Genomic DNA, 142394 nt, shown 5'->3' on the forward strand with positions numbered 1-142394 from the left:
TTAAATCAGATTTGCAAAGATTTATTTGGTTTTGTGTTTTAACTGCAAGGAGGAAGAAACATTTCAAAACGCTACAAATTATGTAACTATAAAGAAATGATGTGGAACGGGCTGTTATCACAGCAAATGAGTGCACTGTTCCAAATAAGCCCAAGGCAGGGAAATGAAAAACTTAAAGAGCATAGGGCGAGACATTTTTAAAAGAAAGATGAAGGGCCCAGGTGGAGATGGAAAGTGTTCTTGGAAAGAAATTCGCTGCTTGTGTTGACCCTCTAGCCCAGAGCAGACCAGCCTCCATTTCATGTATATAAATGGCTGTGTGTGTGTGTGTGTGTGTGTGTGTGTCTGTACACTGTATACTGTGGAGGCAAGACAACCCAAATACCCCTCAGGGTTTGTGTTCTGTTAAGATACAGCCTGTTGTGCCTTAAAATGGCTTCTACTGTACTGCCGTAAAATGGCTTCTACTGTTCAGCTGTGGAGTTGCCATGGTAACGGCTTCACGGTAGTCCACATGGGGGCTCCCTCTGGTAAGGGGGAAAATCCAACATTAGTAATTACATTTGGTCGGGACATTTCACCCCTATAAATAAATACCTGGGAAACACCGAGTTATCAACTAGTTTTTAATAAAAAGGTTTAAGATTGAGCAAAGGGCTGATAGGCCTTAAAGCAGTAGGATTGTATGAGCCTGTACATCTGGGAGATGGAGACTCTCAGTTATCCAGGTCATGGTTGTCCAAAGGTGCTTTTTTTCAAGAGGCAATTGGACTTTCTTTGTTATTCCTTGAAGATGTTTCTCTTCTCATCTAAGATGCTTCTTCGGTTCTGACTGAATGATGGAGAATGCAAGGATTTGTATTGCTTGAAGGCAGCTGGTCTTTAGCATTCTTCCCGGGAGCTGTTGAGGCCACTTGGAAGTTAATCTGTGCCCTCAGGGTCATCCAAAGAGTGTAAATGGGTGTGGAACCTTCTTGGAACTGGGACTTAAATCTGGGACCCCCAGCAGGGGGTCAACCTATTTTCCATGAAATACCTCTGGACTCTCTCAATTGAAAAGATGTGGAGACTCTAGAAAGAGTGCAGAGAAGAGCAACAAAGATGATTAGGGGACTGGAGACTAAAACATATGAAGAACAGTTGCAGGAACTGGGTATGTCTAGTTTAATGAAAAGAAGGACTAGGGGGGGTGACATGATAGCAGTCTTCCAATATCTCAGGGGTTGCCACAAAGAAGAGGGAGTCAAACTATTCTCCAAGGCACCTGAGGGTAGAACAAGAAGCAATGGGTGGAAACTAATCAAGGAGAGAAGCAACTTAGAACTGAGGAGAAATTTCCTGACAGTGAGGACAATTAATCAGTGGAACAGAAGTTGCCTCCAGAAGTTGTGAATGCCCCAACACTGGAAGTCTTTAAGAAGATGTTGGATAGCCATTTGTCTGGAACGGTATAGGGTTTCCTGCCTAGGCAGGGGGTTGGACTAGAAGACCTCCAAGGTCCCTTCCAACTCTACTATTGTATTGTATTTATTGTGTTGTAATTAGATGCAATAATATGCAGAAATCACATGAGGAATTGTATTAATATTTGATATTGGATTGTTTCCCCTCCCTCTCTTTCACTGAGCTAGTGACTCCTGGCCCAAGATTGTGTCCCTGGCAGATACCGCATTGTAGTGCTCGAAAAACTATAGTGCTAAAGGCGAAGAGTGTCTGCGTGTGAATTTTAGAGCAGGGAGTAAATCAATCAAATATTCCCAAGGAGACCCCTCCGTTTGTTGTTAGCGCATCTCCGTTTTCAATACACGAGAAACATTGGCCAGTGTATATAATGTAGACGTCCTACCAGATCGGAGTTTATTATTATCATGTAAAACAATCTATACTATGGATCCGCGGTGCTGGCTGGAAATTGGGGCGGATGGAGCATCAATTCATTGGGGATTCCTGGATTCTTTTTACCTTCTGCATTGATGCTAAGCAGCTGCAGCTGCTAAAACCAGAGAGCCAACCAGTTTCTGAGCTCGTTGAAAAATATAATAATAATAATAATAAAAACATTTTGTAATCCAGGTTCAGTGAGGGAAGAAGCATTTGCCAATTTGGCTGACTAAACTTTCCCAGGGCCTACATGGACAAGAGACTGGAGGAGGAGGAGGAGGAGGAGGAGGAGGAGGAGGAGGAGGAGGAGGAGGAGGAGGAGGAGGAGGAGGAGGAGGAGGAGGAGGAGGAGGAGGAGGAGGAGGAGGAGGAGGAGACAAAGCGACTCAGCAAGGCAGTTCTTGAAAGCGATGGATGAAATGAGAGAGGAGTTTTCACCCTCCTCTGGAAAACAATACAGTGATTAGTGCTCAACAGTTGCCATTTTTAATTTTCCAATCTGCTGTAATTCAGGGCAGAGATATATCACGCGGATTGTGAAAAATGTTAAGGGGAAATTGCCTGATTCCAGCCGGAGACGGAATCCGCTGGGTGGGGGGGGCAGTGTGGGTGTCATTTTATTTTATTTATTATTTCAATTTCGAGGCCACCCAACTCACAGTGACGTTTAGTGGTTTGCAGTAAACATTAAAAAAGAAAACAATATAGATCAAAGATAACCGAAGGGGCTCAGGCAACAGGTCTTTAGCAATTTGCAGGAAATCAAATTGGGAGCAATATCAAAGATCCCAGGGGTGGGTGGAGGAGACCATTCCACGGGGCAGCACCAAATCCCTGGGACAGCCTGCTTCCTAGTCCTGAAAGTTGTCCTTGCTTAACTGATGGGACCTGGAATGTGTCCAGTCTAGTGACCTCCCCGGACAGGCAGAAACCTATAGAGCAGTGTTTCTCAACCTTGGCAACTTGAAGATGTCCGGACTTCAACTCCCAGAATTCCCCAGCCAGCGGGGAATTCTGGGAGTTGAAGTCCGGACATCTTCAAGTTGCCAAGGTTGAGAAACACTGCTCTATAGAGCTTAAGGATCTAAGTAGGCAGCAAAGGTAGGCAAATGCTGGAAAAACCATAATCCAATTGATCATTAATCAATTATCATTGACTAATGATTATGATCCCATTGACCATTGACCAACGATGACACAATTGCTCATTGACCAACGTTGATACAATTGATCATGGACTAATGATTATGATCCAATTGATCAGACAAAGGATCGTGATCCAATTGATCACTGACAAATTATCATTGACTGATGGTCATGATCCAGTTGATCATTGACTAATCACCATGATCCAATGATCATTGACTGATGATCACTGATCAATGAACAGGATCCAGTTGATCATTGACTAATGATCATTAACTAATGATCATGATCCAATCGATCATTGGCCAACGGTCATGATCCAATTGATCATAGTCCAATGATCATTGACCAATGATCATGATCTAATTGATCATTGACTGATCATCACAATCCAGTTGATGATCCAGATCCATGATCCAATAGGCAAATGCTGGGGGGGAAATATCATACAGTTCACATATGCTGCAAGTTATGTACTTGTACCAAAAGTTGGGATTGAAGTATGCTGTGGTGATGTTTGTACGATGACATCAACACACATGTTACTGATTCAACATCAACCAATTTGCTGCGGAAGACACTCGATACACCAACTGTCCTGGATTAACCACTAAGCAAAATAAATATGTTTTTAGGGCACTAAGGAAGGGAGACACACTTGAGTTTTCTCCCCCAGCTCTCGGGTCCTTCACTTTTTCAAGGCCCTTAACTTTTTCACTGCCACATTCAACTTCATTGGTTTTGTGTTGTCATTGTCTTCTTCAACCATGCTCAATTTTAATCTCCATTGTTTTAAAAAGGTTTTCTTTGACATGGTGAGTGACTAAAATTTAAAAGTTTGTTTTGAAGGTGTCGGATATCCCATTTCTTTCAAGTGAGAGTTTTGCTTCCCTTCCCAAAGAGGAAGAAACAGAGGGGAAAGTGTTCTTGGCAAGGGCTTTAACAAAAGGGGCTGGGGGGGGGGAATTCCTGGTTCTGAAAAAGGAGGGGATAACGAGGCTTCCAAGTTTCACTGTTCCTCCAGATAAACAAGTTTGAGGCAGGAGGAGAAAAATCACCCAGCTGGTATTGGATATTGCTTTGTTCGTTGATGGTGCCCTACTTTGGCCTGCAGTTTAAATATAGTTTTCACGGTTTGAAAAGGGGGGGGGGGACCCTAAAAGGCTATTATTCCAGCCAGCTGCGAATCTCTGAACTTTACTGCTTTTTTTGTAAAGTAAACACACACACATCCCCTCTGCAGATTTTGGGGCAGCTGACTATCCAGCAGGTAATGCGATCCTAGCAAAGTGACAATTAGGTAGATGCTGCTGCGCTTATGTCCCTAGACTTTTCGCCGCCTTCAATCCCACCTAAGCATAGCACATAAAATTATCTGCTACAACGTCCTTCCTGTCAATGAATACTTCAGCTTCAACCACAACAACACACAAGCACACAATAGATACAAATTTATGGTAAACCTACTCCAAACTCCATTGCAGAAAATACCACTTCAGCAACAGAGTGGTCAATGCCTGGAATGCTCTACCCGACACTGTGGTTTCTTCCCCAAACCCCCAAAACTTTAACCTTAGCCTGTCTACTGCTGACCTCAACCCATTCCTAAGAGGTCTTTAAGGGGCATGCATAATAGCGTGCCTAACATCCCTGTCCTAATATTCCCTTGAATGCGTATTTATTTCATGTACTCAAAAATCATGTCTATACTTATATCTATCATCTAATTCATGCTTGACGATATAAAATAAAATAAAAACAATACAGTAATAAAATAAAATAAAAACAATACAATAAAAACAATACAATAAAAACAATACAATAATAAAATTAAATGAAAACAATACAATAAAATAATATAATAAAATAAAAAACAATAAAATAAAATAAAATAAAATAAAATGGTGATCCAGGAATGCGGTTGGCCGGTGTAGGGGGAGATTCAGGATCCAGACGGCTTGACTTGTCCCGTTGTTCCTGGCGCCACGAAGGATGCGTTAAGCGGGTCGTGCGAACCCCCCCCCCCCCGCCATCGGCATCCGACGCCTGCCTTTATAGGCTTGCAATCGGATATTTCAAGTCCCCAGGCTTATTTTTTTTTCCTACGCTGGAAAACCCTCCTTCTTGGGAGTTGGGGGGGGGGGGGAGGACAACTTTCCCCCCGGCAAGTTGGTGAGAAAAAGAGAAAGTGAGAAGCCGGAAGCGAGCGGGCTCTTTCGACTCCCAGCCTTCCCCCCCCTCCCCTTCCCGCCTCCTCGTAAGCCTGTTGGGCAAAGTAGCTCCAAACAAGCCTGACTCTGGGGCGGGGGGGGGGGGACGCGGGCGGAGTGGCAAGGGGAGGGGGAGAGAGGGGGGAGTACAGTCCCCGGGCAGGACTGGGCGCACGACTGCAAGAGGCGAGCGGAGCGGAGCCAGGCTGGGCGCAAAAAAAAAAGCCAAGCGGAGGAGCCGAGAGCAGGACTGCGCGCCAGGGAAAGGACGGCGCAAGACGGTTCCCGTCTGGCTGCCAAGCGGGATCGGGATCGGGATCAGGCGGGCTGCGATTGCGGCGCTGTCGCCTTCCTCCCTTCCCCTCCCTCGTTTTCTTACCTCCTCCCCAATTTGGGGAGGGGGCATCGCTGTTCCGACCATTTTGCTCCAGCGGAGAGGGGAAGCGAGCAACCCAAAGCGCCCGGGCGTTTGGCGAGCCGCGGTCGGCCCGGAGGCGCCTCTGTGCCGGGGCTTGGGGGGCGGGTGGGGGGGGGGGGAGAAGAAAGCCCGGGCCTCGGAACAACGGCCGAGACTGTGGAGAGCGGGGCAGAAGGTAACTGCGGAGGGGAGGGGGTCGTTGGGGGGAAAGAGGGGGTCTGGGGTCCCCGTTGGGGGAAAGAGGGGGAGTCCGCTCCCCACGCGCGCTCCGTTCCAACTTCCTTTGGCACCGCGGAAAGCTGGCGGGAGGGTTTTGCTCCGCTTTGCAGCCGATCTTCTCCCTCTCTCTCGCTCTTCTGGGACGGGGTGGGTGGATCGTCGGATGCTTTCCAGTCCTGCGACCCCCGCCTCTTTTCCTCCACCACGGGATGGGCTGAGAAACCGCAGGGGAAGGGGTTTCCAAAGACCCGCAGCTCAGAGACTCCAGACCATGCTCTTAAAAATTGCCTTGGAGGCATAGATGCGCCACAAGTGTGGAGCAAAAGCTCCCCTTTCCAGCCGTTTCCCCGGGGAGCCCTTTAAAAAGGATGGCCAGAAGGAACTTCTCCCCTCTCCAGGGGTATCTGGGGCACGATGTGGGGGTAAGGAAGCCACCAGCAGACCTTTAATTTTGAAAGACAGAGCAGGAGAGGCCACCATGTGCCTGGGGAGCATCGGTGTGACTTCGACTTTGCATGCACACCTCTTTGTAATTTGCTGCCTGTGATGTCAGCTCAGAAGTCTACCCCCCCACTCCTCCCAAATGGGTCTTCTGCAAAGGTTGGCATTGGGGTCCCAGCCAGTTGCAGCCCACCTTAACTGAGGTGTCTTGTTTTTTTTTTTTTTTCCAGATGAGCCGAGAACAAGCTGGGAAGGTACAGTGGCACTTCTTCGTCTTTTCTTTGGGGAGGGGAAACCCAGGGGCAAAGAAAACGATGGGTGAGGAAGAACATCAGACAACAAGGAATTAATGTGTTGGACGACTCCCTTGCTTGATGGTAAGTTGTGTTTTTAAAGGCTCCAGAGAACATGCATTGGGGTGGGTGGATAGGATTGCTGGCATTGTGTGCTGTTTGTGTGCTGTTTGTGTGGGAGTCTGGACAGCCACTTGTCTGGAACGGTATAGGGTCTCCTGCTTGAGCCGAGGGTTGGACTAGAAGACCTCCAAGTTCCCTCCCAACGCTGTTGTTCTGTTCTTTTTAACTTCCCAGTGGCATCTAAGCAAAGCTTTTAACTTGTGCTTGAACAAATGGCCTGTGTTTTCCTAGAAGTGAGTGTGCCTCCCGCAACCACCATAAATTGAGACTCCTGAAAATATAGTAGTGGGAAGCAAGCCAAGCTGGGCATTGGGGGCTTAGTACAAACCCTGGTGTGCTTTGATTTAAGATGAGATTCTGTTACACTCAGAAAAGAAATGAAATGCACTTAATTTGGGGTAAACCTTACAGGAGGTTGCAAAACAAAAAGATGAAAGAGAAAGGGAATTGGGAATGGTAAGTGGGTAAATTAAACCACATCTTTTGCATTTTTGCATGCTTTTTGGCCCATCGGCTCAGACGGTTAAGAGAGCGGAAGACAAAACATAGAGTTGCCCTATCTTCCTTCTGTAAAATGTCTTGCGCTGTTCTCTGGAGTTTTCAGGACGAGGGAGTGAAACTCCTAAATCTGTCAAAATCTGCTGCTTTCCTCTTCTGACGGAGAATTGGAGCAGTGGTAAATGATGGATTTAAATTCATAAATCCAGATGTTTTGGCTCCAGGGCAGTTTCTGTTGTTTTAAAGGACTTTTATGAGTCTGGTGGGAGCTCAGAAGTGCTTCTAACCGTTGATGGTTTTAGAGGAGTAGGAGGAAGAGGAGTTTGTGTCTCGGGCAAGGATATTAAAGGAGAAAGCGACGTGAGTAGAAGGCGTTTGGCCAGCAGCCAGTCCTGGTTGATCAAAGGGAAATCAGTGTGGGGAGAGAGGCTTTACAATCTCGAAGAGAGAATAGATGTGCTGGGTGAAGGTTCAAGAGTGTCTTGAGTAGTAACCGAGTAAAATTAGCTACACATGTGATCCTCCCTCCTCCCCCTTCTGTATTTTTAGAAGAGTTTTTGTGAATAAGAATAAAACAGAATAAATCGGGGTCTGCTTTTGCCCAACTTGGCTATGGATCAAAATATGCATGTTTCATGTGAACTCAATCAATATGGCTTCTAAAATTAACACCCCACCATCTGGGCTAATAGACTGCCTTGCTTCAAAAGGTAGTTTACTCAACAAACCATGGGCTTCTGTAACCATGGCCTACTGTGGATCCAGTATTATCAGTACCGGATAAAACGCCGGGAATCCTTACAACAGTTCATTTAGTGGACAGTTCAAAGTTACACCAGCACTGAAAAAAGTGACCGATGACCCTTTTTCACACTTATGACCACTGCAGTATCCCTATGGTCACACAATCAAAATTCAGGTGCTTGGCAAGTGACTCATATTTATGACCGTTGAGTTGTCCCAGGGCCATCTGATCTCCTTTTGCGACCTTCTGACGAGCAAAGTCAGTGGGGAAGCCAGAGTCACTTAACAAACATTTTACGAACTTAACAGCTGCAGTGATTCACTTAACAACTGTGGCAAGAAAGGTTGTAAAATGGGGCATAGCTCCCTTAATGTTTGACTCACTTAGCAGCAGACATTTTGGGCTCAACTGTGGTCGTAAGTCGAGGACTACCTATACTGCAGTAGATGAACTTAGATGATATATGAAACAATTCATTTGTATCCATGAAGAGCTAAGATAGAGGAATGGCTTATCGGTGTTCCTCAGCCCCACATATATATATATATATATGGGTTGGTTGGTGGAATGTGTAGTTCAGCCCATCAGAATTGTGTAAAAGTAGAGAATGTGTGAAGATTTTTTTAAATAATTGAACTGTGGGTAAGGAGACAGTAAACTCAACCCCCTTCCTCACCGGATCTTTACACTGGCTGTTGCCTTCCATCCTAACCTTGCCTACAGCAAGGAGGTTGCTGTCACAGAAGGATGATCTTTAACTCCCTTTTAGGACTGTGGTCTTGATACTATTATAAGCACTGCACCACCCCACTTGTCTATGGCACTGCGTTAAACTGTAGGACCGATCTCCATTATTTGGCTTTAATTGAAATTGTGTATGTGTGTGTGTCTGTGTCTCTGTGTTGCATTTTTGCTGATAAACAAATGAAGGGAGACTAGTATAGATCTATTTCAAGCTATTTAGCTCTCATCAGCTAGCCATACCCTGACTGGGATTCAAACTTGGGCTCTTTTTACATGTTAGGCAGTTGTATTAACCTTTAAGCCACAAGCTCTCCTCCCTTATCAGCTGAGCCAGGGGAATGATTAAGTGTTTTGTCAAAGCACCTGGTATGCCCAAATATGGGAAAGAGCATACTGCTTCCCTTAAGCCTTGTGGCTTAAAGGTTAATATAACTGGCTAACATATAAAAAGAGCCCCAGTTCGAATCCCAGTAAGGGTATGGCTAGCTGATGAAAGCTAAATAGCTTGAAATAGATCTATACTAGTCTCCATTCATTTATTTATCAGCAAAAATGCATATATATATAATCAATTGCCTAATTGCTTTGTAGAGTAAGCATCACTGAGCATATCCTTCAGATTTCAATCTGAAATTGTAGAGTAAGCATCACTGGGGAACATATCCTTCAGATTTCAATCAGCCCTGTTGATGTTTATTTATAAGCAAGAGCCAGTAATGTACAGAGTTGCTTCTTGCTGAACCAGAGGGATGGAGCTCTGGTTTCATGGGCATAATATCGCCCTGGTTTGTTATCTAGCATCCTTTAAATTAACCCCCAAAACTGATTAAGGCTGCTGGGTGTTAATTCTAATTGCTTGGATTAGGATTTTCTCCAAAGGAAGTATCCTGTCGGTGAGCCTAGCAATCTTATGGGGTTTATGCTAGAATAAATGTGCCTAGAACTGTCTCTTCCTCCACAAAAAGGAGAATGTACATTAATCTTGAGTTACACAAATACAGTGCAAATGTTATATAAACTTGGCTCATCGGTAAATTTTGAAGCTAATCAAATGGTTTAGAGTCCAGCTGTAGCAACTTTCTAAAAAATAAGACACCTCTTGACTTTACTAGAGCTTCTTCAGATTTGATTGCTTGATTGACTATGTGCCATCAAGTCATTGTCAACTCTATAGGTTTTCTCTCTATGGCGATCTGTCTTTAACCTGGTCTTCCAGAGATGCACTCATTGCTACTGCAACTTGAGTCTTTTCTACCTGGATTTTGATCATCTTCTTCTCTTTCCTTCCATCTTTCCAAGCATTAAAACCTTCTCCAGACTCTTTGCATAACGTGTTCAAAGTAGGAAAATTTAAGTCTGGTCATTTGTGCCTTGAGTGAGAACTCTCATATGTTTGATGATCCGTTGCTTCTTTTCTTGGGTGTCTAAGACTTCTCACAAGTCTTCTCCAACTCAAAAGATCAAGCGTGGTAACACTCTTCCCCTCTTGCTTCTTCAAAGTCCAACTTTCACTTCCATAGAGTGTCCTAGGCAGAGGTGGTTTCCAAACGGTTCGGACCAGTTCAGGCGAACCGGTAGCGGAAATTTTGAGTAGTTCGGAGAACCGGCAAATACCATCTCTGGTTGGCCCTGCCCTCCTGCCCCCATCCTTTATTCCTGAGTTTTTTAGCTCAGTTGATTCACGTGTCAGAGTGGATGGCCACGCCTCAGCTGAGCTAAAAAACAACTCAGCTCACCAGCGCTGACACCGAGGACGGTCTTCGAGTGCTGCGCGAAGCATGCTCTCATAGAACCGGTAGGGAAAGAGTTCAAATCCCACCACTGGTCCTAGGGAAGAATGCCATAGCTTGCACGATTCTGATCTTTGCCTGTATAAACCCATGCCAGCTTTTGATACCTTTTCCAAAGCCTTATGACTCTTCTATAAAATCTTAGTCTGGGGTGTATTTCTTAATTGTTCCTCCTTTACTGTTGATTGTTAACTTTAAAAGGCAGAAGATATTTACCACTTTAATATAATTGTCAATTCCAAGGGTAGTTGTTGTGCATATCATTAATCAAGTTTTCTTTATATTTAGGTTTTTTCCCATTTTTTTTCGGTATCCTTGACTTTTATTACTAGAGCTGGCTGGTCTTTGCAATTAGCTAAGTATAAAATTGCTCATTGTAGTACAGCTTTTATTCACCCAGATTAATATGTTGTTTATTGATTTGTTCATGATATTTTAATAATGTTTTTAATAAGGAGTCAATCCAGCAATTTTCAGTATGCTTATGCATTAATATTTTGATCCAATAGGTGAACTATTTTTATTTCTGTTTCTTTTTCCAGACTTGGAAGAATCTGTTAAACAAACCAAATATAGTTTCTCTTCTCCCAGACATGTTAATGTAAAAATAGCTGATGATGGATCAACCTTTCTTTTCCCATAAATTTATCCCGACAGGTTCTTTGAGATCTAGTTGCTCTGTGTATAATTGAACATAGGAAAATTTGCTTTTAAGCATCACTTCCCTCCAAGCCACAGAACAGTGTTTTGAGAGGCCTCTCATTTTGATGTTTGCACTGTAATAAAAGTGTGGAAGAGGAGTGCAGAAAACTGTTACAAAATCACCAGAGAAGCTATCTAGAAATGAGACTATGAGTCTAGCCCAGTCTTCCCCAGATGTTGTTGAGCTCCCATAATTTCTAAGGGACTTAGCCAGAAGTCATATTAGGAGGACAGTAAAAGTTGGGAAAAGTTATATAAGTAGCAGGAAGATTTTGTGGTGGTGTTGTGTAGCTTCCCACTTGTGGGACTTTGGGAAGGGTTTTATCTGCCAGATAACAATCACCAAATTAATATCATTAGGATATGAATATATGAGTATCAATAGGATGTTGGGCCCATTGTTGCCTCACGATAACAATTCAACACATGCTTCCAATATAAGACCTTTCAAAATTGTCTGTCACAGATTTATGCTTTTAAGACGCTCCAAAGAGGTGCTTAGTCATTTCGTGTGTAATTTACCCATTAGCTGATCAAAGAAGTCTTGAGTATTATGAAATGCCTCCTTCTGTTTGAAGATGCATTGTGAGAGGACAGTGTTTTGAGTTTTGTTTCTCCAGCCTTGGTAGAAACCGGATCGCTCTGAATTGAAAGCAAGGGGGGTGCGTTGGTAGCCAATCTGTTTTATGACCACCTGCTTAGGGGAGACTGTGGTTTCATTATCCGGTGGAAAAGCAGAGTTTAATTAGTCATGTGTAAGTCTGGGGAAATGAAAGCAGCTCAGTAATTAGCAATCGGCCGCTATTGTTGGGGGGGTGTACCATGTCTTTCATGGAAAAGAGGTTGGGAGAGTAGATATTTTTGCTCCATGTTAATTGCATATGCTTTGATAAATTTTTACTGTGGCCTGAAGCCAGACAGACAAAGAAACAAACAAACAAACATACAGAGAAGGGCAAAAAAAGACAAAAAAAAAACCACCAAGCCAGGTTTGTAAGATTAGACCTTGATCTTTAGGAAGTAACTTCTGTCGCATTTTTGAACCTAAGTAGCAAATGTTAGAGGCATTTATTAATGACCTGGAAGTTTTTTGTAGGCTAATAGGACAGCCACGTAGTAACCATCTGACTGCCCTGGAATTGTTGCTAGAAAAGGGGAAAAAATTAAATGTTGATGTCAACCCAGATAAAAACTGCAGTGTAATAGCTTGTGTGCAATAATTTTATTTCTTCCATGCCGTAAGGAAAGAGGCAGCAAGTTGGAATATTAAGTTGTATTAAAGTATCTTCTTGTGATAACAGAGGGAAGGGCTTTGAAATGGGTGCTTGTAAACATCCATGCAGCGCCTCAATGGCTAAGATGCTGAGCTTGTCGATCAGAAAGGTTGGGAGTTCGGCAGTTCAAATCCCTAGCGCCCCGTGAGTTTCCGTTACTTGTCCCAGCTTTTGCCAATCTAGCAGTTCAAAAGCAAGAAGAAAAATAGGAACCAATTTGGTGGGAAGATAACAGTGTTCCGTGCGCCATCGGCATTTAGTCATGCCAGCCACATGACCACGGAGACGTCTTCGGATAGCGCTGGCTCTTCGGCTTTGAAACGGAGATGAGCACCGCCCCCTAGAGTCAGGAACGACTAGCACATATGTGCGAGAGGAACCTTTAACTTTAAACATCCAGCAATATTTAAGGTAAACAGTTGTGTAAAGGTAAGATGCCACCAGTCCAGTAAAATTGGAGTCCTGCAACAACAACAAAAAGAAAAGAAAGAAAATTGAGCAGAGTTGAATTTCAATTCTGGATCCAGGAGAGATGTCATATGTAATGAGTAAGAAATTGATTAGCTTCCATTTCCTTTCCCAATTGAAGCAGTTTTAGAAACTTTTTAGAAACACTCATTTTTACAAGCAACTTTCTATTAGATACGCATTTCCATGTAGGTGTTTGGGGCACAGCAGATGGCAATCCATGCAGGATGTTGGATCTACACTTAATAGCATGGCTGTACAAACTTGTGTTAGATATGGGGATACAAGTATGTAATGGCAGCATTTGCCTGATTACACTGTTGTCCCTGCATTGTTTTGGAATCAATAATCAGTGCATCTTATATATAGGCAAAGGGACACAGTGGCTCAGTGACTAAGACACTGAGCTTGTTGATCAGAAAGGTTGGCAGTTCAGCGGTTCGAATCCCTAGTGCCACTTAACGGAGTGAGTTCCCGTTACTTGTCCCAGCTTCTGCCAACTAGCAATCCGAAAGCACGTAAAAATGCAAGTAGAAAAATAGAAAACCACCTTTGGTGGGAAGGTAACAGCATTCCGTGCACCTTTGGCGTTTAGTCATTCCGGCCGCATGACCACAGAGATGTCTTCAGACAGTGCTGGCTCTTTGGTTTTGAAACAGAGATGAGCACTGTCTAGAGTCGGGAACGACTAGCACATATGTGCGAGGGGAACCTTTGCCTTTACTTTTATATAGGCCATATGTGAATGGGAACTGTATCACCAGTGTTCAAAAAGGTGAACTCTGAAAGAAAAGTTGTCCGGTCTGCATTCAGGCTTGGGAATAAATTGTTTCAGTTGTTTCAAAATGTGATGGATGGATGGAAAAGGAAGGAAGGAAGGAAGGAGAAAGTGAAGGAAGGCAGAAAGAAGGGGATAGGAAGGAAGGAGAAAGAGAGAAGGAAGGCAGAAAGAAGGGGAAAGGAAGGAAGGAGAAAGAGAGAAGGAAGGCAGAAAGAAGGGGATAGGAAGGAAGGAGAAAGAGAGAAGGAAGGCAGAAAGAAGGGGAAAGGAAGGAAGGAGAAAGAGAAAAGGAAGGCAGAAAGAAGGAGAAAGGAAGGAAGGAAGGAAGGAAGGAAGGAGAAAGAGAGAAGGAAGGCAGAAAGAAGGGGAAAGGAAGGAAGGAGAAAGAGAGAAGGAAGGCAGAAAGAAGGAGAAAGGAAGGAAGGAAGGAGAAAGAGAGAAGGAAGGCAGAAAGAAGGGGAAAGGAAGGAAGGAAGGAAGGAAGGAAGGAGAAAGAGAGAAGGAAGGCAGAAAGAAGGGGGAGAGAAGGAAGGAAGGAAATACACAAATCCCATTGAGATCAGAGTGCCTTTTTAAAGGTATCTTTTAATAAGGATCTTTCCCTCTCAGCTTCAATCTTCAAAATACAGCGCTGGAATCAGGGGTGCTAGGCCTAATGGTTGTTCCCCTCTTCAGATCAGCTGAGATATTTGCTGGTTTAGGAAGATGGGAACCTGACATTGTAATTCCTCTAGTCTTCAGCTTGGATTTGCAACGGGGTCCTTTTTGGCATTCAGAAGTCTAGCAACAGAATTAGACACCAGGAGTCCTCTTGAGGGTTTGCCAAGGGGGAGTGGAGATCTCTCAATCTGAGGTCCTCTTGGTCCCCAAAAGCCAAATCGGTGTGTAATATGTACCATCCCTGAAGTTGGCATAGAATGATTCCCCCCTACGGCTTCCAATGAAAGGGAAGTCTATTTTTAAAAACCACATGCACACATATGTTTAGGGAGGCACACACAAAGTCACACACGAACATTTCTCTTCCTTGGCTTCTGCTCTGCGAGCAGGAATCTGGCAAGGCTCCAGAAAATTTCACAGAGTTATTACATTTGCAGGCTCCAGAAGCCTGAGTCCAGGAGATACCATAGCTAGGTATGTCTTCAGCGGACTCAGAAAGAGGTCAAACGCAGATGAAGATGGACCACAGCCGATCACATTTTCACCAAGAGGAAGAACAGAGGGAGGTGAGGCTGGATGGAGGAAAACTAAGCCTTGATTCAACTGGGTCCTCCTTGTGTAGGTCAACCTTCCTCAAGTTGATTGCTTCCAGATGAGTTCGTTACAGTGTATTAGGAAATGTGCTGGGTATTGTAAGGAATGGCAGTTGCAAAACATCTGGATCATCCTGCCTTGAGAAAGGCAGTCCTGGGAAAGCCGAAACTGAGACGCAGGAGGACTTGGCAGCTTTGCACGAGCAAAAAAGAAAGGTTAAGAATTGGCTTGGTGATCGGGCTTGGGTTTTCTTCTTTGGTTTGTGATTCAAGCTGTGAGTTCTCCAGCTGCTTGCTTTTCATATGACTGTACAGCTCTATAGCCAGGATTGCCAAGTGTTTAGCTGATGTTGTAAAGACCAGGGCATTCTACCAGTTTTTGGAGATGCATTTCTGTACAGATAGTCCTCGACACTTGCGACTTTTCGCTTAGCAACTGCTTGAAGTCATCACAGACCCCCATCCAAAAGAAAAGGTACCTACAACTTGGATAGTTTGTGATAATTGCCCTTCTGGTCACGTGATCGCATTTTGGACATTCGACAACTGGCTCACATTTATGGTTGTTTGCACATCCCATAGTGATAGGACTGCAATTTGCTTTTTTTTTTTTTTTGGCTGGAAATCAGCGTTCATTTTGGGTTTCTAGCAAAAAAAAGATGCACATTGCGGACAACGCATTTACTTAGCAATTATGGAGATCATTTAATAACTACTGCAAAAATTGTTGTAAAATCAGGTGGGTGATGACCCACTTAATGACTGGTATGACTTAACTACTATAAGCTTACTCCTGTAATCATTAGTCATAAGTTGAGGGCTAACTTTATGTACAAGTTCTCAGAATGACGTTACTTAAAAATCTTGCAGAAGGTGTCAAAGGTGGAAAGCCAAGGGAGCTGAGCCCAAGACAGTCTCCCTTTCTTCTCCTACCCCATTCTTCCAATCTGTCTCTGCCTCAGAGCTGAGTATAGTTGTGTGATGACTTGTGGCTGGAATCCAATTCCATAAGAAAATAGTGTCACCAACAATGATACAGAGAGAGCGCAGAAATGCCAGAGAGCAAGGGCTGTCTCTGAATACGCTGCCAGTGTTCCTATTCTAGAGTTGTTACTGTTAAAGAAGATGCATTTTTAGTTGTTATGAACTACTAAGTACATGCCATCATGATGACCGTCTCTTTGGATCAGTGTTTCTGAACCTTTAAGTTGTGTGAACTTCAACTCCAAGAATTCCCCAGCCAACTTGCAGAAATTTGTTCTGCAGCTTCGGGGGGGGGGGGAGGAGAAGTAGTAGTAATAGTAGTAGTAGTAGTAGTAGTAGAAGAAGAAGAAGAAGAAGAAGAAGAAGAAGAAGAAGAAGAAGAAGAAGAAGAAGAAGAAGAAGAAGAAGAAGAAGAAGAAGAAGAAGAGGAAGAAGAAGAAGAAGAAGAAGAGAGGGAGGGGGGAGGGAGGGAGGCAGGGAAGGAAAGAAGGAAGGAAGATAGGAAGATAGGAAGGAAGGAAAACGACACTGGGTCTATTAGATACAACTGCATGTTTTCTTTTATGATTGGGATTGAGAGGCCTACTTTGCAGAATAACAGAGCTATTCAGGGCTCGGGATTTAAAACACATGTAGAATCTGTTGGGGACACCTTCAACTCTTCAAATGAACATTTCAGCAGCTGCTATAGGAAAATTGCCTTAAGGCCCAAACAGTGGCATCTGTAAAAGGCAAAAGGAGATTAGAAAGAGTTCTGTATTATGTGATGTCATCACTCCTTCTTGTGTATGGTGACATCACACACAGGCCCAGGAGAGATGGAAGTTATATCAAGCTGGCAAAGATCTCTTAGAAGCAAACCATCCCGTGGACATCCGTGGAGAAAGGCATGGCAGATGGTGAAAGGTGTGTGATGAAGGTTGATATGCAAATAGCATTAGCACTTAGACATATACTGCTTCACAGTGCTTTACAGTGCCCTCTAAGCAGTTTACAGAGTCAACCTATTGCCCCCATCAATCTGGGTCCACATGTTACCCACCTTGAAAGGATGGAAGCCTGAGTCAACTTTGAGCTGGTCCGAATCGAACTACTGGCAGTCAGCAGAATTAGCTTGCAATACTGCCTTCCAACCACTGCGCCACCATGGCTCACATCCATGAATCAGATGTCAGGATGCAAGTCGATAATGGCAACCTTTGTGTCATGATGACAGACACGTGGTCTTCATTGTAACATCACTATTTGTCATTAATGTCATCATCCGTTGTTCTTTCGGGGTTGCATTTAAAAGTATAGTATTAAAGCCGAGGTGGCGCAGTGGTTAGAGTGCAGTACTTGCAGGCTACTTCTGCTGGCTGCCGGCTGCCTGAAATTTGGCAGTTCAAATCTCAGCAGGCTCAAGGTTGACTTAGCCTTCCATCCTTCCAAGGTGGGTAAAATGAGGACCCAGATTGTTGGGAACAATATACTGACTCTGTAAACCGCTTAGAGAGGGCTGTAAAAGCACTATGAAGCGGTATATAAGTCTAAGTGCTATTTGCTAGTGCTGTAGAGGGCAGCAGTTAAGCTCTATGTATCATGTCTAGAAGGTATTGGAAATATGCGTATTTTTTCTCCAGTAGTGCTAGGTTTGTAGTGTAACCAGCATTTACAATCCAGTGCAAAAGATGTAACTTTCTGGGCCAATTTGATTCAATTTGTGGTCATGAGACCACAACTGAAATGAATTGGGCCAATACTGATCACTTGCGCTGGAATTATTAAAATGCTTGTTACGCTATAATCTTATGATCAATATTGGCCCCATCTTCCTGGAAATCCCTTGTGCATTTTAAGATGACTCAGACTTTTTAATTCTAAATAAGCTTTCTGTTAAAAGAGGATGGACTGGTTTTTAAACTGTTAAAAGTTCTATAAACAGATTCTTGATGTGATTCATCAAGATTTTGGAATGGATTACAAATGCTTTGCAGTTTGGACTTTGTTTATTTAAGTAGTGCAATGGATGATAGACAGTTGATATCAGTCCATGGATGAAAAGCATATGTAACTGGAATGGGGCAATTTTTATCCTCCCCCGCCCCATACACACACATCAGTGGGGTGGAGGCTTCAGATTTTCTGGGGAAATGCCAGGGATAGACATCTTGCCAAAAAAACAACCCTTCCCTTCTCCTGGCAGAGGGAAAAGCAATATTATACACTGGCTTCATTTAAAAAAAAACCATGATATTGATTATAAGCTTTCTGGAGAAAACTTGGACAATACAACAGCCTTAAATAAAAACCCTTAAGATGTAAAAAAAGAGAAACTCTTTTCATAATTGGATTGCTGCTTTTAATTCTTGCTCAGGGATTTGGAAATCCAGCCTCAAAGCAGGTTAGCCTCCTTACTCAAGTCCTCACTCCTGCTTAAAGGGCAGGAGCGTGTCTCAAGCCAGGAGTGATTCTTGCATCTGAGTTGGATTGTAATTTTATTTCTTTAGCCTCCTGTTAAGGCTGCAGAATTTTGAAATGTTTCACTTGTCGGATGTACCTGTGTTCACAAAAAGATTTTTAGCCATGCTAATTAGAAACATTCACATTCTGCATTCACATAACAGTTGAAGTATGGTTAGTTTGAAACATACTCCGTGTTCTTTTATTTACCCTCTAGCTGATAATCCAGCAATGCCCAGGTATTTATTTATCTCAACCAGAGGTGGGTTTCTGCCGGTTTGCCCCGGATTGGGCAAACCAGTAGTGATGGTGGCGGGAGGCTCCACCCACCTGCCTGGATGCTTTTGCGCATGTGAACCCATAGTAAAATAAATTGAAACCCACCCAATCCTCCTTCCATGAACGTCGCCGCAATTTCTAATGTTGAATTTTCCCCATTACCAGAGGGAGCCCCTTGTGGAGTACTGTGAAGCCGTTACCATGGCAACTCCACAGCGCTGTACAGTAGAAGCCATTTTAAGGCAGTACGGTAGAAGCCATTTTAAGGCACAACAGGCTGCATCTTAACAGAACACACACTTGTGGAAAGAAAGGGGGCAAAATTCACTTTACGACCATCTCCCTTAGCGACAGAAATGTTGGGCTCTGTGGTGGTGATAAGTCGAGGACTACCTGTATTGCAAACAGAGAATGGGTGAAACCTAGCCATCTCATTAAAGGCGTTGAGTGGTCACTACTTAACAGAAGGACCACAATGGAGATGTAAAGGAGGGCCATGGAGCCTGTGGAAAGCCACATCAGTGGGTAAATGTAGCAGTGAGATTTTCTCAGGACAGTAAAATAAGGCATTGAAGAGAGTAAAAAAAGATGACCTTGATGAAGATATGGAGGAACCGTTCCCTAGACAGGACAAGAAGCCATGGGTGGAAACTAAGGAAGGAGAGAAGCAAGCAAAAACTAAGGAGAAATTTCCTGGAAGTTAGAACAATTAATCAGTGGAACAACTTCCCTCCAGAAGTTGTGGTTGTTCCAATACTGGAAGTTTTTAAGAAGAGATCATACAACCATTTGTCTAAAATGGTATAGGGTTTCCTGTCTGAGCAAGGGGTTGGACTAGAAGACCTCTAAGGTCCCTTGCATTGGCATCCTTCAGTCTCAAAAGATTACGGTATCGTGCTCTGGGAAGAGGTCAAAGCTGGAGTGTCCTCTCCAGAGCACAAGGCCTGGGTAGATAAATATGGAAGACAGTTACCCAAGCAGCAGATCCCCTCTCTCCACGTCGCTGAAATAGCCCAATGGAACGGCAGAGCCGATACAATTGGTTCCAGCTGCGTCACAGGAGTTACACGAATGCGGTTGTACACAGCGATGAACTGCTTCCGGGACGCCAGGTTTTGTCTCGAGGTTGACTCCTGAAGCCTTTTCCAGTAGTGGGCCTAGCCACAAGGCAATGGAGGTTTGTAACCAGAGTTTCCCTTCTCCTAGAAGAAGATGGTCCTGCCACTTTATCTGCCGTTGGGGCGTAGAGCCCTCTTCCGCCTTCAAAACCGTTGACCGTCTTCTCCTGTATCCCTGGAAAGGGGCCCTTACGAGGTGCTACCAGCCGGGCCAGCTGGACCAAGGTTTTTTAAGGAGGTGTTACTCCTCCATCACTCACCCTTTGTCCTGGCTTGTGACAGGCAGAGCCTGGCTTCCCAAAACGTTGGGCCCAGGATGGCGGGTTTTAAGGGTCCCTCACAACTCTGCTATTCTGTTAAAAGCAGGAGCAGCAGGCTCACATTCAAAAGTAGCTCAGAAAGTTGCCTCTCTGATTTGCTGCAATATCATCAGAAAGTAAAGCACAATACAAGATTGCAAGATTCTGTTTACCAGTAGTCCTTGAATTCTGACTGGTCACTTAGCAACCGTTCAAAGTTACGTCAGACCCTCCCACTTACAACCTGGTTCTGAGGTTCCAATGGACCACTTCTCCCACCGCTTGCGGTCACTCATTTTGGATACTCAACAGCTGACCTACATTTACAGCTGTTTGCACTGTCCTTTGACTACGATTTAGGACATTTTTGCTGAAAACTGGTCTTTACTTTCAGTTTTCAGCAAAAACGCCCCATAGGGAGCAATGGATTTGCTGATTGACCAGATTCGCTTAACGGACATGGTGATTGGCATAGCACCCACCACAAAAACAAAGATCACACATTTGGATCCATTCCATAATGACAACTTTATGACCTTCACAACTTACAGTTGTGCTGTGCAGACTCCGTAGGACTACCTCTGTTGTAGCCAATCTCAATAAAAGTAGATTTAGTCTCCCAGAAAGTTCTTTCCCTAGTCTGAACTATCTGGTGAGGCTGATAGCTGATCTAGGCTTCCCAAGAGCATGAAGCAGACTCCTCATCCTGATAAAACCTCTTTTATTTAGGATAAAGGGAATTCCTCTCCATCAAAGTCCCGGCCAACAGTCTTTCAAGAGATTTCACAACCACAGCCCTATATCAGGCTTGGAGAGCTGCCGAACGATATCTTCCAAATGCCATGCTGTAGCAGCAATTACTTGGCAAGAGGTCAAGAATAAATCTTCACCCTAATGAATTGAACTAATAGTCTCCGGCCATTCACCGTCTACCTGTGCCTTTATTCCTGAGTTGGCCCTTGTTCCTTGGCTGTTCCCTTCTCCTGGCAGCTCTGTGCATGCACACATCGGGAACAGGCTCCAGGTGTTCTTCTGCTCCACTGATGTCCGACTCCAAAGGCAGCTGATAACTGTCAGACGGCCCTGGCCCCATCTCTGCCTGCAATGCAGAGCCTTCCCCAGACTCCAGGACTGGCCCATGTTACTCCCCAACCTCCTCACTGTCTGAATCTGCTGTCAGATTCGCTGGCTGCTGTGGGCCACAACAAGGGGCAGTTTGGAAGTGGTGAAGGTCCACCTGTCCTGTAACTCATGAATTCCTTTTCAACGGGTTCCAAAAAAGGCAATTTAGGAGAGCATATACATGATATATTTTTAAATTGTTACATATGTCTCCTGCCTTTGTATTTAGACTAGTTTTCTCATTTTCTTTCTGTGTATGATCTACTGCTTCGGCAAATGTCTTTTTTAATGGGGCTTATAAATATCCAGTTCAACTTAGGAAACCTCCAAAATCGCAGCAGACAGGGCATTTCTCTGCAAAATGTGAAATAATACATGGAATTGACAGCTTCATCCTGGGTGTACTTTGAAGCGAATTGAATAGGACTTAGCTCCTTCGTGTTCTTAGGATTATTGCTTAAAGTAGATAAGATATATGGGTTAAGAATCGTCTTAATAGCAGAAGCAACATTGAGTTTCAAGATAAGGAGGACGGTTTACCCGATTCTTGGAGGCAGCTCGGTTTGCTGCTAGATTTTATTGGGGTGGAAATGTGCAATGTGAGTCCCTGCATTGCTGAATGTTTGGAGTGGAATATTACCATGAAAATGAAACTATATTATATAAATGGGGGAAAAATGCAATTCAATGTGCCCGATATGACCTTTAAACCTAGCTGGCTTAGCTCCAACACTATCTTCTCCCACCAGTTTTGACTTAACTTGACATGAAAGTCCCTGGAGAAACTTTTCATAGTCCTCTGCTACCCACCCCCTCAGTGCATTAAAAGGGAGGGAGACATTAGGCTGCTGTTTTTTAGTTGCAGTGCAAATTTCTAGAATGTCATCCTTCAAGTTTTGATCAACTCCCACTTATTAATAAATTCTAAAAACAGAAGGGAGTTGGAATTTTGATAATTGCCATTCACTTCCTTTATTGCTTCTCACTGGGGATTAATTTTGTAGTTCCTCACCCCTGGTATTTCATTATATATATATATAAAAGAATATATTAAAACACAAGAATATATATATTCTTTTTCAAGTTTGACCTTTATTTTATTAATGTAATGCTGTACTGAGGGACGCAGTGGCTCAGTGGCTAAGATGTTGAGCTTGTTGTTCAGAAGGTTGGCAGTTCGGCGGTTCGAATCCCTTGTGCCGTGTAATGGAGTGAGCTCCCATTACTTGTCCCAGCTTCAACCAACCTAGCAGTTCGAAAGCATGTAAAAATGCAAGTAGAAAAATAGGGACCACCTTTGGTGGGAAGGTAACAGCGTTCCTTGCGCCTTTGGCATTTAGTCATGCTGGCCACATGACCATGGAGACGTCTTTGGACAGCGCTGGCTCTTTGGCTTTGAAATTGAGATGAGCACCGCCCCCTAGAGTTGGGAACGGCTAGCATAGATGTGCGAATTCCCCTATCATTGAGTCCCCTCCTAGCACGGCGTGCTTTTTCCTCTACCTGTCCTAACTGAAAGCCCTATCAATTGTGGAGCTGGACGGCGACAGGGAGCCGCAGCAGAGGGATGAAAGAGCCACATGTGGCTCCGGAGCCAGAGGTTGCTCACCCCTGTAATACAGCAAAGACAAATAAGGGTGAGTTAGGGATTTGTGCTGAAATGGACAATCGGGATGCTGGTTAATTTATAGACAGATGCTGGTGGCTTGTACCTGCTGAGGGAGAGGAGCAATCCTTCCCAGACCTTGCAGACAGAAAGTTAGCCTGGCAGGGGAAAAAAGTTAGATCCAAATTATTTTCCCATTAGGCTGGTTCTTCATGGACTTGGCTTCCTCTGTATTTTCACAGCAAAATGTGTCACTCCCGCTACAGATACAGATGGCATCACGGAGCATTTAGTCATTTTAAAGTCGACTCCTAAGCCTGAGTATTAATGCTGAACAGAAAAGCAGAGGCTGCGCTGAGCAAGCAGTTAAGAAAAAAAAAAGATCTTGTAAGCAAAGAATCTAGTAACCGAGAACAATCTCCACTATATAATACAGATATATATGAAGCGGGCCCTTGTGAGTCACAAGCTGGGAAAGCAGTGTTGTTTGGCTGTTCCTCCCCCCCCCCCATGTTTAAATCTTAAAACACAAGAATAATGCAGCAATGCAGAAGGAGGAATTTTCCAGACAGACTAGCCAAAAAAAAAAGAAAAGAGGATGTTCTGGTGAGCCCAAAAAGTTATTGCCGAAAACTTCTACCAATAAAGTTTCCTGTTGCAGGAGGCAAATGATGTGACATGGAATATGGATCTGGAAGTTAGTTTAGCCCCCCACATTGGTTAGCCTAGTTTCCTTTGGGGGCAGGATGAATAACAGAGTTGGAAAGGACCTTGGAGGTCTTCTAGTCCAACCCCCTGCTCAAGCAGGAGATCCTATACCCGTGATGGTGAACTTGTGGCACGCGGAGTCACGTTTGCTGGCACGCCAGCGGTCAGCTCCGGCGTGCATGCATATGTTGGCCAGCTGATTTTCAGCCTTCTGGAGGACCGGGGGAGGCTGTTCCCACCCTCCTCAGGCTTCAGGAAAGCCTCTGGAACCTGGGGAGGCAAAAAAAAACCAGGCCCAACGGGCCAACTGGAAATTCGTTCCCGAACTTCTGGTTGGCTTGTTGGGACCATTTTTCACCCTCTCCAGGCTTCAGGAGAGCCTCCAGGGGCTGGGGTGAGGTGATGCGTGCATGCATGGGGTGGTCGCGCCCCATACCCAGGTGGGCGGGAAGGATTGAATTGGTGTGGACACGCGTGGACACACAAGGACACACGAGAGCGTGCGTGCACACAATTTTGGCACGCCATAAGAAAAAGGTTCACCATCACTGCCGATGCCATTTCAAACCAATGGCTGTCCAATCTCTTCTTAAAAACTTCCAGTGGTGAAGCACCTCCCACCTCTGGGGAAGCAAGCCATTCCACTTGTTCTCATTGGACAAGGGATTTCTCCTTACTTCTAAGTTGCTTCTCTCCTTGATTTGTTTCCATCCATTTGTTTCTTGTCCTGCCCTCAGGGGCTTTGGAGAATAGGTTGACCCTTGTTTTTGGGGGCAACCCCTTAGAGAAGAGACTCTTTGAGTACCTGCAGGGCTATTTTTTGATATGTTTGTGGTGGTGGGAGGAATTGGCTAAATGTGCTGAATGAATTTCACCAATGAAAACCCTGAGAATATCATTCTAACCTAGTATTTCTCAATCTCATCCATTTGAGGATTTGTGGACTTCAACTCCCAGAATGTTAGCATACCGCCAGCCATGTTAGCATACCGCTGGAGAGCTTCCTGTAGTCCTTTAGAAGTTGGGAAGCTGAATCATGTCCCCCAATGAATTCCACCATTGCTCACACTTCATTGACACAATGGGCTAAAACTCCCAGGAGGGGACCTCTGGGAGTTCAACTCTACACATGTTCAAATGGCCAAGGTTGAGAAGCACTGCTCTAACCAATGAGAGGCATGTTATATATTGCTACCTCGCTTTAGTGTGGCACCTGGTGATCGGTAGGCTTCCTAGGTGTGTAAATCTGTTCTATACAAAATTGAATTCCAGCAGCTTATGTGAAATATGAATCTAGTCTCTTAGACTGGGGTTTTCTTCATGCATCAGTAGAAGGGCTCAGATGGCTTTCCGTGCCCCCACCCAAAATCTCTCCAGTCACAACTACAGAATGTCAGTGCCAACATTTTCCATCCTTTTGCAGTGAGAAAGTCAGTAGTTTCCCAGGAGTGCTTAATCTAAAAATAGTCCTAATAACAGAGTTTTTAAAAATTCACGTTCCCTTTCCAGTTGAAAAAGGAAAAATCCCAGCTGGGTGCCCATGCAAGATATGGCTTTACCCACTCTACCCTGTTGCCCCTGCCCACTGCAGTTCTCAGCTGACCAGAAAGGACCCAAGTACAGCTATTGTCCAGTTGGATTCAACTGTAAAAGTTGTTTCAGAGAGTGATTACGGGTAGTCCTTGACTTATAACCATTCGTTTGGTGACCAATCAAAGTTAAAACAGGCATGAAGGCTCAGCAAGAATCAGCAATTTTAACCCTCAAAGAAGCAACGTAGAACTAAGGGGAAATTTCCTAACTGTGAGAGCAATAAACCAGTGGAACAGCTTGCCTCCAGAAATTGTGGGTGCTACGTCCCTGGAGGCTTTGAAAAAGAGACAGGACATCCATTTATCTGAAAAGATATAAGGTCTCCTGCTTGATCAGGGGATTGGACTAGAAGATCTCCAAGGTCCCTTCCAACTCTGATGTTCTTATGTTCTTCTAAGTTGCTCTAAGATGAGAAAAGAAGTAGGAAAATCTTAGTTTAATAAAGCATCCTAGCACCCTGTCTAACTTTAGAGCACCATCCATCCAGGAAATCTGAAATAGAGTCCACTTAGTCCAGACATTGTACCAGGCAGCAGGAGGGTTTGACTATGTGTGGCCTTGCATATTGTCTGATTCCATCCAGTTGTGTCTTATGCAACAAATCACAAAACATGACTTGGTTGAACGTCCGAACCAGGCTTATCTGACAATACTTTAAGGCAAAGGTAAGGGTTCCCCTCGCACATATGTGCTAGTCATTCCCGACTCTAGGGGCCGGTGCTCATCTCTGTTTCAAAGCCGAAAAGACAGCGCTGTCCAAAGACGTTTCTGTGGTCATGTGGCCGGCATGACTAAATGCCCCAAAGGCGCACGGAACACTGTTATCTTTCCACCAAAGGTAGTCCCTATTTTTCTACTTGCATTTTTACATGCTTTTGAACTGCTAGGTTGCCAGAAGCTGGGACAAGTAACAGGAGCTCACTCTGTTATGCGGCGCTAGGGATTTGAACCGCCAAACTGCCAACCTTTCAATCGACAAGCTCAGCATCTTAGCCACTGAGCCACTGCGTCCCTTTAATACAATACTTTAAGGAAGAGGAAAAGAAAAGCTAGCTTTCTTCTGGCACTAAGCATGACCTTCTTTTGCAGAGCGTTTAACATTTGGAATAACATTTTGCCAGCTTAAGGAGCTTGCCAAGAAGAAGAGCGATTTTGTGATTTGAGTGGGATGTGTGGCTGCGGAGAGGCTGGTCAGTCCTTAATGCAGGATGTGCGAGCCGAGCAAGAAAGTAGGTCTGTTTGAAGTCTTAGACTAGAGTTATAAAACTGGCAGCGTCGGCGGCAGTCAGGAAACGGTTTCCAGAGATTGCTAGAAGCTGGTTAATCCAGTTCCTGATTTGGAACATTTCATGCGAACAACATGGGTCTGTCCCATTAATAGCTCGCCTAATTAGCACCAGTTATAAGAACACGGGCTTTAGGGAATTTGCACGTTTATTGCAGCAAGCCTTTGACCTATCTGTTTTCCGCAGCGAGTGGGTTGGAAACATGACGTTGTGTCAGGCACTGAGTTTAAATCTGGTGCATCTGGTAGAAGGATGCAGGCAATGCCTGGTCCGTTCATCAATTCATCATGTCCCATTTTGCAAAAAATTAAAGCTGCGTCTGTTTTCCATGCCCGTCTCTGAAATACATTTGTGTTCCCGGAGAAATTAATGGCATACAGTAAAAAAAAATATATTTTTTAAAGCCACTAGCCATGCTGACTGGGGGGTGGGGGGGATTAAAAATAAAAATGAATAAATCCTGTCCTGCTTTTTCTTTTTTTAAAGAAGGAACCCTAAAGCTTCTGCGGGTTTTTAGTCAGGCGATTGCAGTAAAAGAAATGGGAAGAAACAAGAAAAGCTCAATGTTACACCAGAAATATCAGCCAGAGTGGGTGGGGTACGGAGGTCTCTGTTTCAGCTTTCACGATGTTGATTATAGACAGAACACAGACTTTAGGTAGTCCTTATGTACAACCATTCGTGTCGTGACAGTTCAAAGCTACAACGGCACTGAAAAAGGTGACGTGTGATTGGTGTTCAACTTATGACTGTTGTACCATCCCCATGGTCACGTGATCGAAATTCAGGCACTTGGCAACTGGCAGGTATTTATGAGAGTTGTGCTGTCCTGGGAAGATGGGATCACCATTTATGATGATGATCCTCACAAAAGGAGCCGAGGTGGCGCAGTGGTTAGAGTGCAGTACTGCAGGCTACTTCAGCTGGCTGCTAGCTGCAGTTCGGCAGTTCGAGTCTCATCAGCTCAAGGTTGACTCAGCCTTCCATCCTTCCGAGGTGGGTAAAATGAGGACCCAGATTGTTGGGAGCAAGTGGCTGACTCTGTAAACCATTTAGAGAGGGCTGTAAAGAACTATGAAGCGGTATATAAGTCTAAGTGCTATTCCTGCCTGCCTGCCTGCCTGCCTGCCTGCCTGCCTGCCTGCCTGCCTGCCTGCCTGCCTGCCTGCCTGCCTTCCTTCCTTCCTTCCTTCCTTCCTTCCTTCCTTCCTTCCTTCCTTCCTTCCTTCCTCCCTCCCTCCCTTCCTTCCTTCCTTCCCAGTCGTTAGAATGCAGTATTGCAAGCTAACTTTGCCCACTGCCAGCAGTTCGATCCTGACCAGCTCAAGGTTGACTCACCATTCCATCCTTCCGAGGTGGGTAAAATGAGGGCCCAGATTGTTGGAGACAAGAGGCTGACTCTGTAAACCGCTTAGAGGGGGCCGTAAGAGCACCATAAAGCGGTATATAAGTCTAAGTGCTATTGCTATTTGTAACCTCCCCAGCCCACTTTCGACAAGCAAAGTGAACCGGGAAGCCAGATTCGGTTAATGATCCCATGATTCACATAACAACTGCAGTGATTCGCTTAACAGCCGCAGCAAAAAAAAGTTCATAAAATGAGGCACAACTCAGCTAACAGTGGCCCTGCTCAGCAACATACATTTTGAGCTCAATTGTTGTCATATGTCACCTATAATGTTAAGCTTCCCTTCTGGATATAGAGCTCCTATATCAGGGGGCTCAAACTCGATTTCATTGAGGGCCGCATCAGGGTTGTGTTTGACCTCAGGGGACTGGGGGCGTGGCTGGGATGGGCGTGGCTGGGATGGGCGTGACTGGGATGGGCGTGGCTGGGATGGGTGTGGCCAGGGGGCATGGCCAGCTTGATGTCACTCATCAAAGTTGTCTTCAGCCGTGACAGCCTCCTGCACCCTTCTGCAAGAGAAAACTGAACTCGTTTTAAGAGGCTCCCGATTAACGAGCAGCTGTGCCCTTGTGACAGAGCTGAGGTTGAGACAGCGGAGCACGTCCTTCTATTTTGCCCCATGTATAGTGCGGACAGATCTAAGTTAATGTCTCTTCTTGAAATCGTCCCTTTTAGACCTGATGGCTGTGATTTGTTTGTGCATTGCCTTGGAGATGGCTCCTCATACATCACCTGCCAGGTTTCCAGGTTTTTCTTGAGAGCTGTAACCATTAGAGGAGAGTGCTGTAACATCCCTTAGTTGGGCTTTTGGTGACTGGCTGCTATGATGCTATGACCAATTCTCCTGTGTCTCTTTTGTAGTGGTTGTGTTTTGGTCTGTGATCGCAAATAAAGTATTATTATTAACTGAACCCGGGAAGGCTACATGCAGCCCACCATGGCTCTGTTTTAGGCCACAATGGCCTTTCACGTTCCATTTTTGCTGGCAGAGGGCTGCAGGAGGCCATCACAGCTGAAAACGGAGCCTGAAAGGGCCACATGTGGTCTCCCAAGCTCCATTTTCACTGGCAGAGGCACTGCGAGCCGGTCCTTCGCTGTTTCCATTGGGGCCCCGTGGGCCAGATCTAAGCACCACATGGAGTGGATCCAGGCTGAGGGCCTTGAGTTTGACACCCTGTCCTATATAGTATGGAAGCTTCTTGGGATAATGGCTCCAAAGTTTCCCTAATGCTCCAGCTCTTGACTGCAGTGCAAGTTTTGTCAGTTGTTACTACAAAAATTGGAGGCTGCCACTAACTGAGTGGCATTAAGAAAGAAGTTGACAAAGTCATGGCTGATAAATCTGTACAGGTGTCTGACCCAGCAGGGTGTTGTCATTATGAGACTAGCAACATCTGGACGAGTTCCTTTTCTGAATTGTAATAGCTTGAACAGACATGAATTCCTGATACTTCCAAGCCAACTGGAATTCTCAATAGTGCTTGCACGCATCCTGTTCAAACATAGATAGATGATAGATTGATTGATTGACTCATGGTATATGTATACGAATCAGTATAGACATAGAATCAGTGGAGGGATTCAAAATTTCCGCTACCGGTTCTCTAGAACGGGTCAGGACCTGCTGAATACGACCTCCGCTTATTAGTTAAGATCGTAGAGAAACATAGCCAAAGTTCCATTATCTGAACTTTAACCAAAATCTACAAGTGTATCTTATTACATACAGAAAACCCCCTGAGGGATTCTTAACTATTAAAATCACAGGCGAGCAGAGTTCAGTGTATTTTGGGATGTCACTAATGTTTCAATTTCTGTAGCGTTTGTCATTCTGAATTGTCACTAATCTGACTCTTTGTGAATTAAAAATGCCACGGGGTAACACAGAAACAGTTTATAGGGATGGACAGAATTCACCGTTGAATCATAAGTTGACCTTGGAAGCCAAGCACCATAAGTAACTTTTTATTTAGAAAGGTCAAATATCTCCTGCCAAAATATGGACTTCATTAGTCCATTTCAGTAATAGTGTCAAAGAATCCCGGAACTTTTTAAAAAAAAAAACAGACACAGAGACTTATATGGGCTTATGTAACCTTTCTCGAGAATTCTAATAATAACATTATGATTCTGAACTCTGCATAGAGCTGCTTTCTCTGGCTCTGAGTTTGCTCTGCTTTTTTTAGTTGTCTTTAATTCCAGAGAAATGAATATTAGCAATAGTTGTCACGTTAAATCGGCCTCAAAGTCTGAACCACTTAAAAAAATACATCTATGTGATTTCCTGAATTGTTTTCTCTTAAAATCTGTCTCTCCACCTTGGGTCTTCATGAGTCTGCTGGAATTTCAGTGTCCAGATTTCCCAGGGAATTACAATCCCACTGCATGGGAAGGACATCCGGCGAGATACTAATTCTTCTAGAATCCCCAAATGGTTTTGCTGCGTTCCTTTTAAAATTAGGATCTGCATAAGCTTCGTTATCATACTTAGCAACCCTACCAAGCAAGTTATGCCAATCTTAATCCAGGTAGTGCTTGCTTTTAGGGGGGACTGAATAGGTCACCCAGATCTCCCTTGATGAAAATTCATTGGATTTCCAGGTGAGGTCTAAAATGTGTACCATGATGACCTACTTCTCAGAGGCATTAGATTGGAAACTGTGTTGAGTTCTTTAGATTAAAGGGTCAAAACCTGAATGCTGGACTTGCAGACATTCTTAAAAAGGTGGAACCTGAAGACCTCTGTTACATTTGCAAATGTGATCAGGTGGGGTCCAGGTGAGGTCTTCTCTTTGGGTAGACCTTCAGTTTCTCCATTCTGACCGAGGCTTCCCAAGAGCGTGAAGCAAACTCCTTGTCCTGACAAAAACCCCTTTTATTAATTTACTGTAAATTCTGCTCAGTCACATCCAGCAAAGTCTTTCAAGGGAGGATTTACAGTCACAGATCTTATCTGGCTTGGAGAGCTGACAGGCTGATATCTGCAAAACTTGGCAGGGAGTCTCAGAGAGTCACAAACCAATTAAGTGAGCTAATTGTCTCCTGCAACCTCCACTCCTCTTTCACTCCTCTTTTATTTCCTCTGGGAGGGGCCGTTCATCATCCACCAGTGGCCTTACTCCCAGGTTGACCCCTGTCCTTTAGCTGTTCCCTTCGTCTGGCAACTCTGCATATGCGCACACTGGGAACAGGCTCCAGCTGTTCCTCTACTTCACTGCTGTCTAACTCTGAAGGAAGCTGATAACTGTCAGACGGCCCTGGCCTGATCTCTGCCTCTGACACAGAGCCCTCATCAGAGCCTTCCCCAGACTCCAGGAGTGGCCCATGTTCCTCCCCAACCTCCTCACTCTCCGAATATGCTGCCAGCTCTTCTGGCTGCTGGCAGACCATAACATTCTCTATGGCTGGCCTTCGTTATCTCTAAACCGGCCCACTGAATCTGTCCTAATTTTTAAAAAGTTGGGTGTGATGTACAAGGCAGGAGCTCAAGGTGAGTTGCAGTCTGCTATATTGCTAGAAACACGAGCCTCCAAGTAAGCCTTAAGTAAGATGTGTTACATTTTGGTAAGGCATCATTTGATGTTTCTAGTTCTCTTTTCATGAGCCAAACACCTAAAGCTGCTCAAGTGGTTATTTAGGAACAGCGACTGACTAAATCATTTTCATAGTATGAAACTCTTAAACTGACATCTTAGTACTTTGAGTGTTGGGATTTTTTTTTCAGCTGAGCATTTGAATTCTTGAAAAGTTCAAGAAAGACAGCTCATTCCAGAAATTCTTCTGCATGGTGTTGATGCCTGCATTAGGAGATCCGGGGAAATTGTAGTAGACAAGAGAAACAATCAAGAGGCTGGACCATGGCTGATAAACAAAAATAAGGGCCATCTTATTGTATTGCCATAATGGCTGAAATGCGGTGGCTCAGTGGCTAAGACACTGATCTTGTTGATCAGAAAGGTCGGCAGTTCAGCGGTTCGAATCCCTAGCGCCACGTAACGGAATGAGCTCCCGTTACTTGTCCCAGCTTCTGCCAACCTAGCAGTTCAAAAGCATGTAAAAATTCAAATAGAAAAATAGGAACCACCTTTGGTGGGAAGGTAACAGCGTTCCATGCACCTTCTGCATTTAGTCATGCCGACCACATGACACAGAGACATCTTCAGACAGCTCTGGCTCCTCAGCTTAGAAATGGAGATGAGCGCCGTCCCCTAGAATCGGGAACGACTAGCACATATGTGCGAGGGGAACCTTTACCTTTACTAAGGGCTGAGAAGGTATAGATTGTTTGCACAAATCTCATTCAATAAGAGGCAGCACTGGGTAACAGTTTGCAATGCCATCGAAATGTTTTGCAGAAATGATAACAATTTTTCATTCTGCTGGCAAGACATGTAGCCAATTAACACACTACATGTAGTTCTCAACGTATGACCACAACGGAGCTCAACATTTCTGTTGCTAAGCAAAGACATCTGTGAGGTGAGTTTTGCCCCGTTTTGTGACCTTTCTTGCCACAGTCATTAAGTGAACCACTGCAGATGTCAAGTCACTATTCCTCATTGACTTTATCAATACCGGTAGCAATAGCCCTTAGACTTATATACCGCTTCACAATGCTTTTACAGCCCTCTCCAAGCGGTTAACAGAGTCAGGATATTGCCTGTCTATGAAATATCTGATATATGTGTGATAAATAGATCTATAGTCACATCTGTATTTATTCGTCTTCTCTTTAGGGATTACATAATGTTGGTGGATTCATGTTTCTGAACTTTTAAAAATCCCTTTCTCTTTCTTCCTATAATTTATCCTGATGTCAGAATTTGACAGTTTGGGACAGGGACACATTTGTCATTCTAAAGCTTGTTCACTTAATGTCTTTTTCCAGAGACAGATAATTCCTTAAAACGATTAAATGAAAACAAAGAACGTATCTTGGGTTTACTTGCATGCTCAGTACGTTGCTGTATTAGCTTTAAATCATGTTTCTAGCAATGTGGCAGACTGCAACTCCCCTTCAGCTCCTTCCTTGTATCACCAGACCCACTTTTTAAAAATTTAGGACAGATATAAAGGGCTGAGATAATGGAAAACGGCCAGACTGGCCCATTGCTTTGGCCTCCAAAGGCCGCAAGGATCAGGGATGATGTGGAAGACCACAAAGACAACACACACAATAGTAAATGGGCCTTCAAGGACATGTTTTCACACTCCTAAAAAGTCTGTATGGGTCTTACTATTAGAGTACATTCATTACCAAATCTGGAAAGCAATTTCCCCCCTAGGCTAGCTGAGCTGGCCAAGAAGGTTTAGGTTCAGTGGTGGGATTCAAATAATTTAACAACCGGTTCTCTGCCCTAATCATTTCTTCCAACAACCAGTTCACCAAACTGCTCAGAAAGTTCACAACTGATTCTCCCGAAGTGGTGCAAACTGGCTGAATCCCACCACTGGTTAGGTTTGGATCAGGATTTGAAACTGGAGTCTCAATCTAGCTTTCTTTCATTCACAAAAGGTTTGGTTGTTGATTAGATCTTAGCTACCCCTTTTCTCTGGTTCGAATCTTTTTGTGACTAAGTTACTGTGTTACGTAAAGAACATGTGCCTCTTAGTATCTTATCAACATACCTGAAGTTCTACATTGTACAAGAAGAGATTCACTCTGTGTATAAACCTATCTGAGTCCGTAGTAGAGCTTAGAGGTGGACCTGTCGGTTGGGAAGGAAAGCTTAGGAGGTTTTTATAAGCCCTTCTTGGTGAATCACAGCCTTCTAATTATATTCATGCCATCCGGTATGGATTAAGGTCTCCTGCCTTATTTCGTCAAGGGATTGGACTAGAAGCCCTTGGATCTATTTGTCAGGGGTGTAAAACTCGATTTCATTGAGGGCTGCATCAGGGTTGTGTTTAATCTCAGGGGCTAGTGCGGGTGTGGCCAGTATGGGTGTGGCCACTTTGATGTCACTCGTGTCACGGGCGCCTGTGGTGGCCCGAGCCCTCTGCTAGCAAAAACAGGCTCCTGTGCTCCGTTTTTGGCTGCGACAGCTTCCTGCAACCCTCTGCCAGTGAAAACGGAGCTCGGGAGGGACGCAGAGCTCCATTATCGCTGGCAGAGGCACTGCGGGCTGGTTCTTTGGTGTTTCCAGGGCAGCCCCACTGGCCAGAACTAAGCACCCTGTGGGCTGGATCTGGCCCCTAGACCTTGAGACTCCTGGTCTATGTTGTATGTTCTGTTCTATCTCCTGGTTGATTAACCCTTTTCCTTCTCTCTCTCTCTCTCTCTCTCTCTCTCTCTCTCACTATTCTTAAGATGACTTGTAGACAGCCCAAGAGGAACTGACCATACAACGGAAGTTGCCTAAGCCATGAAGACCCACGACACCCCAGAGAAGAAAACATCAGGCTCCTCCGCTCCTTCTCGATGGCACAGGAGCAGGTTTCGGCGCAAGCCCTCCCCACAGATGGTGGTGAAGGGACAGCTTCGGATGCGCTCTCCCTCGGGAGTCTTTGTGATGGTGGGGATCTCAGTGGTCTTGGTGGGAATGACCATTGCCGTGATCGGATACTGGCCTCACCGTACAAAGTCCGGCAGTGGCAGGCCAGGGAGCTCCAATGTCACCGGAGACATTAGGAAGGACATTAAGGTTTCTCCCCAAGCTCGCCCCTTTCTCCACAGTGAGAAATTGAAGCTCATTGGGCCGGTTGTCATGGGCGTGGGCCTCTTTATCTTCATCTGCGCTAATACGATGCTGTACGAGAACAGAGACATGGAGACTCGCTTGTTGATGCAGCAGGAGCTCTATTCCATGGGCCTGGATTTCCCACAGGACCCGGGACCAGCCAGCGATTACTTTCAAAGGAGAAGGACCACCTCATCCACCATCAGGGCCAATGCTGAATGTGTAGAAGGCTACTACGAGGTGGACCTTTCTTCCAGCGGCTTCCAGTCTTGCGCCAGCCCTGTGAAGAAATGGGTCAACAGCTGCAATTCCAGCAGGCTCCAAACCACTACCCAGTTCTTTCATCACAAGAGCATCTCACCTTCGCTCTCTCTCTTGAGCATCCATTCGGACTCCGGCAACGCCGTGCCGGAGAATGGAGCCTTCTCCTTCACTCGCGGAGCGGAGACAGTCATCTCTACGGCCGTCAACGCCCTGCCTTTGCCTCTCATTAAGCTGAACAGCTGTCTTCTTGAAAAGCAGGGCGTTTCTCGGGCAGGTGTCCGGGATTTGGAAAACAAATGTATGTTGCCAGAGGAGAAGGAGGAGGTACAGAGACTCTCGTGGGCTTTTCTGCCTGGATGCAACCACGTTGTGCCCAGGAAGGACACCCTTAAAGGCAGCCACGTAGTTATTGATATGGATAGCACATCCCACTCAGGCACCTTGGTGGATAAATCTCATGAATGTGCAAAGAGAGAGTTCCCAAACTCGGGTCATTCTAAATCCTTGGATCTTGGCCAGCCAAGAACGCCATTGGTGGCGCCCAGCATAGACAGGAAACACAGGAGCTGGCCTAGGCTTGATCACATTGACCTACTCAACTATGCAAAACTGGAAAGCCAAGGGGAGTCTTCCGACAGGCTTTTGGGGGCCTCAAAAGAGCTTTTTAGGGGGGAGAGCATTTCATTATCCCAGGAAATTCCTATGAAAACAGGTCCTATCATTTGATCCGGCACCCGAAGGGAACTGTGTTGTGTTGCTAGGTCAGATTTAGGCATTGCCAAGAGGTGGGTGGCAAGCTGATCACTCTTTGCCATGAGGATTGCAATGCTGGCTGCTTAATTCATCAGCCAAGGTCTTTTGTTGAAGGAGAAATAGTTTGGATGACTTTCTTCCCAAAGGTCATGCAGTTTCTTGCCTTAACTAAAAGTCTGACCGAGGGTGAAAAACATTGCCCTGAATGGACTACACCAGTGGTGGGATTCAAATAATTTAACAACCGATTGGTTCTCTGCCCTAATGACCAGCTGGGTAGGTGTGGCTCGGTTCTCATGTGACCGTGTGGGCGTGGTCAACTCAACGTCACTCAGATCGATGGGCGCTTCGACTTAGCTGTTACAATGTGATAAGGGTTAATGGAGAGGCAGTTTCTGTAAGCAGGGCAATAAAGATCAGGCTAGAAACAACACCAGAATGTTTCCTTCCTGCCTTCCTTACAGGATTAGCCCTGTAAAGTGGAAAAAACACAAAATGAGATTTCTTCCAACAACCGGTTCTCCGAACTGCCTAGAAAGTTAACAACCGGTTCTCCCGAATAGGTGCGAACCGACTGAATCCCACCACTGGACTACACATTCCTGGTTGCGTGCATCTGTGTAGGGACACAAACCCCGCGTGGGTCCGTGAGCCTGAAGTTCCATGTCACACAACTGGGCTTCTCACGATGCATTCGTAAGGGCTGGGGGGGGGGGGGAGTGGAGCGAGAAAATAGCAGGACTTCAGAAATGCGAAAGTGATGCCTCCTAAAATCACAAAGACCTGTTTTTTTAAAAAAAATCATGAAGTCACACTTTTATACAGGGATGCAAGTTTCTCAATTCTTTGAAGCTCAGCTACAGTTCCTGCCTGAGGTCTTTTAATGCTCGGTTAGGAATGCTAGTTTATTTTTCTTTGAAAGACAGTTTAAATACACTTGTATTGCTGATCTCATAATTTGGAAGCCAGTGGTTTCTAAAGTAAAGCAACAACAACAATCCTACAAATTCATGGGTGTTTCTTCTTTATGTGCTAATGAGTGTGTAAAATGTCCATGGAGATTCTCGGTCATTGAGGTCATGGTTGTCCCAAAAGCAATTGGACTTTCTTGGGTTCTCCCCCTCCCCTTTGAAAATGTTTTGCTTCTCATCAATGAACTGAAGAAGCTTCTTGAATGAGAAGCAAAACATTTTCAAAGGGGAAAAAAGTCCAGTTTCCTTTTGGAAAAAGCACTTTTAGGAATGTGTAAAACCCTTCAAAGTAGGCCATGTCAGGAAACAGAGTCTCCAAATTTTACTGGGACTCATACTTTATTGATAAGAATGTAACATCTTGAAAACCTGGCAAATCTTCTCTCCCTGTCGTATAACAAAGAGAATCAAGATGAGGAGATACTGAGTTTCTTCCTCACCTCACTTTTGTGGTTCAACTATTGTTTATTGAACATGTTCTAACCGAGGCTTCCCAAGAGCATGAAGCAAACTCCTTGTCCCGACAAAAAAAACCCTTTTATGAATTTACTGTGACTTCTGCTCATTCACATCCAAGACTTTCACACTGAAAGTCTTTCAAGGGAGGATTTACAGTCACAGACCTTCTCTGGCTTGGAGAGCTGACAGCCCGATATCTGCAGAATTTGGCAAAGAGTCTCGTAAAGTCATAAACCAATTAAGGGAACTAATTGTCTCCTGCAAACTCCACTCCCCTTTCGCTCCTCTTTTATTTCCTCTGGGAGGGACCATTCATTGTCCACCTGTGGCCTTACTCCCAAGTCGACCCTTGCTCCTTAGCTGTTCCCTTTGTCTGACAACTCTGCACATGCGCACACTGGGAACAGGCTCCAGCTGTTTGTCTGCCTCAGTGATGTCTGACTCTGAAGGCAGCTGATAACCGGCATACGGCTCTGGTCCCCTCTCTGCCTCCGACACAGAGCCTTCCCCAGACTCCAGGACTGGCCCATGTTCCTCCCCAACCTCCTCACTCTCCAAATATGCTGCCAGCTCTGCTGGCTGCTGGTGGGCCACAACAGAACAATTGTTGAATATATATTCCTCAAGCCCACTACAACAGGGTTGTTAAAGCTTGTCTCATACTATTTCAAGCTAAAGTAATTAGTGATGTCATATGTTTATGGAGATTTTCAGTCATCCAGGTCATGGTTGTCCCAAAGGTGCTTTCTTAAGAGGCAACTGGACTTTCTTCGTTTTTCCTTGAAGAAAAAGCTTCTCGCCCAAAAAGCTTCTTCAGAACTGAACTGAAGAAGCATTTTGGATGAGAAGCAAAACATCTTCAAGGAAAAACAAAGAACGTCCAATTGCCTCTTAATACAATAATACAATAATACAATAGTAGAGTTGGAAGGGACCTTGGAGGTCTTCTAGTCCAACCCCCTGCCTAGGCAGGAAACCCTATACCGTTTCAGACAAATAGCTATCCAACATCTTCTTAAAGACTTCCAGTGTTGGGGCATTCACAACTTCTGGAGGCAAGCTGTTCCACTGATTAATTGTTCTCACTGTCAGGAAATTCCTCCTCAGTTCTAAATTGCTTCTCTCCTTGATTAGTTTCCACCCATTGCTTCTTGTTCTACCCTCAGGTGCTTTGGAGAATAGTTTGACTCCCTCTTCTTTGTGGCAACCTCTGAGATATTGGAATAATGCTATCATGTCTCCCCTAGTCCTTCTTTCTCTTAAGCTAAACATCTTGAAAAAGCACCTTTGGGATAACAGTGCCATGATCCTTTTCAATGGTTCCCATCTCCTTACATTTCCTCTTCCATTAATCTTTTAATTTCAGGATGGATGGCTGTCCATCAATAGACAGGATAAAGCACTAAAATGAACTGAAGGGATCCAAAACTTTTAAAAGATTAAATTAGCAGAAACCATCACATCACACACAGAGAGAGGCATAAGAGGGAGGTCTTTAAATAAGGATCAGTTGGACACAACTGGAAGAGGATGCTTAAATCGTGAATGCCAGAGTAAAAATAAAAGCAAGCAAGGGTGGCAGAGGAAGGCTTCCAAAGTTAAGAGCATTGTGTTAGAGAAGAATCTCCTTGTCTCCATGGGATGACCAGGGCCATCCCACAAAACCTAATGTTAGGATAGCAACATAAAGAGAGCAATAGTTCCTTAAGCAAGTATCAGGGTCTTAACGTCAGAGTTTGTTGCAGCACACACAATCAGACAATTCAGCAGGATTCATAACACCTTTATATGCGTAACAACCAGTGGTGGGTTCCAGATCCTGTTGCAACTGGTACGATTCAACGGGGCTGGGCATCCACCACATGCATGTGTGCAGCATGCGTACTTACCACCTGCGATGCTCCAGCTGCTCGGCGGAGCATTGCACAGGCACCGTGCGCTCCGTGCGTGTAAGCCCCGATCAGCTCAAATACAGGTAAGGAGGGCGGGTGGGCCCTCTGGAGCACCGTACAGAAACAGTACCTGGCGCTCCCAGCAGGCACCGGTACGCCTGTATCAGGGCGTACCGGTCGTATCCCACCACTGATAACACATAAGGTATACAATACGCTTGTAGGTTTTCCCACGTTGTAGAGAAGAGAAATAGCAAGTACAAACACAGCACAAAATGGAAGCACAAAACGGAGAAGGCAAAATGGAGGCGGGAGAAGCTAGTGTCCTCAAGCTTATGTACAGAACAGTTAAGCCACGCCCAGGCTCCAAACTGTCTCTTATGGCCCTATACAACAGAAACTATGTTTCAGTTACTAAGCAGTCCCCCATTGGCTGACCTGTTGCTATGCCTTATTCCAGTTTATGAATATTCTTACATGTACTATACGCTTAAAGTTACCCTGTTTCCCTGAAAATAAGACCTCCCTGGATAATAAGCCCAATTGGACTTTTGAGAACATGTGCTAAAATTAGCCTTCCCTCCCAAAATAAGCCCTCCCCGAAAATATTGCAACACAGTAGCAGCCATAAGGTGATCACGCTCACCGCCTCTTGCACCTCAAAAATAATAAGACCTCCCCGAAAATAAGGCCAAGTGGTTATTTTGGAGCTCAAAAGAGCCAGATCGGTGTAGTAGTTAAGGCAACAGGCTACAAACCAGAAAACTGTGAGTTCTAGTCCTGTCTTAGGCACAAAACCAGCTGGGTGAGTGTAGGCCAGTCACTTTCTCTTAGCCTTAGGAAGGAGGCAATGGCAAACCACTTCTGAAAACCTGGCCAAGAAAATGACAGGGAGCTTTCCTAGCAGTTGCTAGAAGTCAAGACTGAGTTGAAGGTCCGAAAACCCCCCAAAATCCCATCTGTTAAAGCAGGCATATCGAACCCATAGGCCACCTGAGGCCCTGAACAGCTAATGATGCAGCCTCACAACGTCATAAACTTTTAACATTATGTGATTTATATGCATTAATATGTTATATAAAGGTGGTTCTCAACTTACAATCATTTGTTTAGTGACCATTTAAAGTTACAACGGCACTGAAAAAAATTGACAATTTTTCACCCAGCCCTTGTAACATCCCTGTAGTCCGGGGGGTGTCAAACTCAAGGCCTATGGGCCAGATCCGGCCTGCGGGATGTTTAGATCTGGCCCTCAGGCCTCCCCTGGAAACAGCAAAGCACCAGCCGGTGGTGCCTCTGTCAGCAAAAATGGAGCTCGGGAGGGCGACGTGCGGTCCTCCCGGGCTCCATTTTTGGCTGCGACGGCCTCCTGCAACCCTCTGCCAGTGAAAATGGAGCTCAGAGAGGCTGTGTATGGCCCATCCGGGCTCCGTTTTCAGCTGCGATAACCTCCTGCACGGAGGGTGTCGCTCTGTTTTCACTGGCAGAGGGCTGCAGGAGGCCGTCACGGCTGAAAACAGCCTCAATGAATGTCATTGAGGCTGGCCACGCCCCCATGCATGCTTCCCCCCCCCCCCGAGATGAAACAACCCTGATGCAGTCTTCAATGAAATCGAATTTGACACCCCTGCTATAGTCACGTGATCAAAATTCAGACGTTTTAGCAACTGGCCTGCATTTATCACAGAAACAGGGATCACACAGGGATTGTTAGGCCAGCAGCTCTGCTCCTGCCTTCCGAGGAATGTTGGTGTGCAGGAAACTGAAGGCGGGAATGATGTATACCCTGCCTTGGAGGAATGCTTAGAATATAACAGATAAATAAATATTAAAGCGGGATTTACAGAAAAACACCACAGCGGCATTATTTCTGGAGAAGGAAGGAATAAAAACTTTTATGGCCAAAACAGGCCTCGGTCTGCAGCGTTTTCCCAGAATTGAGTGCAGTTGTTGAATGCAGATGATCTTCTGCACTGGGAAGGAGGCCAGCCATTTTTTTCATGGAGGGAGCGTCATCTGAAGAACAGGCTGGGGGAGTGGGGGAGAAACCTCTAGGCCTTAGATGCACAGGAATGTTTGTAAAGAGACTAGTGATACATTTGGTTGAGCATTTGGGTGTGAATGTTTTCCTTTAGCACCACACGTAAATGAGACGGAGGGACGGAGGGAGGGAGGGAAGAAGGAAGGAAAGAGGGAGGAAAGGAGGAAGGGAAGGAAGAAGGAAGGAAGGAAAGGGGGAGAGAGGAAGGAGGGGAAGGAGTCAGGGAATGGGAGGAAGGAAAGAGGGAGGGAGGGAATGGGAGGCAGGAAGAGGGGAGGGAAGAAGGAAGGAAGGAAAGAGCGAGGGAGGGAGGGAATAGGAAAAAGGAAGAGGGGGAAGGGAGGAGGAAGGGAGGGAATAGGAGGGAAGAAGGAAGGAAGGAAAGGAAGGAAGTGGGGGAAGAAGGAAGGAAGGAAAGAGTGAGGGAGGGGAAGGGAGGAAGGGAAGGAGGAAGGAAGGAAATTCCAAGAAGATAGAAAGACTCAGGAAATTTGAGAGTATCTTCTGATCAATTTCATCCAACAGCCATTTTCCAGATGGGAAAAGATGAAATTATTTGGACTATAGGCCTTTCCAGATGCTGCTGTGCTTGCTGTGGTATCAGCCATATCAGGAATCAAGTTATTATAGAGCTAAACCTAAGACCAAGCAAAGAAATAAAAATGCCATTTTTTTTCTTCCTTTTTGCATTTCTTCTTCTTCTGGAATTGAATTCTGAATGCTTCTCGCTACATTCCTTTTGCGTTTTTCCAGATTCTTTGCCATGTCCTCAGCTAACCATCATCAGGGATATATAAAAAAATTAACCCTTTTGTTTCTAGCCTTATTTCAAAAGAAAGAAAGGGATGCTATTTTTTCTCCCCATCTTTGCCCTGTTTCATGGGAAAGTACTGCAGGCTGAAACTTGGCCACGTAATTACGTGGGAGCAGATACGCCAGAAGTCTAAATATATTCCCTTCGATTACATAAATAGGTTATATGTTGCCCCCTTCCCCAGCAAATGAGTCACCCCATGTACCCTTTAATTCATGGGTGAACATGATCCTTTCATACCAGAAAGTTCATACCAGACTTTTTGGAGAGAAAAAAGTCCTTCCCAGCAGCGCCTTCTTACGCAGTGGGAAGACAAATCTGTGCAGAGAGAAAGAGAGAGAGTCAGAAAGAGAGGTTAAAAAGGAAAAACCAGAGAGAAAGGAGGTGGGCTTTTCTGTTTAGCCCCACCCACTTTGCCCAGGTTCTTCCTGCTGGAATAAAGGTCGTCCTCAATTTACAACAATGCATTTAGCGACCGATCAAAGTTACAATAGCGCTGAAAAAAGTGACTTGCAACTGGTCCTCATACTTGCAACCATCGCAGCATCCCCAGAGTCATGTGATCAGAATTTGGGCACTTGACAGCTGTTATCACAACACCCCTAGCCATACCTCATTCCCTCAAATCATTCATCGTATGATTTAGCCTCCAGATCCCTGGAGAGGAACATCGTCTCTGTTCCTCTTCTCTGCACTCTTATATCACTTTGTATACACTGGAGAAAATTCAGAGGAGAATGGGATGGGGTGGGACAAGATGCGATGTAGTGCACTGCACTGCAATAGCAATAGTACCTAGATTTATATACCGCTTCACAGGGCTTTACAGCCCTCCCTAAGCGGTTTACAGAGTCAGCCTCTTGCCTCCAACAACCTGGCTCCTCATTTTACCCACCTTGGAAGGAGGGAAGGCTGAGTCAACCTTGAGCCGGTCAGAATCAAACACGTGGCAATGAGCAGAGTTAGCCTGCAATACTGCATTCTAACCACTGCACCCCCACAGCTCTTGCAATGCAATGGCTGACAACTGGAGCAGAAACAATCCCTGCAGCAACATCTATTGCAGATCTGAGTAGCAATTCTTCACCTTCCACTCTCCACCAATGCCGTGGCCAAATTTCTTGATTTAAAACCGAGTGGAAAGTATGATGACTTCCTGAATATAACCAGAAACCAAAGTGATTTCTTTCCCACAAAACTTCTCCTTCCACTCCTCCATATCCATATTATAAGGCTAGGCTAGTAGGGCTGATGTACCAGTTCTGCTTCAGGCAAAGCCTTTCTTTTTCATCCCACATCAAAGGCCTCAACGCTCCAGAACTGGCTTAACCCACTGGACAAACTGCCAGTCAATTCCCAGGCTCCACATCATTCAGAATCAATAATGAAGTCGAATCAAGCGGGGGCCATCAAAACATCGGCATCTGCTGAGATGTTAGCCAAGGAATGAAATAGAGATCAGGCCAAGCCTCCTACTTCACTCCAATGGCAATTGTGTGTCTTGGGGTGGTGCGGGGGAGGGAGGGGAGAGAGGTGGGAAGGTCAGCTATCTCAATTGCTCCAACCTCTGTGTTTGAGGAAAGGCTTTTAAAAGGATCTTCTGGTTGCGTCATTGTTTCTGAGTGGCAAAGTGCTCCAAGTTGTTCTTGCTCGTTTATAGTTGTGTTGGTGCCATGTGCTAAGCATTGGTTAAGTGAACCATGGGTGAATAAGGATAGGATAGGATAGAATGATGATGTTCTTGACATCTAACAGGTTGTGGGCTGTCCATGGTATGTCTGCAGGTGGCTGGTAAGGCCTATACGGGCATGAAATATTCTGCCACATGTGGGGCAGACATGTGTGGGCACCATTGTTGCAGCAATTTCAGCTCTGGCTTTGTGGAGTGCTTGCTTCTCTTGAGTTATGGTTGTTCTTCTGTCCACAGAGTAGAGTAGAGTAGAGTAGAGTAGAGTAGAGTAGAGTAGAACAGAACAGAACAGAACAGAACAGAATAAACTTGATGTGTTGGAGAATTCACAACTTCTGGAGGCAAGTTGTTCCACTGATTAATTGTTCTCACTGTCAGGAAATTTCTTCTAGGTTGCTTCTGTCCTTGATTAATTTCCACCCATTGCTTCTTGTCCTGCCCTCAAGTGCTTTGGAGAATAGTTTGATTCCCTCTTCTTTGAGGCAGCCCCTGAGATATCGGAACATTGCTATCATGTCACCCCTATTAGTTAAGTCAGTCGAATGTGATGGGTTTGCATGAGATCCTTGAAGGTAAATTACCCACCTGTCCTGCAACATGACCCGATAAAATCTAACGGGTGTATTTCAAATGCAGTATATTGTGAAACACCCAGCCTCTTTGTGATGGGGTGTGTGTGTGTGTGTCCACGGGATACAGACAGAATATTGAAATGGTGTCCACAACAGTGGGATCCAAGCTCTACTTTTTTAAAATGTGCAATGCACGTAAAAGGCAAGCAGAGTTTCAATAATACTATCTTGAATTTTGTGGCCATGCCCTAAGGCAGCATTTCTGACCCTTGGCAGCTTTCAGATATGTGGACTTCAACTCCTTGCTGGCTGGGGAATTCTGGGAATTGAAGTCCACAAGTCTTAAAGTTCCCAAGTTTGGACACCCCTGCCCTTAGGGCATGACACTGCTTTTCATATGAGGCGCATAAACCTGCCAGGTATAGATCCAGCAACATCCGTTTTCTGGGGGGGAAATTAAAATGTATGAATTGATTTAGAATGGTGGCCAAACAGGAAACACATACCAGAAAATGAATTCTGCTTTTGCAGTCTGTCTAGAGATCAGGTTAAGGCTACCGCAAAAATGGATTTTCTGTCGGATTTCTGGATCCAAGCCCTGGATAATTTCGATGTATGTCTACTTATTATTCCTAACATGGCCACTGGCCATGCTGGTGAGGGAATTGTAGTTTAACAGTGGGATAAGATCCCAAAGGTGCTTTTTCAAGAGCCAACGGGACTTTCTGGGTTTTCTTTGAAGACATTTCGCTTCTCATCCAAGAAGCTTCTTCAACTCTTGAGGTGCTATTGCTATACGTACGCAGTGCATCGTCATCATCACAACTACTGCTGCGCACAGCTCCCGTTGCTACATTTAGAAAAAGGTACAACAGAGCATGAGGAAAAGTAGAAGAGGGCAACCCACATAACAAGGGGACTCAAAGTACTTTTCTTGGGAGAAAGTTCAATCCCGAACTTCCGGTTGGCCTATTGGGGCCATTTTCCTCCCTCCTCAGCCTCTGGAGGCTTTCCTGAAGCCTGGGGAGGGCAAAAACGCCCTCCCTGGCCCCTCCATAAGGGTAAAAAAAATCAGCTGGCCGATGCGCGCCGGACCTGATGGCTGGCGGGCCAGCAAATATGGCTCTGCGTGCCACAGGTTCACCATCACTGTCTTAGGGCATTTCCAGACTATCAAATCAAGGAAGGAATGGTTGCTTTGATCGCATTATAAAACGTAATGCAGTCTATTGTATGATGACTGGAAGGTGTACATCCCAGAGGTACTAGTCAGGTTTCTAGGGTAGCGTTTCGGAAACTCGGCAAGATGTGTGGACTTCAACTCCCTGAATTCCCCAGCCAACTTTACTTTGAGGCAATTAAATTTCATTGAGCTCTAAAAAGTAATTTCCTAACACTGAAACTTATGAGAACTGAAGTTAAGATGTTTTGGCTCTTAAATTCTCATTTGCTAAATTTTATAGTGCAGCAGTTTTGAGTAATCCTGGTACAATGCCATGCTTTTTAGCATGACTATTTGCATTTCTCCCCGATACATGTTGATCGTTCCTTTGAACACAAATGAATATTCTCCTTTTGAAGAGAGTTTTGTAAATGCCAAAAAAGTATTTAAAAACTACAGAGACGAATTATAGGGGCTATAATTCCAATATATTTGGGAGTTATATGGTTACATTCGAAGTTTGGAACAGGCTCCCTCTGCTGCCGCCGCAGTGTAAAACATTTGCCTATTTGAGTTCTGACATGCAGACATCAAACTGGAACACCAAAGAAGCTGATAGAGTGCATTCCATGAATGGGTCATTCAACCTAGTCATTGCTCAAACAGCAGACACAGATTTTGGACCATTCCCCAATTCCTCCTCCTGTGATGGAAAAGATTGCATACAAAAACCAGCTTTCCACCCAGAACAATGCAAGAGGGGAGCAAATGTTATTTGCAAATAGAGATAAGTGCAAGTGAGTATTGTTGATAGGATCAATCCCTGAGAAGTTATCCTGGAGGTTCTCATGGTCATTCTCAGAATCGATTGAGCACGAAGGAGAGAGCCCGCAGCCATGATAGTTCCCTCTCCTCTAATATAGGTCAACTTTTTCTGTGATTCTGCATTTTCCTGGACATTGATAGCAAAGTTTGTGTGGTGAAGAGGGCTGAGGACGTCCTTGAAGCAAGATGACAAGAGTCTCGTGGGTCATAAGGCAGATTGGTTGGAGATTTCAATGCTCACTATTGTTCTTTCCACACGTTGACTTACCAAGCTGGGTTCATACAACATGAACTAACAGTGTGGCTTATCGCAGTGTGTGAGCTGAAGCAATGTTGTGCAAAAGTAACAGCAACTTCTTTTTAAAGGTACACAGGTAAGTCATGATTTAACAGGTACTTAAACTAGGCATTTGGGGTTGCATATGAGGAAACAAATAGTTGGACGAATAAAAATTTCAGCCAGCATATTTCAGAAGCTACAGTCCAGATACTCTGGGCATAGTAGAGCTTTAATAAGTGACAAGAGCATCATTTTTTTACCTGAAAATTTATTGAAAAATGCAATACAAGATTGAACACATATCTAAATGCTACATCTAATTTTTCTTTAACTACAAAAGTCCAAAATAACAACTACATAAACTATAAAGATTTGCTAATTGTTTATTCTGTTCCTACTTTTTTAAAAAAAGAACGAACTATTCTATACAATTGTCTTTAAAAAATTTACAAAGCTCCTTCATATCTGCAGTGAAATAGTGTGATTTAATGTGTAAAAAAGAGAACCAACACCCCCCCCATAATTAGAATATTTTTTAAAAAACTGCCCCTTGTATGAAAATGGAAAAAAATCACAGTTTATGAATCCCCAACACCCTCTCAAGTCCCCAAAGTTAATTTGTACTTTAATTGTTGGCAAGTGAAAATCTATTTTTTTCGTTCTAATTTGACCAATTTGGATACTGCTGCTCTTCCTTCTGTACAAACATTCATAGATAAATAGCTTCCATTTACTATACAGTTAAGAGAGTTTCTAGATAATCTCATAAATGGGGAAGGAAATAACTGGGAGCATAGTCATGTCATCATTATAAATAAATAGACTATATTTTATTTACTGTTCCAGTAATGGCAGTGCTGGTCCCCAGAAAACGAGAATGCTAGAAGCTGGTTTATTTAGTGATCTGTTAAGGTGATGGTGGCAGATTGTGAGTACAAACAGCCTACAAATGCTTTTCCTTCTCAAAACGTGAAAATCCCTATTGTCAATGGCAGACAGTTCAGGTCACATTTCTGGTACTCTAAAACTAAGTTGTTTTATCTGTCTGCTGTGGAAAGCTAAATTAGCTTGGCAAATGCATTTTAAAAGGATTTATTATCTCCTTTCTTTATTTTCCAGCATGCTTGGCTATACAAAATAAAATATTGCTCATTTGTGGGATATAAGCAGCCAGGAGGAAACAAACTCACAACTCTTGTTCAGTTACAAAGGCTGCCAGCAGGAGTGCCAATTTACAAGCTCAGGTGGTAAACAGAAACCTCCTTCACAGCAGAAAGTGGATTTACACTATATGCAGGAAGGAATTTCAGAAAAGAAAATAATCCCTATGCCTCAGGATTCACATTCCGAGGAGGTTTAAAAGAGGACCCTTAAACTCTTTCAGCCTTTGCTGGTGCGAAGTTTAGTTTTCTAGTGTTTGGATAATAGGTACTAAAAGCTGGCGGGAGTTGTTGCACAATTAGACTGCCAGTCAAAGGAAGGTGTGTACGTGCATATTGTTAAGGGGTTTTAAATGTTTCATTACAATAATCAGAAGCAGAGTAACGTAACACAATCATTTAGGTTTATCAGGGGTATCCAACCGTGTCAACTTTAAGACTTGTGGACTTCAACTCCCAGAGTTCTCCAGCCATGATTGGACAGGGAATTCTGGGAATTGAAATTCACAAGTCTTAAAGTTGCCAAGGTTGGACATTCCGATGTATATCATGTAAATCAGCTTAATCTGCAAAAATATGAAGCTTTTCTTGCTTTATAATGCTTTTATCTTCAGGCATACCCAAAGGAAGGCGGAGATCTTATGCCTGGCCATAAGTAGGAAAGCAAAACTTTTATTAAACTCCTGAATTCAAATTGTCTTGCTAATGAATATATAGAAACAAAAAGAAAAAAATTATAAATTTGAATGACCCTTACTTTTCTCTGTCTTAGGAATCCAGCTGTCTTGTTGCTCAATTGCAATCTTTATCCTTTTATCTTGTAGAATAGTTTTTCATCTTTTCCATCCACATGTGTCCTGTTATTTTTAGAATTTCATGAAACTAACATATTCCTAAGTTATATTTAGGAAAACAATATCCTAAATACTTACAAACGGCTAAATGCTTCTGATTATTGTAAAAGGAGGCAAGTAATGACACAATGCAGATATACCATCCCACCTTGGACTCCCTTATTGCACTCTAATGCAACACTTATTGCAGATTTCATTTCACACTTTTAGTAAATAAGCTAAAAATCAGAAAAAGGGAAGTTGGGAGTCATCTATTCCACAACACAAAAAATGATGAATCAGTGAAATTAACCCTGGTGCATGAATGAAAATGGAGGTCAAAAGGTAAGGCGGTAGAAAACTTGAAAATGGGAGAGCAATAGATGTAAAGAAGGCCAGGAAGAGGTACAATCTGAAATGCATTCCCCTCATCATGTAAAGGTAATATCCTTTAATGAGAGATTCACATTCCATGTGTAGAATGTGTAGGTTAGCTAAACAGAGCAGAACATCATTGGCTAGCTATCCATAGTGTACAAAAATCATGCTCAGTTACAGCTGTACTTAGAAACCATATGGAATACAAACTTCATGAATAATAGAATTCCATAATAAATAATAGAATTATTTCAAAACTGCTTTATGTTTTGAATAAAAGAGCAGTAAATCAAAGTGTACCAAACAGTTGTCTTCCACAATAAATAGCTAGTTTTGTAATAAATACATTAAGTGCCCAGTTTATTCTAGTTCAGTGTAAGATTGCTAGGAAGCTTACTTACTCTACTGCTTTCACAATTACTTTCATTAATTATATTACAACTCAATCCTATGTTTATTTTCGGGGGGGGGGGGGAGGATCTGTTTCCAGATGGCCTTCCCTCTAGCATCAATCAGCAATCATTGGAAATATGATGTAATGTCCAGAGCATATTAAAGCAAAACTGACCAAACAGATTCCATCTCAAAACACTTCTAAAATGTTACAAACACTTCATTTTGAATGTAAAATTGTGGTTTCAAGCTCAAATGGGATGTTTTGTATTCAAAATATTTCACACTCCACTACCTTTAAATCTTTCAATCCTAAAATATTCCTACTGGCTCTTTAATCAAAATGCACTCACATTTGAGGGGGAAAGGAACATGCAATATGACAGAGGGTTGCGTCATTCCAAATAGTAAATGAAAGCTTTTATTTACTGAAATTGAGTTTTTCTAAGAAAAGGTAGAGCTGATTCTTGTATCTTTACAGAGCTTTCACATAGTTTAGGAAAAAGAACCATGGTCTTATCTATTTTTGAAAGATGGGAATTCCAAACTGGAGTCCAATAACTGAACATGCAGATTGCAATACACATAGAAAAGTGAAGTATTTTGAAAAAGAGTAGTCGTATCTGTCTTTTGTTTGAAAGTAATGAAAAATCAGCATTATCTTTTTTTAAAAAAATTCCCACTGACCCCTTTCATAAATTACTTATTGCTTTTTCTCTGAACATATTCCCCAGGTGGTACATACCGTAGCTTTCTATGATGATACAATACGTACAGTACTAAGGTGCTGAGGACAGCAACTAATGCTGAGTTCTACTCTTTCATTCTAATTTAACAGCTAAGGCAGGGGTGTCCAAACTTGGGAACTTTAAGACTTGTGGACTTCAACTCCCAGAATTCCCCAGCCAGCATGGCTGGCTGGGGAATTCTGGGAGTTGAAGTCCACAAGTCTTAAAGTTCCCAGGTTTGGACACCCCTGAGCTAAGGGCATCATTTACCAAGGGCAACAATCTCTGTTCATGGATTGTTGCTGCTGCTGTTGTTTTTGAGGGAAAGCAAGTCCTTTTATAAGAAGTTCTAAATGATCTAAAGCAAACAAGAGAGAGAGATACAGCACCAGTGAGCCATAGTTAAGGTTTCCCCCAAGAAAAGCGACAGAATACTGCCTTCTGATGGAAATTAATATATTCCCTCTCCAAATAACTTTTCATTGAGGAAACAAGATCCTATTCTGACTGACAGCCTTCAATACCATCTTCACGAAAGGAATGCCAGATTGCCTTTAACAACTGAATAGGAATTATACCCCTTATCCAGATACATTGCCAGAGCTCTAGATTTAGCTTTTGTTTAAAAGGTATGATTTTAAATCTTTATTTGCCTCTTCCCTCCCCCCCCCTTGCACAAAAAAAACAAACAAAAACAAAACAAAACCCTCCACCCAAACCTACAAATGACTATGGGGTAAAAAAAAAAACCCAACATGATAAATCACAGCCTAACTTAATTGTGCTCAGGGTCTCTTACTCTTAAAACTCATAACTTAATGGGGCTAAACAGCAGACAGGATTACAAGAAACACCTATCGAGGACTGTGAAGCCAAACAAAGGTGGAGGGAGGAAAGAGCAGATGAGAGTTGAATGCCTTGCCACAATTCATTTAAAAGCTTTACAATTCACAGTATAAAAAAGCAACTCCAATTGTCCCTGAACCTAGGCAACTACTGAATTACTTATATAAACACCACAACCTCTGGATATGTTCAAGCATCTAAAGACAGACATATCCACAAAAGCGAAGGAAATCCACAGGCCAAGTACGCTGTGGTTAGGATACTCTGGACATTTTATAGAGCAACCAATCAAATTAAAGTTTTGCACACAGTGATTTTTCTGACAAGGGTGGCTACTTCTAAGTCACTGATATGCCACACGGTAACCTATTCAAAAGGTAGGAGAGAATGCAAGCTACTTGAGGAACAGAAAGGTGAATATCATCACACTTAAAGGCAACATTTTTGATAAGCCCTGTGTACTCTTTTTGACATCTTAATACAGATTCAGAAAATGGCATAGGAAAAGGAAATGAAAAAAAATGATGATTTTTTTTTAAAAAGCACATCAGCACATGTAAAATATGGCAATTTTTTCTCACAATATTAAAAACAATGAAAAGGGACATATAGTATTAAAGATAATCCCAAGTAAACATCAAAAAGCATAACTTCCTAACAATAAATGATAGAATGTGTGACTGAGAATAAATCTGGCAAGTTTGAGGTCATGGTGTTCGAAAGTTCCTTTGTAGTTCTGCTGGTATGTCTTGGGTGGCCTTCAAAGAATGAAGCAGGCATCACCTACAAAGATACAAATTCCTTAATGAAAATGGACACACATTTAGTATCTTACAAAAATGTTTGTGAACTTCTGATATTCTGCAAATGGGACGAATACATGTTATATATATTTTCAAATAATTGATAAATATTCATCTTCACTAGAAAGACTAAACTTTTTATAGCAACCTAGAAAAATGAAAAAGCATACATATCTCATTGCAGAATGAACATGAGAATGCTGTGGCGTAGTAGGAAAGACGTTTTCTATGAAAACTAAATCCATCAGCCATGGTGGTGCAGTGGATAAAATGCAGTATTGCAGGCTAATCCTGCCCACTGCCAGGAGATTAATCCTGATCTACTCAAGGTTGACTCATCCTTCATCCTTCCTAGGTCAGTAAAATGAAGACCCAGATTGTTGGGGCCAATATGATGACTCTGTAAACCGTTCAGAGAGCGCTGTAAACACTGTTGAATGGTATATAAGTCTATGTGCCATAGCTAAGTGTTAATGCTATGTGAAATAAATACATGTTACTAAACTTATAAAGTTTGTTCAAATGTGTCTATGAGGATCAGAATATGAATGTTTAGATGAGAACATAGCCATATTATATTTGAGAAAAAGTAGCAATAATGATCAATCATCTTTGCTTTCCTTATTATTATGTGCATAAGTGTTTCAAGATAAACTACCATGGTTAAGTTTGTACTTTAGATGATGTTTTAACTTTACAAATCGGCTTTTTATTATCTCATTGCTTTGGATCTTTTTTTCTTACTTTTGTCTGATAATGGGACATAACTGCAGAATCATAGGATAAAAAAATTAAATAAGTACATAAAATCCATATGCCTGAAGGCAGCCTCCAAGGATACATAAATATAGGATTCCTGTCTACATGTTTGCTCAGAAATGGCACTCTGGTCTGTTGCAATGTGTACTCAAAATCCAGAAAACTCCCCCCCCCCCAAAAAAAAACATTAAGTTCCCTAACTTGACCATAGGATCATTCTTCCAAAGGTAACGTAGTTCTAAAATCTAAAAGGTTAAATCAGAACGCGATGCTCGGTCAATACATGGAATTAAGGATGCTTCCTAGCACAAGGGCCCAGTTCTTGTTCACTCGTGCATGAAACAATTCTTGACTAGCTGTATAGCTCTGGGGCTTTAAATGCTGGAGAGATAGCTCACTCATAAAAGTGGTGCCTTGTTGAGAAACATTAGCATTGATCAAAAGGAAACAGGAGAGAAAATACTCTAAGCACAAAAAAACCCATGCTATTTTGGTCCTTATGTACAACTAAATCACCATCAAACAGTATGTCAGGTGAAACGAATCTATAGCATAAATAATCCATAAGAAGAAACACACAGACAATTTCTCAAATTAAATGGTGTGCTGAGGTTTCATTCCCAAGTTGCACATTATCTCCATACTGCACTGGGAAGAACATGAATAATTAATTTATTCTTAGCTTTATCAGAGGACACTTCTCTACAAATTGCAGGTAACTTGCAATGGATGCCCACAGTGATTGAGACATCTGCTGCAGGACTGAACAACGCAAGCAACTGTGAATCGTTTTTTGTTATCTTGAACAGGTCACACCAGTTGCCCTTTTCTTAAAGTTCAGATTAAAAAATAATTTGAAAAAGTAGGACTTTATCAGAACTACATAAAAACTAAAAATATGGAGAAGGTAAAAGGTCATTGGTGAATTTGAAACATTTATTTTTGCTCCATTTCGCATTCTTAATGTTGCTTCTAATGACAATAGCAGTAGCACCCAATACTTTTTAAATAGTTTACTCTAGGTTTCTCTCAGCCAATTGGTGGTGAGTGGACTGCTTATAATAGTGCAGGAACAAGATCTGGAAGGCAACAAGAAGTACCATATGACATTATACTTGCAGGTCTTACGTTCTACAGACCCAACCTATTTAATCCTAAACATTCATTGCTACCACTTTTAAACATTAGCGCGAGACTAAATTTCAAGGGTACTTATGATATGATTCACAATTAGAGTCAGAAACAGGCTACTATTTTAAACATTCTCATTTCTATTATGTCTGGAATCTGCCCCCCAATATATGTACATTTTAGCAGCCGTTTGTGCCTGTAGATTTACTATGATGAATTAAACTTGAGATAGAAAAACAGGAAGCTTCCTTAATACTCCTGATAACAATCCTTATTTATGACTAAAGTTGAAATATTTTATGATGAAGTAGAGCTAAGAGAGAGCTTACCTGGTATAAACTATTTATTCTGCAATCTCAGTCTCCTGATGAACGACGACCTTGGTCACAGACATATCTGGATGTTGCTCTTTAGCTTCTTTGATGGCCTGAACAAGAACCTGAAAAAAGAGTATAAAGAACACATTATTTCTGTGCAACATAATTTGCAGTCTGACGGCCTATGGAATGGGGGGAGGAGATTATCAGCCTGTGTAATTTTACTATCAGCCTGATCAAGTTTAACACTTGAGGAAGACTATGTTAGTGCTATCATAGCAATATTTTATCCAAGTGTTGTTTTCAAATTTCATTTTAATTATATATTATATAATTACAACAATCTCTTACTTGATCATGATCAATGTCTGTGTCTCCAGTGATGACAATTCGTTTTTCAATTCGTGTTTCTGAAATTCCACCTTTTACAGTCTATCATGAGAAGACAAATTTTAACATTTTTAGAATTTAAAAAATGATAAAACCTACAGAAATGTAAACTATTTTAAAAAGAGAAACGTAATCAATTTATTAAACAGGAATGTAAATAAAAACCTAATTCATAGATAGCATTAGTATAAACTTGTATCATATTTTGAACTATCCTTCTGATAATTATGATTTCATCATTTTCATTTTTTTTACAAAATTTAGAATAGTGAATCAAATGTCCTATTCTTATGAACCACAGGAAAATTGCTTTATAAAATATATAATTAATTAAAAAGAGCATAAAATGATTGTAAAAGTGAAGTTAATATTAACAGACTCTTTTTAAAAATATGTGTGGAAATAGAAAATATTTAGTCAGAACTCAATTAAGCTGAAACTAAACTTTGGTTCTTTGTATGCAACAAAACTTTCAAGAGGGCACCTGTAACTCAGAGTAAGCCATAGTGTTTGGCTCTTAGTGTACTTTTTTTAAACTTTATATCCATTACCAAAAGCTGTAAATCTAAAGGATAATTTGAGCTCATTGCAACTTTGTAACTATTAATGTAGACATGGAAAAGACTTTATATTGCCAAGGAAATAAGATCCTTCTTTTGGATACAATATTATTTTATTTCTAAAACAACCACAATTGTCATCAAAATGCAAGCTTTTCCAATCTGCAGCAACAGTCTTATAACAAAAAAGTGCTTCTGTGTTCTGTACATTCTACTGCCCAATCCTGCGAGGATCACCAAGGCACACAGAAAATGAAATGTATGCATGTAATTTTTTTTTACATGCATGCAGCTTATCAATGAGACCAAATTGTTGTTTAGCAGTGGTTTTACCTTCGTTATCTGTGTGGTTGTAGTGCTGCTGGTGGTCTCTGAAGTGATAGTCTGAGCAGTTAGGAGAACTCCAGGATCTAAATCCCCATTGCCATCATCAATCTAAGGCAGAAATACAGGGAAATATAAATGACTTCCTTGTCCACCTACAGTGAGTAACTCACTTGGCAGGAAAGACGACATTCATAAAAAAGAAAGAAACTGAAAGACTGTTTCTAACTGAAAAGAGATAGCATTACCTAATCAACTACATGTAGGACACTAACAACAACATTTTGGATCAGTCAAGGCCCATACCAATTTAATGCAATCCTCCCAGTAAACAATTAGGTGCTGTAGGAAGTTTACAAACAGGATCTTTGTGCAAAGGCATCTTCTCAAGGATATGTTATTAAGAGCTGCTCAGCTCCCTGAGGTAATAAAGGTAGCAATTATGATTAAATTCCATTCCTGTCCCATTGTCTATATACAATGAAAATAATGTACTTTTAAAAATCTTTTCAGATGTTTTTTCAAAGCAGTAATAAATTTCCTTTTGTTGAATGTATACATAGTTTTCTGCTTAAAGGAGGAAGGTTTGTCAAAAGCATCCAGATTATATATTTAGGTTGAGAGACCAGAGCTACCAAATATATTTGCCGGAGGAGGGGGGGAGGGGGGGGGAGGAATGGAAAGCACTTTGCAGCTACAAAAATAATAAGAAAATGGTTTCCCCTCAAGTCTATTTTTGGGTAGATTTTTGAAAAAAGCTTCCAACACATCTGGCTCCTCCTGGTACCATGCAACTTATCTTAGTGAGAGCATACACTGGGACATTTTTAATTCAAGATAATGGATATCTTTTTTTTTTTTTACTCTGGGACTATTACTTATATTTCCAGGATCCACAAATAATGATTCTTGAGAACAAACCTCCTCCACCAGTGTAAACCCACTCAGCTCTCAGCAGACACTTGCCTAATTCTCCTAATTCAGAGCTGGATATCATTTGGTTAGGAAGCACCACACTCAAAAGATTTTTCAGGAAACTTACAGCCACAAAGTGGCCTCATCAGGCATGGGAGCAGAGCTGTTTCAAGACTCTGAAGATGGTGTTGGTAAATGTGGTGCACTCTTTTAGGTCTTATATTATCATTTTCATCTGTTTCCCACTTCAAAAGGTAGGGAGAGTGTATTGTCCGTTTTTCAGCAATCATGATCAGAAGGAGCTCTGTGGACCAAAGTAGGGGAACTCATGCAATTCTGTTTCAGAAAAACGTGACTTTTTCTGATAGAATAATGATATTTCTCACAGCAATGGTCACAAGTGGAATTCCCTGCAGGAACCAAAATATCCTACTGAAATAAAATGTTCAAAATCTTCTAGAATAAAAATTGTGAATGAAACTGCTTGGATTTTCTATCATTTGTACGAAATATTACAATAAATTCGTAGCACTAGAAGTGAAGCAGCCTACCTGTGCAGCTTCGTAAGTTATAGTCTTGGTCTCTGTGTGGACAATCGGAACGTCTTTAGTTGGAATTTCACTTTTCACAGTATTAGACACATCAGAGATGGTAACGGTCTGAGTTTTCACAAGAGGGGGCTACAAAATAGTTTCAAAATAAAGTACATTTAGTCACCTTATATCAGTATTATTTAACAGAATTCCAATGTGCAACTTATAGATGCATCATGAAGTCAACTATACATCACAACTGTTATGTTGTTTGCACTCATTTGCAGAATTGTGTAAATTAAGATGAAATGCAATGATTTCACACATTTTAAAAATCTGATTGGCCAAATAATGGGAATGGATTCACTTCAGTGAATCAATATTAATATTTAATGAGAAATTTAATCACAGACATCTACATATATACTACCATATATGTGATCTACCACGTAGGAAGAATATCATGATTTTTTACATGCCACAGTATTTATTTATTCAGAAACTAGTTGAATTTAAATTGAATATAGGAAACCTAGAGAGTGCATAGGCAACACCTGCAGTTTGAAATGTGAAGTCCACCAGTTTATATTAAATCGCTGCCAAATCACCATTTATGGATATTCAAGTATTAAGAGTAACAGGAAAAGAAAAATCAGCTGTGCCACCACCTGATAATTAACTCAAAGAGAACATAATGTTAGTAAGAGGACCACATAACCATCATATCCCTTTGCATACCCAAAGTATCACCTTATTATCAGATTACATATTTAAGGTTTTTAGCAGATAAGATTAATAAGGAAAGAACACTGAAGCAAGCAAGCCAAAAAAATTACAATCAGCTGGAGGAAATGGTCTTTCCAAATCTGTTGACTCCAGACTTTGTTGTAATGAATAAATTATTAGTATTAATAATTAGTACTTAGTTTTTCTGATATATTAAATATCTTTAACTTTTTGAATTTCCCTTTCTTTGCACAGATCAAGAAAAAATTGTTTAATTAGGATATGTCAATTTCAGATAAGGATGAAGAAGGGAGTAGTAATTTATATAGATAGTATGAAATTAAATAACTGGTTTGTTTTCAGGAATTACTTCAGGACATCAAAAACTAATCCTTCTTTGTGGATGTGTAAATATGCTTGCTCCAGTGTTTGCAAAGTGACTCAGAAAATGTAGCACAGGCGTTTGCAAAAGATATTCTATGTTCACATTTACTACCTGGAAACAGCGAATGAGAGCAGGAAATTCATGATCAACATTTGGACTGTAATATTCTCCATTTAGCTCTCTAAGTGGCTTGATGGTCAATTTTGTTTCTTCAAAACCACAGGCTTCCTCCTCTTGCTCATGGAGGTACAGTGGAGGTGAAACAGGGATTACAGATACTTCCACCTCAGCCTGTTTAGAATCCTCAGCTTCCTTTTCCATATTTGAGCAAAATCCCTTTTCACACCTTAGATCGTCCTTGCTCTCAAGAAGAGCAGTGGCACCCTCCTCTTTTTGCTCCTTGCTGCTTATTGAAAAAGAGTCTGATTCATGAATTTGTGTAGACGCCAGTGTGGTTGACATTTGGCTCTCACTAAAGCCTACTGAATGCTTTGAAACCTCCCATTCAAAGTGAGAGGCAATATTTTTCCCCTCTGTCACATCATCTGCATCCTCTTTGAAGGGACAGTCACGCACACTCTAAAAAGAAACGAATACACAAAAAAGGCCAGAAAGAATTAGGAATAGAATGCACTTCATCTAGAAAGAGTGCAAAATTTAGAATAAGACTTCGTAGGGCCTGTGTACACTATTACAATGGCTGAAGATGAATATTTCAAGTGCATTCAAAAAGGCTGTATTATAGTCACTCAGACAGACAATAACAGTCTCACTTAGTCAAGGTCAAGAAGTTGTTTATATTCTCCTCTTTGTCAGAGGAATTTGTCCTGGTCCAGCTCCAAGTCTGAAGTGGGCAAAGCTACTGCAGCTTTCTCTGTAATAACAGCTACTCTTTCAATCAACTAAGAAGTCATTGGACCAATCAATCAGTCTCCTGCCAGAAGGAGAATAAGGCTACTTTTGAAGAGGTTGGACATTTGGAGATCATGGCAGTAGACACAATCTGGTATTTGCCATTTTAAAGTGGAGTAAGTCTGCAGAAGGAGAGGATTAGCTTTTGCTGCCCACCCGTACTATTTCTGAATATCCACTGTCCCCTTCCTGTCCTAAACTCCTACAAGGTGCACTGGGAAAATATACATAGCACATTACTCTCACTGCTTACTTGTAAGACACAGATCTATCATACTGAAAGTTCATTATGTTTTGAAAACATAAGCACATAATTAATGCTTTCATATTGCTGAGGAGTAGGATTCTAAACACACATTAATTTCTTATTTTACCCTCCTCTTATACATGTATTTATATAGTTATTTCTACGTTTTAATCTGTTGTATTTTAATACGGACTGTACACCGCCCCGAGTCCCTTTCGGGAGAGGGGGCGGTATATAAACGCTAATAATAATAATAATAATAATAATAATAATAATAATAATAATAATAATAATAATAATAATAATAATAATAATAATAATAATAATAATAATAATAATTATTATTATTATTATTATTATTATTATTATTATTATTATTATTATTATTATTATTATTATTATTATTATTATTATTATTATTGAAAAATAATGCTGTCCACTCTGAAGCTACAGGTATGGCTTTTAAAAGAGAAATGAGGAATTTTCTAAAGTGTTACTTTGGAAACAACAGCTTTTCTTATGGCTTATAAACTGGATTTTTTCATACATAAATCTAGGAGTCATCTTAATTGCTGAAGCTTTCAACAAAGCTAAACTTCTCAACAAAGCACAACATAAAGTATTACTGACTTTTTTTTATAAGAATGATCCAAATGATATAACAACAAGAAAATCCCAGAGATACAACAGAGATGATGAGAAGCTACCCCATTATTTATATATTACAATGATGTTGCTTGCCTAAAATTATCTGACTGCAAATGTCAAACAGGAAACTTTTGCATGTTATCTTCAACTTTTACTGTGAAATGAGTAACAGCATAATATAAAACAAAGAAATCCACTCAGCTTAATAGAAAGCAAGGGTATCTTTAGCATCAGAGCCAAGCAAGAGAATTTCACCAAGGATGATGCTATACTGACTTCCATCGTGCGCCTGTTGGAAAGTTCTCAACTAGATCATTATAAATCTCAGCAAGCTCTCCTATTACAATTTGAGGAAAGGAAGAGTCATAGAAAAAAGGCAAGGATGAAAACATGCTTAAGATTAGAAATAGTATAGAAAATTTGCCTGGTCCAATCACCCACTGAATAAGATATAATACTTTAAATAGGATAAGATTTGTGGGCAAAGCCAGAAATTAAAGAACCCCAGCAATAAAGGATACTTGTTTCCAAATCTAACTTTTCATATTAAGTGAAAAGCCTCAGGCAATGAATGGAATTAATATTTGTAATGAATGACATGACTTTGCTGCAAGGGATGGAATCTTATTAAAAACATTATAAAAAGCTTGTCAAATGTCCAAAGACTGAGAAATATTCTAAATAAAGTAAAATTTTGTACAATTTTAACTGGAAGTGACAAGAAATCACTAAATGATTATGCAATAACATATTATGTTTTTTAAAAAAAATGCTTATTCAATGAGGGAAAATGAAAGCCAATTGGATAAGGGAAAAAACACTTGAACAGTCATTTAATTTGTCTACATTAAAATAGTGAATTCTGCACTGACTAAGCAGATCAAATAGTATATGCAAAATTTTGTTTTCAAAAACCTTTTTGCTTCTGTCAAATAGTACTGCATGTATAGAGACTGACTATTAATATCAGCATTTAAAATTTAGCATCTATATGTCTGATAGACAAAATATTCAAATAGTGGGGCTGTTTGGATGAGACAAACTCCAAGACAGAATGTTAAATATGAACTTGTACTTGCACGTATGAACTTGTAACTATTGGTTCTTTCCTTCTCAATAATTCTTTCTAAAGGTGTCTGTTCCTATCCACCCTGTACCCACCATGGTAGCAAAATGATGAATGTAGATGATGGCATGATGCAAGCTTTGCTATGCTGTATTTGTGTCATGATATCATATTCAAATATACAAAGAGTATATTATAACACACACATTATTTGTCCCTACCACCCACCAAATCAGGATGCCTAAGACCCCATGTAAGTAGTCTGAGTTACATATTTTAACCTATTGTCTGCAATTTCTGCTTTTTTTAGCTAGAGAAGCAAACCTAAAATAAATAGCTTATTTTTTCTGATTAGTGATGACGGAAGCCTCAAGTTAAAGAAAAGATCAATATTAAGCAACTCAACGATGGCAGCTTATTATCAACATATATTAGCAGGGATGAATCAACGTAAACTGCAGACTTTGATGCAGGACACAAAAATTTTAACTATATTAGAAATAGTTTGTCAAGTTCAGGGAATATTCTACCATAACTATAATTTTTTATTGGAAATCCTATTTATAAAACAGGCACGCTCACTTTTAAAACATAACAGCTACAGAAGTTTAGCCACATGCAAATTAGTCGAGGGATGAACACATATCATTTGATATGATGAATTTGTCCTTGCTATGTAGCTTTTTTTAGCGTCTCCTGTATTTTTATGTTTAGAGTAAACAGATTTGTTGCGCTAGGAATTGCCAGTCTTCCTTTTGTATTAACCCCTGCTACTCAATATCCTTTCCCACATTCCATAAGGAGTTCTATTATGGCTTTCAGAAAAGTTTCAACAATGTTCCTTTAAGTGTGCAATTCAATGAAATTAAAAATAAATTTAATGGAAAACAAAGTTTTGATGATAGGAACTCTATACTGATATTCAAAGAAATTATATAAAACAATGTTTCAACACTGGAGGTTTTAAAGTACAGATTTGTTTGAAATGGTATAGGGTATCCTGCTTGAGCATAGGGTTGGACTAGAGGACCTCCAAGGTCCTTCCCAACTCTGTTATTCTATTAGTGTAAGACTTAATTTAGACATTTCTATAGCTGGCTATCTATATTTTGTATTTTAATTATTTGTATTTGATATTACTTTTTAAAAAAATCTCATTTAAGAAAAAGTCTTATATCCATTAAAATGACCTGATTGTTCAGACTGCTCCAGACACAGCTGTAATAAAGTTCATTAGATCATCAATGTGCTGCAGATTATTTTCCTTGCCACCAACTAACTTGATTTTAATTCTTTAAGACTATCTAAAAAACAGCAAAAAAACCTAGTATGCTGTAAAGCAAGTGTCAGTTCAAGCATTACATTTAATCCCAACAATGCCTCTGAATCCCACATATATCCCAGAGGCATTCTTGGAAAATAAAAATAATGGAGGATTGCATCCTATTATTTTTGGGAATAACACAATATAAAGGAAGCTAAGATGAAAAGGGGTGTCTTAAGAGAACAGCTGTATGAAGGACATCAATCTCATAAATCTACTTCATACAAATGAATCCATACTGAATGCTTGAGAACTAATTGGTAAGAATGATCATAATAATGCTCTCAAAATTCCAAGCATCTCACTTGTCCAAAAATTGGAGAACTTCATTCTAAGATACCACTTAAAAGCTTTTTGATACAATGAGAAATAGGATAATGCCACTTTTTTTGCTAAAGAAAATATGAAATGAAATTGCTGACTGCTTTTAGTGTTCTTGTGGTATCTTTGAACGTTAGAAGCACCTAACGGCTGACTCAAGATAACCCCTGTATTAGTTTGCAAAAGTTACAAATTTCCACTCAAAAGCTTCCACTAATTTGTTAATAGCTCCATTATTAAAACTGCAGTGAATGGAGACAGCTATTCTTGATAGGTTTTTGGATCAGGCAGAGGATCTATATTAAAATAGCATTCAAATAAAAAAGGGGGATAAACTAATATATAGTGCAAGCAATCAGTGATAAACCCCTTAAAATTATTTTGTTTTTCAAAAACGTTCTGTAAGAATTTTCCTTAACAAGTGGATATTATGAGTATTTCAAGCAACGTATCAATAATATTAGATTATCCCCATACTGGAAATATGTACAGAAGCAGCTATATTTAAAATGTTTAAAATGCACAATTGGTAACATACTACACTCACCAGCAAGAATTTCCAGAGACCAACTAGTGAAAGATAATACATTTCAAAAGGGTCAATAAACTTTAAAAAGCAGTATTATGAAGCAGAAAGACAACATTCCAAATTTAACTTGTTTTCATTTGTACCATTCTTACATTAAACTTCAAAGGTTTGGGGGGAAAACACAATAGGCTATCATTAATTTATAACTGCAAACTGGATGGATTTTAAAACTTAAATTACTCAATAATAAATTGAGTATTGTGGTTCTGTCTTTTCAAAATAATCAGGGATAAACAAAGGATAATTCTAATGAAACCATAAAATGAGTATTAAAAGTTTGATTGTAGGGATCAAAACCATTCTTTTCAATATTCTGTGTTCTTATTGTGGTGAAGACTTTTAGGGATAATGATAAATGATTAATTTCCACTAGTTTGAAGTTATCAACCCTTTCCTTAATACTACATGTTTAGATAGCTCTCTAAAATCTTAGGTAGAGCCCAAGTTTTGCCTTTCAAGAGTCTTTAGCTACTGTTCAGTAAAAGGATTGTCCTGAATTATTACTGAACAACAATCCATATATAAATAAGACACATAAAACAGAAAATAACATTTGCTGTAATTGCCCATTCAATCACTAAATGCAGGTTGATCTAAACCTATGCATTAGCCATTCTCTTGCTGTATGATCTTTTCCCTAATGTAATTTTTTTTAAAAAAATGCATGTACTTAATTCAATGTTTTATAAATAATCAAGAATAAACTGAACCAAGTAATTTATAGTTGGAACTCACCCAAATGGTCTTCTCAGCCTTGCCATAGTTCATAAAGTAGTAAGATGGAAAAACTTTGTCACCCTGAACTCATCAAATTTCCTTATATAACCTAACATAAAAAAATTTGGTGCCCATTTTTTTTATTTATAAAAAATTATATAGCTGCCCATCTCACAAAAAGCGACTCGGGGTAGTGTACAACAATTAATTGACTTGTTCGTGAACTTTGGTACATGCTTTTATATTCTACTTTCAGAAAAATTGGTAATTTAGGAATATTTTGACTGGAGGTCTTCTGGTGGTATAGCAGGATAAATAAAAACATCAAAAAGTAAAGCACTAAAAATCACAGACACACACACACACAGACACACTTGAAAAAGAGAGATTAGCAGTAAGTATCACTAGCTATTTTTAAACCTATAAAAATTAAAAGTATAATACATCTTACTGGTAAAATTCCATTCCATAGCCTCATCTGCAGGAATACCCATTATATGATTACTATCCATCTCACCTCAGAAGATTTGATCATACCTAGGTGGGTGAAAGTGATTCTTAAAACAACTAAGTCCCAAAGTATGGAAGGCATCATTTAAACCTTCTGTTAAAAAAAATAGATTAAAAGACACTGCAACTGCACATACTCTATGGGTCCCAGTGTTTTACGATTCCAGAACTCTGATGCAACTGACGAGTCCCAAGTAGTCTAGCCTTAAGATTATTAATAATTACATGTGGTCACTGATGCTATTTAAGCTTCCAAAGACAGGGATGGATCTAGTATCACATGGTAGCTATAAATGCAATCCTTCATGAGTCAAAGGTGAGTCCATGCAGAGGTTACAGGTTAAACCTTTTTTGAGTGACTCATTGATGATAGGTGGTTTGTTTAGCTTACATGGTTTGTATATTGCAAATACTGCTTCACCTCTTTGACTATGACTGATGGCCTTCACTCCAATATCTTAGCTAGTGTGGGAGTTATACAGAAAAATACAGGAAATTCTATAAGCAACAATATAACAGCATCACCATCAGAAAATAACAATGTAGAGGGAAATGCAGCTATCTGAAGCAATGGCTCAGACCCACATCTTTAAAAGAAGATCATGGCCCATGGTTTTGAAAGCAGGTAAAGATGTCCAAAAATTAGTGGACCTATGCTTTCCCCTCAGGCTGGGGCATATTAATCTATATAGACATGACTGCACAACTGAAAGAAATTAATTTTATATTTCAAAACTTTCAAAATGATAAACACCTCGTATGTATTTTTCACCTGCACATACAACACAAACATACTGTATATAATTCTAAGTAATAAACATTTTAAAGATTAATTTTAAAATATCATCTGAATTAGTTAAACTTCATTCATATTCAACTTTGCTCAATAATTTAATTGTCACACACCTCCTTTCTAGATTCAAGTTTATAGCTGCTTAGGCTGAATACTGCAATTCTGCTCTCAAAAAACTTGTGAAGTTGTCCTCAATTTATTCTAGGAGTATAAAATCCATTCTTCTGTGTTTGCATAATGCAGTAATGAAGAGTCAAAGTCAGAACTTTATAATTATGTTTTAAAATTATACAAATAAATTGATATCAAATAACATCTGAGTGTTTCAAAGTTTAAGCAACATGCAAAGATTTAAATGAACAGAATATATAGTTAGATGTCAGAACCTCTACCTAAAGTAATGCTCAGTTATGTGTTAACACTACTGCAAATAGTATAAAGAACATCATGCATCAAAGTACACACACATTTAGAACACACTAGTTTCATACAGACAGGTGTTGCAGGAAAAACAAAGCAATTCAGTAAATATTCCAGAGTCAAGGAAAGCACAGAAAAATGTAGAAAAAAATTAAAGTAATGGTAAGAGAGTAATTTAAATTATAGATTACTGCTTCCAGAGAGTTATTGGCTCTCTATCATTCTAAGCCAATCTCAACAGCAACTAGAAGTTACAATCTTTTGTTTAAGTAAAATCATACAGAGAGGATAAATGATTCACAAATATGCATCTACGAATACATAGGCAGACATAGAAATACCCTTACAATTAATGTGAGGCAACATATGCTGCAATCTACTTTATCCCTGCCCAGACTGTTCTTGAAGTAAGTCATAATTCACTCCACTACATTATATTGATACACAAATCACATTTCCCAAAGAAGTGGCTTTAAGACAGAGTTGTGAAAAGTGTTTTAATAGCAAGATGTAAAATCTATTTTATAATACCAAGGGAATTAAATCACATTGGTTTAATCTGCTCTCTGGATATGCATCTCTGAATTATTCTGTTTCATTTTAAATGGAAGTTGTATATTTTTTTGTTTATAGAATTATGAAACAAGTTGGAAATAGATCCAACTTTTAAAATGTCTATAACAGGTGTTCTCAGGTATACTGATTTTTTTTCAACAATTACTGCCCCCCCCAAGCTCTTTTGCTCAACATCCAACTTTAACAGCAAGCCTATACTAATACATGCAGACATGAGTCTTGAACATGATACAAGCCATACAAGCAAGTAGATCATTGACACAATCAGATTTTTAGGGATTGCACAATATTAAAATTGGTCACAATAGAAGTTGCCTGATGTTCCCTGTTATCTCTCACAAATACCAGGTTATGTATTGAATAATTACATATTTTAAAAAGCAGAATTTCTGAGAAACTGAACTACAGTCAAAAATAAAATAGAAAGAGTAAGACAGCAGCTTTAGCCTGAAATCAAAGGGTGCAGAGTCTTGTTGATATTTCATAAAAGGCTCTGTATGTTCCTTAATCACAGAAAAACCAGCCACCACATAGTCATTGCAAGGATCACCAATAGGGACATCAGAAAAGGAAAACGTGGAGAAGAAAAAATGTTAGTATACAGATGACATGTTTTGAGTGTTTTCTGCTCCTCAGGAACTGGAATAGAAATTTTGGCCTGGATTTCTTCAGTTGCTCGATGGGGTAAACTTCCCTCAGGAACTTTCTCTTGCTTTTTAATATAGTCTTCATCCTGCACTAACAGAGGGCGTTCCTGTGTCTGCTTTCATGGTAGGAGATCAAGAAAGACAGAGAGATGAACAAAATGACTGATGAAAAATGCTCAAAATGATACTTGGGGATATGCAAGGACACAAATGATAGAAATTGTCAGAATGACAGCAAAATATGTTTTGTATCAGTTATGCAACTAATTCCTCTGTTAACCTTACAAAGTCGAAACCAAATTCCACAGAGAAATTAGCTGCTTTCTAATTGACTAAACAATTTCTGAACTGCTAATAGTTCTTTGTGTGCAGAAATTCATGCTAAATCAACTCTATCCATGGGATAAAATATATATTTGAGTGTTAAGATATAGAATTATGTGTGTAATAATATCATACAAAATATTGGTTGTGATTTCCTATGCTACACTGAAATTCAAAATTGTACTTCAATGTCTACCTCCATGTTACATTGTGATTCAAGTGAACTTTCCTAAAAACAAAGAAAATGCAACATGCATTTCTAATAGTAAGATTACAAAGAATATATTTTATTCTATATTTTTATTTGCATATGACATCAGAATGTAAAGAATTTAAATATGAGTAGTATTTTGCAGTATTATGTGAAAACTGAGCATAAGTTGGAGAATTCTGAAGTTGATTTTTTTCCCATGTATGACAAATGAAAATTGCTATCTAGGATAGGAAAAATTTGGCTCTAAGCTCTCTCAGTTGATTCAGTCTTCTTTGATCAATCTTATATTTGGAGACAGAGTCTTTGCACACCCCTAAGTAATGGAGATCAGGGAGAAAGTAGCTGGAAGTCTGGGCAGCAAAATGAAATGATAAAGTATGCAAGAGTAACATGAAAATTAAAAGAAGAACATGAAAAGAGAGGAAGACAACATAAAAAGAACAGGGTAGAGTTAAACTTTCATAATTTCTCTCTCAAACTTTATGGCAACAACTTCATGCAACTTTGTCAACCAGCCATGCGCTGAAAGAAGCAATTGAAAAGCTGCAAAAGCTTGCAACCCTGCAAATCCACTTAAAGTGTTAGATCAGAAGGCTTTGAGAGATGACATTATTGAAAAGGCAGCCCAAACAATGCTAGTAGCTGCTGTTGAGGGTTTGGGATTGCCAGTACCAATGCAGTAGCAAAAATCTGCTTTAGAAGCATGTATCAAAACAGCAGCTTTACCTCTGGCCCAGCGACCTGTCTCTCACAGGGCTGAAATGTGGCTTTCTTGACCTGGACATACACAAAGTATGGAAAATGCAGTTGTATTTTGAAGTAGAATAAATAGACAAATAAACCAGAACTAAATCCCAGTTTATAGACTATTAAAATTACAATTCTTATTTAAATAATGAAATTCCCTATGACTAATAATTATAATGCATCCTTCTGTTTAAGAAAGTTAAGAAACTTGGAGATGTCTGTGTATTAAAATCAATTCTAATGAAAAGTCCACTCACTAATACTTATTACCTGAAGTATTGAAGTTATGATCTGAGAAAAGCAATTATTCTGAAATGCCCTTAAATTACATTAACTTTCAAAATATAAATTATTCTTGTTCAACGTTTATATATCAGAACAAAACTTTATGAATCCAACTTTTTTATAGTATTAACAACTATATTCTGATCAGTGCTTCAGAAGCTAATCATGAAAAGGCCTTCTATGCTGTTCCAACTGTTATTAATAATAATTCAACAATTCCTACTTCTATCTTTCAACAAAAAAATGCAATCAGCTGGAAAAAAAATCAAAATATTTTCTTCTCAATTTCTTCATTTCTACACCTTAATAATTTTGGATATTCTGAAAGCAAATCAACAAAACAATTCTAGATCTATAATGACTGCAAAAATATTCACATAAAATTTTTATGTGAAGCTATTTAGTTATCATGCACATTATTATTGCACAGGCAGAAAACTATTATTAAATTCAGCTTTTTTTCACCAGCAAAACACAGCTCATCTTGAAAAGCTAAATACATCAGGAAATCCCACGTTTGTCAGATATATTAGGTTAAAAAAAATCACAGAAGGCAGCAATAGCCAATGACTTTCATTTTGTTTCCAAAAGAAGCATGTGTATATATGATGTATTTTATATAGTACTATATACTACTCAGGAGTTCAAAGCAATGCTCTGGACTCAGAACATAGAAATACTTTGATAAATAATATCTGAGTATTTTAATGAATATTTAGTTCAGATTTAATCCAACATAGCTACAATTACACTGCAGAGTGCAATACCAAGTTCAGTAATTATTAAAAAATATATTGTAACACTTTTAACAAGGCAGAATTACCATTCCATCTTTACAGTGGTGTGTGTGTGTGTGTAATGTTGCATTTGTGCTGATAAATAAATAAAGGGAGATCAGCACAAATGTGGCTTTCTGCTTGGATGGCTCCTAGGGTGAGCCGAAAGACAGAATATATATATGTAATCCTGCCTTCTGTTCAATATTATTATATATTGTATAGTGATACCTTAGTACTCAATTTTGCCCCAGTACTCATTTATTTGGTGTTCAACAAACAGGCCAGAACTTGTTACTCTTTCCAGTGGAAACAAAGGATCATACATTAGTGATGTGGATTTGGTGCTCGTTTTTAGTACTCAGTGAGCCTCCTGGAACCAATTAACCAGTACCGAGGTACCATTGTATTTTATTATTATAATATAGGGGAGGGTGTGTTCCTCTCTTGTGGCACCTGTCTCTGGGACAACATTTCCCCAAGATTTCTCACCCTGATTCAATTTAAACAAGCCCTAAGACCTGGCTCAATTGTCAAGATTTGGGTTAGTATTAGTGATGATTGTATGACGTTTGGGGTTTTTTTAATGATTGGTTTTTTCAGGTGTTTGTTTTTTCGTACTTTATAGTATCTTATTGTATGGTTGTATTTTGTAATCCACCCAGAGTCATAACAGATTGGGGAAATCTATAAATTTCATAAATAAATAAATAAATATTCTCAGACCAAATCAAGCTCTGCAAAGATTTCTTACTAAAGGATAAAGAGCATAAGCTATATGCTGATTCAGTGTGGGTTGGCACATAGATATTTTTTGACTTTCCAGTCTAGGGATGAGGGAATTATTTCCCCTGTATTACCCACCACCCACCTGAGGTATAGTGGTTATATATATATCTGTCTCTCTCCCCCCTTCCTTCTTCTATAATATTTTATGCTAAGACATTCCAACCCCAATGTCCACAGTAACCTAACAGAAAATTGGCTTTCTAAAGGTTAATAGCTCATTCAATATACAAGAAATGAGTAATAAAACACTTAAGCAACTTTGCTTAACCTTTTGTTTATGTCCTTCTCCCCAAAGGGAAATTCCAATTCCTAGAAAATTAAAAAGTGGTCTTATTTAGAAGTTCAAAGCCAAATAAATCATCAGTACTTTATAAAGTACTCACTCCTTCTGCTCCTGTGGGAACCTGTCCATTGATGTTAAGCGTTCTGAAAGGAGAATGAGTAGAGAGGCGTTTGTCCCATTCACTTGGCCGTGGTTCAGGAAAAGATTCCATGAAGTTTTTCTTCAGTTCACTGATGTTAGCATGATGCTTCTTTATTTCTTCTTGGGGTTTATCTAGATCCTAGCATTTAAGTAAAAAAAAAAATACAACACAAACCACAGAAAGTTTTACTGAAGTGAATCTACCGCTCTCTTTGATGCTGCAGAAAATTTGTCAAGTCAATTCTTTTTTTCCCCCCTCAGAGAAATAAAATGTACTAGTTAGTGCAGGATATCCCAAATAAAGCTCAACATTATTTGCAATATTGTTTTTTTTCAACTAGACTAACAAAAATAAAATCCCAATTGTTATTTCAGGAGTGGCAATCTTTTCAAATTTCCTAACTTTGGAAGAGTTACCCATTGTACATTTCCAACACTCAGCAGATATTATTAGAGTCTAGAACTATTCAGTACTTTGGAGTTGATTCCAAGAAGGTGCTTTAGAACATGCCCAAGTGTATCAAGTAGTGTCTATATGTAAATGCTAAAAGGAGATGCTTCTTTTCCTGGGACAGTGTGGCTATCTTCCAGAATTGCTACACAATCATAAAGATTATGATAACCATAAAGATGTGGTTATTTTCAATACTTGCAAAAGGGAGTTATATTTATGCCTCCACATTCCAAAGCATTTTTTTGGAAATAAATTTGAAACTTGTAGCCTCTTTAAAGTTTCCATCCTATATTCACGTGGTAATTTTATTAAGCTTGATGATACTTCTTTCTGAGCAGACTGTCATACAATATGGAATTCAATTTGACTCTTGTACCTTTTTTGCCTGCTGCTAATCTTATATTCAACAAGATTTTACTAGCGGCAGACATACCGGTAACTGATTGGTGTGGTATATGTGTTTGTGATTATGGTGTTACCAAAATCCACAAAGGTTAATCATTCCTAATCCTAACCCTTGGTAGGGGGAAAAAAAACGAATGAGATTGCTGAATTAAGTAGACATAATTGACTAGTGTATAAAATCCACCGGTAAGAGAAACCATTTTAGTGAACAAAAAAGGAACAAAAGCCAAGCAATTATTTTGGTTATCATGATCCAGGATAATATGACTTCAATAATAACTTGATTTACCTTTAATAAAATACATGAGAAAATCCCATTTGGACAATACCATTTCAGAACTCAGATGAGAAGGTTAATATTTTTTATTAGTATGCACATCTCAGAAGCTTTCACTCATATGCTCACCGATCCGCAGGAAAGGTTCATCTATGGATATATATACATGCACATTTGGGAAAAGATATTTAATCACAAATTGTTCAGCCAGTGACCTTATTACAAGGATTGGACGCAGGCTTCACTGCTCAAGGAAACCTTTCTATCCTGATGCTGCCATTCCTCAGGTTGACACATGTATCTTCAGAAGGTACATATTGAATCTACATGTATTTGCACGGTAATAATTAGTCTTTTTTTATTTGACATTTGTTCTCTCAAACAAGGAAGATCTTTGCTTGGTACAATCAAAATCTTTGCTTGGTAAAATAAAATTGAATTGCACACATTTTCAGGTTTTGAAAAATCCTTGGATTTTTATCTCTTTCCAAATTCTGGGATATTTTCAGTTTTCTCGATTTCAAAATCAAACTCAAAGCTCAATATATGAATACTTGTGCACTATAGTCCAAAGAAGGGTTATACCTCATTTTATACTGTACATGTTTAACATTTTTAAGAATAATAACTCAGCTTTTACAATTTACAATTTTTAAAATTGTATTGGATAGAAGCATTATTCATTTTATTTTTTATATAAATATTTTATTTTACTGTATCTGGTTTAAAAAAACTTGTCTGAGTTAAAACAAACTATTTGTTAAAACACTTCCAAAAATATTATATAAAAAGAAAAAGTCATCCTGCCCTTACTGCAATATTAAGAAATCAAAAGGTTTTCTAATAGAGTACAGATTATGACAATTGAGACCAAAATTTCAATTAACAAGACCATTGTTAAGTGAGTTTTGCCCCATTTTATGACCTTTCTTGCCACAGTTATTAAGTGAATCACTGCAGTGGTTAAGTTAGGAACATGGCTGTTAAGTGAATCTGGCCTCCCCATTGACTTTGCTTGTCAGAAGGTCGCAGAAGGTTGCATAACTACATTCCAGCTGCCAAGCATCTAAATTTTGATCACATGACCATAGGAGTGTGAAAAATTGTCATGTCACTTTTTTCAATGCTGTTAGTACTTCAAATGGTCAGTAAATAAATGGTTGTTAGTGATGGATTACCTGCAGGTTACTATCAATTATACTACTGGTTTGCAGGATAGTGTGGCAATTTAAATGTTAGATGAATATTGCAATCTTAAAATGATTGAAAGATATACCAACATTTAATTGTATCTAGTGTACTTTTAATTTCTTTTCTGTTCATCTTATTGTTTGAAACTTGTTTGACTTTATGATGGGCTTCTTTGGACCAATTTTTTTCTGTTTATGAGAATTAGATGGGAACAACCCTAATGTTTCATGAACAGAATAAAAAAAGTAAAGAAAAATAATATCAGGTAATCTATCTGATTGATCTTGCTATTATTGCCAATGGTCTGTGAATACCTGCAACAACAAAGTTAGGGATCAAACTAAATATGTGAAACACATTAGAAAGTGGCATTGAGATACATATTTATTCTAGAACCTGATATGGTAACAGGAGATAAAATTACTACAAAAAAGAGGTAAATACATTGGATTTTTTTAAAAACTACCTAGAGTAGATAAGAAATTAAAAAGCTGATTTATAGAGGATTTAACATATAGATGAAATATCCATTGTCTCTTGTCAGATCACCTTATGTTGACTGGATTACACCATTTAATTTTGCCCCAAGCTCTCTTTTGTAGCAAACTCAAAGCTGTATAGCGCAAAATTCAAAAAGTAGTTAGTACATTAAAAAAATAATGACACTGCACAAGAAACTCCTATGCTATTTCTGAAATTGTGATTAAAAGATAGTAACACACAAAAACAGAATCAGTGTAAGAAGCACACATTCTCCTGTATCAGTAATATATGATTGGAATGTTCAGTATATTCAAACTCATGTTCAAGTGAGGGAAAAGTACAGTCAAGGCTGCCAATCTCATATATGTAACCAAAGAAATTTAAAATTATCACTTAGAATGGCAAGAAATATCAAGTCTATTCAGTTTGAATAAAATAAATGATCTCGCACATCAGGAATGAAGTGATGACATTCTACTTCCTCCTTTCAAATTTATTGGGAAGTTTAAAGGAGAGGAATTATTCTGTTTGAATGCTCTTGAGAATCTGGCCACATTTGAGATGGAAGAAACAACTACATGAACTTTTAAACTATGGACAAGCTTAGTTTCCCCCTTCCCCTTCTTTAAAGATATATAACCATTCTTGTTTTGATATCAACAGCACTAATAGAAGTAGAGGTGGTTTACGACATGCTACCCATATGTAGGATATGGCAAAAAATACTCAGCGAGCATCGTAGTATGAGGACCAGACATAAGTACCACTCATTCAAGCTCCAGCATAAGTTGAAACATTTGCTGAATCTGTGGTCATTAAGCGAAGACAACTTGAGAAGCTTAAAAGAAAAGGCTTTGAAATTAAAATTGAAGATCAAGGCAAAAAGTCTGCTACTCTGATTGAACTCAATTTTATATAACTATTCTGGGATTCTACCCTATAGAATGGCATCACAAAATACAACTTTGCTTATTTGTGTCAGTCACACACTTGCATGCTTAGAGACTGTTATGCACAGATAATTGTGTAATGAGTTGCTAAGATTTAGAAATACATTTAAGTGAAGTATGATCCCAATCATATATTTTCAGATAACAAGAAAACAATGTAAACAGATAAGAAAAATGGTTGCATAATGTCATGTTTATTGTGACATGCAAAAGCCTAGTTCTAACAAAGTCATGCAAAGAGCATGCGCACACACCTCACCCCAAAAACACAAATGCTACAGCAGAGGCGAAAAGAGTTTAGCAAAGAATGTAGAGGCCCAGGCAAATGCAACTGAAAGAAGCTTCAAAGTCATACAAACCTCCAACATTAAATTGCTATGTCTTATATAAATGTTTTCACCATCTAGTCTCTTTGATCTTTTCTGTGAAAGAAAGGGGGGGAAAAACAAAACAAAACAAAAACACACACACAAAAATTAAAAAGGTTGTTCTTGCAGGTATTTGCAGATTGGAAAACTAAAAAGGTTAAACTAACATTCATAGAGCAATGATTTGTGAATGGGGTATAGTATATAGAATCATAAGATCATGTGGAGAATATGAAGAATGTGTGTTCTCCTGCTCATGAATGATGAAAAAATGTAATGGGTTCTTTTTAAAAAGACAATTATCATGGCTCCATCATTCTGCAAGCTGTTCTTCCACAGAGACACAGAATTTCCAAAAAAGAGTAAGACATTAGAATATAGCTATGCAGAACACTGGAAATGTCTTCCTGGCTCTCTAGTGTACACAAAGACATTTTTGAAACTAGAATTTATTAATATATATTTCGAAATTTAAATACATCTATTTGCTTTTTCTATTACAGTAATACTTTTTTTTACTTCCTGAATTGTTGACTCCTCATTGAAAGTTTTTTGCAAAATAATTAGGAAATGAGAAGTATAAAGAAGGAAACTTTTACTAATTCTTTGGCTAATTCTGATTAATTTTATTTACAAACAAATATCAACTGATAAAAGCACAGGAAGAAACCAAAATATTGTCTTTTTAAATACGTAGCATATGCCTGAGTGATATGATAATTTTGTTTTGATGGAAGTGAAAAAAAAACAGCTAACCTTCCTCATTCTTATCGGGTCTTCCTCTTTTTCTGCACGCTGCTGTTTTATGAGTTTAAAAAAAAAGAAAAAATGGGTTCATTTATTTAGATTTGATTTAGCCTTTTTCCCCCTTTTTCTTTTTAAAGAAAGCAAAGCAACCTAATCAGACAAACCTGATTTTGGTCGCCATTTGTGCTGGGTATTGACATTTTGATATGCATTTTCCCCACCTACATTAAAAAATAAAGTGGCAAAAACATTTTTTGTTAGTAGAGTTTTGGAGATAGCTTTGCTTCAAAAACTACCATTTGTTTTTGAAGCATTGTGTAAACATGCATTAATTAACATGCACTCTTATGAAGACAAAATAAACACCATACTTTATAATGACAGTTTGTTAGTTCGATATAGTTGATGTTATTTTATTCAGCATTTTGAATTCTTCAAAACAATTTTATTGTAAGTATAAATATGTAAAGAGGCTTAAAACAGCTGTATACTTCAAAAGGTCTCTTCCAACTTTTCTTTTCTTGTTATTTCTGGCTGTGATGAGCTTCTAAAAATCACAAGAAGCATGAGAAAATCTCTACATTGTATTTAACTTGATCCCTGTTGCAATGAATGTTCTAAATGAATTGGGGTGATACTTTGCAGCAGTAATTCAGAAACCGATCCATTCCTTACAAAGAAATTGGCTTGAGAGGGAATTGTGCTGGTTTGACCAATGTGAAAGTCTGACAGAGAACAAGCACAGGGCAGGATAGCAGGTATGGAACAAGGAATCAAGAGTCAATAAAACATCAACTGAATGAGAAACTAGGTATCAGAGCAGAAGCAACCAAGAAGGCACTAGTCACAAAAAGAAATCCAAAAGACTATATATAGGAAACAAAAAGAGTTTTAAACCAAACTGTTTATACAAAGTGCCTAATAGAAGTGAGGAAAGGATGAAGGAAAAAGGTCCCAGTCAGTGGAATTTTATTTATTCTGGATTTCTTTGTTCTTACACTTATGGCCTTGGCAATCCTCACAGAGTAAGGACTGATTATATCTAGAGTATCAATAGGCAGAAAAAAGGACTTAGCCAGACATTTTTGTTACATGTCTCTTAAAAATGCTTGCAGTTTGAATTGGGTGAATTATCAATTATGCAACAATTAAATATAGGAGACAGGGCATAGTTTTTTTCATTTTTAAACAGTCCAAGGTTTTAAACCAACATTAAAATGTTAACATATTGTTCAATACTGATAATAAGCAATGGCAGACTATATTTCAACTGTCAACTTTAATACAATATTATAATATGATATTAGCTGAACTGAATTATACTCATTGTCAGTAAATCCCGTTGCATTTTTAAATATATGAATATGGGATTTAACTGCAATAAAACCAAGAATAAGTTAAAATTAAATTTTAATATATTGTTTTAGACATTTTCATGCCGAAGCCTGGATTATAAATAGGTTTTTCTATTTTTTTCTCTATTAAAGTCTTTTGAAGGAATTTGAAGAGAGAGAAAACCGCAGGCATCCATAGCAATTACTGGAATTTATATGTAAGGAATTTCAGGGCACAATGTAAAAGCCATCAAAAGTAAGAGTTAAGATACAGAGCAAGATAACAAAACATTACCTGCACAATAACAATAAATAAATAAATAAATAAATAAATAAATAAATAAATAAATAAATAAACACACACACATACACACACACACACCAACTCTTTAGATCCTAGTTTAAAGATAATATATCTAAAACAATGTCTCATTTCACATATTTAGGGCATAATACAATGCATGATGTTACATAACTTAGATTTTCTCTTGAAGAGACTCTCAAGCAAGTCCTTTATAGTATTATTGGAAGTTAAATACATATGTTTGGAAAATGTCTTCTAGCACAGCATCAGAATTTAAATACTTATCCCCTCCTATTGATTCCTATTACTGACACACTGCATGATGAAGAAATCTATCTTAATAATCATTATCAGTAGCTCCATTCCAAACTCTGAATTCACTTGCATCAATAACAAGAATTAACTAACTGCAGCTGAGCCATACTTTTGAAGGGATATGTTTAAGCCCTGTATTGACTTTTTAAACATTTAGATTCTTTTGGAGTTGGCACCCGTAACAAATCAAATCAATCAACCAAATCAATCAATCAAATAAATCAGTCATTATTATTAGGACAAAGACTCTCTCTGTGTGTAATGAAATATAAAGACAAAATTTAATCAACTGAATAAGTAAAAACAACTCTATGAAAATACAGAAAGAGGGAATTTATAAGCACCTATTTTGAGTAATATATTTCATTCATCATTGATGATTAAAATACAGATGAATGTTCAAGCAATCCAATTTGCCACTTATAGTGTCAATCTGATAGACTTCCTCAGAATTCCTTCAAATTCCAAGAAGTGTAGTGAATGAGTATAGAAGCTTTGTTTTTTTTTTATTTAGATTTTAAGAACGCTGTTAAGAAAGTTAAAATGTAAGTTGAATATAGTTTCAAAGAAGAGCCAAAATATGAGTGAAATTGTCTCTAATTGCAGCTAGAGATGCTGGGTAACTATGTGTGAAAAAAAGAAATGACTACAAGTTAGTATGGTTTTAAGATCTCGAAATGAAAAAAAAACCTATTGGAAAGCAAAGTTTAGGAAGTACACTGATCAACACATTCAGAATTATTTAGTTAGAAGGAAACCCTAAAGCATGTTTGGCTTGAAACTTCTTAGGTTGTGAAAGCAGTGCTTGGAAATCAACGTAATTTGTCCTCTCACCTGAGGACAAAACAGAATAAGCAGTAAATACTTTCCCAGGCTGCCTATGCACAATGGTTTAACTGTGAGTGGGATCAAGCTCTTATCTTATTCTAAAACAAACAAAAGCATCTTACCAATAATGATAAAAATGGTGGACCATCTTACCTGAAATCCTTCAGCTGGTTCTGCTTTGGCTTTATCTTGTAAAGTTCCTTCAACTTTTACTTCTTTTTTTACTGTTTCCTTTTCAGTTTTAAGAACGGCTGGCTCTTTGCTGACAGATGCAGCTGGTACAATTGGTTCGGTAACATGGCTCTGAGCAATAGCTGGTGCAGATGTAGGCCGTGGGCTTCTATCAGGTGTAACCACTGCTACTGCTAAGCAGAAATAGATACATCTTCAGTTATAGTACAGAACAGCTTCAAGAAGAAAGCCACAACACTGCAAAATAAAGATATGCAAAGCAATTGGCATGTCTAAGGCAGAATTTATTTTAAATAATGCATGAAGAAAAATGTTAAAGAAAACATTTAATACCACCAAGAGCCACACATTAAATGTTAGTGAACAATACATAATGTAAAATGCTTCTTATTTGAAGAATCACTGTACAAAGTAGGTAACTGGTGCAAATAATTATCACAGGCAATATATCATCACCTAATTACTGCTGTTAATCGTAGTGATAAATGCAAAACAAGACCATTTGAGTTACTGGCAGACATAGAATCCTTACTATAAAGATTAAACTAAATAAATTAGTATCTTTGTTTCAAAGGGTGGCCCAATCGTAATACTGGCTTTTTTAAAAGCAATTTTCACAATTATATCCTGTGTTGTGAGAATACCATGAAAAAGTACAGATTACATGACAAGAGTCTTTAACAGCTTTCTCTCTCTTATGTGGGACAGTGAAACACACTGTAAATTGGATCACCTCTCAGGTGCAACAATACATTCATACGGGGTCCTAAGAAAACTAAGCAAAAGAATGAGCAGTAATGCTACCTCTATATTAATTTATTTCACATACTCATTACTATTCAAAATGTTATCCAAAAAAATATATTGCCTCAAGTATGACATTTTCAAAATCTAATTTAAAATTGAAGTACACATTTCATCAATCAAGTATACTGTACTTGATCAACGTCAAATGACATTTACTCAAGCTAAAAAATTATCGTTGATACTATCTCTTCCATATCTGGTTTTGGTTCTTTAATGCTGAACTGGCACTACTAAAGTCTCCCTAATTCCCAAAGGTACTCCTCAATCACAATTGAGCCCAAAGTTTGTTAAGCAACAACTGAATTTTGCCCCCTTTTACGACCTTCCTTGCCACAGGTGTTAACTGAATCACTGTTAAGTTAGTAACATGGTTGTTAAGTGAAGCTGGCTTCCCCATTGATTTTCCTTGCTAGATCACAAAAGGTGATCCCATGACCCCAGAACACTACAATAGTCATAAGTAGATGCCAATTACCAAACGTCAAAATTTTGATCTTGAGACCACAGAGTTGCTGCAAAGATTATAAGTGTGAAAACAGTCATAAATCACTTTTTTCAGTGCCATTGTATCTTTGAACAATAAAGGAGAATATTTATAGCTCAGGGTTGACATGAGGGGTCCTTGGTGCTCTCTGAATTTGCTTGTTTTCTTGCAGATGTTTCATTACCCAAACTAGGTAACATCATCAATGCACTGAATAAAACATCTGCAAGAAAACAACGAAGCTCAGAAAGCACAAGGACCCTAACTTTGAACATTTCACTAAACAAATGGTGTAAGTGGAAGACTTTCCCTCAGTATCGATTCCATGCTACCACTCCTAGTTCATGCTCATTCACGCTGGCAATGTTCCAGAGAGGAGGAAAACAGTGGAAAACATGCACTAAACCATATATACCATATTTTTTGGAGTATAAGACGCAACTTTTTCCCTCAAAAAGAGGCTGAAAATCTTATACACTAAATACAGCATTTTTTGCCTCCCAAAACCCTGCCCCCTTCACCAAAATGGCCATGCATAGCCTTTAGGAGGCTTTCAGAGTGCTCCTGGGGGCTGGGGAGGGCAGAAGTGAGCAAAAAATGGGCAGGTTTTTTTGCTCAATTTTGCCCTCCCTCCCCTGGAGCATTCTATAAGCCTCCTAAAGGCTATGCATGCCCTTTTTTTTGACAAAAAACAGGCAGTTTTTTGCTCGTTTTTGCCCCACCCCACCCCCCAAGAGCACTCTACAAACCTCCTAAAGGCTATTCATGCCCGTTTTTTGGGGGGGGGGGAAATGGACCCATTTTTGGGAGGGCTGCAGAGTGCAAAAACTTTTTTTTTAATTTGCCTCTTCAAAATCTTGGTGCGTCTTATACTGCGGTGCGTCTTATACTCCGAAAAATAAGGTAAACTCTTTCAGAGCAATTTTAATGGTAAATGTCTCTGTTCACAACTTCAAGTCTATCACATAAATATATTAAGTTTCCTGGTAGTTCTCTATCCATTATCGTACTATTTTGTGCCATACTACTGGTTAAGTATTGTTATAATAAGTCTAGTGAATTATTAGATAAATCAGAAAGAATGAATGTTAGTCACTAAGGAAAATATATTAGTCACAAAATATAAGAAGTTGTTGCTGCGATACCTGACTCTTCCTGAATTGTTTCAAGTAATATTGATTTTGGGTCTAGATCCTGTACAACTGATTTTTCTTCTTTCTCCTCTTCTTTTATTGTATTTATGTCAAGAACATGCATAGCTATAAAAGTTATGAATGCATTTTAAAACTTCAAAGAATTAAAAAGAGAATTACTAGGAGCAAACTTGTAATAGAATTTTGCCTCTTCTACAAAGCTCACTCAGCTGTGCCCAGCTATTTTTGCATGCAAATACATGCAGACACATTGCTCCGCATTTTTTTCTATTGAAGCAGTCATTCAGCTCTAGGAAAAAAATGTGACTGCTTCAAAGATATAAAATCAGCTTGCAATCTGTCTTTAGGTTAGATCTAAATATAAACAACCTAATTATTCTACTTGCTTTCTCTATCCAACTTGATAAATGATTCACTAGTAGTACTGTGTACAAATGATAGATGCAAATTAATATCACTGTTCTAACAACATATTACAATTTTGAAGGTTGCTACTTGTCGCCATTCTGTTACCTGAACACACAAGGGGGATGTGTTTATATATGTAGTATCCTGCTTTGTTTATAAAAGGGTATTGTTCTCCCATCAAATTTCTTCAGCCTTATAATATAAAATTTTAATAATATACACAAAAACTGATACTTCCATTCTCAAAAATCTAATTAGGAGCTGAATTATACAACAGGAAATATCTAAGAATAATCCTACTTCATCTGAACAATATTAAAATAAAATTTAGCAAATTGCTCTAAATATGTCTTAGCACTAAGAAGAATGACAAAATAAAACAGCATTGTGAAAGCAACAGAACTTGAGACTGAATTCAATGCCTTAAATGTGCTCTGAAATGTATGTCAGAAATAATCTAACTTGCTTTCTACAGGCTTTCCAAGCCAGATTATACTATTATAGGCAAACATAATGTTTTTTAAAATAGGATGAAATCCTCATGAAAAATAATGCTTAAATTACAGCAAAAAACAAAACAAAACCCAAAGATATCCTAAGTTTGAATATAACTTTAGGACTGCATAAATGACATTTCCAGCATAGCATTTACACATTATCCATACTAAATAATATAGCTGGCCAGAGAGATTGAAGAACTCTTTTGCAAAGTATCTTGTTTTATTTTACAATAGTGAATATGGAAAGTGCTTCCCCTTCAGTCATCTGACACCTTAGAACCAAACTATTTTCTCAAGCAACTGAGATTTGTGGCTTTATTGTTGATGCAAGAATCTAAGTATTAATATATAGGAGGGGCTTTGTGTTCCAATCATTGAAGAACTCATTTGATTCCTTTATGAGATTGGAGGGAAGGGAATTCCCTGGGAGGAAAAATATACCCCCAGAACATGTGAAGCATTTCAGAATCAGGTAAGATGTCTCAGCTCACAAAAAGATAGAAAAAGCACCGCAGAGGCAGGGAAGAGAGAGAATCTGTGCTATCCACAGCGATACCTGGCTTCTCCTGAAATTGTTCCATGGGTTCTGATTCCGGAACCCCAACCAACACCACATCCTCCTGCTTCTCCTCCTCTACGAGTTTGAACTGAATTTTTTGAGAGCCACGTTTAGCTGAAGAAATTTTGCAAATGTTAAGAATATACAAAACATTGTATATAGAAAAGAAGTTGCTAAATTTTAGTATGGATACAACTGCTTTGTTGATTTCTTCAATTTTGTACTCAGCTGCCTTCAGTTAAAATTATCTCCATATTTGAAATGGTTCTTAGAATTCACAATTGTTAGCTATATCAGAAGAAGCATTGTTAAGTGTTTAAGGAAGATTTAAAAGCTACTTTTATGAACATTTTAAAATTGTTTGTCTTCATGTTATGTCACCAACATGGAAGTCTTTTCCTGAGGCATTCATGTTACATAACAGAAGAAACAATGAGTCACACAGGAAATTACAGTTATTTCCTCATGACCCCCAGAACGTGGCAAAATAACAGAGTTGCAGTAACCGGGGTATGGTAAGAATCAGATGCCAGTTTTCAGTTCCACATTTTTTCAAACTTCCCATGTGAATCCTATACCATTTTTAAAATAAATCAATTACTACACATGTAGGGCAAATATTACTGAAATCCAACTCAGTAGAATCTGTAAAGAACCAACTTAAACTGGAACTTATAGTAAAGAGGAGAATAGGGTACTCACCACCATCAAGGCTTCTAGAAGCACGTTTACTTGCTGTTCGTTCAAACTGTGGTGCAGGTCTATCTATCAGGGCACTAGCTTGCCTGGTCTGAGCTTGTGTCCGGCCACTGTAGCGAAATTTAGAACCCAGCACCAAGAATCTGCTCTTGGGGAGCGCTTCAGTTGATGTTAATCTAAAAGATACACGCATGTTCTAATGTTATTAATTTAAAACCCAAAGATATGTTTCCAAGTCAGATAAAATGACTGCCACTCAACAGTGAGTACTATCTTAATTGTATCTTTATTTTATTGACTTTTAAGTGCCATTCACACCCATCAACAGAAACTCCAAGGCTGTGAAGCTGTGAGATTAATGATCAGAATTCACTCTGTTTTTTAAAGGTAAATATAGATCTGAATAAGATTATCTTCATTCGGGCAGCATGTGTGAGTGTTGCATATATATTTTTGTTTCCTAAAAATTTCTGTTTTCCAATTTGTAAAAAATATTTACAGATTTGGCTTCACTGATTTAGTAAGGGAATTTCTCATTAAATTCCCCATGTGTAAGACTGCATAGGACTATAGCTTTCCCTTATAAAATAAGCACATTTTATATTGTTCTGTAATTGTGGGCTTTGGGCAAGACATTTTAAAGTAAACCCCCCACCCCCCTTTCCAGTTTTCTATGCTTAGCTAAAAGGGGGAAGTGTTTGATAGAAGAACTCAGAACCTCAAGAGAACAGATTAGGTTGCAGAGGATACTTGATTGGTGAAAGCCTTCTTATTTTAGAGAAAGGGCTACCTCCAGGCTTGTATATTCTGAAGTAATGAAATATTATATACAACTAATTAGCTCATTTTTATTATGAAAGAATCTGTTTACATTTAGTTATTCATTCATGAATATAGACAAAGCTTGAACAATTTTATGCTATTCAAAGCTTTGTGCTCCTCCCCTCACCTGCTGCCAATGTACTGGCCTCTGCATCTGTTACTTTCTACTGTGGTCTCAGCAGTAAAGAACAAACCTCCCAATCATACCAGCACTTCTGTTTTTTCCCCTTAGCAGCCAATGTCCTTGACTATTTCCCATTTTTATGCCATCAACCCTCATTCAATGTACTTCTACCTGAAGTGACTGCTTTTTGTTCCATTTTAGTAACAAAAGTTAAATTTTATTGTACAAATAGACAAAATAATTTGAAATACAGGTAATTTTTGCCTAATTATGTTAATACTTGAAAAATCACATGACCGCATTTTTTTTAGTGTCAACAGTCCAGTTGCCATCATTAAGTGAGGACCGTACAGCTTTCTAAGTGAGGACTTCATGTAACAAGAGATTTGCAAGTTCCTGCTGCTGGCTTCCCCATTGACTTTGCTAATTCTAAGCTGGTGGAAAAGGTCACAAATCATGATCACATGACATTCGGAAATGGAAATGGCATAATCATGAGTTAGCCAAGTACCCAGATCACAATCACATGACCATAGGGGTGCTACAGTGGCTACTAAGTATGAGAATCAGTTATAACGGCTATTCATTTAGTGCCATTGTAAATTTGAATGGTCATTAAACAGGTGGTCAGTGAGGACCAATCATATTTGTATCTTGGTTATGACAAGGACTAACAATACCAGCTCTTCATCCTTGGGATGAGTTGTGCATCCCTTGTGAGGACAAAAGAAGAGTCTTTGCTAATGATATTGACCTACTTTCGGAAACAAATACTGGAAAATTAAAACTACCTGCTACCACTAGTCAATTAGGACTCAGGAGATCTGAAACCACACTTGATCTCATCTAGCTCAGATCAGAAGTGGATTTAGAAGTTGTACACCCATAAACATCATTTCTTAATTAGCCAGCAATGAAAAATACAAATGCAAACCTGAAAAATGTGTGATGTTCAACACAGACTTTCCACAATTTCTTAGCTGCTCGATAACTAGGAAGTTTGAATCCAATAGTACTTTCATATTGTTCATGCTATGGAAAATAGTAAGAGTAAATTTGATTGGCACAGAGATTATGCACTGGATTAAATTATTAAATTTTTTAAAAATATTTTCATTGGATTTTTTTTAAAAAAAGAACCATTGATCAAAGCCAATAAACTTCATTTAATTTAAGATATTATTGAAAAAGTTACTCAATCATCAACTAAAGAAGGCAAATTACAAAGGAAATGAAGACAACAACAACAGGGAAACAGGGGGGAAAGCCCTGAAAAAATAAAATAGGGAAGAAAGGGACCAGTCACTCTTAATTGACCTCATCTCACACAATGATTGGGAACAGTTTAAAAAACTTTCAACTATGTGGCTGCATTAAAAAACTATAATGGCTTGATTGCATAATGTAGCTATTATAGCAAATTAAATACTTTCCTTTCACTAGAATTAAAATAGGTACAAACCTAATTAAAATGATTAAAAAATACCATTCTTAAAAAGCATTTTCCCAAAGCAGAAAAATGCAATAGGACTTTACATTAAAATCATAGTATGACTTGGTCAAATTTCAATACAAGATGATGTTTTTTACAAGATGTGTAGATTTACTGGTAAAATATGCTATTATCAATAGAAATATGCATATCATAAACATATATATCTGATCCTAAAATGAATATTTACTCTTTAAAACTAATATAACTAATAACAATATCCACATTAGAGCAAGAACTCTGAATTCACCCAAGACATGTTCATTTGATGTAGATTGATGTATGTCTAACATAAAATGCAACACAACGTATTAGATGCTTCTAATCAACAAAGCCACGTTTCAAACCATCTGCACTATTCAACGAAGGCCCAAAGACAATTCCTCATAAAAAGCCTCAAAGGAAGTAAGTCATAATCCACCAAGTTATTCATGATTGTGGATAGACTTTTCTTTAGCATCTGGATTCAGCTGTTATTTGCAAAACAGTTTATCCTTAATATTTCTCAAAGATAGGGTAGGATAAGACAAATGCATTCAATTAGAACTAAAATAAAATGACTCCATAGCCTACCTCGCCAGGCCGGATCTTGATAAAAAAGCTGCTGCGCTTGTAAGAAATCTTTAACACTTTTGGCCAAGGAAAACGGTTGATTCTCAATTTATCTTTGTAGACAAGAAGACCACTGGAACAGACTCCTAGAGTGATGTCTACACCTTCCAAGTCCTATGAAAAAAGAAAATAGGATATAATACTCCTATGTTCTTATTTCAACATTAAAAATATTAATATTTCAACCTTAAAAAAATTAAAGGACTCAGATTATTGGGGGCAATATGCTGACTGTAACCCACTTAGAGAGGGTTGTAAAGCACTATGAAGTAGTATAAAAGTATAGGTGCTACTGCTAAAAACAATAAAAGATCGTACAAACTAAAGTCAGAAAAAAGAAACCACCCTTCTCTGAATTATTTCTACGTTCTTTTTGTTTAGAACACTCGAGAGCACACAGATGGGTGCTAGAATTAGTATGGTTAGATTATGCACAGGAATTCAGAGTTTGCAAAAGACAGACTCTTCCTGTTTCCAATACTCTGGGCCCTGCCTATTAAATAGTGCCATCTGGTGGGTCCCAGGAAGCAAGCTTTCTGTGTTACAGCACCTGCTCTTTCGAATGCCATATCCCCTGGATTCAAAGAACCCCAAGCCCTATACATTTTTTTTTAAATTGGCCCTTTCCTCAGACATGGAAACTGGAGGTTAGGTGAATCTATTGCAGTAAGTTGTTGTTGTTGTTATTGGAATTGGGCTGGCTTTTGGTAACCACTACTTTCTTTTTTACTTTCTTATTTTGCTCATTGTGTTTGTTTTATTTTAATCCTATGTTTACCAACCACAGTTGCAGTTGGGTGTGATATATAAGTAAAACACATTAAAAATGGACTTTGGGCTGATCAGCTGTTGGTAGAGCCAAACTCTCCTTAAACAAATCCACTCAGCAAGCTGTCAATAAACAATTTTACGATACCAATAGTGATCAAAACACTGGAGAAACACGATAACGCGTCCGTCCTCAGCTTTTGGACTGAGTCGAAGCTGGGATCTACCTAGCAACAGGGGCGGAGCTTAAACAACATTACAAGACCCAGTCCTCAATATAATTGGATGAAGGTTAACCCAATCTGGATGCTGCCTCCACCACTAGGGAGAACACATTAAAAATTGAAATATTATAAACAAATATATCCTTTTACCTTGGCTTGATGAAGATCAACTCCATACATTGACAGCTTTTTAGCATTCTCAAGAAATTCCATATCAGCCTGAGCTGGACTCATAGATCTATAAACAAATAGGTTTCAAAATAGCATTTTAGCAGCACTTAGAATGCGTCCTGGGTCCACTGAACCATAGAAATTTAATTAAACTTGCTCACAATTAGTTGAGTTCACCCAACATATTAATTTTATTTTAATTTTTAATTTTCAAGAATAATTTACTTTAACTTCTAAAATAATTGTAGAGGCAGTTATAATGAGAAGTCTGAGTGAAATCAATAATAAATTATCGCTGTATCCATGTTTTAAAGATATTCATATTTACTTACACACACACAAACGCAGACACCTTTAATTGGTTATACAACACTTGATCAATGATAGGTTTAATACTCACTTGTATGTTTTATGTAATTCTGTGATCTTGTCTTCTAGTTCTTTTGTCTGGTTTGGGGCCAATTTAAATTCACTGACATAATCTGCACCATGTAGATCTGTATCATAGTCTCCTAACTCAGATTGGATTGTGTAGGAACCCAGCAAAGCTAACGTAGCAAAGGAGCAAGGAAGCCGCCCATTAATAATATCTTTTCTTAACTGGAGACACAAATAATACCTGCAAAATACAAACATCACACAAAGGAGTTGTTCAATTGCATCAATACCCAGCAATAACTAGAACCACAAAAGCACCTCTTCACTTGCCACTGTCTAACTAAAAAAATCTACCAGATGGATTGAAAATTATTTCAGTTTTAAAGAAAGCTTCCTAAAACCAAGTATTACTTGTTTTGGCATAAGCATGATAAAAGATAAAAGTTGCTCACTCTGTACCTTATGGAACTAGCACAAGTTCAGCATTATGTAGCAGAATTTTATTATTTTCTTCTGTGTTATTTGCAGATGATAAAATACAAAAATAAAATAATTCTCTCAAAAAAGCAGGACAAACAAGGTATGTATAATGAAGCCAAGTTCACCATTAAACCAACACTATATCTGTCTTCCAAAGATTGATGGGCTCATTAAACTGTTTTACCTATTCTCCTATACTTGTGTCCTGATTACATCTTTTCTGCAGACTGAGGAGCACCAGTTAAGACTTCTCTTATATATTTTATTTATTTATATTTATATAAATATCTTATATATGCATTATCCAAAATCAAGTATTTTGTTTGTTATTTTTCATTTTCTGTAAGTTTAAAATAGTGTTACTTGACCTTAGAAACTTTAAGATGTGTGGACTTCAATCCCCAGAATACACCAGTCAGCATGCTGGTTAGTGAAGAGCTGAAATCTACAAATCTTTAAAGTTGTCAAGGTTAAGAAATAGTGATTTAAGGATATCACAAACCTTGTTATATCTTCTGTTAATTGTGCTGGGTCTGGAGGATAAAACTTGACATTGAAAGTGAAAATCCATGGACCTCCTAAATTTAAGAGAGATTTTGGGTTAATCTGCAATAGTCTGCAAATTGTTAAATTATAATTCTTATCATCAATTGACTAAAGGGCAAACAGAAACTAAAAGAGATCTGGAAACCACAAGATCTCCACTCCTTCCATCAGTTTTACTATAATTCAGTAAGAAGATATAGAAATAACACATTATAAACATAAACATTACAAGCAAAATTTCTCCATTGTATTATAGACCAAAAATAAATTACACAAAACAACAAGCCTGGAATCTCTCTGCCTTTAAAAGACATAGCTTAATTTTATTCCTACCAGCTGTAATATCACAATTTCAATTCCTAAAAGTTAAAACAAAATCACCTTCAAGGAATCAACCAAATGTATATCATTGGCTTGTAACCAGAGTCTCCGATCGTTTTTAAGGAAAATAAAGACCAATCCAAACTTGAGGAGTCATCATTCCAAGAACTAGTATGATAAATGCTACATTGCTGCTAAAACTGTGTTTTTGTTTTTCTTTTACAACCCTGTAATCTCTTTATTTGGAATAAAGTGGGGGCAATTAAATGGAGCTGACTATTTACTGGCCAGCTGACTTCCTTATGCCTACATGGTGTTTACAGCAGATATTTTCTCTTCGCGCCATGATAGAGAAACATCTGTTGCTACCAAGTTGAACTTCCAAATGGGAGGAAAGCATCTTTATCTCTAGGCCACCACACCGCTCAGGATGCTAAAACTGTACTGTTTGCTCAGAAAGGGAGGTAAAACCTCTTGGTCAGAAGAAAAAAAAATGGTCACAGCTAATCAAAGCTACAAAATCAAAGACCATTGGTATATTATGACAAATTGTTTCTACAACGATGCCACCCAAATGCCCTATATTCCTTGGATACTTGCATATGCTATCTGCAAGCCTTGCATTATGATCCTCATGCCAACACCTACATGATGGATGTGCCTTTATCCCTCTATCCAAATGGCGCCCAGTAATATGCAAGGCAGTAAAAAATATTATTAATCAACTTCAGTGTGGTAAAAATCCAGGTTGTAATTGTATTCTTTCCAAGTTAATTAAATATAGCTCTGATGGGCACCAGTACTGGCCTCTCTCTCTCTTTTTATATATTAACTGCACAGCTAAGTTCCCAGAGAACTGAGGGTAACAATAATTGTTTCCTTATGTAAAAAGTGTGACAAGAATGACTCACCTAATTATAGGTTAATTAGCCTATTGAATATCAACAGCAAATTGTATGTTAGGTATCTATACACCAGAGTGTATATCTGGATAGTAAATGAGGAAATAATTGATCCCAAGCAAGTAGGATGCCAAACAGGACTGTCTATTACAGACCACTGCTATAAGTACTAGCTAATAGATCCAAGCTTATAAATTTATAATAAATCCAAACTTTTTGTTTCCTTCAATAAAAATGTGAAGGTATAAAGCTGGCACAGCAAAAATGAGTACTGATAGAAATCCAGCTTTGCACATGGAAACCATGGTTTGGTGCATATACAGTTACAGTCCTAACACATCACACTCTAGGTTTGTTCTAAACCATGTTTCTTCTGCTTTCTTTGGACAAGCTTCAGCTGACTTGCCCAGATAGAATGAGAGCAAGTTCTAACTGGGCTCCTGCTTTCTGTGTACAAGCCTACCCCTCCAATTTGTGACACCACCTCTTTATTGTTGCATTCACACAATGCATAAGCTAAGCTAACAATAAACAAACCAGGTATATCATGATGGGTGAACTCAGTTACAAAGCTAGAAATGCATTGTGAGCTCATGGTTTATTATAGCTGCAAATTCATTAAGATTGTAATCTCCTAAGTGAGTAAATACTGAATCGTTATTCTGCACCCTTTATGAGGGAGGGAGGGAAGGAAGGAAAAAAATAGATTAAATTCTATTTTAGGCTTTAGTGAATCTTAAACTACAAGTATGAATTGGGCTACTTTATCATTCAATTATTTTCAAGTTTTATTCCAACTCAATGATGCAATTATATCCCTGCACAATTAACATAACTGACAGTAGAATCAGTTTTAAGAAATGAGCTATTGTATTTGATGAACTACAAAGCAGATTTTTCTAATATATTTGCTGATTCCTTTCAACACTTTTTGATGACTGTGGATGATCTATAGGCATTTCACCCTGATCCTTTTTAGCAGCTACTTGTTTGAGGAATCAGATAACACTTACCTCTTTATTTATACATATCTACCACTTCATTAAAAAATCCACTTACCGTGAACTTGTTTTTTTATCTCTTTGGCAGCATCCAACCATGTCTACGAGAAAACAGTAAATATTTATCATTTGAAATGTTGAAAAATAACAATGTGAAAATGTATTATTGCTGCATTAATACAATACAAAGCTAGCACAGTAATAGAATAAAATGACACATTATTAAAATGTTAACATAGTCAAGCTGATGAACAGGAAGTATCTTAAAAATCTTTTTCTAATAATAAAGTGAAAAATAAAGAAACAACAAAATTAAAAATACATAGACACAAAGACTATCAATATTGCTGAGAATTATAATTTTACAAGCCTGGGCATTTTTGGATAGTTTTCAAGTTGAAAGCAAAACGCAACTACCAACTTTCCCTCCCCATTATATAAGCTCTCTATCTCTATATGTAGATATAGTATGTGCATGTACATTGCCCTGTTAAGAAATATCAGAAGTCACTGGAGGCAGGTGCTGTCCATGGTACTGATCTATCCAGAAGAGCTTCTATGTGCAGTATTAGGCAGCTTAGTATTTTTCTGTGTTAGAGCCAGTTTCTACAAATTTACCAATGTCAGGATGCATGCATTTTATTATCTGTTCTCCAAATAAAGTTCAGTTCTTCTCCACCATCCCACCAAATTTAAGAAAATTAATTTCCCCCAAATGACCTACTAAGAACATTTTTGTGTAAAGTTTTCTTACCTTAGACGTTGGGGTATCCCATATGGCCAGGCCAAAATAGTCCTCTTCCAAAAGGTTGAGGTGATCACATACTTTCTTAAGAAGATCTTGTCCTTTGGCATGTTTCTGTAGAAAAATACATATAGTTAAGAGAATTACAGGTAATTATAGTTAAGATGTGTTTTGAGCTTTGGTCCTAAATGGTGAAAAACAAAAACAGATGAAAAATGGCCAGAAAGAAAGCTGCAGAGATGTGAAGACTAAATTTCTAATCTTGGACATAAAAAAGAGGGACAAACAAACAAACAAACCTTAAATAAATCTGATTGAGCATGCAAGTATATCCCTTCACAAGACATCCCCCCCCAGCCCCCACAAAATTGAGAATCATGTATTTCATCATTTACGGTGTATGCTCTCTTCCCTTGGATAGTTTTTAACGTATTGGAAGTGTGAAGTCAAGTTTCCTCTTAGACTTCTCTTCTTTAAACTAAACATATCCAATTATTTTAATAGTTCTTCTTATGATATGGTGTTTTAGCCAGTCACTATCTTTGCTGCTTTTCTGTATTCTCTGCATTCTTCTTGTATTGTAGTGACAAAAAATGGAAGCAGTACTTTAAATGTTGTCTTACCATGTCAAAGTCATGGGAATAGTAATTCCACTCCACACTACACTGGTGCGGTCTGACCAATGTAATGTAGAGTGGAACAACCAATTCTATGATCTTGACATTATAATTCTGTTGATGCTATGGAAGACTTCACTGGCTCTTTTGGCAGCTGCAGCACACCATTGGCTCATGCTTATTTTATGGTCTATCAAGACATTCAAATCCTGCTCACAAATATTATTGTTTGGCCAAATACCACCCATTTTGTACCTGTGCACCTGGTTTTCTTTACCTAAGGTTCAGAATCTTACATTTTTTATCACTGAGCAGCATTTTTTTGGATAGGGTCCAATGTTCAAGTGTATCAGTTCTTTCTGAACGTTGATCCTATCTCCTGAAATGTTAGTAATCCTAATTTCGTATACCTTTCTTCACATGTTAGGTACAGATATTCAACCAATTGTGAATCTTGTAGTGAGTTACCCTGTGGTAAAATGGGTGGTCAATTATATATATGGTCAATTTTATTAAATGCTTTACTGAAGTCTAAGCTCACCCCATCTATAGGTAGTCCTCACTAAACAAAGTTATGATGGCACTGAACAAGGGCCACTTATGGCAGATCCTCAAAGTTGCAGCCAGGCTGCCACACTGTCCCAATAATCATGGGTTGAGTTGAGCAGTTGGTAACTTACTCGCAATTATTTACAGTATATTTACAGTATTCCACAATCGTGGGATCACCAGAGATTATCTTAGCTTCTAAGAAGCAGTCATTGAAGAAGCCATCAGGAAATTGCAAATGGCAAGCACATAACCCCAAGATGCTGCAACTCTGCAGGATTCACCTTATAATGGCAACTGGGACCTGCCACAACTGCCACTATAAATTGGCATGGCAAGTGAGGATCTAATAATCCAGCTAAACAAAAAATGTTTATCTGGCACAGCCTATTTTTTAACAAACACATGAAAGTTCTAGTAATCACCACCAACTAAATAATTAGTTAAATGAACAGAACAACAGACAGTTAAATTATAGTTGGTTTAATGCATCTGTATTTCTCCACAATTTCATAAATATGATTTTGGCTGATGGCCAAACTATAACTTTCCGCTAGAGCCTGTAGATTATAAATCAATATAGGAGCATTGCTTGAGGCACTGATGGGTGAGAGATTTTTTTCTTCAAGCATCAGCAAGCCTTTCCCTCCCAGCCCATAAACAGATGTCAGGCTGAAAGGATATAAAAAGCTGCTTTATATCATCAGCCTGTTGTCTTCCCTGCTAGCAGTTGTTCTCCAGGGACTTCGACCTAGGATCTTTAATCAAAGATGATACAGAAGGAATGTAGAATCCAAGGCAGTGAAATCACGATTTTACCATGAGCCTCCCATATGAAAAAATAATCTCTAAAATTTGCATTTTTATTCAACTTCCATTCTCTACATGTAGAATTAAAGACTACCATTTAGAGGCGCACACACATAAAGTAACAACTGGGTACAATAATATTAATAGCAATATTTTAATATTACTATATAATAATGTAACATTCATACACTGACTAAAATATGTTAAGTCAATTAAAACATCTATTTTGATCAATCAGCTACAGAAATACAACTTGGCCATAAACATGCATTTAGGTTTCATTAGTGACTCAAAATATCAGTAAACTTTTAAAAAGAACAATAATACTTAATTCCCAATCTACTATGCAACAATCAAGCAAAAGGGAAACGGTAGTGTATCACATGCAACTTCTATTATCCATAACTTTAAAGGTGCAACAACTATGTTTTTAGTAAGACTCAAAGATGCCTGTAGTATATCGCAGTCAGTTCCTCCCATACCAATATCAAACCTCTTCACCTTACACCAGGGGTGTCCAAACTTGGGAACTTTAAGACTTGTGGACTTCAATGCCCAGAATTCCCCAGCCAGCCATGCTGGCTGGGGAATTCTGGGCGTTGAAGTCCACAAGTCTTAAAGTTCCCAAGGTTGGACACCCCTGTCTTACACCCAATGTCATTCATTCTTGACAACATATCAAACATAAAAACCCACTGATTGCTAAAAAAAAAAAAGTTAATCAGATTCCTGGGGACAATTATAAAATAGTGGTTCATCCAAATAGTTTTTTATGAGTGCAATCTTTTAAAAATGAACTTTGTAATTTAAAGATAGGGCGAATTTGTTGGGGCTACTATAGAGAAAATAGGGTGTTCTATCATTTCAAGAAGATACAATGTATCAGGACAATCACATTCTTCCACCTCCCCTCCATATTAGTTTTAATATAGATTAACAATTCAGAAATCAATCAGTAACATATAAATATACTTACATCCACAGAACACTCAAAAACTGCATCATCCAGTAAGGTAATCTTGCAATGCATGCTATTTCGGGGTCTTCTTACTGTTTTGGGAGCACTTTTTAATTCTTTTTCCACCTTTCCCTTGTTTTCTTTTTTTTCACCTGTATTGGAACACTCCACCTGCTCTTTTTCTTCTTTAATTTCAAGATCTATGTTCTCTGGATCTTGGTCCTGATCTTCTCTCCTATCCTCTTGAGCAGGCTGAAATCATTAAAATATTCTAACATAAATAAAACATTTCCCTGTAATGTGTGTTTATATTTGTATTTCATAAATCTTTATTACTTTAAATACTTGAAAAGTAAAACTTTTTTAAAACCAGGACACTAGCTGAAATTCACAACATGCATTGGGGAAGGAGGGAGACTTTTTAAATAAAAGGATAAAGGCATATGCTGGGAATTACTACTTAAATGTCATTAGTTTCCAATATAATTTAAAATGTAACAAAATACATTGTCCATAAATTATACCTTACAGATGTGAAACATTTCCCAACTTGAACCTGGTTAAATAAACTTCTTCAAAATTAAGTTGTAAAACTTGAACTAATTATTTTACATGCTGCCTACTGCCAAATAGCTCTAAGAGGTACTCACCTAATTAGTAAAAAACATAAAGCAGCAGCATTAGAAGTATCTAAAATCCCTATGCAAATGAGGGGCATGTCTCAACTCAAAAGCAGTTTGTTTTCAATTATGGCTGGATCACTGGAAAAGCAGACATTTTGTGGATGTTAAGACATACCCATGTTAAAGCCAGAATTTAAAACAGGATGGGGACAACTGCAAGTATCTTTGATACTTTATGGGGCTTTGTGCACCTTGAATTGGAACTGGAAGACAGTATAGTTTTTTTCAATATTGGTGTAATAGAGCATTTATATTTTCTTGGGAATAAAATCCATGAAAGTCCCAATAAAAATATATTCTGTTTTAGTTATATTAAACTAAATTACCATATTTATCAGTGTATAGGACACTCCAGAGTATAAGACGCACATTAGTTTTGGAAGAGGAAAACAAGGCATCAATCAATATTCCTCTGGCTAGCGTCTTTGCAGTCAACAGCAAACCGCCTGGTCAGCTTCGGCACCTTATTGCAACCTGATTCAGCACAAGCAGCTGATTGGTTGGATCAGCCTCCCAGAATACCACCAATCAGCTATTCCAGGCTATGCGGATCGCCACAGCACATCACCGCCTCCACGCATCTCATTTTTGGCTTCTGTGTGTCACATTTTTGGCCTCCAGATGCTCCGTTTTAGACTGTTCCAGGCTGCAGGGATTGTCACAGCACATCGCCGCTGATCACCACCTCCGCACATCATGTTTTCAGCCTCTGTGCATTGCATTTTCCGCCGATCCCCGCCACCGATCCCTGCCACCGAAAATGTGATGCGTGGAGGCCAAAAACGGTGTGGAGGCTGAAAACATGACACACGGAGGTGGCAATCATCGGTGATGTACTGTGACAATCTGCACAGCCTGGAACGGGTCTAAAATGGGGCATGCAGAGGCCGAAAACGGCCAACAGGTGGGCAGGGGCTTCGGCAACATTCGGTGTATAAGACGCACTGCAATTTTCACCCACTTTTGCAGAGGGAAAGTGCGTCTTATACTCCGAAAAGTACAGTACTAAATAAACTATATTAAATTAAAGCCATATGCACAATATTAGGAAGAATCTCTCTAGAAATCTAAGCAACTAGAAAATATTACTTTTACATGATATTTACCTGAGTTTCTGCACTGCTGAGTGAGTGAAGATCTAAAGACGGATCAGTCCTAAGTTCAGGTTCAGGAGCTGCTATTGGGGCTTTCAGCAAAATCTCTTCATTGAGATCAACTTCTATATCAGTCTCTTTCTGGTTTTCTTCACCAAGTTCTTTTGTTCCTGCCCCGTTGCCTTCTTCCTCTGATACCTGAGATTTGGGCCTCTTGAGAAGTGATGAAAATAAGCGTGACAGGCCACGAGTTTCAGAACTGCATTCTTTGTTCTTACTCTGGTCCTCTCGGGTGGGTGTGTCACCATTGGATGCTTTCAGCTTCTTCTTGGATGGATTATCCCCCTCGGGTGCTTTCTCCACAAAAGATTCCTGGGTATCAGTTTCAGCAACTACTTCCTCCTCCTTTGGGGGCTGCTGTTTAGGAGTCTCAGACTCTGCCACTAAACTCTTTTCAGTTGTCATGTTTCTAGTGGCAGAAAAATAAAAGAAACTTAACTGAAGACATGAAATATTAATATAAAACCGCATTTTATGTTACATAAATAGCTACCTCATTTTTCTTAATCCAGAAAAAAATACAAAATGTCTTTTCTAATGCATCATTTCAGTAAGATAATGTATGCTGTATATTTTTAATACACTTGGCATGAATTCTTTGTGGTTACAGAATTCAGTTTATCAGATACAAAATATAAAATCTAATGCAAAATTCTAAAACTTAAAACTTAAGCAAGATTGCTTAATTTAAAGGTTAAAAATTGCTTAATTTAAAGGTTAAAAATTAACCTTGAGAATTTTTTGGTGTACTACATGGATTACTCTCAAGGCTTTCTATGCTTCTTACTTATAAAACAAAACAGCTGTCTACTTGAAGATGGTTCACCTGCCACTAACACCTACGGGAATGAGTATACTAAAAGTACAATAAAGAATCATAGCAGGCTAATCAAAGGAATGTAAATTGGGTGTTCTATATTACAAGACCCACTATTTCTTGCCATAGAGCAAACTCCTCAAAGGACAACTTCATGCACATGGATTCCCTATTTATATAATATCTGAAAACTACTGAACTATGTTACCAATAATAAAATCAGATTTTGGGCGGTAATATTATACAACAAAAGCCAATTATGCATCTTTCTGACCATCTTATTTCTGCCATTACTTTCTCTTACTACTAACTTTGACAGGGGGAGAAATCCAAGATAATTATGTCTCTGGAAGAAATACATATCAATATATCTAAAGAAGAAGAAATGCAGCCTTCCTTCATCTTCTTTCCTATTAGACTTAAGTACATTAGATAGATGAGGAGAAATTATAATAATTGATATTATTTTAAAAAAACATGTTCAAGCTTCAAGTCCAGTTCAAAAGGTGATATGAAAACACAACAGATTCCCAAAAGTGAAAGCATAGTAGCTATTCGCAAATAAAGAAATGCAAAACAATTTTATCAAACTCGGAACTCATCAAAACAAAGCAGTGATTTAAGAATTAATTTACTGCATTTGTCCAGGGAGAAAGTAGGGATGATTATTTCTACTGATTAGATGGGTAGCAGGTAAGCAACAATATTTGTTCTGCAAAATCATCCCTCAAAATAAGATGTATGAACCTGGCTGCCTCTTTGCTTTAGAATCTTGTTCTGGAGGTTAGAATGAGACATCAGGTATTCATTCACTTCCATATCTTAGTCTGAAGGCTCCCAAAAATCTCCTAAAACGATTAAGCATTATATTGTCCCCCACAGCTACTGAGGTGGAATTACATGGACACCTTTACTATGTAACATAAGAGGTCTTGACCTACCTAGAAAACATTTTTTGGATCAAAGCTATTAAGGCAGAAGACAGAAATTGGTTCCATAAAACAGGCGAGCAAATATCTGAACATATTCTATCCACTATTCAAAGTCCAACATTCTATCCACTACTCTATATCTCGTCTTATTCTACAGAAGAACTTCAAACAATAAAAGCTAAATAAAATAATCAAGGCTAAACAAAACTCATTTTTTCCCTTTACAAAATAATTTATGCCTTTAAGCAATGTAATTTTATCCCATCATGCTAAACGCTACTAAAATCTAATGAGCTTTACAATGCTACCTATATGAAACTATACATATTTCAGGGGAGAGAAGAAAACAGATTATCTTTCAAGTTTCTAAAGAAAGGATTTTATGTTGGAAATCAGCTGGTTTATCAAGTGATATCATGTTTAGCATAACTATAAAAAAGTTAAGGGTTATATTACTGTAAATTACAGTAATCATCTATATAAAATCTTTAAAGTTTTAAGAGTTTCACAAAGGTAGTCCAAATTTCAGTCCTGAACTGGAGCTGAGAAAATTTTTCACCAGCTATAGCTCTAAGTAGCTCCGTGTGTGTCTAATTAAACTATTGCTACCTAAATGGGGGTAAAAATGTACATTTTCAAATTTTATATTTTAGCATTAAAATCAGAAGACATGTTTCTTTTGATTACTGTAAAAGCATCTGGAGGATTTACCATACAATAATTGCAAGTTCCAATGCCTATTTCCTAAAACAATTAAAGAAGAATAATTTTCAAAAATATTTCAAATAAAAATGTTTGCAATTTGATTCTTCAGACCAGTGAAATTCATTAGTTGCCAATGTTAATTTTCCTATGTTATAATTAAATAATCCATTGGTGCATTCCATAAAAAGTAGTTGGAAAATAATATAGAACTATAATAGTATAGAATGAATGCTGTTTATATTTTAGAAATTACACAGCAAAGTAGACGCTAAAAACCACTTCAGGAACACTATCCCGTCAAACACAACCATAGCTGTAATGCTGACTCCTTCCCATTCATCTTGTACCAGTGGTGGGTTGCAGGCAGTACGCCCCGGTACAGGCGTTACCGGAGCCAGCCCGGAGCACTGGATACCATTCCGATACGGTGCTCTGGAGGGCCCACCCGCCCGCCCGAGCTCCTTACTGGAGTTTAAAGGCTTCTGCGCTTCCGCACAGACGCATGGTGCGTACAGCACCTGCACGCTGCTCTGTGAAGCAGCTGGAGCGTCGCAGAGGCGCTTGAACGCATGCGTGCGCTGCACGCATGTGCGCATGCATTGCATGCATCCATGAGAACGCTGCCGGCCCCGTTCCAACCATACCGGTTGGAACGGGATTTGCAACCCACCACTGTCTTGTACTTAATACAGATATGTTTATATTCTGTAAAAAGAATGGGGAGAAACTGAGTTATACTTTGGGCTATATGCCAAAACAACTTGGGAAAATACCAGCCAAAATAGAACATTTTTACAAATTCCTCTACCACTCAAGCTTTGAAGTGGAGAACCAGATATATGCTTACGTGCAGCCACAGCCATAATTGTTTTTTCAAAAAAAGTAAACATGATCCCCAGAAGGGGGGATATTTCCCATTTTAAATATGGATACAGGACAACAATGTTTGCAGAATTGTTTATAGTGGTGTGGTGTATTAATGAGATACATATCTTTCAAACAAACTCCACCTAAGATTTCAGTTAATGAATGTCTCCATGGTTTCCTGAGAATTACATTACATCATGACACTTTCAAATAAACATAAGGAAAAATCCTGAAAGATGCAGACAGGCATTCACAACTATTTTACTCCAGTTACTCCGTGACTTACAACAGTTCATTTAGTGACAGTTTGAAGTTACAATGGCACTGAAAAATGGTTAAGACCATTTTTCACACTTATGACTATTGCATCATTCCTATGGTTGTGTGATTTACATACGGATGCTTGACAACTGGTTCATATTTATGGAGGTTGCAGTGTCCTGGGGTCATGTGATTACCTTTTGCAAACTTCTGACAAGCAAAGTCAATGAGGAAGCCTGATTCATTTAACAACCATGTTACTAAGTTAACAACTGCAGTGATTCACTTAACAAATGTGGCAAGAAAGTTGTAAACGGGATAAAACTCACTTAACAAATTTCTCACTTAGCAACATAAAGTTTAGGCTCAATTGTGGTCTTAAATCAAGGATTAGCTGTATATCCTGTCCTTATTGTATTCTTTTCTGAACTTTAAACTGCCTAAACTAGATCAAAGGGCTCTCTCTTCTATTTTGAAATTAAAATAAAATATTTACTTTCCCTATTTTAAAATGATAAACACTTTTTATTTAAATTAAATAATTATGAATAATTATTTATTAGCATAATGAATAATGCTAAAGAGGCTAATCTGAAAAAAATATTTTTGCTCTATTTGTGGTGTGCAACTTAGTTATGTTCCTCAATTTCACTCATCGGTCACTCATTCACTAACATCAGTGAAGACCCCTATTAATAATATTAATTAATCTAACATCTCAGTCTGGAATAAATTCTCTCAGATACTATATTCTTGTCACACTGATAGGTTTTGGTTTGATGGAGGTTGTTCACTGTAGATTATTTCTCTTTGTTCTTACTGGATTGTCCATTTTGGAATTCTTTTAATGCAAACCGGGTTAATGATAAATGCCTTAATAAAATACTGGCTCCCATCAGTTACTCTATTACACTTCCTTCATTATATATTACAAGTGGCTGTCTAGTCTCTTCTTAAAAGTCTCCAGTGATGACAAGGGCTTTGATTTTGTATATAAATATTCATAAACAAACTATGTTTTACCAATGTTGTTTTTTTTCTTTTCATTAGAAAACTGTAGATTTGGAAAACTGGCCTCTGAGTATTAAATTATGTTTATCTTTGAAGCTGATAATTCACAAAGAAAATGTACAACAGTTAATACAAAGATTTTTCTTCTGATTGTGTCCGATTCTTGGAGATTGCCTGGACAAGTTCCTGTGGTTTTCTTGGCCAGGTTTTTCAGAAGCAGTTTGCCTCCTTCCTAGTCCTGAGAAAATGACCCACCCAAAGTTATTGGCTTTGGGTCTAAGGCAGAACTAGAACTCACATCTCTTGGTTTCTAGCCTGATGCCTTAACCATGTCATTAAACTGACTCTATATTTAATCAGTATATTATAGAACACAAAATCATTTCTATTATTCATTTATTAGGCTCTATTAAAAATCTATTTATGGCTATCTAGGGCCTAATATCACACTTAAAGAGGCCATGTGATCATTATTTGTGAAATTCCCAGCTTCCAATAAGCAGTCAATGGCAGGAGCCAGATTCACTTAACAATCATATGATTCACCTAACAACTGCAGTGATTTATTTAACAATGTGACAAATAGGTCATAAAATCAGGCTCAATTCAGTTAACAACTGCGCCTTGCTTAGCAACAGAAATTCTGGTCCCCACTGTATTTCCTAGAATATAGTTTTGAAACCTTAAAACTATAATGACTAGGCAGTTAACCTAGAAGCATAAAATATAGATAAATGATCAACAGAGAGATAAGATTAGTTGCTAACAGCAAGACTACTTGTTTTATATTACACAAAAAGGGCTATAATTTGACAGAGATATACAATAATCTATGAAACAGAGATGTTAACACATGAACTATATAAGCTTTTATGACAACTGAAAAGACTACCAGTAGTCCTCAACTTACAAAAAGTGGGATTAGAAAATTTGTTGTTAAACAGTGCAGTTGTTGAGCAAGCACAGTTGATATAAATGGAGATCATGTGAACCCAGGAAGCTGCAACTATCATAAATGCAAGTTGGTTGTCAAGAGTCCAGTCACAATCACATGACTGCAGGGATGCTGCAACAGTTGTAAGTCACTTTTTCAGCACTATTGTGACTTTGAATAGTTGCTAAATGAATGATTGTACCCTTAGTCAAGTGCTTTAGCACTGATAAAATTATTGTATCAATGGTCATTCATGAATTCACTTAAAATTGGCTCAATTGTGAACATAACTTGAGGACTACCTATATTAAAGATGTAACTTGACACACGTTCTAAAAGTAGCTGGTAGTATGTTCCTAAGGGCAGCAAATACTTTAAAGATTACAACAAACACATTCAATCAAATCTGGTAAATAATTGACAACCAGTACGAAAGTACTGGAGCGACTTGATCACTGCATTGTGCTCCAGTTAGAAAGCCAGTTTGTACCAACTGAAGTTTTCAGATGCTCTCCAATTACTTACTATAACACACTGAAATAGTTAAAATATGCTATTAGAACATGAATAAATGCAACTAAGTTGTATTTCATAGTTGTAAATTCATCATCTATTAACTTTAAATGCTATAAATCTAAGTCTATCATTTGTCTCTCTGGCAAAGAATTTTAAGTAGGTCTCATTGTCCTGGAAGATAAGAATTTTTTTTTCATATTGCCTCTAAATTTGGAATGCTCTAATACCTTAACAAGAAAAAATAAGTTTATACAGTCCCTCAATTATGCAATTTCTTATTGGTTTCTTCAAGAGTATTAAAACACAAAATAACAAATAGGATAAATTACTATCAAACACCGTATCTTTATTTGTCCATCGCCTGTTTAAACTTATCATAGTTATCCTAATTTGATATTTATGACATTCAAAGTCTCACAACGTTATTTATAGACCCAATCAATATTGAATACTCTACTAGCGTACAGTTATAGTGTTGAAAGACTATAGTTGGAATTCTCTTATTAACCCAGGATTACATTAAACAAAACTCTGACAGCTGCCACAACTGATAACATTGCCAGTGAATTTAAGACAAACTGGGTAATTTTTTAACCCACTGACTGTTGGGGAGGGGAATCATTCCTGAAATCAGAATTGAAATACTTCACCAAATTAAGACTAAATTATTTAAAAATAACCTTTAAATCCAACATAGTGAAATGTGTTCATTACATATAATGAAGTGAAAGCCACAAATCATATTATGCATTTAACATTTGTCTGGAATGTTTATGGAGATTCTCAGCCATCCAGATCATGGTTGTCCCAAAGGTGCTTTTCAAAAGTTAACTGGATTGTTTTTTCCATGAACATTTTGCTTCTCATCCAAGAAGCTTCTTCAATTCTTTGGTGTGGAATATGTATTATATAATGCCAGCTAAATAACTACAGTAAATGCAGTGGGACTATTAAGAGATTATAAAAAACACAAAGCAACTGTACTACCATAACTATTCACTATTAACATAACCAATCATGGGCCAAAATCATTTGCAATAAATGGGTATACAAGCTTAAATCTTAGTGATTTCACAGAACATTCCATGTACTTTGAAAGTATTTTGTCACTGACTTTATCTGGGATATTTATATTTCTCAGGTTATGGCATTAATCCATTTAAGTACTAACTTTGCCTAACTTTCTGAGAGCAGCTACATGTGGCTAATGCATATAGTGCTTTATCAAATTGAATTTAAGGCAACCATAGTTAAGTGAAAACTCACTAGAAGTTTTTTTAAGTGATCTGGGCACTTTAATTTTTAAGTGATTAGTTTCTATTGCAGTAACTACAATATGGTTTTGCAATGAAAACAATACTTGTAAATGCAAGAAAGGCAATCACATAATATAACTTGGTTGCAGTTCCATATATGATCTCACTGTTTGTACATCTTGCTTAAAGAATCCCCCAGCCTATTTACTATAAGTGAAAAATACACATAACTCATTAATATTTATCTCATTAAACAACTTAAAAGCTTTTTTCAAAATCTTCCATCTGGTATATGATTCTGACACCTTTGAAAAACTTAAACATAGAAGTAATTAAACTAAATTACAATAAGATATATGTATAAAATACCCCCTTTAACAAACAGACCAACAAAATGCCTATGGAGAGTCTTGTCATCCAGGTCATGGTTGTCTCAAAGGTGCTTTTTCAAGAGGCAAATGGACTTTCTGGCTTTTCTTTGAAGATGTTTTGCTTCTCATCCAAGAATACATGGTGGGGAATCAAAGGATTCAGTCATCATCCAGTCAAAGCCTGAAGGTGCTTCTTGGATATGAAGCAAACCAAAAGCCAGAAAGTCCAGTTGCCTCTTGAAAAAGCATCTTTGGGACAGACCTACAAAATGTTTTCATGTTGTATTTAGGACTAAGATGTATGGCAATCAAAGCAATGTAGCTTCTGTCATCATTAAACAGAACTAGGGTATGCTATCATAGTTATCAGTAGGCCTTTATTGTTGTTTATTTTGAAATCCACGATCTTGCTGTCATAACCAGGCGAGCCCCAAGGAACGGTGTTCAGTTCATCTCAGTATATGCTAGAGAGATTTCCTGTACCTGATCAGCTTTGTCTCTCTCTGAGTGTGTCCCTCTCCTCCCACCCTCCCCAAAACGCTTACACAACTGCAGACGGCCCCTCCCCCCCTCAAACTCGAAACTGTCACCGCTGTATCTTTGGTGCCATTACAAACTAAATAAAGCAAGAAAACCCAGGAAGATGAAGATCTGAGAGACAGGAGGGCTCTGAATCCAGACCACAATCCAACTGACCCAGGGAATATAGAAAAGGGAAGGGTGGAAGCGCAGGAGGCTATCGCGGAAGCTAAACCCGCCAGCTCGCCTTTTAATCTTTCAACCTCGCCTCTCTTCTTCTCTTCTCCCATCTTCACCACCAGCACCGACATTCGCGCGCGCGCTCCCTCCTCAACCCAACGCGCTCACCTCACTTGAGTCACACACCGTCTTCCATCCCATAATCCTATCTCTTTCCTCCGGCCGGGAGGCTGCCAGGCGGGCGCGCAGACACCGCTCCACACGCTTCTCTCTCTCTCTCTCCCCGGCTGACGAAGCGCCCCCTTTTCCCTCCGTCCCACACCTTTCACTGCACCACCTCGCCGTACCGTCTCCACCACCACCACCACCACCACCACCCCGCGGCGCAACGAAGCCGGACGCTCCCTCCGCACCTCAAGAGCGAGGGACACGGCTGTATGGCTGCCCTCGCGGCCGGGCAAGAGGCCAACGGCACCTGAGCGCCTCCCGGGGCCGTCCAGGCAGCGGCCCCGCCCTGCCAGGAGAGAGAGGAAGACCAGGTCCCTTCTCGCGCCTTCGCCTTCTCCGGTCCTAAGTCACCCCGACCGCCAGTCGAAGGCATGGACGGCCAGACAGATAGCCGTCTCCTTCGGCGAGCACGACGCACCTCGCAGAGGTAAAGCGGGGAACGAGAAGAAAAGGGACGAGGGACGGAAGTCGCTTGCGTCGCCGCCTCACTTGCCTGCTTCCTCCCCAGGTGGGGATGTTCGGACGCCGATAAGCCTTTCGCGAGGGTGCCGGCAGTGGTCGAAGGCGCCCCCCTTCTCTTTCCCCTCAGACGGTCTCGCTGCTCGGCTGGCTCTCGTTCAATCGCGCTCTCCCTCCTCTCTCTCTCTCTCCCCCTTCACCCACCTCTCCTCTTCCCTCCCCCCGCCCCATAACATAGTAGTAAGTTTCTATTGGCGGAGAGGAGAAGGCGGAGTTCCTCAGGGGCTCAGCCATTGGCTCTCGGCCGCGGAGAGGGTGGGAACCAAAGCGGGGAGGGGAGAGAGAGAGACGACTTGTGTGGTGGTTGAGAACGAGGGAGTGCGGGACGCGCGGAGGGCTTCGTGGGAGACGGAACGGCAGCGGGAAGGAGGGGGGGGGAAAGCGCAAGCGCGCAAGGAGGAGAAAAGCGGCAGTGGCGAGAGGGGGAAGATAGGTAGCGAAAGAGTGCGCGCGCACGCGCTCGCCAGGCTCGCGCCCTCTTCAAAATAAACGAATACCAACGGCCATCTGGGTCAGTTATGAGAAAAAAAAGTGCACGCGCATGCGCGTGCTCTTATTTCTTCACCCCCCTCCCCTTTCCTCGTTTCCTTCCCGCTATGGGAGTTGCATCCCTTTTCTGTGGATCGCCCTGGGGACTTAACCTGCTTTTTTTTCTTTCTTTTTCTCTTCTTCCCCCCCCCAAAAAAAATAAAAATAAAGGAAGGAGGTGGGGAAGATAACAATGGCTCGTCGGCCCAGACGTCTTTGATCAAAAGGCGGGGCTGCCGAGGTGTAATAATAGTACGAGCGGAATGGACGAAGGAAGCGAGGCATCCAATGGAGTCGGAGTCTGGAGCGCTGCGTCAGATGGAAAAAAGCAGCTCGCCTTAAAAACGCTTGCAAGGAGAAGCTGGACTCCGGTTTACTCAATTAATCCAGTTTCCTGTGGCAGTCTCCGCATGCCTTATGCTAATCCCTTGAGCTGCTGGGTCCACTCGACGCAAGAGGTGAAAAGGTGGTGATTATTCTAGTAGTGAATGATTCAAGGTTCAGGAAGCAACCATTAAGGGCCATCCAGTCTGTTCTCCCCCCCCCAAAAAAAAGTCAGCCTACTGTTTTGTTTATTTTTTTTCCTCCCAAGCATTTGCCGTACAGAAAAATACACTGCCTCTGAATGTGGAGGCTCCATCTCTTTGGCTTTTGATCGTGTCATCTCACTGACTCGGTGATCTGCGCTATATCTGTGGCAGTGAGAACAACCCATTAACTCTGTATTTTGTGAAATCCTTTCTTTTGTCCGCTGCCCATCTGATTAGATTAAGTGCCTACTATCAAAGCTACCCAAGTGGTGCAAGATTATATGAGAAAATGATCTTTTAATTGCATGGCTCCTGAATTTCTCATACAAAGTTGCATTATTGGGTAGCCTTGACAGTGAGTACTTAAGGCCTAATATTGCTACACCCACATGAGAAATTCCTTGTAGTCCTCAAGTCTACAGCCGTTTGTTTAGCAATTGTTGGAAGTTACGACCGATGGAAATAGGGACTTGCAATCTTCGCACTTAAAACTAATTCCACTGCATTTTTGTGGTCACGTGAAAAGAAATTGTGATCGCCATTGATCTTTTCCAGTCAGCTTTCCACAAACAAAGTATATGGGGTAAGCCAGATTCACCTAAAAACCACAGAAAAAGATTGGGCAGGACTCAACTGCCTCAGCGACAGATGTTCCAATCCCAATTGCTGTCATAAATCAAGGATCACCGGTAGTCTGAACTAGACATAGCTTAATCCGCTTGCCAGTATCCTGAGAAACAACTACTATGTCAACAGTGCTTCATACTATAAATGAGCAAACCATCCCTCCTATGCATTTTACTTCTGGAAGTTCCTTGAAACAAATGTCTTATCACTTACTTTGCTATGGCATCATAGCACAACTTAAACATCAAGCACAATGAAACCGGGAAGTGTTGGCTCCGCATATTTAAGTATAGCCTATGCCTTTAAAAACCACATCTGAAACAGCTTGCTCAACTGAAGGAGGAAATTGTAGCAAAACAAGTCTTTCATGGGGGGAAAAATAGCTTCTACCACATATTTGCTCTGAAGAGTACTATACCAAGGGCACACACACATTGGGCGGGTTAAGAGTGATGCAGCTGGCCTTCCTCCTAGAGCAGCAAAAGGTGTGCAAGAGACTTTTAAACTACCTGTGTTTCCTGGGAAATAAAACTGGCTCTTATTTTCTTTTGGGCCCCAAAATAAGCACTAGATCTTATTTGGAGGGGGGGTTGTCTTATTTTTTTCCCCATGTAGGGGAGGCCCATTTCTGCTTGCTCACAACGGGGCAGGAAGCTGTGCAGCATGCTAGTGCTAGGTGGGGTGAAGCTGCCCCACGTGCCCCGACACCTGCCTCACCTCATGACGGCTCTGGCAGCCTCATCCAGCAGAACCCCAGGTGGCCTCCAGCCCACTTCTGCTTGTGGCTGCAATGGAGCAGAAGGCCGAACAATGCTTTAGTGCCACAGCCACAAGGTGAGGGGGCAGTGGAGCTGCCCCACATGCCCTGTACCGGCTTACCTCAGGGCCCCCACAACCAGGCCATCCATGCCCCAACACCTGTCTTGCCTCAAGGCCACAGCACCAGTACACGACCTGGTTTCCTGTTCTGTTGCAGCTGCGAGTAAGCAGAAGAAGTGGGCCGGCAGCCACCTGTGCAGCAGGCAGCTCCTGCTACATATGGCAGGTATTGGGGTGAGGATGTCCTGTCTGCGGGGGCCCTGAGGTAAGCTGGTTTGGGCCAGCTACACCACCATCCTGTGTCGCCTCATGGCCGCAGCACCGCAAGCAACCAAATGGCACAGGCTCTTAAGCAGGGCTTATTTTGAGGGTGGGGCTTATTATAAAGTGCACATATAAAACATGCCAGGGCTTGCTTTTGGGATAGGTCTCATTTCCGTGAAAACTGTATACACAGGTAGTGCTTAGCTTCCCACCACAACTGAGACTGAGATTTCAGTCACAAGTTATAGTGATAAGTAAATTGGATTTGATTTCACCACAAGAGTTATGGTAATCATTAAGAACCTTATGTGGTCATTAAGTGAAACACACAGATGTTAAATGAATCCAGCTTCCCCAATGGGTGGTGGATTTTTTTGTTGAAAATTAGTATTGCAAATCGCAATCATTACTGCAGGACGGCTGTAACCGGTTGTAAATGCAAGCTGGTTGCAAGTGTTCCAGTTGAGCTCACGTGACTATGGAGTGGTGCAATAATAATAAATGGGACTACAGGTTTTTAATTACTTCATAATTTTGAACCATCATTAAACCAACAGTTATAAGTCAAGGACTACCTGTATTCCTCACAGTAGTAACATATGAAAAGGATGTATCCCCTTATCATAGAAAGGCATGGGTGGCTCTCTCTTAATATGTGTCACACTCACAGTACAAGAGATACTTTACGGCCAGTCATTAAGCACTGAAACATCCATGGCTTCCTTTTCACAAAAAATGGCTGAAAAATAATTGTATTAACACACATACTTCTAATACAGATACACCTCCATGCACATAACAACACTGCAATCCAACAAGCTCTTTTTTCCTAACACTTATCAACATTTATAAAAAGCATGCCATTTATTACACATAAGAGTTTTTAAAAATTCCAGGATTCTACATATGAAAAGGTTATTGCAAGGGAAAATTATAATCCTCAATTGGGTGGTGTGTGTTTTTAATCTCTCTCTTACATACAATGGAAGCATAATCCCTCATACTGGCTTTGCATACTGTAGTAATCTATGAATCAAAGTATATAATGGTTGGGTTGACGCCAGACAATAAGCCAAAACCAAAATCAATAAACTCTGGATTTGTCCACTATGTGAACCAGGCCTTAGAATTACTATTTTATATACTGCATGTACACAGCATATTTTCTCTCTCATGCTTATTTAAAGACTTCCACTCCTTTTATTCCACCTAAAACCATCATGGGCTCAGAGCAAGTGACTAGCCAACAATCACATAATGAAAAATAATAATGAATTTGGTGGTCAAGTGTGGATTTAAATCTGTGTTTGCTGGTTGAGGTTTGACCCCATAACTCTTGTATTATCTCTTTACTATGTTCTCAAATATCTGACCAAGGATCTCACTGCAATATTCTCTAATCAACAAAACAGGTATGGTGGTCTCACCGTAACCTTTCCACTGCAAAATATTTAAACAATCTGCAATTATTCTAAAGCAGATTCTAAATTATTCACTATTTGAAAAGCTCAGCTTTAGAATTATGGATGTCTTTTAACTACCTTATATATGAAAGGTGCAACTTTATGTATACTGATCCAAAGTACGTATAGCTGTTTTTTCTATTTGGACATATGGTATAATATTTCCAATTACAGGTAATTCTCAATTTACAATGGTTCATTTAATGACCATTCAAGGCACTAAAAAAAGTGATTTATGATTGTTTTTCACATTTATGACTGTTGCAATATACTCATGGACATGTGATTCAAATTCAGACAATTGACTCATGTTTATGACAGTCACAGGATCCTGGGATCATCTTTTGTGACCTTCTGACAAGCTAAGTCAGCGAGGAAGCCAGATTCACTTAACAACTGTGTTACTAACTTAATAACCGCAGTGATTCACTTAATAACAATGGCAGGGAAGGTCATAAAATGGGGCACAAATCACTTTACAACATAAATTTTGGGCCAAATTATGGTCTTAAATCGAGGACTACCTGTACAACCTTATATAAGAGATATCCAAAGGATGAATATTGTGATACTGAGTGTGAATGCAGTCAGAGCCACCGTCTTAGGTAGTGTTTTTAGTAGTCTATAACATGCCTCCCAGCATTGTAACTAGAACACTTGAGAAATTTCACTGAAGGAACAGTAGATAGATGCCACTTTTAAATGTGATTACACAGTCTAGGACCTGGATTACAATCCAAGAATTTTGATCAAAGCTATTTCCATTGTAGCACTGAGCTGATCACATCAAATTTTACAAAGCTCAGCAGGGACAGCGCTGAATAATGCTTGGGTTGAAGACTAGCAGGATTGATCTTGGGGGTGGGGGGATGGGGGTGGGGATCAAGCAGACCACGAATTTCTTTTTAAAAAAATCTTTTGAAAGCATAACAATATATAACACAATCAAGCAAAGTAGAATTGTGTGCACAAGCTTGATCCATTTTTAATTCAAAATAAAAGTTTGCTTTAAAATGATGAGATTAAAGCACTTGAGGAAATAGCTTTTGTTTTCTAGTGCACAAAAAACCCATGTTGCCTCTTGCATTATGAAGATGGTAAAAAGTCCCTTAAATTAGAAGGGACATTTTCTACAATCCTATTGGAAAGTTTAAATATGCTACAAGTGTGTCTTGTGATCCCTGTAGTTAAATATTATACAGAACGAGATTTGTCAAGCTTGCAAAGAAAGATTACATAAGTAAATGTACTTGGAAGGGAATATATGTATTCCCTTCCAAATACCTCTCTTTATACATCTCTTCTGTGGTGCCAAATAAAGCACCTGGGGCCTATTTTTGTCTGCTGCTGTTTTTAGCTTCCAGCAGACAGACAGGATGCATATTTTCCAAAGGGTAATTTTTGGAATGTATTCATATACTGCTGTTTCTGTTTAAAGTTAATACAATGTATTTTAGTGCATTACCAATTTTGTTAGTCTTGAGTTTGTCACTTATCAACAGAAGAATACCGTCAATCTTTGAAAGATTGAAATTTTTGAAAGATATTCAATGATGCCTTTATGCTGAAGGAACTATCTTCCATCCTTCTTTACTTCGATGTTAACACACTTTTAAAAAATCAGCTTTGGTGGGATCCATTGGACAGTGTGTGAAATGGTAGTAAGGCTGCAAAAGAAAGGGGACAACTGTTTCCTATCAGCAAGAAAACAGTGAGTGGAGTTCTGCTAGGTAAATGTTTCTGAGAGTATTCTGGATCTAATCCATTACTCTCCAATTTATTAATTTTAATCCTACACGGTTAGATTATGCGCCATGTTTATTTTGATGGGCGAGACATAAATGTGTGAAATAAGATGTAACTGTACGACACTATTACTGTTTTAGGCAGTTTATTTGTCTTTTCTCCCTGAGAGAGCTGGGGTTTAGTGATAGAGTTTTGCTTGTTTATTTTTATAATTCATTGAGAATTGTGTAAATAATATATGTAAATGATTATATTTTATTTTGCTTAATTTCTTCAATGCATTTTTTTTCCAGGAAGAGAAAGCAGCCAAAAGGGAAAGAAAGTCTGAAAAAAGTCCTCTTTTCACCTCTGTCTGTGTACCAGAGCCAGCTGGCTGCAAACTCTCCATTCAGGGAATTTCAAAACATTTTCCCTCCTCTCTTGGGACTCCTGCACAGACAGCAGCCCGGGAGGTGGTAGTTACTAACAATAGACCACTCATGTTGCAGAAAAACACGCAGATGCAGCCCCCCCACGTGCTGAAGGCCTTTTATGGAAAAAAAATGTTCCTGGTCATGCATATTAATAATGGCGGCCTCCTAGAAAGATTTCCTAAAATAAAGACATTTGACTACATTAAAGACAGGCGGCCCTTGACAGCTTCTTGAATGGATGCCATTTGAGGAGGCGTAGCTGCTGCATCTTAGATTCTTTCAACTTGTCATTTAGCACAAAAACAAACATTGGTCATTAAGTGAGGGGTTGAAACGACATGTTTACAGTGCTGATCCTGGAATAATCATTAAGAGGAGAGAGAGAGAGGTGAAGGGATTAGAGCGCGCGACAGGGAGGCCAGAGAAGTTTATAGGCTTCCCAAGAAATTGTGGGGAGGAGGGAGGCTCAGCATTAAAAGTGCAAAACAGCCATACTTGATCTAGGTTACACTGGAGCACTCCCACCCACCCACCCCGAGATATTCCTCAGAAATACCGAGTAGTTATTATTCTTTCATTTTTATAACCGAAGGCCAGTCTAGGGGAGAAAAAATAATGATAGCTACTCCATGCTGGATCCATTTTACCTGCTACATAGGCAAAGTTGTCTGCAGGTTGTTAAAAAAAAGGCAACATGGCCACGACAAGTTAACCAAATCTGTGTACAAGCAACACACAAATAACAATGCATTGGTTGCACAGTCATGTTACCATTGACTTGGTTCCACCTTCTGAGATGCTCCAAATGTACATATAAAATGAACAAAACTATTAGGCTTTGGACTCAAAGATGACCTTATCTTCTTTTTGCCATATTATGACTTGCTTGAGAATAACTTACATAACCCACCACCCAGACACAACAATTTGTAATACATTTGCATTATTCGGTTTTACGTTAATGTGGCATTCCCGTGATTACTCAGGATTACTTGAGCAAGTAACTAGTAGACTTTTATGGTATTTACAATTGGCTGAGCACCTCTTAAGGTATTAAATTGCCAAATAGGCTTGAAGCCTATGAACAAGTGGAGTGAGGCAGGCAAGCTATACCATTTCAATATTTTTGTGTTTCAGTGTGAAGCATGGTAATCATTAAAAATCATAGATAGAATATTTTTTAACCATGAGTTTTCTAAAAACAGAAGCATAGTGTTGTGGCATCTTAGTGACAATTTTTATAAGCTTTTCCGATTCATGAGCCTTTAAAGTACGGCAGCAGTGAATGTATTAAAGATTCTTTATTGCTTTTGCTATAGGGGATTAACGGAGCTACCTTTTGAAAACTTTTTAATGATTTAATAATCAAATTACTCAAAATGTGAACAAATCTCACAATTGTATTAGTCAATACCATCAACTGACTGATCTCTTATCACGCTTAAAAATGCTTCTCTCTCATGCTTATTTCTTTCACGATCAAAAGGATGGCATTAGACAGCAGGGCTTTTGAAAAAGACTGTTTTAAATCTGGTCTCCTCTCCCCATATTGTTTACTCCCATCTGATGGGACTGAATTCAGCTTATGGACCACACTTTATTCTCACTTTTTTCTATAATATTCAAAACTTGGGGTGCAGATTTACTGCTGCTGTTCATAGCCTATTTATATGCCATCTTATATTGCTCAGTATCATGTAAAATATTATTAAAGTTTAAAACCAGTAGCTATACCTATAAGTAAAAAAAAAAGTACAGAAGAGAGAATGTATTAAAATATATTTTGAATGGGATCAGCCTATTGAAATAAATGTATTGATTATTTTAATATTTCATATTTAAACTTCACCAGTATTGTATTATTGGAGGCCTCTGAGGTTCAGGAGCTGTAGCTGGCTGGCAGATTTGCTCCCTGGTATAACATAGGCCAGCTTCATAATACGGCATACAAGTCCAAAAAGGATATTTAGGTAAGAATGACCTTATAGATCTCAGAGAAAAAAATCCACACAAACATGGTATCTTATATACATTATATGTCCATCCAGTCTGGTGTTCCCTCCACAGTTTGGCAGATTTATATACAAAATAAGGAACAGCAAACTTTTGATCATCTTCATTCTGAGTACTCCAATGGCCAGAAGCAAACTCATACCTACAGCATAGGCTCCAGAAGAACAACTATAACAATGTAAACCAGCTGATATCAAATCATATCACAATCAGCCCTATTTGTTTGTTCATCTATCTCTCGTTGAGTAAAACAAATGTATGACAAACTCAATCTTGTAGATAAGCAAAATACATTTATTGATTATCATTTTCTAGTAATTCCAGAAAAAAAAGCATTCCCCCTTATTGAGCAACTGCTGGTTTGCACTGCTATGAATCAGTCAGGAGCATGAAAAGAGCATAAAAGGAGAAAGCCCAGAAAGCAGAAATAAACCATGTCTGTCTGCAATCATGCTGTTCCTGGATTACAATCAATGAGTCAATTTTAAAACACCCAATAGCTTCAAAGTCTGGTTTGCTATCCTAAAGCAAATTTTAGAACAGCCATTCACTAATTCTATTCATAGAGTAAGAATTAGCAAATCAAAGCCCACAATTTGCTAACTTCATTATTTAAACTCAGAAATCTGATTGGCAGATATTTTGGTTGTAACCTCATCCAGTAACAATACCTAATAATTTAATATAAAAGAACTCCAAATACTCAAGAGGAAAATTGTACATATAATCGCTAGTTGATTTTTTTTTAGTGCATGGTCATTTTCTTTTCAGTCCAAAGAATCAAGCCAAATAATTATATTAAAACCAATAAAACAACTAGCTCCTTGCCAATATATTAAACAATTCATGGCAGACGTGATAAACCTCTGTATTTAAAATCTCTGTCCTGTTTTTAACAATCTTAACTCTAATATTAGCCCCTTTTTAAATTATTTTTTGTGAAAAGCATTTTGAAATTTGCTTTTAGTTTTTTCCCCCCTTCCGTTCCTTCCAAGACAAACAGAGTAACCTAGAATGTCTCTTTGCTGTGTGGGTTATTTTACAAAAGCGGGGGGGGGGGGGGGAATACTGCAGAGCTCATGACAAAATAATGAGAATTGAATCTGTCTGCCTCTTGTGGTCTGGAACATGAAAAGCAAAAAGACTGTATCCTGAAGCTATAAATAATGTCTCCATTCACATTCAAAGCTCAGCAAAGACAAAAATGCAATTCCCAAAGGACAGCTGTGAAGACGGGTTAAAAACCCAAAGTTTTGAGAAAACGTTTTACAGTCCTAGGCAAGATAGTTTTCTACCAAGGCAATCTCTCCTTGGTGCTCTATTTATATTCCTTGAACAGGAAGATATAGGTAGCCCTCGACGTACGGCCTCAATTGAGCCCAAAATTGCTGTTGCTAAGTGAGAGCGTTGTTAAGTGAATTTTGCCCCATTTTACAACCTTTCTTGCCACAGTTGTTAAATGAATGGCTTCAATTAAAGTTAGTAATACAGCTGTTAAGGGAATCTGGCTCTCCCATTCACTTTGCTTGTCAGAAGGTCACGAAAGGTCATCATATCAGTCCGGGACACTGCAACCATCATAAATACGAGACAGTTGCCAAGCATCTGAATTTTGATCACGTACAGTAACCAAGAGTGTGAAAACTGGTCATAAGTCCCTTTTTTCAATGCTATACCTTGGAAAGGTCACTAAATGAATTGTTGTAAGTCGAGATTACCTGTAATTTTAATGGTTAACACCATGTTTTCCCGAAAATAAGACAGAGTCTTATTTTCTTTTGACCCCCAAAATAAGCACTTGGTCTTATTTTCGGGGAGGTCTTAATATTTTTGAGGTGCAGGAGGCAGCGAGTGTGGTCACCTCCTGGCTGTTGCTGTGTTGCAATATTTTCAGGGAGAGCTTGTTTTGGGGGGAGGGCTTATTTCAGTACATGCGCTCAAAAGCCCGATGGGGCTTAGTATCCGGGGAGGTCTTATTTTCGGGGAAACAGGGTACATGGCCAGAGCATCCCAATTAGAGACTATTTTCCAGTCAATCATAGCTTTCCTTGATCAAATTTTAGAAACTTCCTTCTGTTTTGTTGTTGATGTGGATCTAGCTTGTTTCTTCATCAGCACCGCAAATCTTTTCACTTCATCATCAAACTGGCCAAGTTGTAAAAGCAAGGCTGTTCTTTCTAGAAGCCATTACAGTATTTCCATTTTCGGAAATTTGACTTCAGATGTTTCCTAAGAGGAAGGAGCCGTGCTTCTTGAGAAGACGTAAACTGATTCTCCTAAGAAAAACATCTGGGCTGCAATCTGAGCACTTGTTTATAAACAAGATTTGCAACGTCCGTGGTCTGATGATATTTTGCTTTGTTGTTGCTTCCTCAGTCTTCTTTAACTTTAGCATCCTTTTAGCTGCTTTACCCCCATACCCAGAAGAAATGGCATTCCCAGACAGCAAAGTTATCAAGTGGAAAGCAATACCAAAGGGCATTCAATTTCTCCATTGATTTGTACCAGCCAAGACCCAGCAAATTACAATCATGGTTTGGCACTTTCAGAGATTGCTGGAAAAGTTGCAAAATCCTGTGCAGGCAATACCCTGCAATCCTCAGGAGAGACAGATCTCTTCCAAACCAATAGTAAGAAGAAGCAGAAACACGATGAACGGTTGCAGGAACTGGGCGTGACTAGTCTAGTGAAGAGAAAGACCAGGGGAGACTTCATAGTAGTGTTCCAATATTTGGGGGGGGGGGGCTGCCACAGAGAGGAGGGAGTCAAATTATTTTCCAAAGCCCCTGAAGGCCAGACAAGGAATAATGGATGGGAACTGACCAAGGAGAGATTCAAACTAGAAATAAGGAGGAACTTTCTGACAGTGAGAACAATCAAGCCATGGACTAGAAGTTGCCTTTGGAAATTGTAGGTGTTTCATCACTGGAAGCTTTCAAGAAGAGATTGGACTGCCATCTGTCAGAAATGGTATAGGGTCTCCTGCTTGGGTGTGTGTGTTTGGACTAGATGACCTACAATGTTCCTTCCAACTCTGTTAATCTGTAATGGGGTGGCTGAGTGGATGCCATGCTGGCTGAAAATTCTGGGAGTTGGTGCACAAGCCTTTAAAGTTGCAAAGGTTGGACGCCCCTGCTTTAGAGGCAGGTATGTACAGGGTTTTTTTTTTCAGATCAAGAGCCATCCTGGGATCCAGAATGATGGGCTAAGAGCTGCAGTCCCTGCACTGAGTATGCTCAGGGCGCAGTGGACATGCCAAAGCCAAGCTAATGGGGGTAACTGAGATAGCATGCCAATGGAGACCACATGCAATTGATGTGACGTTTCTTTGTATTTAATGTACTTTCTCTTCTGTCTCATGAACACAACATTCCAGCCATTTCTAGAAGGGGAAAGTTGTGTGCCTCTGTTTTAGACACCACAGCCATGATGCCTGGAGTGAAGAAAAAGTCAATAGCAACTGTTTCTACCCATTCTACTATGTCTGGTAGAGTAGGTCCCTTTGGTGGCATTGCTTACCTTCTCCATCAGGGCACCTGTCTTGTGGAATAGCCTCTGCCCTGAGATGGAAGCAGCCCTAACCTTGTTGGCCTTCTGTGAAGACCTGGCTTTCCCCCTGAAATGCAGAGGACAGGATGGAGCTCGGGTGTGGTTTTTATGAGTAACTGATATTGTAATTTTTTTTCAGCTCTATTTCTTCTTAAAGGATTGATATAGCTATTTTATTTATATTTCTTTTCACCATCCAGAGTTTCTTGAGTAGAGGGAGCAGATGAAAAGGAAGGAAGGAAGGAAGGAAGGAAGGGAGGGAGGGAGGGAGGAAGGAAGGAAGGAAGGAAGGAAGGAAGGAAGGAAGGAAGGAAGGAAGGAAGGAAGGAAGGAAGGCTATTCCTAGTTCCCTTCTGCATAATTCATATCATGCCAACCATAACAAACAAAATATGTCTGTCCACAGCAAATTACCCAGCCTGGATTCGACGCGTTATGGGTAATAACTCTAGTAATAGCACTTATATATCACTTCATGCTTTATAGCCCTCTCTATTGCCCCCAACAATCTGTATCCTCCCTTTACCGACCTCAGAAGGATGAAAGGCTGAGTCAACCTTGAACCGATCAGAATTGAACTGCTGGCAGTTGGCAGAATTAGCCTGCAATACTGCAATACTGCATTCTAACCACTGTGCCACCACAGCTCTAATGATGGGAGTTATAGTTCAACCCATGTGGAAATCACCTAGTCAGAAAATGCTGATTTAGAGATTTGTGGTCCACGTATATTAATACATTGTTCCCCAAAACTGAAAGCAAAGAACTCTCACTTCCCTAAAGTGAGTAAAGAGTTAAGATTTCTTTTCAGCTACAAGTCCTGTATGTAACTATTAGTCAAAAGCTGGCATAAATTAAATAATAACTACTCGAGTCCATTTGGAAAAAAATCGATTGCGGTCAGGTTTCTTGCAATGAAACATTACCTTCATGCCTTGTATAATTAGCATCATCAACAGGAGGGTAGTTAGTGTTCTTTTAAGTTCTACAGCATTCCTCAATGAGTAAAGCCCATCTGTTGATCCAGCTAAGCCTTCTGTTTCCAGATAAACATGGAAAGGTTATGCAACAAGCATCTAGTATTGAAATTCAGCACTGGCATATCATGCTGCTTTTTCAAATACGCATACAGAAAAGGAATTTAATAAATGCACAGAGGAATGTGGGCAGTAAAATTGAACAGTGCCTCTAGCCCAGTTCAGACATTAACAATTATGAATAGTTTAACAAATCATGGTTTGCTACTGAATGTTGTACGCAATAGCCCTTTAGACTTATATACCACTCCATACAGCACTCTCCAAATCTAAGAGGTTTACAGAGTCAGCATATTGTCCCCCAACAATCTGGGCCCTCATTTTAACGACCTTGGAAGGACGGAAGGCTGAATCAATCTTGAGCCAGTCAGGATCGAACTCTTGGCAGTTGGAATGCAGAGTTAGCCTGCAATATTGCATTCTAACCACTGAGTCACCAGGGCTCTGGAAGTTAGCAACTGTGACTTGCAATTCACACAGGAGTGGACTGCTATGGGTTCGCCCAGGTTTGGGAGAACCCGTAGCTAATGTTATGGCCAGTTTGGAGAACCTCCAAATCCCACCCCTCCCTGCCCCTCCCCACCATGGCCACGCCCACCCAGAGAACCTGTTGCTGAAATTTTTAAAGCCCACTCCTGAATTCACAGCATCAGGATTCACCCAGTATGCTGTGCCATAAGCCAAAGAAATCATGTTGCAGAGCAACAAATCATGTTATGTCTTTGATTTTCCATCTCCCGCCACTCCTTAGTCCAGTGTTTCTCAAACTTGGCGACTTTAAGTCCTGCGGACTTCAACTCCCAGAATCCCCCAGCCAGCTATGCTGGCTGGGAGATTCTGGGAGTTGAAGTCCACAGGACTTAAAGTCGCCAAGTTTGAGAAACACTGCCTTAGTCCAAAAGAAAGCCCTTTCAAATGGCTTAACTCCACCTCAGCCAACTAGGTCGGGGTTTCCAAAGAACAGCCTGGAAACACCAGATACTACAGTCTCATTGAAATTAAAACAGATCCAGATCCAGTTAGCCTTGCACAGTACACAGGATCTATTTGGCACAGCCAAAAATAAATTTACATGCACCACTTTGTGTTCCGTAGAAGAGAGATATAAATACGATAAAGCGGATGCCTCCCTCTCACTTCTTCAGCGGAGGAAGGAATTACTTTAAATGTTTCCTTAGCTTCCCCTTTCATGCTGTTGTCAGAGAAGAAAGCCTATCTCTCACTTTGACCATGTGTCAAACTCTGGGGCACCTACTGGTATTTCCTTAAAGGGACAGGTTCAAGGTGAAACTGACAAGGCATTTACCCTGTTTGCTGAAACCGGGAAAACCTCTCCAATTTGATTACTGACCACAGGGAAAACACTGTCATCTTCTGTCAGGCACAAGGAACCAAAAGCAACTCAAAGAACTGATCAGAGTGGTAGGTTTATTGTCACTCAGCTAAAGCACTCACTTACACAACTACTAGATAAACACTGCAAAGTTTTCGGGAGGATCTCCCTTCAGCCACTTCCTCCCCCCAAGCCACTCAAGGCTACTCAGTCATTTCACTCCTCCCCTCTATTCAGCCCCTGTAGGAGGAGGAGAAGAGCATGCAGAGCTGGGGTGGGTGGGTGATGGTGGAGTTAAACTAGCCATCACCTTAGAGTCCTTGTATTCCCACAAGCACTGCAAGTGCAACTTCTCCTACATTCCACTGGCCCTTATTTATCTTGTGTGAATTTAGTGTTAAACTTGAGTGGACTAGATTCTTGTGAACAGGGTTAAAATAATCTTGTATATTTATTTCTCCTGCGGGAGCTACATCGGTTGCCGATTTGCTTCCGGGTGCAGTTCAAGTTGCTGGTTGTCACCTTTAAAGCCCTTCATGGCTTGGGACCAGGTGATTTCAGGGACTGTCTCTTGCCAGTCACATCTACCCAACCCATAAGAACAGAGAAGCAGGGAATATTGCGGGTCTCATCCCCGAGGGAGATACATCTGGTGGGACCCAGAAGAAGGGCCTTCTCCGTGGTGGAACATCATCCCCCCCCCAGAGATTAGAATGCCCCCACTCTTTCCGGAATGCGCTAAAGACCTGGTTCTGCCAGCGGGCCTGGGGAACCCAGAGCGGGATGGAGCCCATTAAATGACTCGCGTGATCGGCTGTTGCTGGGATGGGGGCGGGAGGTGGGGGTTGATCTTGTTATATTGTACTACATTAATTTATTTGATTCTTTTTGTTAATTTTTATTGTTTTACATGTGGTCATTTATTCTGTAAGCTGCTTTGAGTCGCCGTGGGCGAATAGGCAGCAATATAAATTAAACAAACAAACAAACAAACAAGCTGAAACCGGTTCTAAAAGGCACTGTAGAGTTGTGGAACCTCTTCCATAGAAGAGGTTAGAACTGGCAGGAGCCAACCCCTGAACTAACCACATCAAGAAGAACATTTGATAGAAAATACCCATTGCTGTAGAATAACAAATTAACCCGCTACTCCATTAAAAAAAAATGAATCCAGTAAGCTTTCAGTTACATTAGAAAGGAAGGATTAAACAATGTAAACCAGAAGAACTTAATTAAAAAAACAAAAAACAAATGAGACTAAGTTTCTGGAAGAACGCTTTCAACTCATTAAGAATTTCATAAAAGTTCATACTCACCCCCCAAAAATGGAGACAATTTCAGGAATCCGATAGGTAATTCATCAGAATCCATCAGTGTAGAATACATGGAAAAGAATGAGAGAAGCAACATATTTAATAGCCAAGCAATCTAGGTTTGAAAAACAGAAGCATTCTTTATTTTTATTTTTAAAAAATTAGATGTCCCGGAGAATGCTAGTTTGGTGGAATGGTTAATGCACCCACCTGGAAACCAGCAGACCATGAGTTCTAGTCCTGAGTTCTAGTCCTGCTGGGTGACCTTGGGCCAATAAGGAGGAGGCAATTGCAAAATCTTGCAAAGAAACTGTATGAACTAGTTTTCAGGAGTCAACGCTGATTCAAATGTCCCAGAGAGATAGCAATAGCAATAGCCCTTAGACTTATATACCGCTTCGCAGTGCTTCACAGGCCTTCTCTCAGCAGTTTACAGAGTCAGCCTATGGCCCCCAACAATCTGCGTCCTTATTTGACTGACCTCGGAAGGATGGAAGGCTGAATCAACCTTGAGCCGGTGAGAATTAAACTGCCGAAGTGCAGCCAGCAGCCAGCAGAAGTAGCTTGCAGTACTGCACTCTAACCACTGCGCCACCACGGCTCATGAGATGTTACTAAAATGCAACAAGAGATACCGGACTATCATTTTTTTATTATATATGTACATGTATGTATGTGCCTGTGAGTTATCAGCTGATAAATATAATCAAAGAAGAGTATACCAAATAGTAATTAAATGAGTGACATATGAAGATATATCTATAAAGTACAGGTAGTCCTTGACTTACAACGGTTCATTTAGCGACCGTTCAAAGTTACAACGGCACTGAAAAAAGTGACCTATGACCATTGCAGAACCCCCATGATCATATGATCCAAATTCAGACGCTTGGCAACTGGTTCATATTTATGACGGTTGCAGTGTCCCCGGCGGTCATGTGATCCCTTTTTGTGACCTTCTGACAAGCCAAGTCCAGGAGGAAGCCAGATTCCCTTATCAACCGTGTTACTAACTTATCAACTGCAGTGATTCGCTTAACAATGGTGGCAAGAAAGGTCGTTAAATGGGGCAAGACTCAATCAGCGTCTCACTTAACAACAGAAATTTCAGGCCCAATTGTGGTCGTACGTCGAGGACTGCCTGTATTGGTACAAAACCAGCTTAATCAACCATGCAGTAAATCGTATTGTTAAGAACAGAACTAAATAAACGTTCAGGGTTATCTGGGATGTATTTTTTTAAAGAGCTGGTGCAGAAGAGTTTCAGCAATTGCGTAGTTTTTCTGTCCCTTTCCCCAGGCCTAGCAGTAAACAATTACGTGATTTTACAAAACCCAGTCAGATTCAATTTACAAACCAAGTCTACAATAGCTACTCTTAGCTTCATGTTTTGTTCTCTATGGCCTGAAAAGGGGGGAAGGGGATTTTGACAAAGAAAGTTCTGTTTTCACTTCTAAAATACCAGCACGATTAAATGAAAGAAATCTAGCCTGCTATTGCAGGGAAGGTACTTGGACCGTGGCACGCGTGCCGGAAGTGGCACGCAGAGCCATCTCTTTGGGCACGCGAGCCATCGCCCGTTGCTCTTCCAGGTTCCGGAGCGCCGGCCAGCTGTCTTCACATGCGCGGGAGCCCCAGAAATCAGAAGAGCAGCCACCCAATGCGCATGCAATGTGCCGGGAAGATGATCTCCCAGTTTCGGGTGCAAGCATGAGCACCAGGGGCAAGTTCTGGCATCACCCACATGGATGCGTGCACACGCATCGTACCTGCCTGTGATGCCTTCGCAAGCCTCCGTGACACTCCAGCTGCTCAGCGGAGCAGAGTGCAGGCACCGTAAGTACCATGCGCGTGCACGGAAGCGCCAAAGGCTTAAAGGACAGGTAAGGAGCTCGGGTGGGAGGGTAGGCCCTCCGGAGCACCGTACCGGAACGGTACCCGGTGCTCCGGGCAGGCTCCGGTATGCCCGTACCGGAGCCTACTGCCTGCAACCCACCACTTCATGTCCGCATGCGTGCCAGAAACTGGAAGACAAGGTGGCCAACGAGCATGAGCATGCTGGAAACCAGATAATTATCTTCCTGGCGCGCACATGCACACGGGGCGGCTGCTCTTCCGGTTTCCCACATGCGCATGCAACGTGCACCCATTTTGGCACGGTGCCGAAAAGGTTCAACAACACTGTATTAGGATGTTTGGGGAATAAATGAATCCCCCTTGATTTCCTACAGAAAAGGCAGGATATAAATCTAACCAATATACCAGTGTAATCTGAAATCATATCCTTGCTTCAATTTTGGGGAAGGAGACTCCCTGCTTGAACAACTTCAGCCACACTACAGGCAGTCCTCCACTTTTAATGATCGTTCAAAGTTACAATGGCACTGGAAAAAAAGTGACTTTTTGATCGTTTTTCACACTCATGATCCCTGCAGTATCCCCCACAGTCACATGATTCACACTAAGAGATGCTTGACAACTGACTCACCTTTATGACACTTGCAACATCCCGGGGGGGGGGGGGGGGGGTGACGTGATCCCTCTTTTGCCACCTTCTGACATGCAAAGTCAGTGGAAAACCAGATGCACTTCATAACCATGTGACTAATTTAAGAGCTGCAGCTATTCTCTTAACAAATGTGGCAAGAAAAATCATAATATGGGGGCAAAACTCACTCAACAATTTCCTCACTTAGCAACATCAATTTTGGGCTCAGTTGTGGCCGTAAGTTGAGGACTCCCTGTATTTCCTTGGTAAGAATTTTGCTGAGAAGCTGTCCCTCCTAACTTTTGCACACACACACACAAAAGGCAGAAAATGAAATCAAATGTAAAATTGACATGCTAACTCATCCAGCTGTATAGCCATCTACACTTAGGGGTACAGCCTATACAAGGCTATAGCCAAAGCTGTACAAATTAGCTAAATAAATAAAATAAAACAGCCAATCAAGCGTGCTAAGCTGCTGGCCACATCCATGTGGCTTTGTCTTCCATCACAACAGATGAATCAGGATTCTAAATGAGCTCAGAGACCATCAACAATCCCATTGGTGATGCACCTGCTTTCTCATTGACTCGCCGTGTAGCAATCTGAGACAAGGTAGGAGGCTGTGGGGATGAAGCCAATAGAAAGTATTCTGACCGAGGTTTCCCGAGAGCATGAAGCAAACTCCTTGTCCTGACAAAAACCCATTTTATTAATTGACTGAATTCTGCTCATTCACATCTAGCAAAGTCTTTTCAGGTAGGATTTACAGTCACAGACCTTATCTGGCTTGGAGAGCTGCCAGGCCGATATCTGCAAAACTTGGCAAGGAGTCTCACAGAGTCAGGAACCAATTAAGTGAACTAATTGCCTCCTGCAAACTCCACTCCCCTTTTACTCCTCTTTTATTCCCTCTGGGAGGGGCCATTCATCGTCCACCTGTGGCCTTACTCCCAAGTCAACCCCTGTTCTTTAGCTGTTCCCTTCGTCTGGCAACTCTGCGCATGCACACACTGGGAACAGGCTCCAGCTGTTCGTCTGCCTCACTGATGTCTGACTCTGAAGGCAGCTGGTAACTGGCATACGGCTCTGGCCCCCTCTCTGCCTCCAACACAGAGCCCTCATCAGAGCCTTCCCCAGACTCCAGGACTGACCCATGTTCCTCCCCAACCTCCTCAATGTCTGACTCTGCTGCCAGCTGAACTGGTGGGCCACAACACCTACACACCTACACCTACACCCAAGCCACAGATATTAGCAAACTGTTGTAAACCCAGGACTACTTGTATTTGCTTGCACAGGCTAGTATCGCTTACAGGAAGCCAGCCAAGCCTGCAGCTGCTATAACCGGAGGAGAGGACCATGGAACAGTCACAGATCCACTTGAACTATCTTGCCCCGGGGAAGTTTCTTTGCTGCTTTGGTTGTAGCCCCCTTTTTTTCCTTTTTCTCTTGACGTTGGGTTACTGAAAGCCAGTCTCCGCAGCTAGCGGAGATCCGTCTCAGCGGCTCTTTCAAAACCAAACAAAATTGTCCTCTTGTGACCCGGGATGTTATCTGGACAGACAGTGAATAAACAAGCCCTCTTGACATTCACCTTCTGGAAGAAATCCCAAGAGCTTTCTGGCCTCCTCCATCCAGGCGGGGGACACAGATGGTACCAGAGATTAGACTATCCTGGGAATTAAAACATGGCTGCACAAATGCGTTTCCTCCTTCAACCCACTGGGGATGGCCAGGTGCCCCTGGAAGTTGGTGAAGGGAAGGGATCACGACAAATGGCTTATCTCCTGCCTCCCACTAAGCACCGAGGAATAAAGCAGGGCAGACAATAGGGGTCCAGGGCTAAGAAAAATAAAAGAGGAAAAAAGCCAAGCCAAAATCCGGACGGGTCGGTGGCCCACTGCGAATGGGTGTGCTGGCCAGCCCAATTCCGGATCTTTCAACAATTTTATTAGTTCCCTAAGCGCTGTGAGCTTTGGGGCACATCCTTGCCACGAAGTTACTGTAAACAAAAGCCTTGCAGCTGGGACATGTCCTGCTGCAGGGCAAAATAATGGGTCGATATTATTATGCTGAAAAGACCCAAACCTCTCGGGGGGGGGGGGGCTGGGGGCTGGAGGGGGGGGGAGAGAGAAAGGAAGAAAGGAAGGCAATCATGCGCACAGCAGTGTCCACAAAGGCTGGGCCTGAACAATGAAAAGGATAAGAAATTATGCTCAGTTTGCATCCAGGTCCCTTCTGGTGTAAAATGAGACATGGCACCATTTGGGATATTAATTACTTAAGGTCCCAGCGGGCACGGATCAAAACAGAAAACACAGGACCCGACACACACACACACACCCCACCCCACACACAAAGGTGCAGATGGCTGCCACCCCAAGCATGCTTGCTTAGTTGGTACAACGTGGAGAAGAGGCTACTTTCAGAAGAAGAGAAAGATTGAATTGCTCTGAAATCCCAGGACTCCTAGCTGGGAATTTCAAAACCAGGCCCAGGGAAGTCACCTTTGTTAACAAAAAATAAGCTTCCTACATTCCTTCTTATATCAGCCCTTTTATCCAAAGGCTAAATTGCAGGACTTAATTAACCAATGTTTTGCTTAATCATGTTTCCTAAATAAAGGCTAAAGCAGCATAAAGCACCCCCGTCCGGTTTTGCATAACATATCAAGGCCAGACCCAAAGTTTACAAACGACAAAGACACGCTAAGTCCAAACAAAAGAATTTGATGAAAGGAATCACCCAGACGAAAGACTTCCTGGTTTTCTATTTTTAGGGGGAAGATATTATCAGCTGGTGGTAGAGCTTCTTCTCTGCACTTGGTTTCAATCTCTCTTCTTTCTAGGTACGGCTGAGAAAACGCCTTCTTGAAACCTGGAAGAATAATTTGCTACTGAATATAACATTGTTGTCATTGTTGTTGTTGTTCATTATCAAGTTCTACAGAGGAACTATTGAATCTGTCATCTCCACCTCCATATCTGTCTGGTTTGGTTCTGCAACCCAACAAGACAGACACGGACTTCAGCGGATAATTAGAACTGCAGAAAAAACAAGGGCTACCAACCTGCCTTCCATTGAGGACCTGCATACTGCACAAGTCAAAAAGAGGGCTGTGAAAATATCTACAGACCCCTCACATCCTGGACATAAATTATTTCAACTTCTACCCTCAAAATGACGCTATAGGGCACTGCACACCAGAACAGCTAGACACAAGGACAGTTTTTTCCCGAACGCCATCACTCTGCTAAACAAATAATTCCGTCAACTCTGTCAAACTATTTACGAAGTCTGCATTACTATTACTATTGGTCTTCTCATCCATCTTCTCCCACTGATGACTGCATGACTGTAACTTTGTTGCTTGTATCCTAAAGATTTATATTGATATTGATTGTTTCCTGATTGCTTATTTGTACCCTATGACTATCATTAAGTGCTGTACCTTATGATTCGTGATGACTGTATCTTGTCTTTTATGTACACTGAGAGCATCTGCACCAAAGACAAATTCCTTGTGTGTCCAATCACACTTGGCCAATAAAGAATTCTATTCTATTCTATTCTATTCTATTCTATTCTATTCTATTCTATTCTTCTTTATGTACACTGAGAGCATCTGCATCAAAGACAAACTCCTTGTGTGTCCAATCACAGTTGGCCAATAAAGAATTCAATTCAATTCTATTCTATTCTATTCTATTCTATTCTATTCTAGAGGTAGTCCTTGACCTGACTCTATGATTGGGATCAGAATTTCTGTTGCTAAGCAAGACAGTTGTTAAGTGGGCTGTGCCTGATTTTATTACCTTTTTTTGCCACTGTTGTTAAGCGAATCACTGCAGTTGTGAAATGAATCGTGAGGTCATTAAGTGACTCTGGGCTTACCCCACTGACGTCGCTTGTTGGAAGCTAACTGGGAAGGAAACGTTGATCACGTGACCCTGGGATGCCGCAACTGTCATAAATACAGGTAGTCCTTGACTTGCAACAGTTCATTTAGTGACCATTCAAAGTTACGACGGCACTGAAAAATGTGACTTATGATCCCTTTTCACAATTACGACCTTTGCAGCATCCCCATGGTCACCTGATCAAAATTCAGGCACTTGGCAATGGATTCATATTTATGACCGTTGCTGTGTCCCAAGGTCATGTGGTCTCCTTTTGCGACCTTCCAACGAGCAAAGTCAGTGGGGAAGGCAGATTCACCTCACAGCCGGGTTACTAACGTATTAACTGCAGTGAACAACTGTGGCAAAAAAAAGTCGTAAAATGGGACGAGATTCACTTAACTAATGTCTCCCTTAACAAGAGAAATTTGGGGCTTTATTGTGGTCGTATGTCGAGGACTATCTGTACATGCCAGTTGCCCAAAAACCTCAATGCGGATCATGTGATGATGCGGAAGCTGCAACCATCGTAAATGTGAAGAACAGTCGTAAATCAGTTCGATCAATTTGGTACCATTGTAACTTTCATCACGAAATGAATTGCTGGTAAGCTAAGGAACTACCTGTTTATACATTATACAGGTAATCCGGAACTTGCAATCATTCGTTTAGTTCAAAGTTACAACGGCACTGAAAAATGTGACATATCCAGGGGTGAGATTCAGATGGTTTGGGCAAACCGGATGTTAATTTTACATCTGTAGAATAGAGCTGGGAGGGACCTTGGAGATCTTCTAGTCCAGCCCCTTGCTCAAGCAGGAGATCCTATACCCGGGATGGTGAACCTATGGCAGGTGGAGCCATTTGTCAGGGCACGCGAGGCGTTGCCCTGTCAGCTGGCCAGCGTGCATGCTGTTCAGCCTTTTTTAAAGCCATTTTTCGCCCTCCCCAGGCTCCAGAGGCTTTATAGGAGCCTGGGGAGTGCGAAAAGAGCTCCCCCCACTCCCCCGGAGGCTTCAGGAGCTTCCCTGAAGCCTCCAGAGCGCAAAAAAATGGCCCTATGGGCAAACCGGAAGTTCGGGAACGAACTTCTGGTTTGCTCGTAGGGTCGGTTTAAGCCCTCTGGAGGCTTCAGGGACCTTCAGGAGGCTTCTCTGAAGCCTCCGGAGGACTAAAAACGACCCTATGAGCAAACCGGAAGTCACAGGATAGCCTCCCTGAAGCCTCTGGAGGGCCGGGGGAAGCTGTTTTTGCCCTCCCCAGCCTCCTATAAAGCCTCTGGAGCCTGGGGAGGGCGAAAAAAGCATGGAAAAAATGGAGGGGGAGTGACTCTCATGCACACTGGGGGGGTCGTGTGTTGCATTATGGGTGCGGTACGCGCGCGCACGACCCCCCTACGCTCTCTCCCCCACTTATGGCACGTGAGCCAAAAAAGGTTCGCCATTGCTGTCCTATACCATCCCAGACAAGTGACTGTCCAGTCTCTTCTTAAAAGCCTCCAGTGATGGAGCCCTCACAACTTCTGAAGACAAAGCTGTTCCATTATAATACAATAGTAGAGTTGGAAGGGACCTTGGAGGTCTTCTAGTCCAACCCCCTGCCTAGGCAGGAAACCCTATACCGCTTCAGACAAATAGCTATCCAACATCTTCTTAAAGACTTCCAGTGTTGGGGCATTCACAACTTCTGGAGGCAAGCTGTTCCACTGATTAATTGTTCTAACTGTCAGGAAGTTTCTCCTTAATTTCAGGTTGCTTCTCTCCTTGATTAGTTTCCATCCATCGTTTCTTGTCTTGCCTTCTGGCGCTTTGGAAAATAAATTGAAACCCACCCAACCATCCCTCTCCTCTCCTCTCCTCTTTTTGGCTGTCCACACTATTTGCATAATGCCCAGCTGGCTAATTTAGGCTGGGAATAATCCTGAGCTGTTTGGGGTCCGTACATTTAGAGTCAGCATAAGATCCCTCGCAAATATTCATTAAAGCAGGCTCGGGAGCAATGATACCAGTGACATTGCTGGCATGCTGTAAGGTATCTGATAGCCCATCCCTACTAGATAGAAAGGCTGAAAATAGACAAGGTGCATTTCAGCTGTCGGTTCTCATTGGAAAACCCCCGGCTACACTTTCAAAGAGTTCAGGGCCTCCCTGGAAAATGGTTTAAAGGCCACGGAGCCACCAATTTGACAGAATGTCTTGGCTGGCTTCAGGAGCATCTGCAGGGTTCTGAATCCAAAAAAATGGCGACTCTGACTTCTGCTTTTCATGTAACAGGGGTGTGGAATGGTGGCCCTTTTATGACTGGTGGACTTCAACTCCCAGAATTCCTGAACCAGCCAGGGTGCATTTTTATCGAGGAATCACTGCTGCTGAATCCAGGGTACCTTTTTTTGCCTCTGGGTGCCCCTTCCCTACTCCTTGCTTTCTTGAGACAGGTACCAGACTCTTTAAGAGACAGCACGGTTGCTCAACCTGCATCAGGTCCCACAAGGAACTGACACCCCCCCCCCCGGGATGTTGCCATCACAATGACCTTGGACCATCTTATAGCATTGTTTATTCTGCCTGGCGGTGGCCCTCCAGGGTTTGTTTTTCCATTATCCGCTACCTGATCCTTTTAGCTGTTGGAGACAGGGATTAGCTGTGGGATCTTACACACGTAAAGCATGTGCGCTCTTCCACTGGGCTTCAGCACTTCCTTCGCTTTATTTATTTGTGTATAAGAGCCGTGGCGGCACGGTGGTTAGAATGCAGCATTGCAGCTAATTCTGCCAACGGCCAGCAGTTTGATTTTCACCAGCTCAAGGTTGACTCAGCCTTCCATCCTTCCGAGGTCAGTAAATTGAGGATCCAGATTGTTGGGGGAGATAGGCTGACTCTGTAAACCACTTGGAGAGGGCTATTGAAGCGGTATACAAGTCGAAATGCTATGGCTCTATATTTGTACAAGTGTATTTCAAGTCAAGAGCTGCATATAAGCAAGCCTTGCCAGCTTTCTTCCCAGTTCCTTAAGCCTCTTCACTCCCCGTTCATAACCTAGCCTGCAAAAATGCCTCATCCATAGGCAGTCCTCAACTTACAACAGCAATGGGAACCAGAATTTCCACTGCTGAGCAAGGTAGCTGTTAAATGAGTCATGCCTGACTTTATGACATGTTTTGCCACAGTTGTTAAGCAAGTCACTGCAGAGCTTAAGTAGATCACGAGGTCATTAAGCAAATCTGACTTTCCCCATTGACTCTGCTTATTCGAAGTTACAACAGGAGTGAAATAAAGTGACCTAGGACCAGTTTTCACACTTATGACCATTGCAGCATCCTCAAGGATCCAAGTGTGGGCGTTTGAAAAGGGCACAATAGTTGCAGGATTCTGGGATCCCCATTTGCAACCTTCCCAGATGATTTCAAAATCAACAAGGGAAACCAGACTGACTTAACAAACCACACAATCCCGTTAGCAGCTTGCAGGGATTTGCTTAACTTTTGTGGCACAAAAAGGTCATAAAATGGGGCATAATTCACCCAACTGGCTTAGCAACAGCAATGTGAGGCTCCGGTGTGGTTGTAAGTTGAATACTACCTGCTTTGTGAGAACCAGACCTGTATGAGAAAGAAGGTTTTTTTTCCCAGCCATTACTGGCAGATATGATGCAGCCCAGATATGCTGCATATAAAATATATCATATAGTTAATGTATATAAATAACAAACTCCCTATATTTTTTTTTTTTTACAATCTTGTGGGGGCTGCATCACAGGCAGATCTTGACTTACGACCACAATTCAGCCCAAAATTTCGGTTGCTAAAGCAAGGTATTTGTTACGTGAGTTTTGCCCCATTTTGGGACTCGCTGCAGTTGTGAAGTTAGCAATACGGTTGTTAAATGACTGTGGCTTCCCCCTTGACTTTGCTGGTCAGAAGGTCGCCAAAGGAGATCACGTGACCCCGGAACACTGCGACCGTCATAAATATGAGTCAGTCGCCAAGCGGATGAGCTTTGATCATGTGACCATGGGGATGCTGCAATGGACATTACCGTGTGAAAAACGGTCATAAGTCACTTTTTTCACTGCCGTTGTAACCATGAACAGTCACTAAATGAACTGTTGTTAAGTCGAAGGCCTACCTGTGTGCTAGCTATCCAGGACCGCAAGCTGAAACACTGCATTTGCTGACATTTTTGTCCGGTGGTCCACTATTTCACCTGCAGAAAGTTCCCAATCAACCTTGGCTACCTCATAAATTATAAACTATTTTCGCAGGCTGTTATTTACATGCTGTTCAGTGTGTTCTCACATGCAGTTCTCTCCCAGCAGGGACATGTGTGATGTAGTCCACTTTTGAAACCCCAAATGTTGGCATTATTTCTGAAAAGGAAGGAGGTAGGAAAGCAAATTGATCCATGTATTTGTAGAGTAATTTCCTTAGAATGAAAAGGCAATTAGTGATAGCAGGGTTCCAATATCTCAGGGGTTGCCACAAAGAAGAGGGAGTCAAGCTATTCTCCAAGGCACCAGAGGGCAGAACAAGAAGCAATGGGTGGAAACTAATCAAGGAGAGAAGCAACTTAGAACTGAGGAGAAATTTCCTGACAGTTAGAACAATTAATCAGAGGAACAGCTTGCCTCCAGAAGTTGTGAATGCCCCAACACTGGAAGTCTTTAAGATGATGTTGGATAGCCATTTGTTTGAAACAGTATAGGGTTTCCTACCTAGGCAGGGGGTTGGACTAGAAGACCTCCAAGGTCCCTTCCAACTCTGCTATTGTATTGTATTGTCTTGTATAGTGAGATTTCTGGGTTAGGGAAACAAGGGTGACTGTGGAGATGACACAAAAGAAGATTGAAGAGAAATCTGAAGACTTTTCAGCTTGGAAAAAGCCTGTTTATACACATGACCAGCATCGTATCATGCGGCATCTTCAAACAGAGAGGGAGTTGCAAACGTTTTGCTTTTAACAACCTGATCAAGATCGCACAAACAAGGCAGATATCCAAATTCTCACAATGGAAGCATGGATTGTGACTGTGTGAGATGGCGAAATCGACTGCTTTGATTGAAGATAATAATTTGACTGTTCTTCTTCGTACGTGGAAAAACAAGTTTGGACTTTGGGCTTGATAAAGATAAAAAATAAAGTTTTACTTTGGGATCTGATGATCAGTTAAATTTTAATTACAGAAATGTTGTGTACTGTTGGGGCGTAATAGATACAACTTTTATTTTAAGCTTTTATCTATCTGTTTAAATTTAAAGTAGAGGTTGGTTTATTATAATTGATTATAAAAAATATTTGGTAATATGTGTATTTGTGAAATTGTTAGTATGATGCATTTATTGGTTACGATATATGTTTTATTTAGAGTAAGAGATTATAATATATATTATTATTTGACTGTTGGGTATGTATATCTCACATTTTTATTTTTGTGCCTTCTGTTTTGTTTTTTTAACTGTATCACTATTAAAGAGAGTTGAAAGTAATTTTCTTCCCCATGTTATTTTTGGTGGGAGGGTTTTAGATCACTTTTTAAAATTTCCCTGTTGTCTCCATTCCCCTTTTCCTTGTGTGTTGGGTTATCATTTTATAATGTAACTTTTTTTATTTTTGAAACTTAAAGTTCTTTAAACATAAGTCAGGGATACTGTCAAAAATTATTCCAGGCCTTGCTCTCTTATTTTGTTTGGGCAAGCCATCTACGGAGAGCTGAGACAGCACGAAATTGAGACTCTCAATAGGGATCGAAAAGTCATCGTGAAAAAGATTAGACAGAGAACTCCTCATCTGAAATATTTGCTTATATATTTTTCTCATTAAATAAGGCTGAGAAATGATTTGTAGGGCCGTTATGGAGGAGAATTTATCAAGGTTTTGCTTTGTTTTTCCATTTCTTTTCCACCATTTAGCCGGAGTGGATTTTTTTTTCTTTTGTATGTTCAATGTGAGATTTACAGTTCATTTAGTGACTCAAAGTTACAACAGTACTGAAAAAAGTGACTTTTTCACACTTACAACCACTGCAGCTTCGCCATGGTGACGTGATGAAAATTAAGATGCTTGGCAACTGGCTCCTATTTACGACCGTTGCAGTGTCCCGGGGTCATGCGATCCCCTTCTGTGACCTTCTGACAAGCAAAGTCAATGGGGAAGCCGGATTCACTTAACATCCATGTTGCTAACAGCTGCCGTGATTCACTTAATAACGGTGGCAAGAAAGGTTGTAAAATGCAGCAAAATTCATTTCACAAATGTCACGCTTAGCAACAGAAATGTTGGGCCCCATTGTGGTCAAGGATTACTTGTATTTGATGTTTGGGTCATTCCCCCCCCCTCCCTTTTTTGGGGTAAACATTTGTTGTTATTACTACTGCTGGATGTATGTTTTCTTGTTGTTGTTGTTTTTCTTGTTGATAAAACATCAGAGGTGGGTTGCTGTCGGTTTGGCCCGGATCGGGTAAACCGGTAGTAGCGGCGACAGGAGACTCCGCCCGCCTGCCCGGACGCTTCTGTGCATGCGCAGAAGCTTCGTGCATACGCAGGAGCGCACACGAACCGATAGTAAAACAAGTTGGCAACCCACCTCTGTTAAACATAATACGTGTATATATTTAAAGAGACACTGTGAACAGGGATCTGCTTATTTTGTCTCCCATCCCAGCCCCATTCAGTCCTTACTGCTATTCATTCATCATTTTGGCAGTGACGACATCTTTAAAGGCATCACCTCCTGCACTAAACTACGGCCAAAGCCACTATGGCCTGGCTTGGACATCAGCCAAGCCACAGCGTAGGAACCAGCCTTGCTATTTGGGCTCGCTTCTCTCCCATTTCCGAGGGTGGGTGGGGGGAATCCCCAAACTGATGTCCATCTGCCTTCCGGAAGCATCAAACGGCTGGCTTGCAAGTTAGCAGACCACGGCAGTGGGGATAATCTCTCTTCTCCCTGCCGACACGTGTACTTGACCCAACATCAGCCGCAGCAAGTCACATTACAGCACAACGTGGACGGGAGGTGGGGCAAATAAGTGGGTCATATTCCGCCCGTTGCTTACGTCGCCGACGATGTCTAAGGCTGCAAATTAACCGAGCTTCTGCTGGAGAGCAATTCTCGATTAGAGGATTAGTGTTTAGGGTGACAAATGCATCCAGACCTCTGGCTGCAGAGAGGGTCCTACTAACCACACCACCAGCTCCACCTATTTGAATGATAACAACTAGAGGTAGTAATAATCACAAATCTCTCTATTAGAGGGCTTTTATGAGGAACATTTAATGTTACTGGTGGTCCTCGGCTTACAACTGTTTGGGTTTTTTCTTGTCCAACCACCTGGGGAAACTCCAAGAAACGACCACGTTGCTTCTATGATCCCCAGGGAGTGGCTGTGCTTCGGATCAAACCCCAAAGCATTTTTTTCAAATCAGTTTCAAAGCAGACACATCCCTATTGCATCAAGGGTGGTATTTACTTCCCTTCCCTACCGGTTTGTAAATTGAGCATGCACGCACGTGCTAAGCCTTCTTTTGGCTTAACAAAAAGGTCCTAAATGTGATGCCATAGAACGGGGGCGGGGAGGCGGGACCTCCCACGATTTCCGCTACCAGTTCAGGCGAACAGGTCCGAACTGGTAGAATGCCACCTCTGTCATTGCATCATCGTTCCTGACTATAAGGCCCATCTTCTCTTCCGCTGCATCGTCACCCTGGTGCCCTTTGACCCTCGAAAGGCAAGTGAAACAGAACTGCAATTTGCTTTCTCTGGTCCAAGTAATGGCCCTGACCTATTTCGGTGGCTTCCATTGATTTCCCTCCCCATAAATCATACAGATGGCCTTTTTTTTCTGCAGCAAAGCAAACGGCCAGAAAAGTTAATATTCTAAAGTGCTCAGGGCTGCTTCTGGAGCCTAGCAATCCCTCCCCTTCCTCTTAATGTACCCCACCCGCCCCTGCTTCCATCTGATCTGGCTGCAGCCTGATCAATATACCCTTCCATTTATCCCCCTTATCAAGCCATTCTGGTCTCCCCTGAAAGAGGGAAAAATACGTCCTTTCTGGAACCAGGGGAGGCTTTCAAAGGTCAGCCAGTGTTCCCGCTGTATCAGCCAGATCAAAGCAAGGTCTTTTCAAAGGTTAGGAATAGGTAACATGATTAAAGAGGGTCTGCGGACATTCCTGAGAACTCCCACCCAACCCCAGAATGAAACATGATGGGGGGGAAAAACCAGGAATGATGTGAGAAATGTCAACATCACAATCAATACTTATCAGAAGGAGACCCCCTCCCCTCTAGCCTTGGGGCTTTCTCCTCTCATACTTTTTAAAGGGAAACAATTTTTTTTTAAAGATGCTTCTTTTTTGTTTAATTACATAGCACTATATCCCACTGTAGAGGGACGCGGTGGCTCCGTGGCTGAGATGCTGAGCTTGCTGATCAGAAAGGTTGGCAGTTCGGTGGTTCGAATCCCTAACACTGCGTAATGGAGTGAGCTCCTGTTACTTGTCCCAGCTTCTGCCAACCTAGCAGTTCGAAAGTGTGTAAAAATGCAAGTGGAAAAATAGGGACCACTTTGGTGGGAAGGTAACAGCGTTCTGTGTGCCTTTGGCATTTAGTCATACTGGCCACATGACCACGGAGACATCTTCGGACAGCGCTGGCTCGTCGGCTTTAAAACAGAGATGAGCACCGCCCCCTAGAGTTGGGAATGACTAGCACACATGTGCGAGGGGAAACTTAACCTTTATGTCCCACTGTTAGACAGTTTAGTTGTCTTTCAGGTCAAGATGTCCCAAAAGTGCTTTTTCAAGAGGCAACTGGACTTTCTGGTTTTACTTTGAAGATGTTTTGCTTTTCATCCAACAAGCTTCTTCGGCTCTCTTGGATGAGAAGTGAAATGTCTTCAGAGAAAAACCAGAAGGCCCAGTTTCCTCTTGAAAAAGCACCTTTGGGACAACCATGAACTGGATGACTGAGAATCTCCATAGACTTTTGGTCAAGATGCTACGGCCTTTCTTCTGCCTAACTTGGAAATCTACTTATAGGTAGTCCTTGACTTACAAACGAGCTGGAAAAGAGAATGACCTGAGTTCAAAGTTTTGATGGTTTGGTCCTCTTTGTAATCATGTGACTGAGAACCTGGCAACAGAGCTGCATTTATGGCTAATGGCAGTGCCCCACAGTTACGCGCGCCCATTTGGTGATGGTTTTGCCCCAAACCAGCAGTTTTTGACAAAAACTCATCCTTAGTGAATCATCAGTTCATTTAAATGAGTGCAGCACCCATTTTACAACTGCTGCATTCAACTAGGCTGACCTGCTTCGTGACGATTACAACATGCAACCATAATGGCAGGCTCTGTTAGGGTTATATGTCAAGGACTACCTGTATTTAAGAAGGCTGCAAATTTTCTAAACATAGCTATAGCTTGCACACGTTCGTTGATAACCCTATTCTCATTTTTAATCGTTTCCAATTTGGGTTTTCCGGGTTTAAAATTTTGTATCTGTGTTTCATGGGTTGGGTACTTTAAATAAAGAAAAATGAAAGGTAGCGCTATTTATACAACGCTGTTTTATAGAATCAACAGAGACAGAGGCTACCCCAAAGAGAGGTGTGCCATGTAAGGATCCAATTCTGTTTGTGCTCCTTAAAAGCCCCAAGTGCCCCTGCAAAAGTTTGTTACCAAATATTTGTTGCTACACAAGAAGATTATTAATTAGATGATTTGGGGGCAATCACACTAACTACATTTAATTTAAATTTTATGTAAATGTCAAGGCAAGTTAATTAAATGTCACTTTCATTCGGTTGTGTTGGGTTTTGCTTCCTTCTATGCTATCAAGACATGTTTTCTAACCCCAGAAAAAATCCCGCTGTGTACAAAACGGAGATCTCGAATGGTTGCTGAAAGTGCATGCGTGTACGCAAAGAGAGAGTATTTCTGTTTGAAATCTCTTGCTCTAATCCCAAATGGGAGACAGCCAGTAGTAATTATGATTGCTTCAGGTCTACTTAGCCAATCTGAATGGAAAATTGCTTAAAAGGAGAGGATTTACTTGCATTTGATTCATGGACAATGGTTTTAGTTATGTAATGAGACGCGGAGTGCGGACTTCTATTAAGGGAGAATAAGGAATAAAACTGATAGCAGCTAGAAGCCCACTGACAGATTTACCATAACAAAATTAGTTACTTGCACTGATCAGGTAGTCCTCAATTTATGACCATTACTGAGCCCAAAGTTTCTGCTGCTAAGTGAAACATGTGTTAATGAATGCTGACCCGTTTTATGACCTTTCTTTCTGCAGTTGTTAAGTGAATCAATGCAGCTGTTAAGTTAGTAACATGGTTGTTAAGTGAATCTGGCTTGCCCACTGACTTTGTCAGAAGGTTGCAAAAGGGGATCACGTGACGCTGGGACACTGCAGCCGTCATAAATGTGAATCAGTTGCCAAGGGCCTGAATTTTGATCGCATGACTATGAAAGACGCTGCGATGCTCATAAATGTGGAAAACAATCATAAGTCACTTTTTTCAGTGGCGTTGTAACTTTGGTCACTAAATGAACCGCTGTTAGTCAAGAATTACCTGGAATGCCCACAATGCTATCATCAAAGCATTGCCTGGGTGCAAGCCAAGTTTCAGCTGCATTGCCCGTAGGTGGCATTTTGCCTTTTAATTTTTTTAGTATACCCTAAAGACATTTCCATTCTTCCTTCCTCAATTAGCTTTAAGAGTTCAATGTTTTGAAAAACCGAAATTATCCCCCACACATGACTCATCTATTGCTCAGACAAGTTGAGATTCTCTGACAATCAAACAGCTTGAAACCAACTTCACCAACACACCCATTAAGCTAGGAGAGTTCTGAGTCTGGGCAGAGCCTTGCCAAGGGGCATGAAATTGCTGAGAATTTATGGCAAGAAACCAACAATGTCTCCTTGAGAAATGGATTAGGCTTGGTGCCACCCAGCCATACAAACAAATCTGCTGTTTGCCCCTTTCTCCTCGGCTGTTCTAAAAAGCAGACTTGGAAGTCAACCCAGGAAGTTTGCTCAACTCTGAAAAACTGTACAACTGGCAAACAATCCTCCTCTAGCTGGGGAGCCAGTCTTTCAGGTTCCACATTGTGTGAAAACACCCCCAATTCCATTGCAAACAAGGAAACTGGAGCCAGTTTTCAACCTGCTGCCAGCTGGCAAAGGCCAGCCTGGAATTTATCAGCCACTAATGGAGGGAAAAAGTAGTTTAAGGACGGGGTGTGATTCAAGGCAGCCAAAAGCAAACAGGGAGTTGTGCATTCACATTTACAATTGGAAAATATAGACATTTGATTATTCCGTCCCAACAGGCTAATCTTAGCAGCTGTTCTATCAAGCAAATCCAGCCTAAGGTGTTCAGGTACCCTGATGAGAATCAAGCGTTGCCCTAAATCAACGTTTTTCAACCTCGGCAACTTTAAGATGCTGGGAGGCAAAGTTGCATGCAGGCTGGGGAATTCTGGGAGTTGAAGTCCATGTATCTTAAAGCTGTCAAGGTTGAAACTCACTGCCCTAAACAAAATAAGACTAGGCTGGGAATTGTAGCATGGCAGTTTGGGTTTCTCCCACGAGCAATTTCAGGTATACAGGTGATCTTCGGCTTACTACCACAATAGGGACCAGAATTTCATTGCAATGAAAGAGAAGTTCATTGAGAATGGGCTCTAACATGAGTCCAAAAGCTTAAAAGACTAAATTTCTGGTCCTGGTGACTGACCCAGATTGGATCCTTCAACATGTATCCTGGGACATGTACTATATTTGCCTTCCTTCAGAAGAGATTTTAACAGAACAGAATAACAGAGTTGGAAGGGACCTTGGAGGTCTTCTAGACCAACCCCCTGCTCAAGCAGGAGACCCTATACAGTGATGGTGAACCTCTTCTGCACCGAGTGCCAAAAAGGAAGCCTGTGTGTGCGCACGCTTGTCTGAACTTCTGGTTTCCAGCAAGCGCATGCGCACCGCCAGCTAGTCTTCCAATTAGCTGGGCAGCGCATAAGCTCATGCCGGAAAATGGAAGACCAGCTCTTCCAGTTCCTGGCATTGCCACACGCACAAATGATGATCGTCATACGCACATGCATGGCAACTCAGAAGAGGAACAGGAGATGCTGTGCGTGCCAGGCGACATGGCTCCATGTGCCACTTTGGGCACGCATTCCATAGGTTTGCCATCACAGCCCTATACCATTTCAGACATATGGTTGTCCAATCTCTTTTTTAAAACCTCCAGTGATGGAGTAACCACATTTCTGTTCTTCGTTGCCCTCCATCTTCCTTAGGGTTAATATTTTGAGTTTAGAGAAAAGGAAGATTGCTGAGAGCATCCCTTCCAGCCTCTCCATAAGGAGTCCAGGAGGAAGACAGCAATTGTACTGAAGCAAGAAAATCACATTTTCCTTATTTGATCCCACAATGCTCAATTCGTGATTTAATCTGAGGCCCGTCCCGAGCTCCTGTGTTCTACTTCTTTTTATTGCAACAATTCAATTGTGCGTGGCCGCTTAGAACATCCCGCTGATTTCATGAGGACTTTTATACATACCGATTTGCAGTCTTTCCTGTAACTAATTAACTCGTTCCACTTGCTTGGCCCAGTGATTCACCTGTCAGCTTTTACCACAAAAAAAAAGCTACAGTAAAAAGCAACCTCAGAGCAGCTGCCAAACCTCTACTGATTTTGTTTTGTCAAAACAAGAAAATAAAAATGGTCAATGGTTATTATGTATTGTACTCATTAACAGAGAACTTGTGCACATAAAACAGGGACGGAGAAATATTTGGCTTTAGAGGAACAAGTACGCCCGATAGTTTTTCTGCTCATTTTAAAACAGTTTTAAACAGTTTCCTGGAGAATTCTGGGAGTTGAAGTCCCCAAGTCATAAAGTGGCCAAGGTTAGATACCCTCCATGTACTTCAAAGGTGCAAATTAAAATGCCCATAAGCCCCTAAATTGCAATATAGTTAAATATGAGGTTCTGGAAAGCCTTTAACCCTTAACCCCAGACATACTGTCTCGGCTACGCTATTACAGACATAAGGTCATAACGACCGCTCATACAATTTTCTTAATCTATGAAAATAATAGGTGGGGTATGCTGTTAAATTTATTTGTATAGTTACATTTTTCATTTATTGAGCAGATCTAGCAGGTCCCCATTCTTCTGGCCTATGAATGGCTTTTCCCACAAGCCTTAGGATAGGGGGAACCTCTTTAATATTGTTTATTTCTGGACGCCTGGGGATGAGCTATGTTGGATGGCAGCTGGGCGTTAGCCTTTATGTTTATTTTACAGCCTTTATTGTTTTATTTTGTATAAAAGTTCTTTTTGGAACAAAAATCACATCTTGAAAAAAGCTTGGGACACTATTTAATACAGTTCAGTAACAGAACAGTCCTGTGCAGAAATCAAAGCTGTGTAGAAACCAATGCAATCTTCCTTAAAATACAAGCCTGTCAACAGTACTAAATCCTCCCCTACCGGTTGGACCACAACTCCCTGGGGGATCATTGTCATCAAATCCATTTGGCCGAAAAGAACACCAAGCTGCAGGTGCTTCTAGGGCCTGGGTTCGAGCACTAAGCTCTTGTTCCTGCAAATACAGCTTATTTATTGTTTTATGATTGTTTAAGAGCTGCTCAGAGTTAACATATGCTGCATACTAAGACAGGCGGCTATTTACATCAAAGAGAGAAATCAATAGGTAAAGTCAAAAGAGGAAGTCTGTTAGCCGATAAGCACCATCCTCTGGTGGTGAAGTACAGGTAATCTGTCAGGGAATTGCACAGCAGGTGTCCCAATGACACATCAAAGATGCTGACACCAACTTGTAGTTTTATGGGAATAAATATGCTTTACATCTGTATTTGCAGCATATAAGGCAGTCAGGCAACTAGGAGCATCCTGAGCTAAATCACAGAGCATACAGGACCCACAGAAGAAAAAGGTGGGGGGAAAGGGGAAAGCCCCCTCCCCACCCATAACAATAAATTAGAGTGCAGACTGCATCATGCAAGAGCTGGCCCTCTCCAGTCAATCATGTATAATAATGGTCTTCTGGAGCTCATTGTACCACTCCATTGTTCCAGCTACTAAATTTAAATATCTCAGGGGCTGCCACAAAGAAGAGGGAGTCAAACTATTTTCCAAGGCACCTGAGGGTAGAACAAGAAGCAATGGGTGGAAACTAATCAAGGAGAGAAGCAACTTAGAACTGAGAAGAAACTTCCTGACAGTTAGAACAATTAATCCGTGGAACAACTTGCCTCCAGAAGTTGTGGATGTTCCAACACTGGAAGTCTTTAAGAAGATGTTGGATAGCCATTTGTCTGAAATGGTGTAGGGTTTCCTGCCTAGGCAGGGGGTTGGACTAGAAGACCTCCAAGGTCCCTTCCAACTCTGCTATTGTATTGTATTGTATATTTTCACACAATCGTTGATTTACAGTCATTCATTTAGCAACTATTCAAAGTTACAGTGGCACTGGGGGGGGGGAAATCAACGTATGATTGGTCCTCACACTTATGACCATCACAGCATCCCCCAATGGCCAGATGAATGGTTACTAAATGAATGGTTGTAAGTCGAGGATTACCTGTACAATGTATAATACAGGTAGTCCTTGGCTTACCACCTTTTCTTTAGCCACCAAAGTTACAATGGCACAAAGAAATCTTGACTTATGGCCTGTCCTCGCATTTATGAATTGCCACGGCTTTTTTACATAGTCATAAGCTCAACAATCAGCTGCTTGGCAACTGGCATGTATTTAGAATGATTGCAGCATCCTGGGGTCACGTGACGATCACCGGTCAGATGCACTGTGGGACAGTCCTTTGCTGTTTCCAGGCTACATACATGGGCCAGATCTAAGCACCCTGTGGGCTAGATGCATCCGGTCATGAGTTTGCAGAAATAAAAAGAAGGAAATTAAAAAGGGGTGTTAACTTCCCTTTTCATAAAAGCAAGCTCATGAGAATTGAGCATGCTTCGTGACTACAGAATGCTGAGTCTGGCTAGGTAATTGTCCGGTTAGCCCCCCCCCCCCCAAAAAAGGAGTACTTCAACTGCAACTTTTCCTTGTAGTTCCCATTTTGAAGAATATTAAACAGAAATCTATTTGCACACATCAGCAGACACATGATAATGACTAAGTAATCTGTTTCTTTCTCTTCTTTCACTTTCATCAAGCGGCAATGTGTTTAAAAAAATTCCCCGGCTTCTTTTCCCCCTTGTGGTCTGTTTATTGACCAGGCTGCATTTTCTAAGCAACTTGCAGCATGTCTGGCAATGTCAAAACTGCTGATGAATCAGCACTGTCAGAGCCAAACCAGAATTTTCTCAAAGTTTCTACGAACAAAAAAAAAATAGATAGCCTTTTTCTGTAAAAATTTGCTTAACATTTTTTCGCCAAAACATCTTTTCTTTTTTGACATTTGCATTTCTGATGCAAAATTTCTAATATTTCCCATGGAAACATCCAAGTGCTTACTAAATAAGAGTGGTAAAAGTATATGTCTGTGTGTGTGTGTGTGTGTGTGTGTGTGTGTGTGTGTGTGTGTATGTATGTATGTATGTATGTATGTATGTAATATTAGGTTATAGGAATTGTAAATGTAAAGAGGAAATAGCAAAGGTAAAACGAATGGAAAGTATG

The 142394-nt window shown here is 40.3% G+C and overlaps 2 protein-coding genes and 1 long non-coding RNA gene across 23 annotated transcripts; 2 read left to right on the top strand and 1 right to left on the bottom strand.

Moving 5' to 3' along the window:
* The first annotated feature begins 5723 nt into the window (after window positions 1–5723).
* Window positions 5724–36615, top strand: TMEM200B (transmembrane protein 200B). Of its 2 annotated transcripts, XM_081962485.1 has the most exons (3): window positions 5724–5830; window positions 6546–6692; window positions 34142–36615. In XM_081962485.1, exon 3 carries the CDS (start codon window positions 34197–34199, stop codon window positions 35499–35501), a length of 1305 nt encoding a protein of 434 aa, XP_081818611.1. In that variant the 5' UTR covers window positions 5724–5830; window positions 6546–6692; window positions 34142–34196; the 3' UTR covers window positions 35502–36615. The 2 variants fall into 2 exon arrangements, with proteins under 2 accessions (XP_081818611.1, XP_081818612.1); XM_081962486.1 differs by lacking the exons at window positions 5724–5830; window positions 6546–6692 and adding an exon at window positions 7370–7407.
* Window positions 36616–46352: 9737 nt separating this feature from the next.
* On the top strand, window positions 46353–50993 carry LOC309396921. The gene is made up of 2 exons (XR_014176173.1): window positions 46353–49841; window positions 49985–50993. It is a non-coding gene; the product is annotated as an uncharacterized lncRNA (long non-coding RNA).
* Window positions 50994–51215: 222 nt separating this feature from the next.
* On the bottom strand, window positions 51216–120452 carry EPB41 (erythrocyte membrane protein band 4.1). 20 transcript variants are annotated; one of them, XM_081962461.1, is made up of 25 exons: window positions 120315–120452; window positions 95513–95969; window positions 93742–93975; window positions 90799–90903; window positions 90103–90145; window positions 87777–87852; window positions 86817–87035; window positions 86396–86483; window positions 85215–85367; window positions 84084–84181; window positions 82207–82379; window positions 81502–81618; window positions 80029–80142; window positions 77554–77765; window positions 74784–74840; window positions 74629–74670; window positions 73864–73926; window positions 69704–69883; window positions 67450–67500; window positions 57527–57994; window positions 56323–56451; window positions 54866–54967; window positions 53934–54014; window positions 53595–53704; window positions 51216–51355 (listed from the first exon to the last, which is right to left on the bottom strand). In XM_081962461.1, exons 2-24 carry the CDS (start codon window positions 95963–95965, stop codon window positions 53609–53611), a joined length of 3354 nt encoding a protein of 1117 aa, XP_081818587.1. In that variant the 5' UTR covers window positions 95966–95969; window positions 120315–120452; the 3' UTR covers window positions 51216–51355; window positions 53595–53608. The 20 variants fall into 20 exon arrangements, with proteins under 20 accessions (XP_081818587.1, XP_081818595.1, XP_081818597.1 ...); XM_081962469.1 differs by lacking the exon at window positions 120315–120452 and adding an exon at window positions 104343–104363 and having other exon boundaries at window positions 77554–77762; XM_081962471.1 differs by lacking the exon at window positions 120315–120452 and adding an exon at window positions 104343–104363 and having other exon boundaries at window positions 74629–74667.
* Window positions 120453–142394: the final 21942 nt, after the last annotated feature.

The sequence above is a fragment of the Natrix helvetica genome (assembly GCF_964273705.1).
Source record: "Natrix helvetica genome assembly, chromosome: 9".
Taxonomy (NCBI): domain Eukaryota; kingdom Metazoa; phylum Chordata; class Lepidosauria; order Squamata; family Natricidae; genus Natrix; species Natrix helvetica.

Coding starts and splice junctions, on each gene's coding strand:
- TMEM200B (XM_081962485.1), top strand. CDS start 34,197: ATGAAGACCCACGACACCCCAGAGAAGAAAACATCAGGCTCCTCCGCT.
- EPB41 (XM_081962461.1), bottom strand. CDS start 95,965: ATGACAACTGAAAAGAGTTTAGTGGCAGAGTCTGAGACTCCTAAACAG. Junction 84,182..85,214: donor TCAAGATCCGGCCTGGCGAG/GTAGGCTATGGA, acceptor TATTTTCCATAG/CATGAACAATATGAAAGTAC. Junction 57,995..67,449: donor GACAGGTCGCTGGGCCAGAG/GTAAAGCTGCTG, acceptor GTTTCTTTTTAG/AGTGTGCGTGACTGTCCCTT.